This window comes from Echiichthys vipera (assembly GCF_963691815.1).
Source record: "Echiichthys vipera genome assembly, chromosome: 15".
NCBI classification, from domain to species: domain Eukaryota; kingdom Metazoa; phylum Chordata; class Actinopteri; order Perciformes; family Trachinidae; genus Echiichthys; species Echiichthys vipera.
The window spans coordinates 19482526-19626704 of NC_139840.1; the positions used below are offsets into that span (position 1 = coordinate 19482526).

Consider the following 144179-nt stretch of genomic DNA (forward strand, 5'->3'; position numbering starts at 1 on the left):
TGACCTTTAAAAGACAGAAATCACATGTTTGATACTGAGTCAACTGCATGCAGTAAGGAAAGCTGTGGCTGGTAAATAAAGTATCCAATGCATTCATGCATGGTGGTTGTTAAGAGACTGAATGTGGGTTAACATGTGGTTAAGTAGCACATGATGAGTTAATAATCAGCAAAATACTTTACCAACAATAAGCAGGCAGACATTTGTTAGAGAAAGTTCATGTAGTTCATGTGTTTGAGGTGTACTGGTGCTGCCTCCTACTGGAGGATCCTGGTACACACAAGACAGTCTTTTATCCAGCGGCATCAACTGCCACCATGAGGTAAACCATCCATCCATCTTCAACTGCTTGTCCCTGTCAGGGTCGCAAGGGTGCTGGAGCCGATCCCAGCTGAACTTTGGGCGTGAGGCGGGGTACACCCTGGACAGGACGCCAGTCTATCGCAGGGCACATAGAGACAAACAGAGACAGACAACCATTCACACTCACATTTACATCTACAGGCAATATTAGAGTCATCAATTAACTTAACACGTGCATGTCTTTGGACTGTGGGAGGAAGCCGGAGAACCCGAAGAAGAACCCAAGCAGACACGGGGAGATGATGCAAACTCCACACAGAAGGGCCCCAGCCGGGATTCGAACCAGGAACCCTCTTGCTGTAAGCCATATTATTTGTATTTAGGTAGTTAATATGGTAATTGTTTCATATCAGTCAAGCATCTGTAGATGAAGTATTCAGTGTAATTCCGGCGCAAAATCATCCCATGGTCGAGACAGTTTTGTTCATGTATGAACTATTAACGGAGAAATCCGATAGAGTCGCTAACAGCCGGACGTGATTAACACTGATTAGCTCGGGGCAGAACGTTGAAGGCATTAAAACGCCTTTTTTTTAACCATTAATACTGCTCAAAATAACACCAAACCTCTGCAGCAGCATGAGAAGAGTCCATACACAGAAAACGAAGCACCAATGGGCTCCTTCCTTTGGGATTGACTTTGGTAATCGACTTGAATGGACTTTACTATGAGAAGAGCTGGTACCTGGGCCAGTTGGTAAGTCTTAAAAACACTCTTTTAATAAACTCCGGGTTCACTTACTATGTTGTTGGTACTTCATTTTATGTGTAGGGACTCTTCTCATGCTACTGCAGAGGTTGGTGTTATTTTGAGCAGTATTAGTGGTTAAAAAAGCCGTTTTAATGCCTTCAACGTATTGCCCTGAGCTAATCTTTGTTAGCCACATCCGGCTGTTGGCGAACCGCAGGATTTCTCCGTTAATAGTTGTTACACAAAAAAAAAACTCTCTCGATGGTTTATTTGATGTATGTAAGTGCTGAAAAAGACCATGAGATGATTTTATGACGGATTTACACTTAAAAGTAGCAATACCTCTTCATAAAATTACTCCAATACAATTCAAAGTCTCAAATTATTAAATTATTATAATTATCAGCAGCAAGGTGTATTACATCCATCAAAGTAAAAGTATTCATTATAGGCAGAACCCTACAGAGTGATATTATAATGCTGGATTACATGTGCATTATTGTGTAAGCAGCATTTTATGTTGTAGCTGGTCAAATTTAAGCTACCTTTTATATCTTTTATGTGCATATATAACAATCTACATAATAAATCTATAATGCATCATATTTCATATACTGAGCATATATTTTGATCCTCAAAGTAACTACAGTTGTTGGATAAATGTTGTGGAGCGTAAAATGAAAACACTCAAGTAAAGTACCTCAAAATGATGCTGTTATTGTACAGTGCTTGAGTAAATGTACTAGGTTACTTTTCCGCACTGCTAACCTGTGCCGTACAATCCATCACTGATCCCTGATATACTGTGTTTGTGTTTGCAGTTGTGTCTTTTCTCTGTGAGTTTTGATTGCAGCCACCGAGGGGCAGCACAACATCCCGTAACATCCACACACAACTGCTTCATGTCTTTGAATGAGAGTGTATGACTTGCTTTCTCTCTCTCCCTCTCAATCAATTCATCAATTAACTGTTTTGATAATGATAATTAAGACATTTTACATGCAAAAATACCAAATATGCACTAGCCCCACCAGCACAGTTGTAAGGATTGGCTGCTTTTCTGTGTTTTACATCATGTTAAACTGAACATCTTTGAGACAAAACAAGACACCATAATGGGAAATTAGAGAATTTTTCAGTATTTTCTGATATTATATAAACCAAATGATTAATCTACTGATAGAGACAATAATTGTCAGATTAATTGATAATGAAATAATCATTAGTTGCAACTCTAATCTAGTTTCTAACAGTCCAGATGTAACTTCCCTATGAGTCATGCTTATATGAAATATCATGAAGACGGACATTCACAGCCGCCAAATAAAAATCAAATCAAATATTGAGCAGTGTTTAAAATTAATTTGAAAGTGGAGTTTTGCAAGGTTTCAGTTACATCTCATTTAAATGACGAACTACAGCAAAGCTGCCTTAAGAGAAATCAAGTTCTTTATAACAATGCAAAATCCCAAAAGACTGTTAAACTTGTTTAATAAGTGCAAGGGCTCTGTTGCTTGTTAGAAACTGATTCTCCAGCGCTGTTGTGGAGAAACTAATGACAAAATAAGGGTTTGAAGTTGCTAACATTACGATCTCTATAGTCATAAGAATCTCAAATTTGTTCCCTCAAATAACATTTTTGTATTTAAATTTGTTTTGCAACTTGTCTCTTTACTTAATTTGTAACCCTTTTTGTCTCTATATAGTAAGCCTACTCTTCATGTTTTACCAATGATAATGTATAACCTCTTATATACTCTACATATCAATTATTTAAGCGTAGTCGCAACAACAAAGAATAATTCCAGCAGTTGGGTTGCCAGGTTTGTTGCAGTGTGTCAAGCGATCAGCCTGCGCCAAGTTAAGTGATGAATCATACGGGGTAACGACTAATTTTGACTAATCAGTTAATTTTAGTACAGTATTTAAAGTTAGCCAGTCTACAACTGGAAGTCTTTCTTTGAGTGGTGTGTAATCGATTAGCTAGCTCTCAATTCAAAATTATTCCTTGTTTCTGTAGCCACAACAGACAACTCTAGCAACCCGCAATTTCCAACACTATTGGCTGCTACAAAGTAAACAGGACGAGACAAAAAGTCATTGTCAAACCCGTCAAAAAAAATTGTAAAATATTAATTCAGACTAAATGGATTTTTCTATGGAATAGCAATACTTTCATTCTGTTCCCCTCAAAACGCAGCGTGGGTGTGTTCATTTTTAAACAAATATAGCTTTTAATGAATATTCTACATATTTAAACTTTAAATTTCACTGTGTGGAGTCATTACAGTGTATCCTATCTTGGCTTATTTTAAGATATTTCATAACAAAAATGTAAACTTACTCTATGTTTGTAGTTGTTTTTATCTCTATTTGTGGCAGATTTGGGATTTTATTGTATGTAAATCACTTTGTAAACATTGATTTTAGAACAGGGCTATAAAAATAAAGTTATTATTAATATTAAAACAATAAAAAAGACACAAAACTGGTGTTTTAGTGGTTGAACAATAGTGACCTAGTTTAAGACAGGTGTCAGTTTGCTGTTGGCTCCATGTACTCTCTTTCTCGCGCCAGTCCTTTGGATCTCGCGCGCGGTTTCTGTGTGTTTTCGCACGCTCCGCAGCGGACCAATCAGAGCGCAGCTTCCCCTCAGCAGCGTCCCGTTGCTAAGCAGATGTCCTGAAACCTGTCCTGTCCGGCAGCTGAGGGTGAGTTCCGCACCAACATATCCACTCAGGACTTTATCTTTAATGCTCTTTGTCAGCAAGGATTCATTCACTTTGATCATATGTTAAATGTAGAATTCATATTTTATGTTCAGGCTGTTCTTATATCGCCAGAAATCATCATTTTAGTTGTGTCTTTAGAGCAGTTTTGGGGTTATACAGATTTATGTTCACCTGGAAAATTAAAGTTGCAGCTGTGCACAGGTTATTATAACATGACAAGAGGCGCCTACAAAGCCAAAGTGCAGTACGAAATAAGTTAAGACAAAAAAATGCCTTTAAAGTTTGTTTACTGCCCCAACAAATGAATAGTTGGAACATTGATGATGGATTATGGTTAACTAGTTTGCCATTTAATCATTTTTTATCCAAATCAATCCTAATCTCAATACTTCCAGGCCCAATATTGTGAAGAAATCCTGTTATTAGTGGTTTAGTACTTTATTGATTTTCGTAGCACTTAGTCTTTGTAGTATGAAGAATTAAAACTGACTTAAGACTCAATAAATAAAGAAATGTATAATAAATACAGGAATAAATGTATAATACATAAATAAATTAATAAGTACAGCAAAACATAAACAAATGTAAAATTAAATACAGGAATAAATGAATAAATAGATACAGAAATTAATAAATACAAACAGAAATAAATACATTTATTTATTATTTTATTTATTTCTACATTTATCCATGCATTTATATATTTATTCATTTCGTATGCATTTATTTGTTTGTTTATACATTTAATAATGCATTTATATATATATATTCAATATAGTTATTCATTTATTTATGCATTTATATATTTATTTTTACATTTATTCATGCATTTATTTATTCATGCATTTATATATTTATTCATTTATTTATTCATTTATTGACTAATTTGTTTACACATTTATTCATGTATATTAATATATATATATATATATATATATATTATTTTTATGCATTTATCGACTTATTTGTTTATACATTTATTCATGCATCTATTGAGTTTTTTGTTTATACATTTAATCATTCATATATATATATATATATATATTTATTCATGCATTAATTGACTTATTCTTTTATACATTTTTTCATGCATTTATATATTTCTTCATTTATTTATGCATTTATTAAGTTTTTTGTTTAGACATGTATTCATGCATATATATATATTTCTTCATTTATACATTCATTTATTTGTACATATATGTATGCATTTATTAATTGATTTATTCCTGTATTTATTGAGTTACACATTTATTTATTTATTTATTGAGTTATTGAAACGTAAGTCCTGTTTACTCCTCCATATTAAGGGGCAGTGTTGCAGTCATCCTAGTGAAGATTTCAGTTTCTTCTCCAACTGTTAGAGGGCAGCAGGCAGCTGCAGTCAGGGTAGTAACCCGGCTGGAGACAGACACGCCTGTTGCTGTGTTCCTGTCCAATCGCACTTGAGAGCACACCCGAATAATTAGCATAGCACCAATGATCGCAGCTATGCAAATATCCCCTCACTGGCTTTGTTGTCCCGCAGTTTTAATGTGCAGTTACCAGATTTATCTCTCAGTTGCAGCAGCACAGTATTGGACTACAGATAAAAGCGTGTTTGGTTCAGAAGATACCAGGAACAACTCGCCCGTGTAACTTCTCTCTTTCGCTCTAATTACCTGGATTTTTATGTACAACATGACATTTGAGGAACTAAGTGGGGATTATTCTCAAGAAAGGTAAATAACAACATGGATCATTATGGTGCAAACTTTAACTTTACTTATCTCCATCATGCAACTGTCTGTGGGCTGCAACATGACATGCATTAAACAGATGAATGCACGATTAATTTAGATTTTAAAACGTTTTCCAGCCTTTAACTTTAACTCGCATGGTTAGGGGCTCGCGGCAGATATTAAACAACAGTGACGTAAAAGTGTTAACTGTTTGTCGCGAGGCGCTCTTCCACTTTTGGTAACTAGCCGCTCACCGGATAAAGGTGAACAAAAAAAAGCATCTATATACTCTGAAATATGCCGGTTTACTTTCCAACAGCTGTCAAAACGACTTAAACCGTCAAAGTTGGGACTTCTCGCCTTTTACGTGGCGAAACCAACTTGTTCGCATCCGTCCGTTAAGAGTGTTTCGCTGTTAGCAGCCAAGCTAACGTTAGCTTAAAAAAAGAGGTTTGTGCTTCACTTTTATCGATGTTTACATGAAGTTGTTTGTGTTGCAGAATGGATTCAGTGGCGAAAGCTTTGGAAGAAGTCCTGACCTCTGCGCTGCCACAGGGCGGCATCACGGTGGGAGTGTACGAGGCTGCCAAATCACTCAATGTGTGAGTACCAGCAGGGGCGGCTCTGGGGGCTGTGGGGCCCTGGGCTAAAAAAGACAAAACACGGGGGGGGGGGCGTCATCACCATAATGTTATAATAATATATCACTGGTTCTCAAACTGAGGTACGAGGACAACTGGTTGTACTTGAAAGACTCTCCAAAATGAAACATTAACTACTAAATAAATTAGGTTTGGGGCTTTAACGTGTTAATTATGATTGATTAGTTACAAAAGTGTATTTTTGTTCTTAGTGCGGAACGTTACTCTTTGCACGAGTTCCCGCCCGGAACGTTATACTGACGCACAGGACGCAACGCTAGAGATTTGAAACCGGTGAGAAGCGAGATGATGAGTTGTTGCGGAGTTCAGTGGCCAACATTTGAGTTTTAAAAACGACCACGAAGTGGAAACACAGATAATAGCACAGCTGTGTGAAAACTGTGCAAGAAATAATTCACCTCCCACCGGAGCTCTTCAGCCTCCGCTCACACCTCAACGCCAAACATGTTTCAGCTAACGTTAACACAGACGACTCCAAACATGTTTTAGCTAACGTTAGCACAGACGACGCTCCTGAAGAGACTGTCATTAGTCGAGGGATCATTTTTGTTTCTGCGTTTTTGAAAACATGGGAGAAAATGCACTAAACTGTTTATTTTATGCCAAGGATATTATTCTAAATACTTTTGCAATGTTTGGTTTCCACTTTTCTTGATTATACCGTACTAAGCACGGTTTCATTTTTTATAATATATTAACTCGTATATCAAAATCCATTTAAATTGAGAAATGTTGCATCTTGTGTCAAATATTAATATGCGATTAATCACGATTAATTAATTAAAAAGCCTTTTTATTAATTAGATTCATTTTTTAATCGTGTCCCACAACTAAAATGAATGTAATACTATCAAAATATTACAACCTTTCAAAAGAAAGTACTTAAAACTATAGTGTGTAACTTCTACCACCCCCTAGAAGGTTTGTGCGTTATTACAACGATGCAGCCATCGCCTCAATATCACGTATGGCTCGGTTACGCACTATAGCTTTAAACTTTTAAGATCCATGAAATGATATTTAAGTTTAGAGTTTCCTGTAATATCATTGTTTTAATAACAGCCTGTTACATGTGATTAAAATGATTGGTTTAAAAGAACTGCAATCGTGGCTCCAAATGGGAACTTTCAGGAAGAGAAGTGCAGATCAGATGAGAATATTTCTGAAACTGAAGTCAGGGCTGAAGACAGTCAACAATAAATCATCTTCTGATGAGAATATATTATTACAAACCTTCCTGTCCGTAGCTGAAAAGTGTCTGCCTACGCTGGTACCACTGTTATAAATAATTTGAATCAACTTTATTGACAAGTATGCAGATTACATACCAGGAATTTGACCTTGTGATGTTGTGCTTAGTGGATGCAGAAAAATACGTAGAAAACACAGAAAGAGAACATAGAAAGAATACACAAAAATAAAAAAACAATCTGACACCAAGAAACACAAATTGCAAAGTATATTTGTTATTAAATGTATTCAAAAGGTGCACATTTCAAAGTATGGATATAAACATTTGATAAAACTTGTAATTCAAACATATTTATCTGAACATCAATAAAAAAACTGAAGAAAAAAAGGGAGTGGGGCCCCTTTAACCAGCGCTCATCAGCGTTGTGTTATAAATGTTACCTCAAAAAAGTCTTGAAATGTAAAAATGAATTCAAAAATGTATTCTATTTCAAAGTTCGTTTTTTGCAAAATATGAACATAAACATTTTAAAAACTTGTAATTCAATCATTAATATGAAGAACAATAAAAAACATAAAGACAGAAGGTGGGCCCCCCTTAGGGAGGTCAGATCACTGCAAACTTGTGCATTTATTTCTGTACATTTATATTTCTGTGTTATTGTCTGTGCTAAATACAAAAATATATCCGCTAATTTACTGACGTATAACAGTCGTCGTTAGAGATCTCGCACAAGTACACATGTGCCTGACTAATATCTAGCTGTGCTTTGTTGAAATATAATTAGACTAATATCTTCTTTCCCTTTTCTCCTCTTCAGGGACCCTGATAATGTGGTTTTGTGCATCCTGGCCACTGATGATGAAGATGTGAAAGACGTGGCCCTGCAGATCCACTTCACCCTCATTCAGGCTTTCTGTTGTGAAAATGACATCAACATCCTGAGAGTCAACAACACCCGACGCCTGGCGGAAATACTGGGTGGGAAACAGAGTGGAGGCGAACCCATGGACCTACACTGTGTGCTGGTCAATGTAAGTATCTTTTTTTATCATCAATCTACATGTTTGATGCCTTAGTTAGTTGTGCAGTGTTGTGGTTTTATACAAGGTGTTGAGTCATGTGAGTGAAACTTGCCCGTACATGTTCTTGTGCATTTGATAAACATGTATGACTCTTCCCTCGTGCTTTCTTAAGAGAGGATCTGTATCTACACACACTATTTTCACTTAGGATACCATATAAATGGGAATATATGCATTCAGATGATTTATTCTCTGTTTGTTCTTCATTTCAGAGCCCACATTCTTCCTCATGGAAGGACCCTGCTCTGAGCAAAGTGAACCGGTTCTGCAGAGAGAGCCGCTGCATGGACCAGTGGGTGCCCATCATCAACCTGCCCGAACGATGAACTTTTAGCCCCAAAAACCCTGTGAAAGGACTTGTATCTGCACAGTAAGAGTGGTGTGAACCCTGATGGACACATTACCACCCGGTGATCAAATTCCAAAGTACTGCTGATGGGGAAAGACAAATTCGGAGGAGAAAAAAAACCAACCCCGCTGTCCACGTGGGATTTATTTAAAAGAAGGAGGAGAGATTTATAATTAAAAAAAAAGAGTTCGGGGATGGATTCTCCACTGTGGACAGGACTGTTTTTGGAAACCGAGATGAGATGGCGAGGCACTTGTATCGCCATGAGGTGGAAATAAAAAAAGCATGTGAAGCCGGACACTGTACAGAAGGATTATATCATGTGTGTGTGGTAAAGCCTCTGTGACGAGTCAGAGACGTGAGGGGGGGGGGGCAGAAGCTGTTGAGTGGACCAAGGCCTCGGCCTCCTCGGCAGAAACAAAGCACTTGTTGAAACACTGGACCTTTTGCAATTTCACTTATTTGATTCAAATTGTTGATGTTGATGTTGCTATTGTCCTAATTTAAAAAGGGAAGGGCTACACATCCAGTGAAGACATTCTGTGTAATTAGTGTTTCCTATGCCAGCTGGGCTTTTTTTGCCACAAGTTAAATAATTCTTTTGTTACAATTTAAGTTATTTCCAATGATATTTAAGTGTATTTATGTTTCATTTTTTTACCATAACTATTTGCAGAATCTGAATACATATGTATTGCTGTCAATAAAAAGTATTGTTTTCTTTTTTTGGAAGGAAAAAAAACTCTATGTGTTCACTTTGTTTTACCCATTTCTGGAAATTTTAGCAAAGCCGAGTTGAGTTTTGACCTTTAGCAGTTGTACAAAAAAAAAAGAGAGAGAGAGAGAGAGGAGTCACGTGCGGATCACAGGGGTCATGTTGGCCTCTGTGGCCTCGGTGCCATCTCTGAGCTGAAGGGAACAATAATCCTCAGCGCTCTCTGCCTCGGTCAGCAGGACCATGGTCATTCATCCACACAGGTTCCCTTTTCACCGATTCTCAGTGATTTGTTGGACAGTTTAGTTTGCGTTTTGAACAGCTGACTTCCTAGAAAAGAGCATGTGACACCTGCACACATGCTGCACAGAGAAAGAGGATCTATTTGACTCACGATTCCTTTATTTGCACATATTGCGTTACACTAAACAGTCGTCATAAAAGAGTTCTACCTCTGCCCGCGGGACCAGAATCGGAGGTGTAGCTTACTGCGGAGCACATGACATGTCATAAAGGAGGCATTGGCACGCAATCTGTTGTGCAAGCCGGTCTGAACTGCTCCACTCCCCCGCTCCTCTTCTTTTTCGGACTGTGCCCCACACACACACACACACACACACACACACTGGTGATCCTCCTGGAGTTGAATGTCAGTGGCGTCATCGGGCAATCCCCTCTAAAAGTGCCGAGTCATGATCACGAGAAGAAGGCTGTCCTTGAGTTGCACAACCAAGTTCAGCTTTCCATGTGAGAGAGATCATCTGACAGTGTTTAATAATGCTAAAGTAAACGCTTCCTGCATCCAACCCCTGGAAAAGATAAGAGGAAAAACCACCCTGAACCGTGGTAACGGTCAGGACATTTTGTTTGTATTTTATACTTATAGGTTAACTGTGTTGCTGTGATATTACAGACCTTGGTTTGATATAACAAGAGTTAAATGCTGTAAAATCCAAGGATACTGTAGTTTTTACAGGTATTCATTGGGATATCACAGGAGAGCTTAATTACAACAAGTTACTGTATAATAATATATAATGTACAGTAAAGAGTGAGCACATAAATCGTGCGTTTTTGCTTTACATCACAGGCGATTTACTCGTACAGTCGGAGCTGGAGTCAAATAACAACATTTCTAAAACCGTACAGTGGTTTTTCTGCTTAAAATGATTTGTGCAGCTCAAAAATCGAGTCCTAAACGGGCTCAGATCTTAAAGTGTACGCCCATCTTTACTCAGTGACTTGAGAAGGTTGGCCTCTCTACTCACTACAGTACCCAGAAGCCCCCACTGCATACATTAATACAAATAGTGAGCAAACGTGTAAGTGTATTTAACTATATTACGCTGCCATAGTAGCATATCAACTATAACCAGGCGTATCAGGTAGGCAGCACCAATGAAGTCTAATGCAAATATTCAATAACACACAGTAGTTTGAATAAACACTTATACATTATGACCTGGATTAAGGTGATTTCCTGCCCCAGTAACAGCCTCTCAGTCGCCGTGGTTTCAGTTGGCACTGTGTGAAAGGTTGTCTGGCATGTGACTGCAGGGCGTGACACTGACTGATGTAATGGGGCATTGTTATGACACAGGGAAAAGGTTATTTTAAGGTGCCGTGCAGGTTCTGATGTAAGCGTCTGATGTAAGTGTTCCTGTATGTCCAAAGAAGTTTATAAACAAGTCATGGGTTCCTAAACCCTAACCCTAATCCTAAACCCTAACCCCAATCCTAAACCCTAACCCCTGACCCTAACCCCTAACCCAAACCCTAACCCTAACCCTAATCCTAAACCCTAACCCCAATCCTAAACCCTAACCCCTGACCCTAACCCCTAACCCAAACCCTAACCCTAACCCTAATCCTAAACCCTAACCCTATTTTAAATAACTTTTGATAGGAACGTCGTAGAGACTCCATCTTGGTAGGCCAAGTTTCAAGTCTCTAAACTTACCATAACCCCTAAACCCTAACCCTAATCCTAAACCCCTTACCCTAACCCCTAAACCCTAACCCTAACCCCTAACCCTAACCTACACAGATTTATGTATTCTATTCTGACATAATTAGACTTTTTCAACAAACTATACTGTGACTTTTTTTCTGGGGGGGGGGGGGGGGGGGGGGTATATTTTGGACACTGTACTATGACTTTTCTTGACTTTTTTCACCAAATGATGCATTGACTGCTTTAGACAGGCTATCCTTTCACTGATTCAAACATTATTTGGACATAATCAATTTGACTTCTTTGACTTTTTTCTAAATACTATACTATGACTTTTTGGGGGGGGGCTTATTTTTTTGACACACTTAAAATTTACTTTTTATAACCTTTTCAACAAAATTATGCCATGACTGGCATAGGAACACTATCCTATCACTGATTCAAGCATTTTTTGGACGTAATGAAGTTTGACTTTTTTAAAACTTTTTTTCGACATACGACACTGTGACTTTTTTGGGGGGGTATTTTTTGGAGACTTGAATGTGGACTTTGTCTTTTTTACTTTTTTTGACATAGTTTAGTATGCCCAAAAAAGTCAAAATAACACATCCCAAAAAATCATTGAATCAGTCATAGGATGGCGGGTCTTAAACAGTCATAGCACTGTTTGTTGGAAAAAGGCATAAAAAGTCATAGTATATATAGTGTGTTGAAAAAACTCATAAAAAAGTAATGATTATGAAAAAACGTTGAGGTTCAGCATGCAGACTTCTGGCTGCGTTGGATTGTGGGTTAGAGTTCAGGTGCATCGCTGTGTTTCTAAAATAGAGCAGAAGTCAATGATCTGATAAGTCATGTTGCACTTTGAATTGTTACAGTGCAACCTGGGGGCCACACTGTAAAAACCTGAGTTATGAAATCCATATAGAAAACCATTGTATTGAAATCAGTGATGTTGGTGGGAATGAAAAGGTAAACGTCAGGTTAAGATAACAGTATGTTTTACTGGGTGACAACTTATTTACCGGTTAGCACTGTCGCCTCACAGCGAGAAGGTTTCAGGTTCGCATCCCGGCCTGGGCCTTTCTGTGTAGAGTTTACATGTTCTCCCCGTGTCTGCGTGGATTTTCTCCGGGTTTTCCGGTTTCCTCCCACAGTCCAAAGACATGCACGTGTTAGGTTAATTGGTGACTCTAAAATTGCCCGTAGGTGTGAATGGTTGTCTGTCTCTGTTTGTCTCTATGTGCCCTGCGATTGACTGGCGTCCTGTCCAGGGTGTACCCCGCCTCACGCCCGATGTCAGCTGAGACCCCGACCCCGGGATAAGGGTTGAAGATGAATGAATGAATGAAGCAGGATCTTTAACATATGACATTGTTTTATAAATGAATCTCTTTAAATGTAAAATCAAAGGAACTAGTAACTATGCCTCAAAATAAATGTAGTGAAGTCAAATTTGCTTCTGAAATGTGGATTAGAAGTATAAAGCATCAAACATGGGAGATACTCAACTCAAGTACCTAAGAATTGCACTTCAGTAAATACTAAAACTTTTTTAAGCCTTACCTGTATGTGCATAAATGAACATTACTGAACTTTCCCCCGTTTATTATCGCGATTAGGTGAACCAGACATTTGGAGGAGAACTTTTCTTCATGCAAGTGTTGTTGGAAACATAAATTTACATGTTTAACACTTTATAAATGAGACCAAGTCATGCATTTATGCAGAGTTAACAGGCTCTCATTTTTATTTACTCACATCAGTAAAATAGTGAGTAGCCTACACACAGATTCCTCTCATCAGTGGAATAATAAACACAATAGGGATGGGACGATTATCATTTTTATCAGGAAATTCCATTATCGGCATTATTACTGAATTACTCCTTAGTGACTTAACTGGCAAATTGACAAAGTTTACTTCAGTTTTTCCTGTTAATTGAATTAAATTAAGTTGTCCAGCAGCATAATAATATATAGTTATATATAATATATAGTACCATCATATATATAGTTCAAATCAAGTAGGGGAAGTGAAAGTGTTTGTTGCATGTACAATTATTTAATTAAGATATGACAAACGTGTGTGGGAGTGTTAGAGTTAAAAAGGGGCTCAAGTGTGTGTGTTTCTATACACACACATTTGTGTACCAGAGGCACAGAGGAGCCACTGCAGTCAGCCCACACCCTCACCCTTTGGTCCTCCCTCCCTCCTCTTCCTCTCCCCCTCATCAGCACATTCCAACACACTGACACTGTAACCGCCCAGGCACATTTCCACAGCGAGGCACATGGTCAGCGAGCCCCCCCCCACCCCCACCCCCCTCCCGTGATTCTCACATTGCTGCACAATGACCAACTGGGATTACTGCAAAGGCTGTGCTCCGGTGGGGGACATGCTTCAGGCCTTCAGGGGGCATTCATGCTTACACAGAATACCCAGGCAGTCTGCATCATATTCCTGCATAACAGGGATACATCTAGAGCTCGTTTTGGTTAAAAAGTTAGTTTAAAAGCATGATGCATGATTTATTTCAAAGTGTGTGCGCTATCTTTGGCATTCGCTGAATACACAATGCTAATGCACCTGGCTTTTCCTGCAGTGTCATTTGATCTTTCAAAAAAAAAAACTGCAGTCTGTGAGAAAACGACGAGAGGAAAGCAAAGTCCCTAACAATGAAGAATAGGCGACATTGTCATTTCATCGTTAGTCAGTTTTCAGTGTGAGAGCTGTCGTGTCCGACGAGTATTCCTGCAGTTCTCACAATAGGTGAGAATGAGTATTATTCCTGTGTGATCTTCCCATTGTGTGCAGGAGAAAATTAAACAAGCTGTTTATCCAGCAGCTGGCCAGAAACAAGGTCAGAGAGACCCGAGCGGCCACCAACCGAGAACAAAAACACACTCTCAGGCTAAGCAGACATTTCCCTAAAATAGTTACTCTGCTCTCCAAGAGCAGAATTCAGGGTTTGGTACTTTCTATATTTAGCGCTCTTGTGTTCTCTGGTTTCTGACAGCCATGCCGAGAGGCCCGAGGCTTTTCCTACCACGAGTGAGGTATAAATAAACGCCTAATGAGGGGAAGTGGCCCCAGATACACTGTGGGCAGATCTGTCAGGCCAGGCTCCATCTGAACAATAAAAGACCCAAATTAGGTTTCTATAAAAGGCCTCATATTATTTTCAACTTGAGGTTTATACTTATGAGCTATTTTCATACTTTAATGTTAAAAAAAACATGATTATTCTCAAAATGTCTGCCTGACACGCTCCATTTTCAAGCGCCTGTCTCTTTAAGAAAAACAAGCCCAGTCTGCTCTGAAAGGTTTCCAGATCTTCTGCAGCTGTGCACCATCATTGCAGCCGGGCAATGACTGTAACGACACTGTCACGGCACGTTCTACCTTTATGTAGTAAAGTTGTGACATCACCACCGTACAGGAAGTCCTGACGGCTCGTTTTTGAAAGCACAATTTCTGAAAACGTGCTGTGCATTTCTCTGCAGACTGAGCATTTTGACACTTTCACAGTATTTATATAGAACATAGACCTGCTTTATAATTTAAAAAAAGACTTTAAATTCTGTAAATGTGAGGGTGCGTAAAAGTTAGCAAGACAGCAGTGGTCATCACAAGTTCTTCTGTGCAGCACAACACATCTTTATTGAGATATTAGTACAGTATTGTACCGTAGGAATGCGTCACTTTATTAATCTTAGTTAAGTCTTCATACAAAGGTTGGTATATTAATAAAGACATATCAAAATGCAGATTGACAGTTAAATGAATCCATAAATGGTACAGTAAGGCCGTTACAGAGTTGCTGAATGGACAGAAAAAATGACATGGGAGTAGTAATCTTTTCCTTAAGAGTCATACAGGGATGATTTATTGCAAGTAAGAAGAACTGACTGTTAGAGGAAATCATAAAAAATACAACTGGATGAGATCTTGCTGATTTGAAGATCTGAAAGTACCCTTTGGAGAAGGAGACGATACAGAACTGCTTAAAGAAAAAAAGAAGCGGAGCACCAAGTGAAACATGATTTAACATGTTTTGCTAGTGACATGTAGACAGAAACAGGTGGCACAGTATTGTTACAAATCACTTTCATCCCACAGATAAAAACATTTGAAAGAAACATCTTTTTGTTTTAAAGAAACTAGTCCCAGTTAGAGGATTCTTCATGATGCAAGGCAAACATAATTAAGGCCTTAGAGTGTAAGAAATTCTTAATTTCCGCTATCTATTCTGTTGTTTTTTTGTTACAGATATGTTTCCCCAGAGAATCACGACACAAAGGTCACAGTTTCAATTGAAAAATGTGAAGATTTTGAGAGCAGTCTTGGGAGAGTGGTTTTCATCATCAATGCACGCTACCAATTGCACCTGTACCTACAACACTTTAAGACAACGATGTGCACATTCGCTCGACTAAGACCCTTGAGATGAGCAAGTGGGCGTGACTCAGTGCCGCGTAAGACTTGCTGATGCGTCATCAGTGATTGAAAAAAAGAAAAATCGTACCACAGAGAGTTTTCAGAAGATATGGCAACAAATGGACTCATTCAAACGCATATTTCTGTTTTTAAATGCAGTATCATTGGTTTGGCTTGGTCCCAGGGTCTTCATTACACAGTGTTGCCCTGCATACAATGTCAGCTGGCACTTTCAGTAAAAAAAAAGAAAATCTGCTCTGCATTGAGATAAAGCATTTTCATCTTTGCTTCACCCTGTATTTCACATGTACAGCTGACAAAAGCACGAGGGTCATATTATCCCAATGGCTTGAATCTGAGCATAGATGATCTTGGATTAAAGATGTTTATGCAGATGTTTTCTCCACATGATGGTTAATAAATCAGCTAAAGAAAACACTGAATGACGGTAATCAAACTGCAAACACCAGACAGGAAAACGAAGGATTAAACAGCATGTGGATTGTCGTGGACGAGTCAGAGCTCGGTAGCAGAATACCGGCTATAGTGGCAATACTGTCCCCAATAAGAGATACATCATGGTAACATTTGAGTAGAGGCTCAATGTAAACCCTGACCACTGAATTCAGTGATGCACAAAACCTGTAAAATACTGGTGGGAAGTCTGAAGTCACATGGTGAGAGCCAACTAATGTGCTTTTAAAGGACTGAAGGGAAACTTTGGCTGTATGAATCCATTTAAGGCAAACCGGAGAAACGGTAACAGTCACTGCCCAATGGAGAGTACGAACAGTAGGAAGGACCAAATCCATCACTGAGGAGCGTCACTTCTGTTTCAGTATTCAGACTGTTGATTATTATTGACATAATTGCACTAATATTAACATTATGTACCAGATGCCATCACAACTCATGCAGCCAAAGTCCTAGTGGTCAGAGCTCAAACTGAACAGTGGCACTAGTGAGGCCTTCTTTGCTCATTACGAACTGCTGTTTTTGAGAAAATCCTGGTTGACAGAACAGGTGAACACATGGCAACGATACGATCACAGTCCAACCCCTCACTCCTCCCAACAAAAAGAATACAGCAACATTAATAAGCAAACAAATAAACACATATAAGGCTAAGTGGCATCCACTACAATATAGTGCAGGGTTTTTTGTCCTTGAAGGGATTGTCTGAGGCAGGGATGCCCATTAGGAGAGGGTCATTTCTGGCGTGTTCGCTGCAGTAGTTCATAAGGTCTGCAGAGGCCTTGGATACCTGCAGAAACAAAGACGAAGACAAAACTTTAGTTATGAAGTAAGTAATGCTCAGAGCTGGAGCAGCCAATCAGACGAAAAGACTTTCCCTACGTCTGCCACATTCTTCATTCTTTAAAAAGGTCCCATAATGTAAAAAGTAACATTAGGTAGGTGGAGTTGCTAGGGTTGGTATGATGGATGATGTCATCGTTCATCACCGACTGCTGCAGCCCGGTCCGCAGCACACAGTCGGCACACAGTAAACAAGCTACCAGCCAATCTACAGAGAAAGTCTGTATTTAGAAACTGTGCCTTTAAACGAGCCCTCAGGACTTCTGTACCGTTATGAAAGGGCCGTTACAGTCATTGCTCTGCTGCAAAGAAGGTGCAGAGAGCACAGATGATACAAAAACACTGACCAATCAGATCAGACTGGGCTATTTGTCTTAAAGAGGCCGTGTTTTTGAACATTAAAGCATGTAAACATGTCCTAGTAGAAACCTAAAATACAAGTATTAACCTGAAAGTGAGCATAATATGGGACCTTTAAACTGCCCTACAAAGCTTAAGTGCAGTAACTACAACTAGGGTTTTTGCACAATTTTGGGCCTGAATGTATGGGATGGATTTGGATAAAAAATGATTTTATGGTAAACTAGTAAACCTGCATTGTGCCAAATATTAATTTGTTGGGACATTAAACAAACTTTAAAGCAATTCTTTGGCTTAAGTTTGTTTGTAGTTGGTGCACTTTTTATAGGACAGTATAGAAATCCTTATATTTTCTCAGTGATTTGTTCTTCTGTGAAAAAACACATTTCTTTTAAAAGTGCATTATATTGGCATAAACTTTTCAATATCCCCCGTGGTATTTAACATGTGACATTTCCAACAATTTAGATGTATTTATAATATTTAAGTAGGAATGTAGAAAATTGGCTTAAATGGAAAGAAAAACCCTGAAGCACAGAGGAAAGATGCATGAGAAGTGATTTCCTGTTGCACTGTACCTTTATCCTCTCGATGCTTGCCTCTATTCTCAGCTGCTGCACCGTCCGCCGCGCATGGGCGGTGTTATTGGAACTGTGAGCCTTCGAAGACATCCTGGACAACACAACACTGTAACGAAGGACAACAGAGAAAAGCTTGAATAACACTGAAGATAAGGAGACTTTGGTTTACAGCAGATGTTGGTGTTGAGTAAAGATGAAATGAGGTTTAAACCGATTAAATGACACCAAAGCTTTGGGTTTGTTCTGGGGTTTTTACCATTTCTCCACCGTTTTTCAAGTCAAGTTGCAGACAGACATTAAAAACAATTATAAACTTGTCAAATGGGGAATGCACTTCAACGCTGTCTCTACTGCAGGAGAAGCCCCTTGTTTCAGATTACAGAAAGAACTTGGTTGTGACGTAGAGAGCTGCTATGTGCAGAAAACATCTTGTGTGTCAGATAAAAATGAACAAAACATGAAAAATAAAATAAATCAAATGATTTACAACATGTATTGCAGGAGAGTATAGCTCAGCTGTTGGTCAACAACCCCTCTTCTACACTTCCTCTTCCTCTGCAAAGTTGTTCCCAAAAGTGACGCCAACGAGGTTCTTTTTAATTCACACAAAGTTCTTGAAAATTTATTTTTTTAATATAGAAACGTGGAGTGGAAAACTCCAATGTCTTTTTTTCTTTTGGTTCAAGAGGCCCTTTTCCAGGCAGCACAGCAGGGGTGCTGCCAGACATGGCACAATAATGCTTTGTCTCCGTGTACACCGGCTGAAACTGCTGAAAGCTGCTAAACTACAACAAAGACTGGAAATCAGATATTGCATGGTATCTAAATTTACACAAAAAGCATCAGCAATGGAAAGATTTCAATGTGCCCTAAGTGTGTGTGACTGAGGGGCTGATGTCTGGGAGTAAAGCGTCGGAGCGCTGCAGTGGGTCTGTCTGGGTTGTGATTCCACTTCCTGCAAATCATTTACAGACTGGAAGGGAACAAGCCCGGACACATCCTGCAGTCCACATGGGAGCTCTGGCTCCAGTGTCTCTCCCCTGTGCTCTTACTTCCTTTTATTGCCATTTGTCTGTGTTTCTCATAAAGAAAGTTATTTGCAATACACACACACATGTGTTCTTGTGACATGCCTCGCTTTCCACAAACACAGAAGGGGAACAGGAAGCTTCGGGGACAGTTTCTCAGAAGTTTATTGTTAAATTCACAAGAAAGTTTTTCTGCAGAATTGAGGTTAATTTCTTCTAAAAGACTGAAATGAAAAAGAAAATAAGAAGTGGTCCTTTACCCTGCTTCATTTTGTTCCATCTACGTATTCTCATAATGTTTCCTGGGATTTTAAAAATGTTTACTCCGATATTTTACTTCACTCATGTTGTAAGTGTGCAGCGTAATCAGGTCTCGGTCACAGTAACCGTAAATAATAAAGGAAAATACGGGAGGGTGCAGTGAGTGCATCACTTGTGAATTACATGCATTGGCTTTTTATAGCAAACCTCAACATTTGACTTGTTTTGTTCAACCCTGTCTGCACCACGTTTACCCTGCAGGATGTAGTCCCTCCAGACAGCCTCTGATGCTGCTTCATTTGTTTCAAGAACAAAGAGAAAAGGAGGAATAAGGGGAGAAAGCAAACGGAAACTGGAAGGGAAGGAAAATCTATGTTTTCTGACTTCTGCCCCAGAGTTTTATTTCCATCTAAAGATAAGCAATCACCTCAAAGGAAACACAGCCAGAGATGACTCAAAGAGCTCAAATGCTATGGATAACATGAAAGTGGGACATGAAAGGGTCCTGCTGTACAATGCAAAGCGAACAATCCTCCTAAGAAAATATGCTCAGCTTAGTCATAAAGGCGAGGCCCCACAGGTGAAGATGGCGAAAGAATCCTTTTATCCATACATGATGAGTGAGGGTGTTTCTTTCTATAGTCTGGAGGAGTCTTTAGAATGAACTGAGCACCATGTGTTTGCCTCTCTGACACACATCAGTTGGGTTTTGACTTTCTTAACTGACTGGAAATAGTATAACTAATCTTTGACTGCAGTCCTTTAACTGTAGAACAGGTACGTCATCAACTTCTTTGTCCTGAAACAACTTTCTGAGCAGATAGTTTACTGCTGTCAGGTAAGAACTTGGATATTCTGGCGCTACTAGGCGAACCAGATTGCTGTTTTTTAAATTGCATAATCTGCAAACACAATACCGAAGCTGCTGATCAAGTACAACAATGAATAAAGAGATAACATGAGAAATGCAAACAACCTTCACACGGCAGGGCTGCAGTGACTACAATACTTGGAGAACTCCTTCCTCTTGAAATCCATCTCTGCAGAAAGCATGAATTTAACACTTCTATCTCTGCTGTTAACAGCAATTGATGAAACTGGTTTCTCAAACATAGAACAAAGCAGTAAATAAAACTAGAGCAGAATAATTATCCCCCTATCAGTTAAGAATAACTGTTGATGACTACAGTGACTAGACAGAAGCACTTCAGACAAAGTGCCCTTTTTGCAGGACTGTTGTGTTATGCACTTCTTTACTAATTACCTTTGTGCAAAACAGATCTACAAGCTAAGAAGCATGAAAAGTAGCATTCTGAAGCCTTTGGCTGTCTCCGTCTGCCACGAGATAAAACGCACAAAATAAAGAAAGCTCCACAGCTGTAATTTACGATAAAGTAAAGACAGAATTAACAGTTTACTGCTCTCTGGCGCCAAAATACTAGTTCAACCAGCGTGTGAGATGAAGAAAGAGGCGGCACTCAGAAGTGATTCTTACAGGCAAACCATCCCTACTGAGTCACCTCAGTCAAACTGTGCAGCCCCTGTGATGTGATGCCAGCAACACCAGTCTGACCGAAACTGTGTGTGTGTGTGTGTGTGTGTGTGTGTGTGTGTGTGTGTGTGTGTGTGTGTGTGTGTGTGTGTGTGTGTGAGATTAAGTAACACCATGTACATACAGGAGCCTTGCAAAAACATTACCTCCTAGAATCAGAAAAAGACCACCCCCTTCACAACACACACACACACACACACACAGCAGCCCGGACCACCTACTGCACACAGCAGCACAGCCCCACCGCTCCCCACTCTGCTCTACCTTACACACACACACAAATCCACCCGCACACGTGCGATTCATTAGCAGCGTTCAAAGTGCCTCGAACAGGGAGGCATTATGACTCAACACCATTAACACCAACATGAAGAGATGAAAAACTGTGTGTGCGTGTGTGTGTGTGTGTGTGTGTGTGTGTGTGTGTGTGTGTGTGTGTGTGTGTGTGTGTGTGTGTGTGTGTGTGTGTGTGTGTGTGTGTGTGTGTGTGTGTGTTACACTGCTACTTCACTGCAGATCAGAACCAATGAAAACTTAAACTTGCTGCTGACAAATACAAACGACACCCATTAAAGGCTAAAAGAAGTCCTGTCAACTGTACAGTATGTGTGGTCTCTTCAGAGAGTATCTGAGGCTTCTCAGACTGGAGTAGCTCTTGTAATAAAATAACACCACTGGAAATAAACTGCATTAGAGCTTAAGTATTGCCGGCTGCACTTTAAACTTGACATGAATCGATGAGGGGTAGACGCATCACAACCTTCCATTTAGTTCAGTCCTGAATGAAAGGTCGGTCAAATTATAGAGTATTTTTCTACCAGTTTCATAAACTTCAATAACTTGGAGAGGTCTACGGTGGACTGAGGCGGGAATTAAGCTTCTGTGAGGATTCACTTTAGCATCTCTGTGGACCTACACAGAGAAGGGTGTTATGGGTGTCCGCAGGTCGCAGAGGAGCTAATGAACCAAATCTCCCAAATCTCAAAAGTGTCGTGGGAACCTGCATGCCGAGCAAGCAGCAAGCATGCAAATTAAGATGGTTAACATTGTAAACACTATAGCTGAACATCAGCAAGTTAGCTCAAACAGGGACGGTCTAGATCAATTACAGTCATTTCCTGTGTCTGTGTCATGTGTGTCTTGTCACAGCCACGCCCCTTAGGAGACTAGCGGCAGGTCCTGAGTGAATGTGATTCGGATTTTGACCGATCTCTGAGCCCCATAGTCGCTGAAGTAAAGACTGGACCCATTTTTCACAAGACAAGTTCTGACATCTGACATGTCGTGGGGCGAGTAGCTCACCTGGTGGGGCCCCATTAACAGAGACTAAGGTTACAACTTTTTTTTCTGCGTCGTTCTTAAAAAGTTTTCCTGCCACACGGCCTCGGCTCAAGAAATACCCTCGCGAAACCAATGAAAACGCCTAAAAAAACGCTGTAGTACACGTGCCAGGCCTGGATGTGGTGCTGTAACTGCCTCAGAAATACACCAACAACGGGGAAGAAGAAAGGGATAGCCGCTGTGTAAAATCATAATACAAATTTTTTGCAAATCTGGCGACTTCCCAAATCCTCGTCCATCCTAGAGAGAAATCTGTCGACTGTTTCTGGTGTTAGTGGAGACTTTTGTGGTGTTTTGGACTCACGAGTCACTCTGTAGTTACTGTGAGCCCCTTCCCCATCCCAAAGCACTGACAGACGGGAACTTTCTGGCTTTTTCACACCTTCTTAGCAACTTTATTTATACAAAGCGACAACCAATTTAGCGCCTTATTCAAACCATGAGGGCAAAAGGGAGAAATATGGGGTCGGCCTAAATTCAGTCCTATGCAGCCACTCAGAGTACAGTTCGGTCTGTGGGTACGTGTCTCTCTCCACGCAGCAGCACTGTTGTCATTATGTGACGTCGCTGCAGTAAGAGATCCAAGGTGGGGCGATGACAAAGTATGCAGTTTCGCCTACCAGCAGTAACGCCATGGGGGGCATTTTCAAATCTTCCCACTCTGGGACCCTGTTTCAAAAGATCCCATTTTTCAGGCTACGATAACGCCGGCTGCGTGTGGATGATCGGCCAAATACCAAAGTTGTGCGGTTACAGGAAAATGTGTCTCTGTGTGGACGGGCCCTATGTCCTCACCAAGCGGCCCCGGCACGACTCTGACCCTTTGCTGCATGGCCCCTTATTCTCACTTCCTCTCCCCTCCTATTTCCTATCAACCTTCAGCAGTTCTGTCAAGTAAAGGCATAAAAAGCACCCAAAAAAATAAATAAAACCGTAGCAGACTCCATCCATCTCCATTAAGGAGATCGTAAGTATACACAATTATATTCCATTGCTACTGAAACAGTACAGTATTTTCAGTACAGACAGCCTCACAGAGCTGAAATGGCTGTAGACTACCTACAAACAAGGCTGTTCTTCTTGCACACACTGCAGATATAAATGATCGTGCACAAGAACTTTACTTTGCTAAAATCCAAATCTAAGTTGACATTTTATGAGCAGGTAACACTTGAGGTGATTCTGTTAAAAAAAAACCTCACTGAAATATCTACTGCCTGGCGTCTGTCTGACTTTATGCATCAGCTGAGGGGAGAAGAACAGTGAACTGTGGAAAGGCGATATTTGGAGTCTAGACAGATGTCTCCTGCTTTGAACAAAAGACTTCAAAGACTTGGGCTCCAGCCACAAGCCAGTATATTGGTTATTCTCACTTGTGCGCACACACACACACACACACACATACATACACATATATATATATATATACTGTATATCCCTCTCCCTGGACTCTCTCTGTCTGGAGCAGGAGTTTCCCAGTCTGCATGCTAAAAGTAGCCTTCTCATACCCTCTACTGCCAGTCAGCACTTTTCCAGCTGAATGACAAACTGTCTCTAAAACATGACCCCGCGCTGGAGTTTGTTGCTGAGCAGATCAGATCAGCGCTACCGTGCACTCCCCTCCTGCTTTACTATAAACACTGGCCTGTTCTCACTTGGTTACCGTGCTTATCAAACTCAATAAAACTCACGTCATCAGTCCTGCTGCTGAGTAAAGTGGGATTGTGTTTATGAGCGAGAGGGAAAGAGAACGGGCGAGGCAGGGAGGAGACGGTGTGGGCACTGCATGTGAGAACCAGCAGACTGACATCACTACTTTCCCACCAGAAAAAAAGGAAGACGTTAAAAAGGACAGAGGCTTCTTTGGCAGCCGCTGCCATGTGGTTGACACTTTAAATATCACAATGATTCTGCTTATCAGGATAAACAGAAACCATAAAGACGGGAGCACCCTGCAGATAAGGCATCAAACAAGTTATGTATAGTTTTAAATGGGGCTGAAACCAGTCTTTTAATCAATTAGTCAACAGAAAATGAACTATTTTTGATAAGTGATTAATCATTTTGGTTGTTTATTTAAGCAAAAATGCCAAATATTTGCTGGCCGGGGCTTCTCTTATGTGGGGATTTGCTGCTTTTCTATATTTTATATCACTGTAAACTGAATATATTTGAGTTTTGAACTGTTGGTTTGGACTTTTAAAGCGTGTAATTGGCATTTCCCACTATTTACAAAGAAAATCCACATATTGATCAGTAAAACAAATGTTAGTAACGCCCTTGTTTTCAGTAAAAGTATTAAAGGCAATGTATAAGCGGAGAACATACAGCTGAGGGAAGTAGAAGAGACTAGATTTAGTGCTTTAAGGGGAACAAAGATGAGACGCTGAGATGCAGCACCACCCCGGAGCTGCAGGTATGGCTGCTGAGATAAGTGCGGCTGACAGGACCCCGCCCAGGCCACCGGCTGCACACTCTGTACAAAGGGAATACTGGGAAACTCAGTGTCTGTTATGCGGGTCTGCGAGACTGCTTGATTATGATTGGCTGAAGGGTGTCCATTATTCCTGTGTAAGCAGAAGTTTCCAGGAAAAAGCTGTAGGACTGTGCAAAGGTTAATGGAAAGTTGTCTAGATTAAACATGTGGTGCTACAAATAACACAACTGTGTGTTTTTTTCTGTCACCATGAGAACGTTTCAGTGAAAACTTAAAGCCCCATATACAGAAGGTTCTCAGAATCTGGCAAATGGCAAAATCCTGTAAGTTCTGTGGCTTGACAGGATGAAAAAACAATCCAGCGTACTGTAACACAGTGGCACAGTGTCTAGACAGAAGACTAGACTGGACTCATTTCTGCAGGGTTTCTAAATCCTAAATTCATGCGCAATTACTTGAGGTTCATTCCTGTCCAAATAAACCATGAATGATTCCTTGTTTCAAGCACAGACTAGATGGCTGACAAGTTATGAACAAGAGTTACGAGTCAACCCAGTTTATTATGAACTCAAAAGCACTTTGCTATAAAAAACAAATTAAAAAAAAGGTTGCATGTCAAGTTTGATAAGGTAAGCACATCCATGAGACAACAAGCCAAGTAATCAGTGTCCTTAAACAGGATGATACTTGGAAAATGATTGTGTGAGCAGTGCTCACTGCACATACAGTCGCTGTTACTGCAGAGGAGCAGCATGTGTGTCAGGGACTCTGACTGCCTGACATAATGACAGATAACAGTCGTGATAACAGAGGGGGCGAGTAACACCCTGGATGTAAGGATTAAGCAGAAGCGAGAATTCACATGGTGAAATAAAACAATCCTAGGCCAGGCAACCTCTAATTAGACTCCAGCAAAATCCACACACACAGTCTTCTCCTTCTTGACTCATGTTCCCTGATTTAGACTTGCAGGGTGATGGTGCAGCAGAGATTTATTGCACATAAAAAGCTTGTCCTTTTATCCTTCTCCCAAGATGATAATTACTTTAATTTATGGATGAATGCACACGGACGGTCATTTGCTTTTGCAAAGGAATTATGGTTGTATCTCCACCTTATACAACATAAAAAATTCTGTCCTTGACTTATTTGACCTCTCTATACACATGAGTCGGGTGGTGGAAAATGGCTCCTGTACTGCAGAGTAGGACATTTTAACATAGCACTGTCAGCTATCCTGTTAGCCTATTGTTAAAATAGCAAATTATAAGTTGTGTAATCCTAAATGTGGGTGCAGTGTGGTCTTAATGGTATGGGGAATGTAGTGTAAGTGTAGTTTAGCCAAGTGAACGTCTAATGGAAACCTGCAGCAACCTCTCGTTCTTCCAAAACCAGCGATACATAATTAGTGTAGAGATTCATGCAGGCACATTGGTGGTCTTTGGGTAAGGCGCTGACCATGAAACCACTGTCTCCCGTTCAAGCAGGTGACCTTGTGCGTAAAATGTCCACGTCTCCCTCATTTCCTGTCTGCCCTCTAATAAGTAATTACAACAGAGACAGTCTTGGGATGGGATTTCAACACGTTTTCACATTGACAGTCTAATTATTAGTGTAGGCACACAAGGGGCAATTCACACCTCTACAGAGCAAGAGCCATTATGAGAGAGAAGACAATGAGAAACTGCAAGAGGTTCAAAGCAAGAATGAAACTGAGAACAAAGGGTGACAACAACGACTGGAATACGTTTCTGCTTTCCATTGATGCAACTGCCAAATGAGCATTCCTTCGAAAGGAAGGTCCGGAGGTAATGAGTCAACTATGTCAAAGTCAGTGCTTAACTCCTGGCTTTACGCACAGCATGCCGAACGTTTGGGAGCAACACAAAAACAGGCATAAAGGGCAGCCAGCGCCTCAGTGCTATCATTAGACGCTAGAGTATGCACTAAAAATAGCCAACAGGTCTGTGTTGTTTTTGGCTACAGTGGAGCTGGTTTCAGTTAAAAACTACTCCAACAGTAGCAAAGTGTTACGAAACTGACAGCTGGGTGATATCCAGATTAGCAAGGTCTCTGCAGTTTCCACTGAAGGGCCTATGAGACTCTGGTTCCCCAGTAATGGGCCATTATCAAGCCCAGAGCAGCCCAAAACAAACAGAGGCGTTTGGCAGATAATGCTCTTCAGACGTCACTGCAGACGCACAGAGGTTGACATGCAGGAGACACAAGCGACCTAGGCAGGGAGGCTGCCAGGCAGCGTCTCTCTGCTCTGCCCTCAGAAAACAAACAGCATTGTTGTAAAAAAAAAAAAAAAAAAACCTGCACAAAAGAAAGCTTAGTGCAAGCTGAGTGGAGTTTGCTGGAAATGGATGCAGGGAAGGAATGAATGGTCAGGCAGAGGGCTGTCGAAAAAGACGTGTGCTTGTGACTGAGACAGAGATAAGAGTGTGTGTGTGTGTGTGTGTGTGTGTATGTGTGTATGTGTGTATGTGTGTATGTGTGTATGTGTGTATGTGTGTATGTGTGTGTGTGTGTGTGTGTGTGTGTGTGTGTGTGTGTGTGTTTGTGTGAGGGAGAGAGCTAGGGAAAGCAAGCTGTGCAGCTGTGTGTATGTTGCATTTGGTCGCATGCCAAAAAACTGCAGCCGGCGACAGGAACGCTGTAAAACTTAAAGCTATTGTGAGTGCTTTGCCTTTCGCCTCAGTCTCTCTTGCCTCTGAAAGCTACTATTCATGACGAAGGCAGGGAGATACTACACAATGGATCTCCATCTCTCACCCAACACTGCCCTGCCTATATGGAACAATAAACAAACGTGTTCAGTCTTTCCAGCCTCCACCCCCTGAGCTGGTCCAACTACGTTACTACTACAGCGAAGGTGGAATAGAGAAGGCCAGAGGTCTGCTGTGTTGCCATCATATAGCCCCTCCTCCCTGCTGGAGCTAAAGCAGGAAGGGTTAAACAACAGCGTGCATGGATGGAATAATTGATAATGGCCTGGACGTCACACAGCTCACTAGAAAACAACGTAAAGGTCATAAAGGAGGGCTTGTTTTTCAAGTAAAGAGGAAATGGGATTAGTCAGGAGGGTGACATAAATGGGGACGGGGTGGGTGCGAGTAAAAAAAGATTGTGCGTGTGTCAGAAGGTGCAAAGTCCATGTAAGTGGATATTTGCATGTGCCTTTTATGATATTTAGGTACACAAATATCATTGTGTGAAGCTAGTAATGATGAGTTAATTAACGATGTTGGCAATCTTTGTGAATAATATGTTCAGCATGCTCAATGTTATTCCAAGGAATCCATAGATTAAATCCTGCAATAGCCTTAAAACAGGACCGCAACGCCAGGAAATATTCAGAAAATACTCAGTCTGCAGCTAACCGACCCCGTTAAACAGGAAAAAGGGATTAATGATGAAAAAAATGCAGGCTGCATGATTTCTTCTGTCAGGAGAGTTAGTGAAAGAGAGAGAGAGGGAGTGAGAAAGATAGATTTCTAATTTCTATTTGTTTTTAATTCCTGCATGTGCAGCTAAATGAGGAGGATCTCTGTTCTACTGCCAAGAGCAAAGAGACTCAGCATGATTCAGCCTCACACATCATAAACATATCTATTAAAAAGCAACACAATATTAAGGTCTAACCGTTCTAATGGCACCAGAAATCCCTAAGAATGGATTTACAGTTCTTTGTTAAGGGATTACCGCATAGCTTTGGAGCCTACGTGTAGCTGCTGCTGCTGCTGTAGCTGACGTGTGCCTCTTCAAATACATCTCAATACACGTCAGGCCTACAGCAGCTACAGAGACACCATGTGGAAACTACAAGAACTGTGACGGTAAGCCTTTGTTTTCTCCTACAAGCTTGGGATGCCAGTGGAGACTGAGAATGACGACAACACTAAGCATGCTAAAGAAAGTCTTTAAGTCTAGTCTTAGATAAGTCTAATCTTTTCAGCACCACAGGTCTAGAAAAGTGTCTCCAATGAGTTTCGAATTGTTGATTGCAAAAAAAAAAAAACAAGCTCTCTCATGACAGCCTTATAGAAACCGTGTATCTCATCTCATCTCATCTTCAGCCTCTTATCCGGGGTCGGGTCGCAGGGGCAGCAGCTTTAGCAGGGGACCCCAAACTTCTCTTCCCCGGGCCACATTAACCAGCTCTAACTGGGAGATCCTGAGGCGTTCCCAGGCCAGTGTGGAGATATAATCTCCCCACCTAGTCCTGGGTCTTCCCCGAGGCCTCCTCCCAGCTGGACTTGCCTGGAACACCTCCCAAGGGAGGCGCCTAGGGGGCATCCTTACTAGATGATCCTGAACCACCTCAACTGGCTCCTTTCAACGCAAAAGGAGCAGCGGCTCTACTCCGAGTTCCTCACTGATGGCTGAACTTCTAACCCTAGAAACCATGTATGTAGAATCCTAAATGTAGTGAATGTGATTAAATGTTTAAGTACAGGTGTGCATGTGTGCGCGAGTAGATTTGTGCATATACACATTTTTCCTTTACCCCTGCCATGCATGCTATTTAAAGCTGCAGTCGGCGAGTCTGGCAGATCGAGTTGACTCTCACACCCGTCCCCCACTACCAACAAGCTCCTCCGCTCCCTCCCATCAAGTGCTCGTCAGTGCGTGTGCATCAGATTCCTGTGATGGCGCCCGTCTCTTCTCTCATCGATAAACGGCATGGACTACACGCTACACAGTGGTAGGCTGGCTAACTTAACGTCATTTAGCGTATGCCTAGCTTGAGGCATGTGTCTGGGATATTGTAACATGCTTGAGGGGGGGATCAGTGGCATGTGCACGAACTGAGAACTGAGCCGAGTGGATTTTTTTTAAACCTGGGTTATTTATGTTGTTCTATCGGAGCATAATGTCGGTTTCAGTGAATATAATCAAAAAAATGTTGCGGACTGCAGCTTTAACTTCATTATCCTTAGTTTAATCATTGTATGGTTTGTTTTATTATTTTAGTACTGCGTTATAATTAAAGGTAGTCAACCATTTGGCATGGCAACAGTCACCCATAAATGCAAATTAAGCATAAACTGAAATTTGGGACAGGAAGAGAAAAGCGAGTCTGAACCTGCATCTGCATCTCAGAGCGCTTATCCCTCCTGTTGCACGAGACATTAGTCAATGTTTTGCCACCGCCTCATTAAACCGGTGGATATTTAAGAAGCTTACTCAAGTGTGTCACTCCAAGGGTGAAATTGATTTGTCTAAAAAAACTGCTGACCTTTGTCTTTGCAGGTCAGAGTTCAACAGGCAAGCTGGAACAGTGAAGGTATCGTTTTCTTTCCAGTTTCCCTTACATGCGTGTCATCTCTGAACTGAACTTTGATAACGGAAAGAACAGAAGGCTTGATATGACACAGTGTTTCCCCCGGGTTTACAGCGTTGGGGGGATGACAGTGCACAATGACAAAACAAAATAAAGAAATCATGGTTTTCATGTTTCCAACGCACTGTAGCGGATTGCCTGAATGTTCTTTTGTCTGTGTTTAATCAGACAATTTAATGGTTAGGTTCATATCAAAGGTCAATCCCCAAATGGATAAATGAATCAGTTCTAAAAGGTGTTAAAAATCACCAGACAGAAGGATCCCAATTATACAAGCAATGCAAACTCAGTTTAAATCAGTGTATTGCACAATGCGCTACATCTAGGCATCAGAAAATGTCATTTAAATAATTGTCCAAAAGGTCAAAATAATGTTCTCTGACAGAAACAGTCCAAAGTGAAATCAAAAATCACTTTATGGTTTCAAGCACAACAAACTAAAGAAATAATTTCAGTTTGTTTAATTCTGTTTTAGTTGTTTTTTTTGTAGGAGTGAATCATCTTCTCGATCTAAACAATAGAGCCTACGAGAGCCTCCTCCCAAACAATTAAACAAACCATCTTTGAACAAGTGAATCTCCAGCGCTGTCAGAGTTTTCTGAGAATTGGAAACATGCAACTATTCAGAGACAGAATTGACTTGCCGTCGTGTAAATAAGATAAATAACATAAGGCTGTTTAGTTTGTTTACTGAAAGGACAAAGTAAAGAGCTGTTCTACAGGAAAGGGATCCTTAAATGACTTCTCTTGGGATCTGACGCCATTCAGAAAATACAATCCAATAAAATGAACTTTACTTTCAAAGGGCGCGGGGGATGCCTTTGGGGGGGGAATATAATGGTAGGGGAAACACTGTGACAGTTGAACCCAAAACAACAATAGTTTGAGTCATACACTACCTCTACGGCAGAGAGATAATGTGTGAATTGAGAACAACAGACAAACACAAACTGGTTTGTAGAACAGCACAGCTTCTCAAATGTGACAATGTGTTACTTTCCTCATATCTTACCAAGAAGCATGTGATAACACCTTGTGTCTTTATCTATAGCCCTGACTGCCTGTAGTTCAGGACCAAATGATCCACATCTGCAAGAAAAGAAGGAACATTTCTGAACAAACAGACAGGAATGACCGGCATGAGATTACTGCACGTGACAACTCGAGAGTTGGTGCTTGATGAGTAACACATGCACGAACATGCACACGCACTCAGAAAACAGGAACAAGTCAGTGGGAAGTGTCCATAGAAGAAAGCGAATAGAGCTGGCACCTAATTCCTCGAGTTCTCGTTATAAAAATGTCACAGTCACTGTGACATTTATGACAATATTGGAGTATTGACACAGGTGAAACCAGTGAAGTTAGGGTTAATATCTGATGAGCACTATCAGCTCATGACTAAATTCTCAGAAGCATTTATTGTGCTACTGATTCCAAGTCCAGGTGACAGATTTTATGATCGCTTTATGACAGAGTTGAAGGCCTTGGTCATTGCAGAGAGAGGGACGAGGTGAGGACAAAAGGCCAAGACCAGAGAGAATAAGATTGGATGCATAAAACTTTGTGTTCTTCACAAAGGGAAGAAATCGAGATAAGATCCAATTAAATGAGTTATCCAGCAATTTAGTTTTAGACTTCCTTTTTGTTGGAAGACTCACCAGAGTCGGACTAAAACAACAGAACAAAATAGAAGCGTCTGAGGCTGAAATATAAGGACGTTTAGTTCCTAGAAAGGGTCAAGGTCAGAAAACGACCAATCCTATGTTTCCAATAATGCAACAGCACCTTCTGCACCTTTCTTTTACACACCAGTGTGCCAATTTTTTCAGATAGATTTCTCAGGATAAATGAAAACTATGACCTGCTGGTGGCGCTACAGGAAAGGTCAGAGGAGGCCAAAATCATTAGGCTTTACCTTCTGTGGATGTGACTGTATGTGTAAAGTTTAAAGATATTTAAGGACCAGACAGACGGACACTGCCCTCCCTAGAGCAATTTTTGTGCACAAAAATCCTTAAGTCCAAGATGATATAACCTGAAAATATAACTTAAAAAAAGCTGGAACAGCTTTAAGTAATGTGTTTGTGTCCGAGCCAATCAACAAATCAACCTGGAGGAGCTACTGGCAGCTTTTTTTGCTTTCCACAAGGACTTGAATTGGCTTTGATCGAATCCCCTGCCAGGTATTTTTTGAAAGGGCCCGACCTTTTCCAGACAGTTTATGGCTTCTCAAACCATCTGATGCGTCTGATTAGTGTTGTGCTCTTTGTGACAAGCAAACTGAACTTCATGTTCATTAGTGTATTGTGTCATTTTTTTAAACATTATGGTCATTGTGTCACTTAAGTCCTATTTCACTGATTTTAATACTGTATCTGCTCCCACTTTTCCGCCTGTAGTCCCTGGGCAGATAATTAGCAATTGTTGCTATAACCTGATTTAAAGCTTCTCCTCTTGTTTAACAAGATTAATGTTTTTTGTGCATTGTACCCGTTTTAAATAAATAAATTCATTCATTCATTCATCATGTATAAAATCAGTGTAGTGCCCCTTTAAGAAGGAGAGTAAGAAAGGATAAATTAAATCATTTCATCACAGCATAAAATTCCAGCAAAATCCCCCCAAAAAACCTGAAGTCACTCAAGATCTTGGGACATTCAACATGACTCCAGAATTACCAGTCAAGAGTTTCAAAAGTACTTTCGGTTTTGTTTTCTTAAACATCTGCAGAGTTTCAGAGAAAGAGGGGGAAAGTGACCCATCTTACATCATTTCAAATAAAAATAAAAAGTCTAGTCTTCTAAAAAAACTAATCAAATTAAACCAAGTCAGATAAATTAAGTAGAGAAAGGCATGAAAGTTGAAATTATTAGTTAAAATATATCAAGGACAGAGGCAGACACTCAGACAGATGCATGGACTTACACACAGCCAGATCGTCTTACACACACACACACACACACACACACACACACACACACACACACACACACACACACACACACACACACACACACACACACACACACACACACACACACACACACACACACACACACACACACACACACACACACACACACACACACACACACACACACACACACACACACACACACACACACACACACACACACACACACACACACACACACACACACACACACACACGCACGCACGCACACACGCACACACACACACACACACACACACACACACACACACACACACACACACACGCACGCACGCACGCACGCACACGCACACGCACACGCACACGCACGTAAAGGGGTCTGAGATGCTATTAATCAGGAACCACATGAATGGCTGCACCTCCCTCCAACCACTGTGACTCCGTTCATCTAACAGTTTCAAAGGCATGTCGGACTGAGGAAGAGGCTCACTCTGCGGGTCACCCTGAGGCCACTTCCTCTGCAGCCCACCCCGAATCCCTTCAAAAATGATGTTTGCCTCCTCCTCATCCTCCCTCCGTCTCCCTTTACTTCCTCTCCCTTCATGCTCTGTCCATTTCTCAGCACAAGAAGGTCAGCTCTGAGGTCACTAGTAGTTTATTTTAAACTGGGGCTTTGCTTTAATCAAGCTTGCGTCCATAGTCTCTATAAATAACTAAAACAGTCAAAACATGACAATACACAGAACGCCGCTTGGCTTAAGTCGAAAAACCTCAAACACTTCAACATATAGGGATGTGTGTTCACAGAGACATGGTCGCTCTTTCCAAATGGAGTCAGTATGAAACGTCTGAATTGCAGATTTGGACACTGATTGCTCTTGGTAAGAAAAAAAAACCATGTTCCACACAATCATAAGCAGCCTGTGCAGAGGGAACATTGCCTATTTGTTACAGTCCAGAGAGGTAATAGCACAAGGAGTCACTGTACAAGAACCGTTCCTGAACAAAATGTGAGGCCTTGTTCGGTCGTGCACCAGAACAGAGCAAATTACTCTTTAAATCATAGTGGAAACCGAGCCTCAGAGTTCTTTAAATGTGAATCAGTCTGACAGGGTGTGAATGAGGCACCTGATTCTACGGAGGAGACGCGGACTGGGACAGAGACAAGAAGACAGGCTGTGATTGTGCATCATTAGGACACCTGTTTCTACTCGTTTGAAAACACAGTAACATAGTGTGGCACCGGACAAAAACTTTGGGGCCCGAGGACTTTGACGCAACAAAAAAGGGGGCGCGGATACTTGTGGATGCGAGAGCCCCTATGCCACAGGTGTCAAGCTCTTCTCCAGGGTCCAGACTGGGCCTCAGTGAGGAAGCACACATACTGGCCTTTGTTTGGGATGCCAGAAAACTTCCCCATAGACTCATAAAGGGGCGCTAAAGAAATGAGAATCCATCAAAGTGACACTGTTTTCTTCAGCCTGCTCACACACAAACTACTCTATACACTACAAGTGTTGAATGATAAGTTTGTAAAGCGGCCTTTAAAATGCTGTCGGACTTGCAGGATCATATGCATCATCCCGTGCGCATTGACAGTTGCTAATGTAGGATTGGAGAGTAGACGTTCTGGGGCGGGGCTTCACAAAAAGGTCAATCAAAGGTCCAGTTCGTTTAAAAGCACATGCTGCTGAAACAACACTGTTAACAGGTTCAGACTTGTTAACACTTTCAGAGGAAGTCGTATCCATTTCTATTCTTCTTACCTGTCTGACAGGAAGTGTGTTTATGCCGGCTGGACTCTCTCTCCCTTCTCTGACAGGATATGCCCATATTTGGGCGCTACAGTCTTTTGAAATGCACTGTATGTCAGAGGAAATAACATAAGTGAGGAAAGTTTGTGTCTTCACAGAAAGGTGTGTCTTCCTGTGAGTGGGAGTGCTTCAAAGTTCTTCTCCCAGTTCAACCAGAAAGAAGGTTTGACTTTACGTTGCATTCCTACAAATCTGACGATACAGGAAACTTTGAAAAACATGTGCAATGCCCCTCTTAGACATTAGGTTATCAGCGGTTCTCAAACTGTGCGCCTTGGGAGCGGACCATTGGTCTTATTTATGATTAATCACATATAAATCACATGCAAGTGTGTCTTTGAAATACTGTCTCATAAATAAATAAAAAATGTTAGAGAACCACTGCATTATATACCTTCATTTCAAAACTATTTGCAAAAAAATCTAATTTTCAGGAAACTACTATGCCGTAAATGTATAGGATTCAGTCTGTAAATGTTTTGATACAGGGTGCGTACACCTTTTCCATGGTGTACGCACCTACCTATAAGCTTTTCCAGCATGTTAGGGCTGTAATAAATTACATATTTCTACAAATACATACGGAAAATGATTGTTTCACCTTTTTTGTCCCATTAAAAGAGAGGACATTATGCTATGGACAACTAAAATTGTGTTTTGTAACCCCAGAAGGATAATAAATGTAATCAAATGTCTATTCTTTAGCTATTCTTTGTGAAAAAAATGCAATACAGATACAATTTCAAGCATTATCAAGCACTTTACCCACAATTCAAGCACTTTTCAAGCATTTTCAAGCTAGAATCACATCATAGACAGCTTAGCTCTAATAGTTATTCATTATCTTTCTTTTTATTCTTGTTGGCTTTGCATATATTCAGAAATTATGCAATTGTTTCTGGATTCATTCCTATACTGGGGTCTTCTTGTCTGACTGTATCTTTATTCCTCTCAACAAAGAGTTTGGTTTAACCTCAGTTGCAAAATAACAACATAGTTTTATTGCCTAAAAGTGTAAAAAACATTTATACATAATCAATGGGTCCTACTGTCCTTTGAGTAAGATTAGAGCATAATTGGCCATCCAGGCAATATTGTTTGCATGTAGTGGACTGTGTACAGGGTTAGGAAAGGCTCTGTCTGAGTATAAAAACACAAACACTGTAGGTTTTGTAGCTGCTGGTTGGTTACTGATCCTCCAGAGTGAACGTCACCTGTCGGCCCCATTTGTCCAGGACACTCTGCCTGTGTCGGTTACTACAGAGTTCTTCAGTAAATAATCCACACAGTAACATGATACACAGGGGTGCACGCACTATCTGAGCTGTCTGACAGGACAAATAACTGACTCACATCTAGGGTTTCTAAAAAGGGGTGAAAAGTTTCTGGTACATTTACGGATTTTTTTTTTTTTTTTGGGGGGGGGGGGGTAATTTCCATGGGAATGAATGTGAGTAAACTGGACATTTTGGGATGATGTATGATAATAAATGATATAAAAAATGAGGAAATAGACACATTTTTTTTATTTTGCCTTGAGTTATAACTGTTTAAGTTTAATTAGTGTGAATAGTTAGACATTTATATTTCAAATTCAATGTGTGCACGTTTTCCAGTAAACACAAAATATGATTATCATAGAAACCATTTTCATACATATCGACATCTGTAAGTATCCGTTATCGGCCATAAGAACAGTGTTAATATTGGTATCGGAAAAATGTTCATATCTGTGCATCCCAACTAAATGTATTTTGTTCACCATTCATATTTGGGCAATTAGTAATCTGCTAACCTGGATACTTATTTTATTTTTTTGTGCAATAATTTAATCTTACTGCTCATTTCTTTCATATACAGTTATACATATTTTATCTTATGCATTTCCTCTACATTTAAATTATCTGATTTCATTTTCCGTGAATTTTATTTGACCTGTACTCTTACATCTACTTCACATATATTTGACTTTATTTGAGTTTATTGCTTATATATATATATATATCCTGTATTTATTTAGCTAAGAGTTTATCGGTAATCCTATACTGTATTTTCTTTTATATCTCCCTCGTGTTTTTGTAAGCTGCTGGAAATTCAATTTCCTTGCGCGAGTTCATCCCAAAGGGATCAATAAAGAGAAGTTTATGTCTAAGATTTTTGTTGTTCAATGAAAGAATCCGTTTAACAACTGATTACAAACAGATGGAGTAAAAAAGAGATAGAGAGAGATAGATAGACAGACAGACAGACAGACAGACAGATAGATAGAGAGAGAGAGCGTTAACCTTTGTTAAAGTGGGACCACTGAACCTTTTTTGAAGCAGCCCGCGGATGGTGGGAGGACAGATGCAGTCAGAGTGCACCACCATGTGGCAGAAAGACGGTATTGCAGATGTGTGGATCATAAATATATTGTTATGACTGTCCCCAACAGTATGGTGATATCAAAGTATTTTACTTAAACCTGACTTTTACAATAAAAGCTCACTTTTAATCATAAGGTTTGTAAACACCAAAGAAAGGTTTTCACGCTGATAAACGTATCACACACACACACACACACCACCAGTGTTTCCTCTCCACTTGAGAGGCTGACTTCAAATTATGTTAAGAATTTAAAAAACACGCACACAGCTCTCAAAGCCGAAACCACAAACTGTGCTTTCAGGCCTGATCTTCTGTGAGAGACACTCTGTTTGTTTGTTCGTTCCTACGGATAGCTGCTGGGTGTTATGACCCTGCCAAACATCATCCACTCCTGTGACGTTACCACGCTCTCTTCAGGGTGTTTTTCTTTTTGAGACGTTTGCTGTAATGATTTGGGAGAAATGTGAAGCAAAGGGGGAAAACATGTCTTTACTTTAAATCCTAAACTGCTAACGTTAAAGCAAGGTCATTAAAGTTAACTAAACAAACTATAGGAACGAAAAAAACATTTCCATAAGATAAAAACTAGACTTTAGAAAGAAGGAAAAGGAACTGATAAATATTGTGTGCTTACTGTACAAAACTAACTATAATACAATTTTAATATATTGAAACTATTTTAGTCTTTTGTCTATTTGGTCAAATTTGTGAATTACTTTATTACTTTTGTTGGGTTTTTATTGTAAAACATATTCTGAATTTCCTGCCCCTGAAAAATACCTCCCATATTATAATAAATAAATAAGAATAAATACGGATTAAACTGTGAAAATGATGTGATGAAAGGAAAATAGATCGTTTTGGTCGACAGATGTTTTAGATCGTCTACCTGCCTACTGACCTGCCTGTCTTGTTTTTTTTTATTTATTTTCAGAGATTATTTTTAAAAAATTTCAGCATTATTATTATTATTATTATTATTTCTTTACAACCTCCATTCTCTCTGTTGTGTCTGACGTATGTTTGTCTGTTTGAATTTTTTTTTTTAATAATAAAAATATAAGAACTTTGAATTATAAAAAGAAATAAAAAACCAACACTGGAACTATTAAAATCAAAACATTTTCAACAATAAAAACTCAGCTGAAACAAACCAACCCACCCTGGACACTACCTGAAACTACAACAAAAGTTAAGCTAATAAATAAATACTGATGTAAAGTAAAAAATATAACAACTGTAGTTTGCAGCAGGATCACAAAGTAAAGATGAACAGCAGGTGGACGACAGGGACGCTCCTGCATGTGACAGGCTGAGGACGACAATGGGCCTAAAAATAGACTCTTATTGTCTCCACTGACCTAAATATAAAACTTTCTCCCTCTTCGTCTCCTCCCGTTATTCTTTCCATACCTGTCTTGTTTTCATTTAATTTATTTTCAGAGTTTTTTTTATTATTATCACTATTATTATTTCTTTACAACCTCCATTGTGTCTGTTGTGTCTAATGTACGTTTGTCTGTATTTCTTTTTGCAATAATAAAAATATGAGAACTTTGAATTATAAAAAAAAAAAAAACTAATACTTTTGAAAAATAAATATTTTCGACAATAAAAACTCAGCTGAAACAAACATCGTACAGAGCAACGTGAAGCTGGACTGAAGAAAGTAACTGAAACTAATTGAATAGTTGATTGAATCGACAGTTCAATCTGTAAATCTGAGTTTATCAACAAAGAATCACGCAAAAGCACCACTTTAGAGTTTGTGTTTACCAGAAATGTGCTCAAAATGCCTCAGAAATATTCATTCAGTCTGAAAAAAGCAAAAAAATACTAATAGTGTATAATATTAGTTAACTATGACCAAAATGATCATTTGGTCGACTAATTGACTAAGAAATCAAGTCCATCTGTGAGGTTTTTACAATATTTTAAGTCAAATTTGCATTTTGAGTTATTACTTTAATGCTTATTTTTGATTTAATTCATCCATCAGCTACAAATCATCAAAAAATACTGAAAAATGTTTGTCACAATGAGGTCAAAGTATCTTCAAATTGCTCGTTTTAATCGAGCGACAGTCCAAAATAAAAAAAATATATATAAAATTGTACATTAAATGGGATTTTTTTTCATAGAAGATATTTTAAGTTGTAACAGTAGGGGAAAAAATGCAAATCATCCGATTTAAGATACTGGAACCAGAAAACGTTTAGCATTTTGCCTGTGAAATCCCAAACAGTTGCTTATAACAAGGTTCAAACATTTTTTCCAAGGTCGAATTCAAGCACTTTTCAAGCTTTACAAGCACCTTACAGCTGTGGTAAACATATTTCTACAAATACATACATTTAAAATTATTATCTCACCTTTTTATCACGTTAAAAGGAGATGGTATTATGCTATAAACAACTAAAATTGTGTTTTGTAATAACAGAAGGGTAAAAAAATCAATAATGTGGATTAAATTTCAAGCAATTTCCAGCACTTTATCCAAAATTCAAGCACTTTTCAAACCTTGAAAACAAGGCGTTAAAACTCAAGCATTTTCAAGGATTTCAAGCACCTGTACAACCCTGTTATAAAAGTCGTTGGAGATTAATTTACTGTGAAACTAATATAAAATCGCCTTATCTTTCAGCACTGGTTGGAAAATGTGAATATATGGAGTGATTCAACCTTGGGTTTGAAGTTTTATTGGTAGAGAAAAACCTATTGGTTACACCTGTGTGAAATGTCTATTATAACATAATATTTCACCTGATAAAGTTGGTTTTATTAAGGTAATTTACCAACATATCTGCTGCAAACACAACTATAGAGTCCACACTGAAGTTCTTCATGAAAGCTGATGAGCAGTCAGTGTCTCAGCTCAGTTACCAACCTTGACAGTTTGAGTGACAGTTGGAAATCTAACCTCAGATCAGTACGTACGAGGAACTTCAACCTTGGACCTAGTTTACACTCTAAACACACACATCTTATCGGCTTCCTGCTCTCTGTCCAATCAGAGTTGAGGATGACCAGCTGTGTGCAGCGCTGGCAGCAAACAGACGCTTTCTGAACAACCTGAACCCAAAAGGTCTCGAAAATGTCCGTGTGCGTGTGTCAGGGAGTTGGTTTGACGGTATTATTCTGCAATGCAAGAGGTTCTTTTACTCTGATATTTTGTTCTTGATAAACATGCAAAATTAAATATGTTTTGCTAGGATAAATGTTTTAAATGTAGTTATTTTAAGCAGTATTACAAAGGTAATTTAAATCACACAATGTGATGATATAATAAAAAATAAAATCAAGTAAGATGTATAATAACTGTATAATGCTTGTGTTCAAATCACTCCACAAAGCTAAGAAAAAAACATGAATCTGAAACAATTTAAAAGTAATTCACCTGATAAAACTACATAAAGGAAGAAAGCCTCAAGATTGCGTTGTTTCTAATTCCTATCATAATCTGTTGTTTGCACATGTAAGTTCTCTATTGTGTAGATTCACTCTTAAACACCCAATAAATAATCTTCTGAAAGTGTGTTTTCCTTCTGGAGAGGCATTTCTGATTTCTATGTCAGCTCATAACATGCTCTCACAGGCCCACTGCGCTTGGTAGGCAACAGCAAGTCAAACCTACTGCAACATACCATCATGAGTTACTGCTTGAATATTCTTTTTCATCCCAAAAGCCAGTGAACGCATCACAACGAATGAAGAACTGAATTTGAAGCTGAAAGCCTCTTCTCAGCATGTGAAAGATAAAAAGGAGCTCAGTGTTTCTTCTGGACCAGTTCAGATCTGTTTCTTAAATCCGCCCTGAGTGATCAGATCAGCTCTAAGTTCGGACGCGTTGAGATCGGACCACATTCAGAGGTGGTCTGGGCCCCATTGAAGGACCACCTACTCAGCGGTAACACCTGGCCCACACTAAAAGATTTTTCAGATCTTAACAGATATTAAAAACGTGAGAGAGCCCACACATTAGGACCAAGCCCCCACCACAGCGACTTCCTGGTTGATCCAATAAGGAAGTGCCAAAAACTGCAGTTCTAGGGGCAGGTTTCATAATAGAGCAGTTTCTCATTGACCCCCATGTTAAAAAGGCCGATTTCACATTATAATTAAACCTTTTTAAGGCCTGGTACGAAAACCAATTCTGCTCTGTATGTTTAGATCATATCTCCATGACAACACTGAGCGGGTGAATTGTTTTGAACCAGGCTAGTTTTTATTTTATTGGAGGTTAAAGTTTATGAATAATTAGGGGCGTGGTCTCTTGAGTGACAGCTAGCCGCTGGCCCTCACTTCTCCCCGGAGGTATACATTAGCCAGATGGACGTATCTCCCTCCCCCAAACATCACATACATGCCCTTTTTTGGTAAGAGGAAATGGGGTGGAGTCAAAGTCTGACAAGATGGCGACCCCGTAGGTGAGAACAATTGGATCAAGCTGAGAGAACGGACCTCGACGGAGACAACTGTAATGACACAGCTTACAGTTTTGTGCGTGGAGAGCAACAGTTTGACCACAACAGCACACCAAACATCGATTCATTCATCAACAACCAGAGTCTGAACTCTCAAAAATGGAAATCTTGCGCGATTAGACATGACTTAAACATTTTCTCCACAGAGTTAGTGTAAACTAACTAGTTGTCAGTTCTGTCTGATTTCAGGCAAAGTTCTTGCACTACTTGTACGGAACATTCATGAAGAAAAAAAAGATTACAATATGGATGAAAGTCGGTTTGAACACAGTCTGTACATGTTACAGGTGAGTAAAAATGATCACAAACATCACAGTTGGTGAGTATATAACGATGTGCTGCAAGATGCAAAGTCAATAACGGCTAATCAACAATAATAATAATAATAATAATAATAATAATAATAATAATATGGCAGTATTTTGTAAGTATGGTATCATTCTTTCACAACAGGATATTTGATATTTTGATATATTTATAACGTATATATTGAATATATTTACGATCAGAGGATGTAAAAACACTCTAAACAAACCTCACAACAGGAAAATCTGAGAAGATAATCTTTAGAACTTGAGCCTAAAAAAAGCCTAAAATGTGAGGATTTGCTGGGGTTTTTTTCTTTGATAATATTGATAGTAGAATATGTTTGGCTTTGGGCTGCTGGTTTAGACAAAATAAGATGTTTTCAAAGATGTAAATTTGAGCTAATTAAGAAAAAAATACTAAAATTCAAATTATTTGACGCCAATGATTTCTATCCTGATCCACAGTATATTGACTTGACGATAAAACCATGAAAACTGAACGGGACCTTTAAGATGAGCTCTGTACCTGCGAGGAGGGATAAAAGCATCCCACAGTGGATTATTAGTGCCTCTTGTTCAGGAGGAGACGCCTGTTCTACCTTTCTGTCTGTCACAGTCTCCTCCGCTCACAAAGCTTCAGTGCAAAGGCAGAGGGGGAGCAGAGAGAAACCCAGAGCCATGACGACGAATCACGAACAAAAACTCTTGACACATTTACAGGAATGAGGGGAAATTAGGTCTGTTACTCTACCTTTCTTACCTATCTGAGATGGTTGCTATGACAACACTTCCTGCTTGGCTTTGCGATGTGTCTGAGTTTGATGTTAACCTGATTAGTACATGAGCACTAACAGCGCCTTACTTCCTGAAGCCAGCAGTGAAACATCTAACAACTACGCTGACCTTTGTGCTGCAAAATTTAATTCCCCTACAGTTTCTAATTAATGCAAATTAGAACAGACAAAAAATAAACAATATCTATGAGTTTTTCAGTTGAGAGAGTAGATATGTTAATGAGCTGGTTTTATTTTAACGTCAGTAAGTTATTCTGCTGCCAAACCAACAGATGGGTGTGACTCACTGTATATCCGCAATGTCACCACCACTCCTCTCAGTACATCTGCTCCTGGGTAGGGTGGCATTCAAGCAAACCACCGTAGGCTCGGCCTTGTGACTACAAACACGCACAATGCAGGACATGCACAGACACACCAAAAGCGAGGTGTGTAGTTCTGTTCATCAGTGATGATAATAATAATAATAATAATAATAGCAGTTTTTGGCTAACCCAGCAAATTAAAGACCTGATAAATCAAGGTGCCGAATCACACAGGTGCAAAAAAATCCTAAAGAATAACCCAGTGTTGCCATGATGCAACCCCTAATCATTGACAATGATCCAGTGCAACCATAGAAGTGAAAGGGATAGCTAGCCCTGTAATGAGGCCTTCACATGATCAGCTTTTTGCGCTGGGCTCGCTGCGAGGTTGGGTGCAGAGACCCAGTAAACGGCTAAATCAACGTTAGTATTGTAACAACAGTCAGCTGCCTATGCACAAACCTGATGTGACTGCTTATAAACCTCCGAGCATTACGTTTCCTTCCGCGATCGTGATACGACTTTAATGTTACGTTAAATAGTGCGGGAAACTCGGACGAACAATACGTTTTTCCTCAATCTTTCTAACCGGTTGCCTAGGAAACATAAACGTCACACTCAAAGCTTTTATCTTATTGGTTGCGCTTTTGAAAAGTAAGTGGCAACGAGGTCAAAGTTCAGAGAGGCAAATCTGAGCGGTGCGCTCCGCTACCTTGGGCGCTGCCGCCTGCTCCATAGGAAATTAATCGAACGGGGGTCTTGACACATTTATACCGTCTCACAGGATGTGGTCATATTGCCGACCCCTACTGTCAAGTAACGAGGTGTACAACAAATGTACATCACCTGAAATTACCAAGACATTCACCAGAGGGGCGTAGCACAGAGACTGGGTAATCTCCTGAGTGAGTCCATGTGTGAATGCGGCCGCTTATTCTCTGGTGTAACTATGGAGTTGAATGCATCTTGATGACGTATATATCATGCGTCGGCCAACAGTGGTGCTAAACAAACCTCCGATGGTGAAGAAGAAAGGTGATTTAAACAAAGACACCAAAATTATCAGAAAAACTCAAAGAACGGCAAGAGACTCTGTTGTTTGTGAGAAAATTAAGCTCTGTTAGCAATGTGTAATCCACATCAAAATGGCCTAACCCCGGTTAAGGGAATGATCGGACTATTGAAGTTCCCCTATTATACATGAGAGGGGGTTGAATGGGAGAATGACGGAGTAACTCTCTAACGCTCCATTGTTGTTGGTTGTTTTCGGCACCATTGCTTCCTGGTTTATTCTATTTTCGGGGTCAAAAGCCACTGTGGGGACCATGCGCAGATGAGAAACCAAATAATAATCAGAGAACGCGGTTTACATATGCGAATAATCGGGGAACTGAAGAAGTTCTCTTGGTCTGTTAATCGGGGTAAGAGAACTCCGGACTATGCCCTTAACGTGAATATAATCGGGTTTTTAAACTGCAGGTAGACGCACTGACGGAGAATCTCCGGTTGTGCGCTGCATTTGTGAAAGAGAAACTCTGGATTATGTCCGGCCCTGATTCTCCTGGAGGCTCGTATGTAAAAACGTCTAATTTTTCTTGTTCTTTGATCATGGACATACATTCTCACTGAAATAAATATTAAGGTATTTAATAAGGCCTTATAACTTAAGAGCATTATTTAGCTCCTTCCCGACCAGCTAGAATGACATGTTTGGACCCAATAGATGCCTACGGTTATTTAGTGTCATATAATCCCATACTTTAACCTAACAGAGAGCATCAAAAGGAGCAAACTACAGACTCTTAAAGACAGTAATGTCGTCGCCAGTCCTGCAGGTTTCAAAGGGTTAATTTTTTTTCTACACGTCCAAGGTCACATCTCCAAACAAATTATTTTTGACCGACAAACAGTCCAAGGTATTCAGTTTACTATGGATGATAAAACAAAGAAAAAATGAAAATATTCCCATTTAAAAACCAGAGAATATTTGGCATTTGTGCTTGAAGAATTACTAAAAAGATTTATTGATTATCAAATAAATGGTAATTTATTCCTGATCGAATAATTGACGGTTTCAGCTTTTAACATGTTAGGAAACTTTAAAACGGCAGGTTCATCAAAACACTGACATTGAAAAGTAACAAAGTTAAATTAATATCGGATTAAGTTAAGGACTGCAACTAACAATTATTTGTATTTATTTTAATTAATCTAGGCTATTTCAATTTAAAATGTCAGAAACATGTGAAAAATGCATGTTATAATTTAGAGCATTGTCTTCAAATATCCTGTTTGTTTTATCCAACAACAGATCAGATATAAAGTTTACCATGATATATGACAAAAAGGTTTCTTTTGACAGAGTGGAACTAACAAATGGTTGGATGTTTGCTTCATAAATTACTCCAGTGATTAATCAAAATAGTTGTTAATGAACTAATGTGACTAATAGACTATATGCTTCAGTTTTAAACAGATTTAAACAACACCCAGCAAAAAACATACACGACAGACACACTCATTGAAACACTGATATTTCTGAGTGTGAAAGTACTCTCTGATGCGGTACAAACACACACTTAAGTTCTGTGTGTGTCAAGAAAATATGTGAATGTCTCAGCCCAGTAAGGAAGTGGTGAGTTCACTCAAAAGACACACACACTCAAAAGACACACACACACACTCACTCACACACACTCACACACACACACACTGAAAGACCTGCGGGGAATCCACAGGCAGCACTATGAGGAAACAGATCCCGGACTGACAAGAGGTTCAGACGGTGGCCATCGCTGCGTCTTCCTCCTTCTCCAAACTGTCAAAAAGTCGCCTGCAGAGCTGCCGATCAAGTCGGGCAGCATTCTGTGTCAGAGGAGACGCATGCCACTTCCAGAGCAGCCTGTTGGTTACCAGCGTGGGTTACGGCTGCGTGTGCTACTTCCCACATGATCCCAACAGATCATGCATTGTTCAACAAGTTAAACTCATATGGAGACAGATGAAGGAGACTAAAATCCATCCTCTCCTCGATCTCCAACTGTACAGGGGAGGTTTTTAAAAAAAAAAAAAAATCTAATCCTTGCATTAAGCAAAACACTGTTGCCATCTCAACAACCCCCTCCTCCCGCTCCTAATCAATTTACATGCATCACACGTCACGTTAAATCCTGCCAGCAATCCTACTCACACAGCTCCAAATGCAGCCAATGCCTCCAAAGCTGGTAGAGAGTTTAAATACCGGAGTGTTTCAGGGTCACAAAGATCACATTTTTACCTTTACGCTAAACCGTAAACACACATCTCACTACGTATTATTTGAGGAACTGTGCCGTGCTGTTGTATACATTCAAATGAGGGAAGGAAATGAAAAATTCTTGTGAAGGTACACATTTTGTCAATACACATGTTTAGTTCAGGGGGATTGCACCAAGTCAGCTGCTCCTGAGCATCATCATCATCTTCTTTTTAATATAAAACAATAGCATTTCCCTGCTTTTACCACAGATACCTGACACAGAAACACAAATGTGTCAAATACAAGTAATGCAGGGTGTACCAGAAGGTGCTTGCATGAGAAAGACTTCCTCTTCACTCGCGTCCGTCAAGGGTGTTCACTCCTTCACAATAATGTTGTCACACCAAAAACCAAACCCAGCGTAAAAAAAGGCAGGAAGTGTGTGACCATCATCGGCTTCCAGTGTGTGGTGTGACCATGTTGATGGGCGTTGAGAGAGGAGGCTTTGAAGGTGGTGAATGGGGTACTAATGAGTTGGCCTTATCAATGGCCGGTCTGTATTCTGGCCTCCTAATGGTCAGGGGCGGGGGGGGGGCTGCTGATGCTTCATGTAAGCATCCACTTCCCTGTGTGTGGGGGCCTCCACTTGACACTAGGTCCATAATCTAATTGGTTCACTACACTGGCAATGTTGCAAGGCTACCTGTTGCATAATCTAATGTTAACTAAGGAAGTGGCTGGGTTAAAAATGCTTTTTAAGATACATTTGTCAAAATAAGTCATTATGTAGCCAACAGTAGGTGGGGCCTGTGGGAATAATCAGGGCAGAAGGCCCAGACAGCACTGAGCAAACATGGAGCTCCAGCTTTTATCACCTGTTGAATACTATAACCATGAAGCAATGAGGCTGGTGTTCAAAGATAAGGAGAATTAAACCATGTTAGTATTCATTCGCGCTGTTGTAGCATAATCGGATGAAGGCTGTGAAAGCTGGCAGCAGTGACAGTGAATATGTGTCGAGGTAAAGAGCAGATTGAGACCCAACTGTTGCTTCAGAGTAAAAGCTCAGATATGTTAAGGTGGCAGGTTATGGACACAGTCTTACCTGGCCGAGGGGAATGCACAGTCAGGGTCTAGCCGTGTCTCCTTTCACTGAAGCCAACACTGTATCCGTCAACAGACTGGGAGGAGACCTTTCCCTCTGCCGTGTCACAAGTACTGTGTTTACACCATAGACTGTGGAAAACCAGCTCTACATTGGCGACTTCAACGCTGCCGTTTTCTTACCGCTTCCACTTTTTCTCCCCCGCTGACGGTCGGTGTTAGTATTTAAACTCGTTTACTTTTTCTTCTCTTCCCAGCACGACCAGTCTCTCCCCCCTCTCTACTCCTCTCCTTTCCCTTTTTTCCTCCGCGACGAGAACAGCCGAGTGCGGTCGGGAGGAGGCGGAACCAACCGAAACACGGGCGGATGTCCGAGAGCGTCAAGCCAACTGCCGTTTATATACTAACGTCCGGGTGAGATTTTCAAAATAAAACATCCGTTAAGCGTTTATAGAGCTTTGTTAAAGTTTTTAAAAAGTACAGCAGGGGTCTTCAACGTTTTTTAGCTGAAAGAGAGACAAAGCAGGGACACCCTACTACAAATATTATTTTAAATTGTATTACGTATTAAATCGGGCCTAACAGAGCCCTTTTTTTTGTGCTTTGTCTTCTCGCAGGTCTCTGCTGATCGTGGTGGTGCCTGCTGCCGTGGTCCTGCATGGCGCTTCCTGCTGCTATTATGATCTACAACCTTAGCTGTGCTTGTTTCTACTATTCTGCTGTATTAACCCCATAACATATAAGTCATATTCACATTACTATAGATATTATTATAGTTACTGGAAGTGTGTCTGTCTCTGTCTTTGTGTCTGTCTTTGTGTCTCTCTGTCCATCTGTCCATCTGTGTGTCTTTTCTCTCTTTCTCTCTCCTTTTCTTCCTCCCCAACCGGTGCAGACAGATGTCCGTCCTCCACAGAGCTGGGTCTGTCTGACGTTACTGCCTCTTATAGGAAGGTTTTCGCTGCCACCGTACTCTATGGGGGAATTGTTGGGTCTCTGTAAATCATAATTAAGTCATAGAGTGTGGTCTATACCTACTCTGTAAAGTGTCCTGAGATAACTTTTGTTATGATTTGGCACTATAAATAAAACTGAATTGAATTGAATTAAATTTTTAATTGAAATCCATTGTTAGGCAACAGCCGTCAGTGTTCCTACACCTTTTCCAAGGTCAAATTTAAGCACTTTTTAATGTCAATTTTCAAGGTTTCCAGCACCTTACAGCTGTGGTAAAGTACATATAACATATACAAATACATACATATTGCAAATGATTATTTAACCTTTTTTTTTAATCACACAAGAGAGATGGTATTACCCTAACAATAACAATAACAACTAAAATTGTCTTATAAAACCAGTAGGATAATACATTTAATTTAATTTCTCTTCTTTAGCGATTTGTTGTTAAAGAAATGTGGATAAAATTTCAAGAAGTTTCAAGCACTTCATCCAAAATTCAAGCCCTTTTAAAACCTTGAAAACACAATATTAAAATTCAAGCATTTTCAAGGATTTTAAGCACCTGTATGAACACTGAGCCTTGGTCCTTGTTAACTTCCTGTCAGCTGATGTCATTCACGTTCACTGTAACAGGAATCAAACTTGTGTTTACAACTTTGAAAAAGTCTACAGGCTGAACACGGCTTTTTACGGTGCGTACAATACTAAGATATTACAATGATCATTATTAACATATTCACATATTTATACATTATATTTTAATGTTAAACATTAAATCAATGAATCCTTAAACTTGTATCTGTGCATGGCTACATTAGTGGCTACCTCGTCTATAAGCCAGTAAGCCTATCATCAAGGTTGTGTAAATGTTTTTATTTATCACAAATGTATCTTTGCTAATGATACCTTGAATGTATATTTTCAGACATTTTTGAGAAAAAAAAGTTTGAAAGATTATCAGACAATTTGGCAGACCCCTTGAGGACCTCTCTGAAGTAGAGGATCTACTGAAAACAATCTTTCTTTAAATTAGTGAAATTAAGTTTTAAAAGTTTTTAATTAACATGCCCGTGTTTGCATTTCTATGACAATATGATCCGTAGAGGTAAACTGATATTAGTTTTTCCATGGCTGATGCAGATTTTTAGAGAGTTGGGCCGATATATAATGCTGATATCATGTTGTTGTTTTTTTGCGTCAGATAAAATACAACAATTTAATAATAATAACAAATGACACACAAAGTTGCTGAACTTATATGAACATTTATCAAACACTGATATTGTCTGCATGTCTCGGTTTAGTGTGTGTTCAGTTCTAGGCTATAACTTGCAGCATAGTTTTGAAAACACAAAGGAAAATGTTGTTTTCAAAACAATTTGTTAAAGGCTTCACACTTTCTTACCATTCCACAACCATCACAAATGACAACAACGCCACTGTGACGCCGACATCTGCCTGTAGAACCGTCAGGGAAACACTTTGTTCTACAGCAACCACACATAAAACATATGTGCCTGCAGGCAGGTTTTATTAAGTTTTAAGCATCTGCTGATACTAATTATCTATATAAAAAAAAAAAGCTTTAACCAGCCAACCCATTAATCAGTCTAATACTAAATATAACTAATTAACCAAGTATTTCTGAATGAATATTTATTACTTGATCATCTATCAAGTGTGAACTACTCACATGAAGTCATAGTGACTTGATCATTTGTTGATGGCGAGCAACAGGAATTCATGATGAATCCTGCATTAAATCATCATGAGTCATGTTTTTGATAACATTACATAAGTAGATATTGATAAGGTAGAGGGTTATATACACCTCTTCTTACCTCTTGTAATAACTATCTTGCGGTATTCTGGATATTTTTGCACGCTTTGTATAGTCAAACTGAACATGAACATGGCAGAGAAAAAGCTAAAACCAGCTTCTGAAAAGATCAAATATCTGTGTTTTTGTTTCCCTAATAACAGCAAGACTGTGTTATACTCTTTGAGCTGATTTCACATTAAAAGGTAAAAGCTTAAAACTAACTGGTAACTGCAGTTGTCAATTTCCCTCTGAAATTTGGAATAAAAGTAAAGAGAGAACACTAGAAAGTAAAAGTATTAATGCTTGTCATATTTTAAAGTGTGTAAATGCAAATTCAAGTCCAGTTTATCTCTCAAATAGCCCTCATTCAGAATATACTTAAAATCTGAAAAAACTACAACTTCCTGTCTCACACCAGCTCTTTGGGTAGCTTTACTGATGAGAAAAATAAAAGCAGGTTTGTAGTTCCGCTATGAGCCACACAGAGGCACTCTCCATATATAAATACATACAAGACTTCTAAACAAAGGTCATCTTATTTTGAAAAGCCCTGCAGCCAAGGTGCTTCAACTGTACTGTACCATAATCACCGCGATAGAAAGACTTGGGGTCAGCAAAAACTTATTTCAAGTACAAGACACTGAAATCCTCTTTTGTTGGTTTAATTACTCTTTAAATTACTGGCAAAGTAAAGACTTGTTTATAAAACTCATTAATTCAGAGCAAACAGAATGAGAAAACACAAGGGTTTTAAGTAAAAGTTGTTTTATTTAAATTAGCATAAAAAGCAAAAACAAACTAATAACCATGTATAATAGGCTACAGTCAACTTCAAAAACATTGATAGAGCTTGATGCATATATTTTGTGAAGTTGAAAATGAGCGCTTTATAAAAAATAGATATCTACATTGTAACATAATGAACTTACAGTAAAGTATGAATTTCCCAAAGTGGCTATGTGGTCTGTACATTTCCCCCGATGATATAAAAAAAAGATCTCCACCACTTGAAAGACTGACAGCAGTACTAAACATGATTTACCTTACGTAAGGATTTGTATTTGTGAGCGGCTCTAAGGCCTTTACTGAAAATAGAACAGATAATCAAGCAGAAAATCAAACAGAGAAGCTAAAATGCATCCGCAAAATTAAATCTTGCCGTTCATCTTCATCAAAATGTTTACGTTTAGCCACACTGTACTTTAAAAAACAAAAAAACAGGAGTGTGACGGCTGTTAAATGACACTTCTGACCACCAAAGGAATGGTTTTCTATACACTTTCTTTTTTTGTGTGTGTCAAAAGCGTCGTGCAACATTTACAAAACACAACAAAGTTTACATAAAGTATGAAATGTAAGAAAAATCCCACTGTGAAATGAAAAGGACTGATAGGAGTGTGGATATTTTCAGCCTTTAGAAATACAATTGAGAACAAGTCAGACAGCTGAGGGTTTGGAAGAGGAACAGTAAGTGACTGGTAGGTGACATGCAAGCTGGACTGTTGTAGAGAGAAAAGCCTGTTTGGTTAAATATAGGAGGGAGAGGATTGTTGGAGCAGTAGATAGTAGGGGGGAGTCTAATTACAGTGTGACATCTACTCCTGGGCCTCCTTTCCAGTCATCTTGTAGATCTCAGTGGGGCCATCAACATGGGTGATGGTAGTAGTCAGCTGGATGTCCTCTCCGCTGTTTCCTGCGGTATCTCCTGCACACAGAAACAAGACACTTCAACACAAAAACACACCAATACAAAGCATTTTAACTGCATGCATTGCAGTTTGGGTTCTCCTCATGCACATCTCCTTGTATCACACTCAGTGCGTTTACATGCACATCAGTAACCCGAAAATGGCCTTAAGGGAATGATTGGATAATTGAAGTTACCCTCGTATGCATGAAAGTGGGTTGAATGAGTAAATGACGGAGTAACTCTTCCTCCGGTACAGTAGGTGGCGTTCCACCAACATACAGCTGGTCTGAACGCGGCTTTTTTCTTTGACAAAATCCCAAAGGGCCGACTTTTGGACAGAATTACAACTGAAACGGGTCTTCTTGGCAGTGATGTTACTTGCCGTTGCGAAGTCCTCCCTCGGTTTAAAGGTAACACTATTGTTGTTTTTTTAACGTTGTTTTTTCACGTTGCTTCCTGTTTTTATTCTATTTCCGGGTCAAAGGCCACCGCCGCGGAGTGCTGAGCATGTGCAGACGAGAATCCCGATAATAATCCGGGTAAAGCGTTTACATGCATTTGAACTCTGGTTTCTAAAGGAGTTATCTTGGTTTGTTAACCTGGGTAACAGAACTCCGATTTTACCCAAGGTACAGTGTTTACATGGTGTTTGAGAAACCTAGGTATGCCCTTAACCCGGATATAATCAGTTTTTAAACTGCATGTAAACGCACTGACTTAAAAAGGCATCATCCATTGCATCACAAGGGGTTTTAGCTGAATTTCATCAACATAAATACATTCATTGAGACGGAAGTGAAGCTCCAGAGCTGATTGTGTAAATCAACACAGAGACTGAGACTTGGACAGAGGCGTCCCTCCCGTTAGATTGGTTAAAGCACTTCAGGGAAAGCTTCCAGAACTTCAAGCCCTCTTTTTTTTCTCTCCCCGCGTCACTGACGTCAGGAGATGGATGGATAGTTTTCATTACTTCCCTGCTCTCCACTTAACTGATACAACAGCTGAATATGTTACGTTTACTTTTACTCCACCACTGTAAACCCGTATAGAGCATTTACAACTGACACTGCATCTTTTTTTATGTAGAAAGTTAGAAATGTATAGTTACCAGTGATGCACTGACCACTTGACTGTTCGTCTCCATAGCGTTTGTGAGATGGTGCGTAGAGGAACATGATGGCGAAGACGTACAGGTTCCACATGCCGTAGATGCCGGTGAAGAAGGCGCTGTTCACCTGCACCGTGTGCTCTCCCCAGTGCCAGTGGCCCTCATTCACCTGGACACAGACAAGAGACAAATACAACCTGTTGGTGTCGCATGGATCAGGACAGTAGCAAAATAACTTTTATAGTCTAATTTATCTGATACATATCACCAGCTGATTACTTACATTAAAGACATGTTTTTTTTTACAAGTTTTGTAAAATGTTGTGTTTAAATATGCAAATGAGGCATTATCTTATAAAATGTTTCCAGAGACATTTCCAGAACAGAAATGTGAACATTGGATAAACACAGGGTAAAAAAATCTTGTTTCATTTTGTTAACATAGATGAGTCAAAGGTTATTTTACAAAGGGAATTTTGGATATCTTTCTTTCTTTTTTTTTCAGAAAATACTGGCAACAGTCATTTAAAACGGCATGTTTTTAGGAATAAAATGTTGTATAAATGAGGCTGTGAATGACCTGTGAACAAACCCCTCCGGGAAAACCTTCAGAATATAGTTAAGAATGAAACTAGAAAGTTTGGTGCCGGTAAGTGCAACTGAAGTGGAGATTTCTGTCTCACATTAAGAAAACCAAATTTTGAGAAAGCGGCCTTTAAAAGATACATATTGTAAAATTTCCTACATTTTGCAAGATGCTACAGGTGAATGGCGTACAAAATGTTAACTAATAAATACTTCCCTTAGTTGATAACTTTCATTAGGAACCAATATATCTATATTTTCAAGACAAGAGGCATCATCCAATGCCAACACTGGTTAGTTAGGTTAAGTCAAATAAATAAACCTAAATGTGTTTTTTTTATTTTTCAAATGTGTTCTTTCCACTAGTCTTAGAGAAGACAGGTTAAGGGAGCAAAATAACGTTTGTGTTTTTCTGGGGCATCTCCCCTTAAAAAAATAAGGTCACCAATTAGTCGTGTTGATGAAATTCTGACTGATTTCATTACGTTATGGCGCTCACCTGACTGATGATGAAGAAGATGACCGTCATGGCAGCACAGGTCAGAGTGACCAGCATGAGGAACTTGAACCTGAAAATCAGACCCTAAAAGGCAAAAAGGGGAGAAGTTAGTAACATTACAGTTATTTATTTTTAAAAACAGTCCATGTGGCAGAGAAATCCTTTTGTCAAAATGGTTTTGGTGATAATGAACTATTGGAGATGCAAACACAGGATTGCGTGGTGAAAACACACACCTCATAGTGCAACCGTCTGGCCTTGGACATGGCAGGCAGGGACGTCCTCTTACCGCTGATGTTGCGGAAGACTTGAAAAACCATGAAGCAGAGGAAGAGGAAGTAGAGACAGGCACAGATCCCTGCCACAATTATGAATGCCATCTGAGGTAACACCAGTCAAGGAAATAACAAAATAACAAAATAACACGCGTCTTAAAAAGGAGGGGTGGAATAACTGTAGATATGGGGAAGATGAAATTACTTTAATCGTTTGTTCACAAATACAGACTCCCTGTAAAGCAAGAAAACTTTGTGTTCTGGTGAGTAGATATATATGCGGCAGACTGGCCGGCATGTGATGTTATGTATAACCTCAGAATACCTGGAAAATCCTTGGCAACAAAGTAATGGCTAAAAAACCCACTACAGTTACCGAACTGTGCGACCAACTGAAGTGCCTTGGTTATATAAAAAAACATGCTAGTACAGCAGTGGTATAGCCAGCGGATATTCTATCAAATTCTGAACAATAAAAAATAACAGTATTTCAGAATAAATCAAGTATTTATCATTTGTCTTCTAATTTTGAGCTCCAGTGTATATAGTATGCTGAGCCCTAAGCTCTTTTTTGATGGGACTTGAAAGAAAAAGCAGGAAAAGAGGGAGAAAAGGCTGAAAGCTGTTTTTGAAGACGTGTGCTGTTGAATCACACACACACACGCACGCACGCTTTCACATATGGCATTACTGAATTATTTCTCATGTTATTCGTCTAGAGATGAGTTTGAAGTTTGAAGCCAACTAGAAGAACTTCTCATACATGTACTGCAAGAACCAGAAACAGGACGTTAAGTCACGATAACTAAGTCACAGTATTAGTAAAGACATACATTTGTTCAAGACATTGAGGGAGACTAAACTGAAAGACATGATTGAACTTTCTTTCAGGGTTTCTATTGGCATGATACCTGTCAGACAAGCAGGACAGTGCTCTTTATCTAATACCGTTGTCCAACATTATTTAAGGATACAGCAAGTTCAGTGCCTACATCAGACGCCCAGATGCTGTAGAAGGGGTTTGTCAGCTGGACCCCTCTGGTGGTACAAAACAAAAACATTTGTGTTACCTCTTTTTTTTCCCAAAGAAAGAGCATAGCATGTGGAGGTGAAGCATACACATGAAATTCTGCTGTATTCTTATTTTTATGAGATTTATTATAATAATGACTAACATGCTGATATTCACCACCTTTGTAAAACAAGTTTCTTGTTTAAACAGTGAAGAAGAAGAAAAATGGTTTTACCTTTCGCACATGTCGAAGATAAAAAGGCAGAAGGAGCCAAACACGATGGGGCCCACCTGCTTCCAGTAGACTGAGAAACGGTTCCTCTCCGTCTGGTCCTGAGAAAAAAACAAAGCAGATTTAAAAGATGGGATATGCTGAATTACCCAAGTCCATTATCACCTAAATCATTCATGTTCAACCTCATACTGTCGATAACAACCTGACGTGAATGAGTGCACCAGGCCTCAGATGACACAAAACCTCAACAAAACCAAACAGAACAGAAATAATATGGCAGAAGCGTAAATATGCTTGGAGCTGCCCATCCTCAAACAGAGCAGTTGCGAGGACATTATTGAATTGAATTGTCTTTATTGTCATTGTACCAGTACAACAAAATTTACAGTACAATCCCTTAAAGTGCAGAGATAATTTAACATTAAAAGCATCAAAAAGAATAGACTAGACCTTTAAAAGACACATTTAAAACGACACACACACACACACACACACGCACACACGCACACACGCACGCACGCACGCACGCACACACACGCACACCGTAGCAGCTAAAGGAGACAAAACAAAAAACAGTAGATTGCGGAGACCCTGAGCATCATGTACCATCATAGGTAAAGGAATTTGCAGTGTTCAGTACTGTTATAGCTTTTGGATAAAAACTATTCTTAAGTCTGTTAGTCTGAGCATTTAGAGACCTCAAACGTCTGCAATTATTCAATAATTCATTAGTGAGGGGACCGCTCAGAGGGCAACAGTGGCAACTTCACGTCAGGTAAATACTGATTTGAATATTTGCAAACAAATATAATTAATTTTATGTATTTTTTCTATCATTTGTCACAGCAGACGCTTTGACATGTGAAAGCAGGAAAACCACAGGTGTAATTAATAACATGGTTCCAGGGAGAACAATACCAGGGCCCTGGAACTAGCTTACATAAATGAAATACAGCAGTAATTAGCATTATTAAAATGTAGCTGAGCTTTTCCTGACATTTCAAAGTGTCCACTGCGCACGTACGCTCACTGTCATGGCTTTACAGGACGGCTGAATGGAAAATAGCAGTTGTTACACCTGACCATCTTTTCCCTGCCTTATACAATCAAAATGTCTGACAAGAAGAAAGGTATACTGATCAAATTTTCTATTTATGCATGTCACTCAGCACGCAGTAGCATGGCATTCTTCTCATTCATTAACCAGCAGCTCTAGATGACACAAGCTAGGTACTGAAGTCCTTGTTCTACTTGCAGGCTCTGACATTAGGATATCTGATGAAAAATGTTAATATTAAAAACACCAGCATTGATGTATTTCCTCACAGCACAGTCATATCATTTAGTTTACAGATTTTAAAAAAACATGTTTAAGTGTACATAACCTTATTATTTATTTTATTTCAACACAACTAATCTCAAAATGACTGTAATAGGACTTCAAGACACTCAGCACTAAATGGCTGTAAGTGAGATCGCAGTTAGCAAGCAAGCCAGCATGCAGGTCAGTAAGAAAAACATCAAATATTAAGTTAAAATGGTGCAGTGTACAGTACCATGAGGTGCTCCCCGCAGAAGATGATCCAGAAGGAGAGCAGCATGGAGTAGAAGATGCCCTGCCTGATGTCTCCGAAAAGCAGCATCCAGGTCCAGTTGAAGCCGACAGAGAACCACTCCACTGGGATGTTGATGAATGTCATGGAGATACCCAGAGCAAGGATTACCCTGAAGGAGAAAAAAAACCCGGAAACCTGTAATCTTTAACCATCATTACACACAGATTAGTAGGATTATAAAATGTTTGACAAATTTTTGGAATCACAACCATGCATACGTGTTTTAATATATCTATTGATGCTTTTAGATGAATTTATGTTTTAAATGAAAAGCAAAAGCAGTATATTTACTGTAGCACTATCAGCCAAGCTGTTGCGTTAGAGAAAGATAAATGGATGAGAAAAAACAAGCTACAACACCTGACGAAACCTTTGTTTGCAATAAAAATGTGGTGTTGAACACTGTTGGGTGATGAGACTTAGGGTCACTTTAATTGTCAGGCTTTACACCTGAATATAGACTCCATCTTTTAAACTGACAATCTATGTTTTAGAGGAAGGCTGCGTCTGCTGAAGCAGGCTCATTAGAACTTGGGACATTATCGATTAGATCACATTCAGCTACAAGCACAGTGTGTCCCCGCTGACCTATCCATTCTACATAATTTACTACCTTTCCAGTTAGCCTCGTGATTACAGCCAAACCTCCCTCAACCTTGAAATCCAGACATTTAGAGAGAAATGAGGAAGAATAAATTAAGAACAATCAGCCCACAGAAAGACAGAATAGAGCTCATCTTGCAAGCGCATGCTGCAGGTCCCTGCATGCCGCCAGTAGATGAAAGGATGATCGTAAATAGATTGCCTAGTTAAGGAGGGGGGTAGAAAAAGGTGACCTGAAAACATGTGGGTACATAGTTTTTCTTTTTGTAAAAGCTGTTGGTAACAGAAGTAATGTAAGACAGGTTCTAAGCAATTCCAGCTCGTCAGTCATGTTTTAAAGCGCAAAATAAAAAGAAAGAGTGAAAACACATTTGACTGGTATGCAAGGAATGCGCCCTGAGCACCGCCAACACAGACCGGAGAGCTGGGGCTGGTATCTCTGTGACTGTGTGTGTGTGGGGAGGGGGATAAGACAAAGGGCTTGGTATGAAAATCTGTAAAGTTGAAGTGAGAGAGGTCTTAAATACACCTTTTACACGGGACATTTTGAGCGATAGGAGGAAGAGCACAGGTGTAACTAATAACATTAATTATGTCTGCGTTCCATTTGGTTGAGCCAGTTCCTGGGCCCTGCTTTGATGAACACTAATTCACTGACGCATTTAATTGAACAGAGCCATTGTGATGTAATGTAATTAATCCCATCTGTGCTTTTCCTGCGGTGACGAGTCACAATGTCTGCTGTATCTCTGCTTTTGCTGAGCACAGAAGATTCCTCAGTTCATTTTAGGAAAAACAGTTTGAAGATGATGGGTGTTTAATAATATTTCACAGTGAGAGTCCCCACTCACATCTGTCCTGTAAGTTTAGAGGAAAGTCTGAGGTGTACTATTCCGACACCTCTGCGGTACAGCTTTTACAGCATGAAAAAATCATCCGCTGTCCACAAATAGGGTGCGAGTTGCACTTCCTGAGAGCGTGTTGGTCATTTGGGAATAAGTGCTTTGAGCCGGAAAATATAGAGGGAAGAAGAGACCCGTTGAGAGTGTGTGTGTGTGTGTGTGTGTGAGAGAGAGCTGGTGTGTATGTGCTGAATGTGTGTATGCAGCATGTGTCGGTTGAGTGCTAGCTTGCAGATTTTGTGACGTGTTTCACGCTTCGCTAGGCACTTCCTGTGGCGCGGAACGCTGCCTCTTACTGATCCGTCTTCCCAGCATGGCAGGGGGCTAGACAAACACTGGACTGTGAACATAGCTTCAACTGTCCACAGCATGTTATTCAAACCATCTGCTTCAGGCTGCACTACCTGTATTTGCTGCTCTAACCTTTATGGGCTTGGGTTAAGGCAGAAAACATATCGGATGTTTTTAATCTTTTTTTTCTTCAATATATTTATATATATATTAAGAGGAAATGTGGCAAGAGTAAAGTCTGTGTTTTGAAATCAGAGACTAAGTGGCCCATATAAAACCTGACTCTCGCCAGATGAATTTCGTTCCACTTTGCTTCCGCCTAGCTCCACTCATCCATCCGGGATCGCTCTATAGGAGAGGGATTTGGGGACCAGTGAAAAACGGTCGAGCCAATCAGGAGCGCAGGGCGGGATTGTTATAAATGTGACTTAGCAGAGAAGAGATTGTTTTGATTCAGACAACAATGGCAACTCGCATTGAGGAGGTTTGCTGTGCGCAAAGTTGCCTTTTATCCGCAAATTTTCCTTACACAGACGACATTGATCATTTACCGACATTGCGCTGATTGCACTGCTGCTATATCCAAGATGTTGGCCGTTCGGTTTTTGTTTGCCATGCTTCGCTCTCATCAGCGTCACAGATTGGTTTCGATGTGAGCAGTTGAAGTAGCACGTCAATAAAGATGACGGACAAGTGGTTTATGCAATCATATGCAAGGATTTTTGATAAGGCCCAGCCTTCTAAATCACCTCTCCTATGGAGCGATCCCCGATGGATGAGTGGAGTAAAGGTGCAAGCAAAGCAGAACGACATCCTACTGGCGAGAGTCAAGTTAGCCTATGTTACCCTTAGATTACTTTAATTACACCACCTTACTGACAGTTGAACATGCATTTACAATGCTGAGTGTTACCTGCTGATCGTCCTAGATAACATTCCTGCACCACTTGTACATTTCATCCATAGTTAAAATACGCCTTCACCCAGAAGACGCACTGAAGCAGAGCATCCACAGCGTATAATGAAACCATTACTGTCGGTCCTGACTGCGTTTCTTCAAACAAGCATCATCAGAACACCGCTAACGTATAGACGATGAGGGAGCTGCCTTACTTCTCCAGCAGCACAGGAGGTCTGCTCATGAGGGTGATCCGCCTCCAGTACCAGATCATGATGATGAGGATGCTGGGTGTGAGGAATGTCTTCATGGCAAACCACACTTTGGTGAAGCCTCCATTCTGGTGGATGCTCTAGGAGGAGAAGGAATCAGTGTCAACTATTTGTAGCATAGTTGTATGTTATCTTTATTGGCAAAAAGGGCTTATAGCACACTGGGAGAGGGACCAAATGTACATACATCCAGCCAGCCAAAAAAATCAGGTGCAAGACAGAAATATTGCAGGGACCATAACAGGTGATCGGTGGTGTCAGGCTTCAATATAAAAGTAAGTATTTTTGAAATGAATGAATACATTATTTTATATTTGAGCCTGACCAAACAGCTTCAAATATAGGTCCCACTTAAAAGCCAACTTACAACAAGACGAATATCTTTGATTTCTCCGATCCCCACATTGATCTTCTTACGCTCGTTGACAGGCAGTCTGATGTTGAGAAGATAGTACTTGTGGGCCACGCTGCCGACCTCCATGAAAGGCAGCAGGTCACACTCGTAGTAACGTCCCTCATTCTCAAAGGTCTGGAAAACATATAGCAATACACCAGATCTGGTTTAAAAACACACACATATAAAGAGAACAGATACCTTGCTGTAAAACGGTCTCAGTCAAGTTGCACAACAAAGGAGGTCTGTAAGTTAATAGACCACTATCGGCTGGTGGAACAGGTTTAAGCGTCGAGTGGTAATAAAAATGTGCCTTTGTAACCTTTGTAAATCGTTCCTATAAAAATGGGGTTCATTAGCAAACACTGGTGGCATCAGCAATGTATCATAATAATTAGAAGCAGTATTGAAAGTTAGAAATATTTCTTAACCTCGGTATTTGACTCAAAAGAACTCATTGTAACAAAGATCTTTTGTGTTAAAAACTGTGATGCCAAAAGAAAGAAGTTAATAAGATTTGGATTTAAAACAACATCAATTATCTGATTTGTCATCTTTAGTAGAATCTGTGGAAGCATATTAATCAACACAGGTAAGGTTATTGTTATCGTTATTGCATCACAGTGCACAGAGAGATTTGCACACCTTGGCAGTAGTGAAGTTGCAGGTGAGCTTCCTCTGTTCGAAAGAGTGAGCCATCTCCGTCCACTCGCTGACCGTGTCGTCTCTGTAGGCCAGGCCTACGTCAATGGTTGCCAACGCTCCATCCTCTGGAAGGAATTTACACAAAGAACCTTGTAATTTATTTGCAAATTCCTTGTATCTTAAAATCTAATTGTCAATAAACCAGACTCTTATTATATTAAACCTCCTCCCTGCACAACTCTGCTGACTGTTATTATCCCAGTGACAGGCTAAATAAAGTCCTGATGACAGACAGCACCAGACCTTTAACTACACTGCGAACACTGACACAGAGACATCACCCACTAAAAAAGGGACTGTTCATTTCCAGGAATCATGCTAGTGTTTCACATGCTAATGTCACTCCAGAGTGGTACAGTGTAAAAGGAAGAAGACAACATTTTATTCATCCAAGTAATTGAGAAGCTTCATGGCTGCAGTTTAAACTAATGTGGCATGAAACTGAAATTTCATGTCACGATTATCTTGGCCAAAATAACTGCGATTCACAATACTATCTCGATAATAATAAAAATGTACTTAAACTCTTACAGTGGCTCTAAAACTTACTGGAGTCAGTAACAATAAGAAATATTTTATTGCATCACAGAGAGATCATTTTTAGTAAAAACGTGTTGTTTTAAAATAATGTGATCATACAGACCTTCTTTAAAAAGTCCTCTTATGTCATTAAAAAACATTTCTACATGGATTCAGCCTATTAAATTATCAAATGGTTGATAAATACATGAAAAGCGTGCGAAAAATGTGCGACTAACACTTTCCACTTCTTTAAATAGGCTATATCAAAAGATGGATTTTCTGTACGATAAAATAAACTGAACTGTTGGCCAAATTAATGTTGGCGTTAGAGGAAAACTGAAGTAAACTGCCGTCAATTCCCCGGTCAAGTCACTCGTGAGGATATAAAGAATATACAGGGAATTCACTACGATCAACTTATTGCGAGTGTTTATATTGCGGTCTGCATTAAAATCATAGGATAAAATTGATTATTGTCCCATCCTTAGTGATTTTAAGAAGGCTGTATTTTCATCTGACTGATTTTGGTTGGTAGGATATTGCAAAAAGCACACGTTTATACAAATCATTTGAGCTTCAATATGTGGACTGTGTCGGAGTCTGTGAGATTAACAGGATTATTTCTAAGCATGTAAACATATTCAGTGATTCAGTCTGCTCTGGATGGTGCCCGGATCTAGGTTAGTTCCTACTTGACAACTTTGACGAGACCTTGAGCTGGCCTCCAACAGCGGAGCCCAGCAAAAACATCCAAAACCAAGCTATTAAAACTGCATCTTTAGATCACATTACAAAGCTAAGTGTTCTCTACTGCAGCCCTCCAGAGCGCCTCTTGTGCCGTTATGAAACAAGCTGGAATGAAGAGAAAGAAACTCAGTGCCCTGTGCTGTGAGGAGGGGAAAAAAACAAAAGGAGAGGAAGGGGGAGAGGGAACCAGATGAGAACTGGCAGCAGACTGTCTCTGTAATGCCCTCCACTACGCCATTGGTCGCCCTCGAATGTCAGCTCGCTTCATGCAAACATTCCCCTACAATCCAGCGGCCATCTCCACGGAAACTAAGCCTTCTCAACAGCTGTGTTATTGCTGGACAGTGGCCAAGGGGTGCCTGTTGCCGGGTGGGGTGGGGCAGGTGGGTGGAGTGGTTAATAAGGGCGAACCTCTTCTCTGGGACGCACATTGTTGCACAGATAAGGTAGTCAAGGATGAGACAACCCTTGTGTTCATTTGTCAGCTTCAAGACAGAATCCACCTACCTTTGTAGCGGATGCTGTTTTGTTAATTAATTTTTAAAGACTTGGCAGTGTTGGTTCAGATTTAATAAAATACTTATAAACCCCAAAAACAAGTATCAGTTCAATGAATCTGAATCCTATCAAATCTGTTTGGGTTTTACTAAATACAAATTAATAAATAGAAGTCATAATGAATTCATTTTTTGAATACATAATGCTCTTTTTAGTTTACCAAAATAAAGCCATACATCAGAACCCAACACAAACTGTGGCAGTTTCTTTAATGTCTCATCTTGCTACATATCGATGTTAACATATAAAAAAGGTTTTTCAATGTACCGCTTGATCTAATTTTGCATTTAACAAATAAGCGAGTCACATTTCAGAATGAAACTATCTACTGAGGAATCAGTGTTGGAGGATAGGATAGAGGAAGTAGTAGAAGTAGTTTTGCTAAACTAGATGCCATGCTTTACTTTCATCCAGCACATCACCTTTTACTTACTATACAGCCTGAAGGCTTGGGTACGCTTGAAATAATCTGGTTTGTATGTTGTACATTTTAAGATCAGAAAGAGAAGTCAAAACATCATGAGTTTAAAAGTGTGAACCCCACTTCTGCAGCAGCTGGTTTCTATTATTCATATCATTCTAGTACATCTACTGCCATAATTATTATTAGACATATTTCTATTATTATTATTATTATAGTTGTTAATGTTAATATTGTGGTTGCTGTGCACCGACGTTCCTGCCTGTTAACTGGGTCTCTGTAAAGTGTCATGAGATAACTTCTGTTATGTGACACTATAAATAAAACTGATTTGAAATACGACTAAGAGCATCCAGAGCGCTCAGCCCCCTCTACATCCACTTGTTCTCTCAAGTAGCTCAGAAAGATCAAAATGAGTGTATAACATCTGGCAGAAAGACCCGTCTGTGTCCAGGCTGATTCACAGACTCCTCTGTCTGGCAGCCAGGCAGTAAACAACTCACAATCCCTTAACACATTTCCGTTGAGGCCAAGTATGTAAGCAAGCAAAGGATGCGGAAGATGACTATTTAGACAAGCCAGACCAGAAAAGCTGGGTCATATAAAAGTACACCACAATGTATAAAACTTTTTGTTCTCTCGATGATTACATTTCCATCTATTACCTTTCTGTTATTTACAAATTGGAGTGTGTCAGTGTGGAAATGACTCAGAGGTTGCTATAAAGCTCAGGTTGACTTAACATGCATAGCTATGCATTCTAAGCCATGAAGCGAAGGATGTGATTAAAAGTCAAAACGTCTTTCCCAGGCTCCCAGTGATCGAGTCACTTATTAGACTCCCTCATCATCCTCTCTAATCCCTTCTTTCAGGAGCCCAAGCACCCTACCGGGGTCCCAAGCCCTGTCTTCTTACAGATACTAGTTATGCCCCTCGTCCTCCCCCCTTTAATCTCATTGAAGCACTTAGCTGATGCTGTAGGTCTGTCTATCCACCATTCATTCCTGTAAAGATGAATTATATAAATGTGGGTAAAGGCGGACCTCCTTGCTCAACATCTCTCCAAAACAAGCATGCATTTCGTTTTCTTGTTTTTGGCAAACCAGCTACATGTGAATACACCACCAACAGGACTGAGAAACAGGAAATGGAGCACGCGCAGTCTGCACAGTCACAAATTGTGTAATGCTTGCGCACTTTAATTTCAGCTCAGTGTGAAAGACTTTACTGCATTTTGCTGTCATTTACATTCACGTTTCTCTCTTCTCATTTGCTGGTGCGCAGCAGAGACTCAGTGGCCCGCGACCAAGTTGCTCTCGCTACCAATACTAGCTGCTGTTTCAACAATATACAACTATAAAAAGTAAACGCAGGCTGAAATTCACCACTGTGTTCTGAGCGAAGGTCAATTAGCCGCTAATTTATACAGCAATATATGTTTCAGTGGTATAATTTAACCACTGAAACACTGCACCGCTGTGCCGTCCACCTCAGCCCTGAATGGAGAAATGCCTGCCAAACGAATATCTGTATATTGGTACCAATCACTGCCAGAATTATAAAATCAAATAGAGCTGCAAATATAACTAACTACAATAACTAACAATTCTTTTCTTAATTAATTGGTCTATAAATTGTCAGAAAATTGTGAAAAATGTCAATTGGTCTTTCCAAAACACAAAATTATTCACAATTAAGCTAAAAGCATAAAGTTAGAATCTGAGAATTTTACCTTTTCTAAAAAACATATTAATCGAAGGGGTAAAAAACATATGCATAAATGTTGGAGATCAACTTGGATTATCTCATATTCAAAGCAGCCTATAATCATTTAGTTGTGGGTCTCAGGATTGGATAAGACATTTCATTTATCAGAGACACAGGTCCAAATTATCCCTCTCCTCCATCTTTATACCTGTCTCAAGGGTGTCTGACGAGCCAGTCTACAAACCCCCGAGGGTCAATACAGAACAAACAGCAGGGCATCCATCATTGTTTGCTGCCTTTCAGTGTAACAGAAATCCAATCTACTGAATAAGACACATTTCTGTCGGTTCCTCAAGCGTTCACTGAAACGCTGAAAAAGAAAACAAGAGTAGCACAACGTCTTGCGGGGAAGGTAATGTGAGAAACGTAACGACGAGTGTTTCTGGTAAAGATGGAATGACTGCACTGGAATTTTACGATGCAATTGATAAGAAGTGACAATGGATGTGAATATTTCAGGGGTTAGCTCGGCCTAATTGAGCCTCTTGAATATTTGCATTCAGATTGTGAAACCAAGAAATAACCAGAGATAAATATTGACACAAATGAGAAAAAGAAAAAAAAACACATACAAACCGGTTAAGGGAATAATCGGATTATTGAAGTTCCCCACGTATACATGAAAGGGTGTTGAATGAGAAAATAGAAGGTGGCGCTCCGCCAACATAAAGCTGGTCTGAACGCGGCTTTATTTTCCGGTTCACCTTTGTCAAAATCACAAGCAGGGAGAAAACGGCCGACTTTCGGAGATGAACACGACAGAAACGGGTCTTTCTGGTAGTGATGTAACTTGCCATGGCGAAGTCCTCCTTCAGTTTTAAAGGGTAACGCTCGACTGTTGTTTTCAGAAACCACTGCCGCAGAGCGGGGAGGGAGAGTTATAACCCATAGAGCGTATGCAGACCGGAAACCCAATATTACTCTGGTTAAGCTGTTTAAATGCACAAATACTCAGATTACTGAAGGAGTTATCTTGGTCTGTTAACCAGGGTTTAAGAACTCCGATTTCACCCGGGGTACAGCATTTACATGGTGTTTGAGAAACCGGAGTAATCCCTTAACCCCAATATAAATCACGTTTTTAAACTTCATGTAAACGCACTGACGGGGGGAAAAAATGCAGAACGAGAACTTGCAAAACACTGTCCAAGTATGCACACAAACTTGAAATACATTTAACGTTTTACTTGTACATTATCACCTAAATTACTTTTGGTTAAGATTATCTTAACACCAATTCCCATTAAAGATAGCACAGCCTCTTACAACTGTGTGCACATTGACTTTCTTCCCTCCCCTACATCTTTAAAGCCACGTCCTGGGGGAAGAGCATGAGCCGAAGTGAAAGGTTTGGTTCTCACCTATCTGGTTGTACATCTTAAATGCGATGTCAAACTGCAGGATGACCAGCATAAACTGGAACCAGGGGCTCATCTCCTTGTTAGGTAGAGGGATGTGGACAGCAAATACAATGTTGTTGGCCTCAATCTTCTTGGCCATGGCCTCATCAAAGGTCCGGATCTTGTCGCATTGGTTAGGACCCCAAGGCATGAACCATTTTGTTTCCTGTCGGTGCTTGGTTGTGTCCACACACTTGGTGGCCAAGTAGTGGACCGCTGTGGTGGGGCTGGGAGCTGGTGAGACAAATACAAAGTGGGAGAAATGTTAGATGTGTCATATTGACATACTGCAGCAAAGAGTTTCAAGATCCTGCCAAGTTAAAATTCTCCTCAAACTAATAAATCACTCAAAAGTTTGAGTAAAATAATCAATAAATAAAACTTGAGCACTCTGGATTAAACTGTGCATGGACAATATTAATATCTTAGCAACCATTAGGAACAGTCAACAGTTTGGGTTTGAGCCAAATCCAGTCCAAACACTTCGGCAATTACTTTTAACACTGTTTAGAAAATGCCTGGTAGCAAGTCTCTCTCTCTGAAGTGATGGGGAGGGGAAATTCCTGAAAGCTCTCAGGCACCGATTACACTGTTTACGCATTGAGATTCATGAGCTTGACAAGGCTGGTGTTTGTAGTCTCTGCTCACAGGATTTTAGTAGTGCTTGAGAAAAGATCCATCATTATCATGCAGAGACAAAAAAACGTTGGTCTCCTGTTGTTAAACATGGAGGTCTGGTGTCAACGACATCATGGCTTGAGAGTCGATGTGGACGTCAGAGTCTCTTCACAATAAGGATGGGCCTTTAGAGCTAAAATCATTTGATATTCATTGGGAACTATTCAACTATTCGTCTGAGTTAGATAACAATAGCATTGTCTAGTCTAAGAAACTTACGATAATAGGTAGAGCAATTAATGGGCCAGATTTTTGCAACACATGAGCAGGTTATGCCAATTATTAAGCAGGAACATCTGCTTAGTTTAGTGCACGCTCATCACACGTGTCTGTGCACAGAGCGTGTAATATGAGTAAAGAAAGTTGTTATTATTTTTTCCAACACTTCGATTACAGCCATTTGCCTTGTGACAGTGTCACAAACAAATAAAAACATGCTTTAGGACAGTTTTGGGAAGATGGTTAAAACGTTTTGAGCTGTGTACTATTAACTTTCATGTACCTTAAGCTACTTTATAAACATTTCCCCAAATTCCCTCAATCATCTGTGTTTTGTTTGTTCTAAATATATTAGATTGTATTGGAATTATTGAATAAATAACTTTAAAATACTAATCTTGTAATTTTGTTGTTTCTTTAAAAGTTGCTAAGATGGCAAAGAAGTCTAATAACTTATTTTTTGTTATTAACTGTTCTGTTTTGTCAAATGAGAGGAAAAAAAGAAAAATTGGCGCCCTATATCGGCCATCGGCAATAGAAAAACCCATATTGGTCGACCTCTGACACCACAGCCACTGCTACTGTATGTGAATAAACATCTACAACATCATATTGCGAGCTATTTTTCCTTCAAGTGCCAGAGAGTGATATAAATGATGATTTATGTACATGACATTGACCCTAATCATACAGGCAAAACAACTGTGAAATGCCATTATAAAGGCCTTTGTGTTGGACTAAATCTCAGTGGAATAAATTGAAGCTAAATATGCAGATGTTTCCAGTTTGTTTGAGCATGTCCTGAATGTGCTGAGCAGTTTGTGACGTATCTAGGAAGACTCCATAAGCTGTAATTACCGTTGAGGGCACTTCTGGGGAAATGTACTGATTCATTGGTGGGGCACATGAAAGCACAGAGTTTTCCAATGCAGCTCAAGAAAGATTTTTAGATATAAGTTCAACTTAAAGCTGCAATCACTGCCATGGTGCTTAGATTGGCTATTACAGTACTTCCTGGTTTTCAAAAGTGTACTACATGACCGCAAGACAACTACAAAAGTAAGCAAACGCACACAAAAAAAGGGTATGAATCAGAATAGTTCATGCTTGTTACTTATCTGAACATCTAATCATATCTGCGAGCTGAAGGGCGGACACCATAAACAGTTTACACACTCATAAAACTCAACCAAAGCTATTTTCAAGGAACCTTCAACTGTGTGATGTGTGTTAACAGCTCTGTAAAAACAAAATACAAAGCACACGTAGCGACAAAGAAGACACAGCAGACTGAATTAAACCCAGTTATCTGGCACCCCTTGGAGTTCAATTATCTAGTGACCCTGAGTCCAGCAGCACCACCGGCTCCTCCAGTGTCCACCGCAGTGTGTCCAGAATAATGGCCGTCCCCTCAGCCTGCTGACCCCATGCCGTGTTCCCGGGTTTGTCGGGGAAACAAGGGGAGAAAACCCCCTTTCTACTCAATTACCCCTGCCGCCCCTGGCCACCGAGCAAACACAAAGGAATCCGGCTTCATTAAAACCATCTCAGCCAGGAACGAACACACCAAGCTAATTTATCACCAGCTACGTTAGTGAGAGAGAGAGTAGGGACAAATCAAAAAGACTGGGGTTTTGTGGGCTGTTTTTTCAGATTCAGAAAGAAAGATAGGCATCTTTCACATGGACTCAGTCTATTTCATCACATGTGTGTGTGTATGTGTGTGTGTAGCTGTTGGAGAGAGTGGGTTGATTTGAAGAAACTTGACAGCAACTCCAAAAAACAATCCTCAAGGCAAAACACAACTTTGACAGCTGTGTGTAATTCTTGTTTTTGTGCACCACTGTCTGTCTCAATGCAGATGAAACTAGAGGGGAAGTAGAGGAGGAAACTGCCTGCAAGGCAATAGGGATTTGGGGGTAGAGGAGAGAGGAAAGAAAGAGTGAAATAAGGTAGGGATGCTGCCTGGGGCCCCACACAGCAGACAGACATTATATATGAGGTGGGGGTGAGGAGGAAGAGACGGAGGGGGAGGAAAGAGAGTAAAGAACCGTCGAGTTTGGATCAAATAAGTGAAAAAAGAGCATTTCTCTGTTGGAAATACAGAAAAGCACTTGTATATATATAATATATATATATATATATATTTAAAATGGTACCCTACGTTATTTTTAGCCAGAGACGTGAAGCCAACGGTTGTGGTGGCATGCAGGCAGCGAGCACCTTGATACAAAGCAGGGATTTAACAGGGGTGCACTCCGGCGTTTTAGGTGTCATAGTACCGCATTGTTTTTAAGCACGACTCGGTTAAATATTAAATACTTACATAATGTGATGTAAAATACAGCTAAAAGTCTGTTTTCTGTCGTAAATTGACGCTAGTTTAATGGAGGTTTATGTAACGAACAGCTAAACTTCGAACATTCTTTTTTTTTTTAACCGTTTAGAGACGTTGACATTTAAATTTCAACCGTCACGCTCGCGCACAAAAGAGCAAACGTTAAACTAACTGGTAAAAGTTAACGGCTAACAAAGAGGAAGGAAAAACAACAACTTACCAATTAAACCGCCGACCATGAAGGCAAACGCTTGAAACAAAAGCAGAGTAACTCCCACTATCACCAACTTTTTGGTGCTCATATTTTCAATAATAGCCCCCGCCATCGCGAAGGAAAGTAAGTAAAAATACCGAGAAACAAAACGATAATGTGTAGGGGGGAAAGGGGACGAAAAGACGTTGCATCCACGACCAAGTAGGAAGGAAAGCTGGGCCCCTCCGCTGCTCTGCTCCTGCCTTTCAACTTCGAAGGAAGGGGGGGGGGGGAGAAAAAGAGGAATCACATGACCGAGCAACACTCCAGCTTTACCCCCGAGCAACCAGCACCTCACCGGGGGAGAGATCTGTGGAGCGACACCGCATTGCAATGGAGGCTGGTAAGTTAATGCAGGTTACCGTGTCATTGAATGCCTTTAATAACAGCGCCCCGCTGCTGTGTCTGCTGCTACTTAAAGGAAATGTTTTTTAAAAAAAAAAGATCCCACCTCATGTTTAGTGCAACACATTGTACTTAAAACTATCTTAAATCTATTCTTAATGTATCTGTGCCATCAAATAAGATTAAAAAGACAATATTCAGGGTTTTTTGGTTTGAGATTAACGTGTAAAAGTGTTTTTAAGTTAGCTATTTGGGCTGTTATTGATTATTTCCCCTTGTACATGTCAAAAGATCTGTGGATGATGGAGATGGGGGAAAATAATTAAAGAAAATGTATTTGTTCCAGAGGGGTGATGCAAGTGCACACACAAAACAAAACAAAAACAAACTGCACAGACCATAATGATGCCCGCTAAAGTGAAATTTATATACAATATTATAGTTTGAGGTGCATTGTGGTATTTACAAACCATCATTTTCTTGACTTTTTAATTCATGATAGTCACACCAGTGTCCATATACTGTTATGGATTGTACAACATTCATTTTTATGAGCATTTTAAAGACTTCTTGGCCAAATTGTTTCTAAAACTGAAGTTGTCATCAGTCACCCTTGAATAACCTCTTAACAAGATCCATTTAGTAATTGCTGTGTGGAGCTTTCAGTCTTATGACAAGGTCTCCACCAGCTGATTTGAGTAAAAGAAGAAGAATTACTTTATTTATCCCGCACAGGGAAATTGAATTTTTTCACTCTTATTATTATATGTTACACACACAGACCCGAAATACACACATGGTCAAACAGGGCCTATACATGCAAATAAGGAGAGATGTTAGAGCAAGGGGGCTGCCAGTGACCAGCGCCTCGAGCAGTTGGGGTTTGGTGCCTTGCTCAACAGCACCTCGGCAGTGCCCAGGAGATGAACTGGCACCTCTCCAGCCACCAGTCTACGCTCTATACATGGTCCACACGGGGACTTGAACCAGCGACCCTACGGTTCCCAGCCAAGTCACCTATGGACTGAGCTACTGCCGCCCAGTCGCCCGAGTAGTGTATGTATTTACTTGTTTATACATGCATGTATTTCCCCAAAAATCATCGAAACTCAGTGGGGAAAAGCCCAGATTTTCTCAGCAGAATGTTAACTGAACCAGTAGCGTCGTCATACCATTAAACATAATTATTCAACTGCCATTTATTGTAGCGTCACAACAGATTGACTGACAGGGGGGTCATCCAGTCATGACCATTTCCAGTGTGCGCTTACATTCATAACACAGACAAAATTGAACCATCATCCATCAGCCGATCCCAGCTGACATTGGGCGTGAGGCGGGGTACACCCTGGACAGTAGTGATAGACCAATACATCGGCCGGCCGAAATTATCAGCCGATACACGTAAAAAACGCAAATAACGGCCGTTGCGTGCTGCTGTGTTCGCCATTTTTTTTCCCCGGCGTAATTTACGGACAGGCAGCTCTGTGTTGCTGGAGACGCCTTTTTTAAGTTTAATAAATGTTACTTTTTTTTCTTTTAATTGAGACTTTTAAAAATTGAGAATATGAGCAAAAGTAGTATCGGCTCCAAATATCGGCTCAAGAAAATCGGCAGTCCATATCGGTCATTGGCCAAGGCTGGTGAAAAATAGATCGATATCAGCATCGGCCCTAAAAAATCCAAAATCCATCGGTCGATCCCTACTGGACAGGACGCCAGTTTATCACAGGGCACATAGAGACAGACAACCATTCACACTCACATTCACACCTAGGGGAAATTTAGTGTCATCAATTAACCGACCACGCGCATGTCTTTGGAATGTGGGAGGAACCCGGAGAACCCAGAGAAAACCCACGCAGGACGCGGATTCGAACTTGGTACTGTATGGGGGCAGCGCTAACCCTCTACAAGCAATTTATATTTAATATTCAAGCTGAAAACATGAAATAAAGTCAAGTTGCGAGTCATCTAAACAGTGACCATAGCCTACTCAAGTCCGTGTATCAGCTGTATATTGAGATTTATTGGCATGTTGGGATGGGCGTTTCCTTGCTGTGGTATGTATGTGGCAAATCTGTTTCCTCAGAGTCCTTTTTAGTGCTTTTCACTGCAGCGAAAACTGTGTTGCAGTATTAATGCTTCAGAGACTCTGAGCGTTCAGTCAACCTCACACAGCCTCTGAAAGGAAATCAAGTAAATGAAAACGCTCATTTAGCCATCCTTTAAGATTTTTCATTCACTCATAGGATGGGACTGAGCTTGTTTTAAGCATATGCACTTATTTAGACTGTACAAGCGCAATGTCTTAATTTTCAGGAAATGTCAAAGTTGTAACTCTGGTGGCTCTTTCTTCTCTCCCGTGTGTCTGCACATCCTGAAAGACAGCACAGTTGTGAACTGAGCTTTCACGTCTTCTTCATCTTCCCGCGTAGACAGATGCTGCAAGCTGCAACAAGATCCCATCCTCTCCTCCGAAGAGAGGAGAGAAACTCAGTGAGAGGCTGGCTGGTAAAACCTGACAGTTTCTGTACGTGTCTGATTCAAATTATAAATGCTGCTGGTGCAGAATGCAGACATTTACAGAAGTATTAATCTGATCCCCATTCTCATTAGCCTTGGACATGTTCAAATAGAAAACACTGAACATCAATACATCTAAGAGACATATTGCTGCCTTAAATCTTGCAAAAAGAGTCTTGGAAGAAGACCTATATAAACATTAAATCATTTAAAGTGTGCGGCGTAAATCACTATTACGCCCTTGAGCGACCTGCCTCAAAGGACAGAGCTTTGAAAAAGGCTGCAGATACATCCTGCCGCGTTGTAGGACCAGTACCCATAAGGACTCTTTTGTCCGTTAACTGCTATTGGTCTTTTATCTCTGTATTTATTGAAATTATTGTTATATTGATTAGTCCTCTGCAAAACCGTTTTCCCCTCTGGTATAATAAAGATACCTTAAACCTTTGTGCATAACTCTACCTCTGGAAAATATTCATCACATTATTTAAAACATAAACAATCGGTCTTTGTAAACATATTTGATTGACGTGTGAGTGGTCCTCTGCAGTTGCTTATGTTAACTATTTCTAATACGTACTCTGTTGAATGTTTAATATATTCCACAAATTATAAGTATGACATGAATTAAGCGACATTAGAACCTCTTTGTTTTTGTTTATTTACAGCTTGCTTTGATGTTTTGTTGCTGTTGTTCACATTTTATTCTTGCTTTGTTGTTGTAAATAGCATGGTTTGAGAATGAATAACACAAATGTCTTTTAAAAAACACAGGTTTGAAATACTGGGAGTTTATTTAAAAGCCATCCATGTGAGCATTTCAGGGTCATGTAATAAAGACAACGGACACACGTACATACCGCTGTACGCCTTTTTTAAATTCACAAGCACAGAATATGATAGGGAAAAAAATGCAGCATGCAACTTCTAGTAAACACACCGGTATCAACGATAAAAATAAAACACACGTAGACATCGTGCAGTAATGGAGTAAACCGTTTCTGTATGACATACGACTTCATTATGAAAAAAAGAGTATTGAGACGGACAGAAAGGAAAACACGATGGTGTTTTCTAAAGTAGAAGAGAGCAGAGAGACACAGAGGACATCTCCAGCTGTCTAAAATGGCTTCCTTTCCTGTTGTCCTAAATGAGGAGCTGAGATAGACGTGAAGGCGACGAGCTGTTGGATGCAACGGATCAATAAACCACTTCTATCAATTCAGGATAATGTTGCTACAGGAAGTCATTTGACTACTGATTGAAGTCTGATGCACTGCACCGTGACCAAGGCATCGAGGCAGCCATTCAACCTGATAACAGCGATTGTTTTTGGCACTTAGGGATTGGAGTTAAGATAAACAAAACGGCAACAGGAGGTGCTGGACAGATAAAGAAGTCAAGACTGGTAGAGGGAGCCTTTAGACTCGTGTTCAGAAACTGATACGGATTCTATCCAATGGGTCCGTCTCCCACATCTTGGCGTCCCAGGCCTGGAACCAGCCAGTGAAAGTTGGAGGCTCCGCCCCCTGTTTGATGGTGGTGATGGGGAGCCCTTTGCGGCCGGACGGGTCGGAGTCCACGTACTCTTTTGCTGCACGACAAGAAGTAGACAATAGACAAAGGGGTAGATAGAAAGACAGACACAGGAGACAGGAAGTGATAATGAGTAAAAATAGCATAACTCTGCAGACTCAAACACAGGGAAATTAAGCTTACAATCATTTTTTGTCCACTTGGTTGTAAATAAAACAGTCCCATATTACCATTGTGTAAATTCATATTGCGGACGTGTAATCCAGCAGATACGGAGCAACATTAACCTTCATTTGGAGTTGTGTTGAGTTACTATGTACAGAAACACCCTAAAATCATTCAAATGAATAATAAATAACAACCAGTTTGAATACGGCAAATCCTTTGATCAGTTGTTCCATATAAATCACTGGTTGTCCGACACACATTTTCCTTTAAGCACGCACAGAGAGTATTGTCTTGATGTTTAATTTTTATTTTAAACTTTAATCTCCGGTTGACTTTCCAGGAAAATAACAAAAAAAAAACACCGAAAATGTTGCTATTTACGAGACCGAGATGACCATGTAACTGTAACAAAAGTGACTGAATAATATGAATAATTCACTAAAACAAATGCGTAAACGTGGTCAGAAAACTGTTTGCCCTGTGTCCTTAACTAGGACAGAGCATGACGTGGCGACACATCTATTTCTAGGTGAAACAAAGGTAAGAACAAAAACAAAATCAAACTCAGATACATATTTCATAATTTCAACCATAACACAAACAAAGTTACTTTTAAAGTACTGTAAACAAAACAAAATGGCTCCAACACAGTTTTTAAAGTTACCTGCTCTGAAGTTCATGGATTTAGTAGAATTTGAGACTGTTCATGTTTTATTTAGTTATAGTTTTCTTTTTTACATGTTCAAAATAAACTTAACTAAACCCTGAGGGAAATATCTGACTGAGGAGAACTGCAAGTCGGGTCAATATTTTTTATGAGTTTGTCACGATGAACATGACACATTACATATACATTTTTTTCTATCATTATAAAAATAACGTTAAGTGCAGCTTTAAGATGACAACACTGAATATGTCATAGCCTTCATACATACAATATTATGCTGTGTTTTGGAATTGTCCTCATTTATACAGTTGAGTATTTGAGTCTACACGGTGAACAAGGTCAAAGTTTCAAAACCTAAAGCGATAGTTTGGAGTTTATGTGTGGTTGTATGAAAACTATCCTTTAGGTGGACACCTGGACCTAAAATGCGCCCAATAACGCAAAAACCAAGGTTTCAAACTGCCCTTAGAAGCTTAATTTAGGATAAGTTATCAATAACACATCTCCAGGTTTGACAGAGCATCCTCACAATGGGAAATACTTTAATTAAACGGGAATGGCTCTATGAGCGTTCTGGTAGCAAGTATCTGAAGTAAGACAGTGATCTGTGTGGTACAAGTGTTTCTTCTTTAAGGGTTCGAATGCAAACAAACCTATTTTGGGAGCTCCGGTCCTTTCCTCTGCATTAGCCTCGTTGCCAACCCAAAGGAAAATCTACAGGGCAGAGAAACACAATGCGTCTTCTGTTGAGTTTCACACATCAAAAACATTTCTGCGGTGACTACGGAGAGCTCGTGTTACCTGGTCCCAGGTATCCAGGAGCATGACATCATCAGTGGCCAGGTCTGACTGAGTGAAGTCCCCGGGTACTTCTTCAACCTGACAGACAGAGCAGAAGAAAGTGTAGATTTGAGTGTTAACTATTTTATATGTGAACTCAACTGTGCTAATAGGGTAAACCAAATAAAAGGTTGCACATCTGTGGCATATAAGCCTCAACAACAAACTGCACACTGTGACTTACACTAAGTCTTCCAGTTTTGTTGGAGCAGCCAAACAGTCGCGGAGGATTGGCCGCCTCCTGCAGACTCTTGGAGGTCTGATATTCCTTCTTGCCTCCAAGAGCAGACCAGAAATCACCTGGGAGGGAGAAAAAAAACAACATCCATCAGCTCCAAGTACAGTAGTTCGTCCGATATTTGGTGCTTTTGTTTGTTTGAACAGGAAGTCAAAGAATGATGCCGCTGCTCTTTGAGCCAGTCAGTGACGAGGTGCATCATATTGTAAAAAGTGAGATTAACACGTCTTTTTAGATTGTAAAGTAGGTCAAAGTGTTGTATAAATAAATAAATACTGTGCTCAATCCACAGAGAAATGCACTGCCCGTATTCAGAAACTGTCTTTAAATAGGACTTCTGTACGGTTGTGAAGTCACAACTACATTATATTAGTTACAAAAGCTGTTACATTGCTGTTATAGTAATTTCCGGCTGCAATATTTCTCTTAAAGAGACAGGTGCTAAAACAGAGCGTTTCAGACAAAAGATGAATCCAGGTTTATTCAGACAGACAGTATGAGAAAAAAATGTGTTTTTGGAACATTAAAGCATGTAAACATGTTCTAGTAGAAACCCAAAATACACATAGGATGCTGAAAATTAGCATAATATGGGACCTTTAAAAAAAACAGACTAGAAAATCAGCCATGGCATCAGAAGAGTTAGATCTGCATGGCAACATACATTATTTAGCATTAAACAAGATGTAGTTAGGGCCTTTTTCATTTTGATCTTTTAAAGTCTAGTAGTCTTGTACCAAGTCCAGTAAATCAGTGACATTTTGAGCTGCTTTTTATCTTCAAACTTATTGGAAAATATACACCACTGACGATACAATATAACTGATTTACAAGTAACGTTTGGCTTTAAACTACTAGCGTCAAAATCAGACCAGTGCTGTGAAAGATATCCCCTCAAATATCCTCCTAGGGCAGATAAATAAAGCAAAAGTCCTCCTGTCTCATCGCCCTCCAGTTTATTTTCTTGGGGATAAGTTTAAGTAACAGAATTTTATAAAAATACAGAATATTTGTCCACCCACCTGGCTCCTTGCCCTCGGTCACATGGCTGGCACTGCCACCCAGGAAGCTCACAACATGCTTGGCAGCCTGCATCTCCTCATCACTGGCACCAACGCCCCGCCACACAAACAAGGCGCTCGGGGACTTCAGCACAAACACATCGTTGGTGTTCAGATTGGACGCAGAGACCGCAACCTGTGGGGAACACGTGCAGACGAGTTAAGAGGTGGAAATCAGGGGTGTGACATCACAGGCGTGCGTGCCCACAGACAGCTCACCTCCACGGCGCGGGAAGTGTGGGAAGAGCTCTGCCGGATGTGGAAGAGGCGGGTGCTGCCGGTTTGAGACTGTCCGCCTTTGCGAGAAGTTCCTCCGCTGTGGATGATCATGGGTTTGCCCTGGAACAGGCTCATCAGGTGTGGAGGCTCCTGGCCCTGAGTCACTCTCACCTTTGGAGGAAGTCATTAAAAAACATGGCTGTCATGACTATTCTAACTTAGCCTGTAATGTAAGTGACAAAAATAGGAAGTCTTTATGATTTAAAGGAACATGTGACTATGTTTACAAATGTTATATACTTTTCTTCTTTTGCTGATCGTTACTGAAAGCATTAATTACATTTTAGATTTTTGGATGTATTTCTATTTCTTTCCAGCAGCCATTAGTTTCCATCACAGTGAAATCCACATCTACTTCTTGTCAGCGTATCGTTATCACTGCAAATTTTACTCTAAATGTCTAACAAATTGCAATTTTGACATTAAGTAATATAAACTTCATGTTAACTTTGATGGATTACACAACTCAGTCAAGTTTCAATACTCTTCCAATTGATTTTCATGCAGAATTTAACAGAATCAGATGGATAAAGTACATTTAAGTACATAAAATAAACAAAACCACCCGTGTGGTGCTTTAAGGGAAACATTTATAGAATAAGACATGTCTGAAACTGTTTCATGTCGTCATTATCATTGAGGCCTTTTAACAATCACTAACAGACAGGAAAACGTTTTACCTTTGATGTGATGCAACAATTAAAAAAGAAAACTCTTTCTATGAAGATGTTGTAAATGAAATTATTATGTTGCATGTAAGGAAGTGCAGAAGTTTGAATAGAGTGTTACCAAAATATGAAGCTTACAGTGATACTGCCCTCTGCTGGTTGTCTACGTTCAGGGTTTTTTTTCATGGCAGAAGGTTGAAGTTAACTGAGATGTTTTGGTTTTGTTCAGTTGTACTTAATCCTCTTTAATGATTCAGTTTAAAAGGTTTGAGAAGCTGAAACGTCCACAATGCTGCTATCTTCTCATCCTTTATAACACCCAAGAAAACAACTTTGTACAAATTATGCACAAAGTTTAATTAATGAGAACGTAAAGGTTATATGTAAGTGAAAGTTTCAGGATATTTCTCCATTTTGACGGCTGAGCTGCAGCTTCTTACTCAACTTCCACATATTCAGAGAACTCCGGGCAACTGTACCTTTGTCTGTTTATGTCAGTTTATGTGACAGTTAACTCCTCACATAATTACTACTTACACATAGATATGCATATGTGTTAATGGACCTTTTATATGTTTTACATTTATATGTTTTATGTGTTATTTATCCCAATGCTTTTAATGTTTTATGTGAAGCCCTTGAAATTGCCTTGTTGTTGGATTGTGCTATACAAATAAACTTGCCCAGCCTTACACTAAATGCATTGTTTTTTATTGTTCTTTAAAACAGAAATCATCGTTGTTTACATGATCCTGTGTAAAACGACCTAAAATCAAAAACCATAGTAGCCAGAGCGTTCTTTCTTTTTGCAGCAGGAAACTAAGGCTCATGTCTCTCCTGTGCAAAATATATACAATAAATACAAACGTTTGCAATGTTTTTAATCACATTTTACTAACTAAACACACAAAACATAGTGATCCAAAAGATTTCTAGATTTAGACACATGAAAAAAATATTTATTAATACTACATAAGTTATTTGTAAAGATCTAACGCCTTTACACTCTGCTCATAAGTAAAAAACTAAAAAAACGTCCATAGTTCAAATTACTTATAAAGTTTTTATAAATATTTTTGTTAATGTGTCAAAATGTAGAAAATATTTTGGATCAATAGGTTTGCTCTGCTCAGTGATGAAAAAAAACTTTTGTTTTTGCTTTTATTTATGAGTCTTTTATTAATTATTAAGGTTTAATGACTTACATAACATTCTAGTTTAGGTTTTAGAGATATGAAGCATTTGAAGATACTCTAAGAAATGTCATTAAAATAAACGAAAACACCAATGTAGGCTCTGACGGACCATTTCTATTGCAGAGTTCAAAGTGTTGAGTCTGGTGCTTTGTTAATACTGTGGATTACTTACGGGACTGTACAGAATCTGGACTTGTTTTTACACGTGATGCAGCGGTGAGCGGTGCGTCAGCGTTAAGCTCTAACCTGAACAGGGGATCCTCCCATTGAGTCATCAAGCTTCACTGTGAGGAACGCTGAACCTGCCAGCTCGTCCTTTGAGCACTTCAGCCCCTGCCTGACACAGTAACACCCACAGTCTGAATCAGTTCCCCAGGATCCAGTCCACTGGGTGTGGTGCGGTGCACATACAAATAACACAATCATGCGTGTTTGATTGTATCTTTCTTTTTACCCACCAGGTGTAAATGATGTGCTGCTCGCGGCCTCCCACTCTGTAGCTGTAGAGGATGATGTAACAGTCTCCACCGTAGAAGTGGCCGTAGGAGGAGGGATCCACGGGCACCCTTTCACCCTCAACACGCCAAATCTGGAAGCCAAACCGCAATCTGTTTTCCCCAACTGCACCACACTGTTTTATGTTGTTTTAGAAAGAAACTTTCAACACACTGATACCTGCACTTTGCCCTTGCCGTCGTCCACCATGCCGTGCTGGGCTGCCATGGCCTTGTTGGAGTGCAGGGTGGAGGCATCGAAGGGCACCTGTGCTACTTTGGCGATGCGGCCGATGGTGTAGGCCTTACTGGGGCCGGTGGTCTCGTCTTTGTCCCTCCAGTCGCTGAAGAACTGCTTAAACATAGTCGTCTCAGCTCCTGCAGGAAGAACCTGGATCTGTGAGGGACAGAGGTTGGAGAGGGTGTTTTAGATCACCTGCATCTTTGACACGGCATCACTAACAAGATACTGCTTTCTTGCAAGACTCATGTCAGGTTCACCTGTGTCTTAGCAGAGTATCCCTTGTCTTTGATGAACTGCTGACCCGCTGACATGGCTGCTTTACGCTCTGCCATGTTGGCCTTGGGACCTGGTTGGAGTCAGATAAGACATGACATGATGAGAAGGCCATAGTTCTTCAACACACAGGTTCTATGTAATGTTTGATAGTATTTTCCATTTAGCGTGTTGAGTATTCCTGCAGAAAAAAACAAAGGTGAGGACAGCGAAAAAAGTCTCATGCTCGCGTTAGAGTCTGAAAATGCTGTCGGTACCTTTCCAAACAAAGATGTTCCTGTCCACCCCGTTGTCCAGGATGTAGCACTCCTCAGGAGACAACATGGCCTGTTTGAAGGGACTGCTCGGAGCCACGGACGTCACCTTCATCGAGCCCGAGGCGTCAGAGATCTACGAAAGGGAGGGGCAGCATCAGTGTTCGGTGAAGTGAGGACAGCCTCAAAACATCTTAACTTCTTACAATATCCATTTATTATATGAGCTACATGCATATTTATTCTTTCATGCCGTCCTCAAACTTGAGATTTTAGAAAGGTATGCTCAGGAGGGCTGGACGATCTCTCATGTTACAGCATGTTCTCTGATTATTCATTAAATAAAGGATCTATATGAAAAACCACTTGGTTAAGCCTATTTTTGTTTACTCCTGTGTGAATTTATGAGAAGTTTCTCATTTTATTAAGAAATTTTGTGAAAAATATAAACTTAAAACAGATTTTCTGAGAAATGTATGTTAGTATGTGTTTGTTATTGTCAATTTGGACGACGTGATTGTGTATCAAGATGCCTCGAAATACGATTCCACTGAAAGACAATACAGTAGATGGCTTTATCCAATGATCACCCAGCCCTAATGTTCATTAACTCATGAATGGATGAATAATTAAAAACATGCACCTTTTCAATTAAATTCAATTTCATTTGGACGAGCTCCGGGCTTTAATATTCAAGTCTTCAAATTCAAATCAGAACCCGAAGAATGCAGCACAATCTTTTTCACAATTATCTCATTTCCCACCGCAAAATCAAAGTCACGCATAAACGTGTACGTATAAATATAAAGTTAAACTTATCTGCGTCGACTGTCACTTACGTCACTCACCATGTAGAGGGCGCCCTTCTTCCTGTTGGAAGTGTCCACCTTCTCATCGTCCACGGTACTGGGAGCAATGGTGGGTTTGCGCCCCAGAGCCTGCGCCACCAGAGGAATTAATCATTGTTCATTTGTCACAATAATCACTTCATGATGACTTGTGCTCAGAGTTACAATTGTGTTACAGATAAAAGACACGGCAGCCTTGATAGTGATTCCTTTTGTAGACTTTCTAAATCTTTCTCAGATTAAAAAATAATTCAAATATGTTCTCTAAACCCCTCCTGTTCCTCCTCTTCTCTCATTAGGCCTCTCTGGAGTTTACCCTCTTCTCTCGTTGTGAAGGACGTGTTTACAATGGCACAGAGTTGGCACACGAGCAGCACATTACAAAGGACATCATTGTTTCCACTCGTTCCCACGCTGAGTAATCCCCGGCCGTGAAATGCATCAATAACACTTATGGCTTCCGCTCACGAGTGGTCACCTTTAGGCGGAAGGTTTCAGTGTGTGGCTGAGCTTCACCAGGAGAGGAATGTGCGCGTATGTGAAATTGTGTGTCACCTCTAGGATTGGTGCCGGCTCGTCCCCCTCTTCCACCATGTAAATCTTGGCTCTGCCGTTTCTCTCGTTATCTCTGATGCCGATGCAGACCTCGGCGGCCTTCAGCCTCTCGAAACGGTTGCACTCACTGCCGCACCACTGGAAGATGTCCTGCAGGAGAGGGACACACAGGAAATGGATATTAAAGTTGAATTCAAGATTCAAAAAGATTTATTTATCCCAAGGGAAATTATTTGGCAACAGTTTCAATACAAAGATGGGAAAGGATCAGAGCAACAATAAGCTACCATAAAATAAATCAAACAATTAACTAAATGTGACAGAGTGCAACAGACATTGTGGTTAAGCGTAGGTATATACAATATACAACAATACGCACTGTGCAGTTTAGCAGCAGATTGAAATAAAATAAGTACAAACTAAATAAGTGATAAGTGATAAGGAGGATAATAAATCCTTATTAGAGTTTGATTAGTTAGAGTTAGACAACCGTGGGTACTGATGGTAACAGCAAGTGTGGTTTACTGTAATATTACAGGTCTCAGAAGTGTAACTGGTGCAGCCAAGAAACTCTAAAATATTCAAATCATGTCGTGAGCAGCTGGCATCCGTGCACCAGTTTGAACTTTTTGTTATTAGTTATTTTTTTCAGTTCAAGTTTCAGAAACATTTGTTGTTTTTTAGCCATGCCGCGTGCTGTCGTTCTGTTATTATTGTATGTTCATGCTCCACACCATGTGATCATGATGTCCTGAGTCAGTTTTCTCATTTTAAAGGCCACCCTAGATGACTTCATCACGTTTCGTCTAACAGAGGGGTCTGTATGACTGATTACTGCATGTTAATGCATTAAATGGCTGTTGCTGATGATTGTAACTTTAAAAATCGAGACTCTTTCACATTAAACAAAATGAATTACGGTTCAGCTATATTCAAGTACAGTACATAAACTATGTTATTACTATTCTGAAAGACATAGTCAGGATTAGTAATATGTACGGTATATTCCTAAGATGTGTCTAAGTTTTGTTTTATAGCTGTAATGCCTGAGGAGTTCGATTGTGTTTATCTTTGTTCAGACATGATCTGGTTTTTGTTTGACATGTGCAGAGATGTGTGATATTTGTTCTTTATCGCTCTTTTTTTCTTTCGTTTGTAGTGTGGGCGGGGCGCCTTTTGCTGGATGACACAAAATATATTACTGACTTACTTATTTACTCATAAATATAAATGGAATAATCACCCAAATGTAGGAAAAGGATACGGTATTATTTAAGCATTAACATATTAATGAATCGCCTTGTTAATTATTAGTTAGGCTGATTTATTTTTCCTCATTAAAATGGCATCACTAGGTGGCCCGTGGCTCAGTGGTTAGAGGAGTCGCCCCATGTATAGAGGCTAAAGGTCCTCGAGGCAGCGACCGCGGGTTCATGTCCGACCTGCTGCCCTTTTCTGCATGTCTCTCCCTCCATTTAATGTCCGTTCTCTGCGATAAAGGCTTAAAAAACTGCCAAAAAATAATCTTAAAGAACAGGATTTTTATTAAACTTTGGCAAGGGTTAGTAGAAGAATACTTTTACCAACTTCTCTTATCAATCAATCCCACAAAATGCGTTATTCATGAGCTCACGTCTTTCTCTTCACTCTTTTTTTCCCACGTTTTTATGGAATTTGCAAAAAGTGTTGTTCACTTTAAGGCAGACGCGTTGACAAAAACAAAAAAACACCAACATAAATCCCACTATCCCTCCAAACAACCCATGGCAGACGACAGATGGATAAATAAGGTATTCTCTTCACTCTTTAATGAGTTTCAGTTCCTCTCAAAGGTCAAAAGGTCATGAGGAGGGGGAGAGAAAGGCCCAAAACACAAGCCCAGTTTCCTGGTTGGCATGAGCGGTTTCTGATACATCAGACTGGCATTTAGGGGTCACATCACGAGTGGCGTCCTCAATGGCGAGACAAAAAGGCACTAGACAGATTTCACTCAAACATAAACACACTACAATAGATAAAAACAGAGCTCACCTTGCCCAGGTCGACGATGAAGCAGTCTCCCTGGTTGAAGCTGGCCCAGGACATGTCCACCTCTGTCGCCCTGATGGCACGCCGACCCTTGATGTGCAGCAGGCGCTTCACGCTCATGTCGTTGGTCACCACATGCTGAAAACCCGATGCCACGCCCCCTTTCTGTTGAAAAATAATTATTTAAGTGCGGTTATATGAAGCGTATACAAAACCTAAGCTTCATTTTAAAAGTGTATATAAAGAAATTGTACAATGTTTGACACAGTTTCAGTTTACAACCAATATATGTCACAAATACTGGGATGTCTGAGGCAGGACGTGAGGAGAAGGATGACTTCATGAGACCAACGTTTGCTCCACAGTGAGGGGGAAATGAGTTTAACACAACACAGTAAAAACCTCAAAGGACAAAAGGCCAGATAATAAGATTATCATGTACCATAAATCCCAGCTAACAAAGCCAATAAACCTTATCAAATGGGGGAAAACGAACATGATGCCTGCTTCTGGGAAAAAAGGATCATGTTTGACCCGTACCTGTGAGGCGGATTTGTCTCGTAATGTGCCGTCCTCGGTGAAGCCATTAAACAAAACAGGTATTTACAAGGGATGCAAATGAATCACAGTAAATGAGCAACAACAGAAACTGTGAAGAGCACTGTGATGCTTCGATGGTTGGACAGGCTTTTTTTCTTTAACATGTGGAAACTCAACTGTTTTCTCACCATGAGAACATAGAGGGACTTCCTTATCCTTCATAGCATTTAAACACAAAGGCCCTGAGCGACTATTTAGGCCTCAAAATGGAAACCACATTGATGCCGTTCATCTTTTCTCAAGAGAGACATTTTCCATTGGAACAATGCAGGCCTCTCTTTATTCTAATGGCAAGATTGTTACCTAACAGCAGAGTAACCAAAACTATAATGAGCTTCAGTCCTCCTGTCTTTCGCTCTTTCTTCGGAATAACATTCTGTGTGTGTGTGTGTGTGTGTGTGTGTGTGTGTGTGTGTGCGTGTGGGTTTGTGTGTGTGTGTGTTTGTACAGCTATCTTTGTGAGAACCAATCAAATTTGACCAACAGAGTGAGAACATTTTGGCCGGCCCTTACTTTTTCAAAAGGCCTGTTTAGGGGTTGAGACTTGTGGTTCATTTCTGAATTAGGTTTAGGTCAGGGTTAGATTTGCGTTAGAACACAGCGCCCAGGATAGGCGCTGTGAAGTGCATGGGCACAAGGGGACTGTCACTCAGTGCATTTACATGCAGTTTAAAAACACGATTACATTCGGGTTAAGGTCATACTCCGGTGTCTCAAACACCATGTAAACACCGTACCCCGGGTAAAATCGGAGTTCTCATACCCCGATTAACAGACCAAGAAAACTTCTTCAGTTCCCCGATTATTCGTACATCTAAACAGTGTTCTCGGGCTTCTGTCGGGTTTCTTGTCTGCGCATGCTCCCCACTCCACAGCAGTGGCTTTTGACCCGGAAATAGAATAAACCAGGAAGCAATGGCGCCGTAAACAACGTGAAAAAAACAACAAAAATAGAGCATTACCCTTAAACCAAGGGAGGACTTCGCAAGGGAAAGAAACACCACTACCAAGAAGACCTGTTTCTGTCGTAATTCTTTCCAAAAGTCGTCCGTTTGTGATTTTGACAAAGGTGAACCGGAAAAAAAGCTGTATTCAGACCAGCTTTATATTGGTGGAGCGCCACCTACTGTACGGGAGGAAGAGCTACTCCATCATTCTCCCATTCAACCCCCTCTCATGTATACGAGGGAAACTTCAATATCCAATCATTCCCTTAACCGGGGTAAGGCCATTTACTAATTTAATGTGTTTTTATATGCGTGTGATAAAAACACTTTAAAAACCTCCTTAAAAAACCTGGATTGGTTGTTTAAAAGGTCGATTAAAAACATAAAATATGTTTAAAAAGAGGTTAAGGGTGCCACTGATAAGGGCGGTTAATATAGGGTTAGGGTTAGGCATTTAGTTGTGATGGTTAAGTTAGGGAGAGGGACTAGGGAATGCATTATGTAAATGATTGTCCTCACAAAGATAGATGTGCGAGAATGCGTGTGTGTGTGTGTGTGTGTGTGTGTGTGTGTGTGTGTGTGTGTGTGTGTGTGTGTGTGTGTGTGTGTGTGTGTGTGTGTGTGTGTGTGTGTGTGTGTATGTGTGTGTGTGTGTGTGTCTGTGTGTGTGTTCCTGCACACATGCAGAGCAGAGTTTCCATCCTCCAACTTTGCAAAAGCCGTAAACAAGACTTTGGGATAATTACATCCACCCGGAGCCAAAGGGGGGTTTGGATGGTTTTCATGGCAATAAGAAACAGATGGCTGGTTTAAAAAGTGGCCTCGCTTGTGCCTTTTTCAAAATGTCCTCCTTTGAACAGGGTGGTTGCCTCGGTTACAGTCAGTCAGTCAGCGAGACACACCCGGCATGTATGTACAGCGAAAGGGGAACGTTTCCTCTGAACTTCAGACTCATCAGCGTCACCGACAACCGACAATCATTAAACCCAGCAGATATATTAAGGTCAAAGATTCCTGAGAGAGGTTGTTGCTCCATGTGTGAGGTTTTTTTCTGTCATCATAACATTCACTGTTTGTACTGTAAGAAATATATAAAAAAATATTACAACCCCTTAATGCTCACTTTATATTTCAAGAATAAAGATTCTTTATGTCACAACCGTCGTACACACTATGTAATAGTACAATATTTAGCAATCACAGGTAATTCAAACAATAAATATAGTTTATTATAATACATTTCATTAATATAATACATATATATTTTCTTTTATTAAGTGAAACACTGAAAAAACACACTAGTAACTATTTTTAAAGGAACGGTGTAGGATTTAGGAGGATATATTGCCAGAAATGTAATATAATATTTATGATTATGTTTTCATTAGTCACTTGAAACAAAGAATAATTGTGTTTTCGTTAGCTTAGCTTTCATATCCTATCGTCTTTACGTTACCTGAAGACCGTAGGTTCTCTACACACGTGGAAAGAGACGGGTGAGAAGTTTTTCACCCGTGTTTCTTATCTCTCACCTGGTACTTGATTCCTTTCTTGAAGTACCCCAGAAAAGTGTTGGATTCGCAGTTCTGGAGCTCCCTGTACTGCACCGGCCCACCGCCCAGGAAGTCATCCAGCTGGGTGGCAAAGATGGCCGCCGCTCCGCTCTCATCCTGCGAACACTCGTCCCCTGCAGGAACGAGACGTTTCTTGTCACAGCTGCATCAAATCGATGCTCAAGGGTCGAGTTTCTCACAAAAACATTTATTATTATTATAGAAATGTTCCGAAACCATTTCTTCCTTTCTGATACTGATTATGATACCTGAACTTACAACACAGAGTACCAATCTGATAGAAATTATAATAACAATACATTTTATTTGTATAGGTACTCAAAGACACTTTACATACAAAAATGAAAGGCTATATTTAATAAGTAAGTTACCGTAAAAAGATGTAAAAGTGGTAAAAGCGGCTGAAAAGCAGGCACATTTAAAAACAAGTAGTGATGCAATAGAAATGAAATAAAATAGTTGATTATTGGGGGTTGATTCTGAAGAGGTGGGTTTTGATGAGTGATTTGAAGGTGTGATGTAAAAAGGCTCTGTCGCCCCAGGTACGGCGATGATAATGAAATGATAATAATAATTATAGTAACTTTATTTATATAGCACCTGTAAAAACAAGTGTTTACAATGTGCTAAGAAAAAAAGCACACAGAAATCAACATAAACAACAATACGAGTGAAAACTAATGGCAGTAAAAACTACTAAAAATGAAGGGATGACAAGGTAAAAGGTTGCAAAAAGACCAAAGAATAAAAATAAAATACATAAAAAGACAAGATCACATAAAAGCAAGTCTATAAAAGGGTGTTTTAAGAAGTGTTTTAAATCAAATCACTGATTGAGTGTGATATATATATACAGAGAGGATTGCCATATAACTTTATTTTATTATCTAGTTTGAGTGTCACTCATCGGAGAAAAAAACATGAATTAACTTCTTTAAAATTGTTTTCTCAGGGCTTAATTACGAGATTACAAGATGGGTGCATAGACGTGCGTACTCGCTGATAGTATCTGAGGCATTACTGATACTGGTCACATTATCAGAGCAAATCTAATTATTTTAGCAGAGCAAAATTTTGCACTTAAGTGTCTGCAGTGACCCTGCAGGACCTCTGAGTCAGAACCGGAGGCTTTGGCTCAACCGCATCTGCAGCAGAGCTATTCACAACATCGTGCTATTACTGTCAGACGGGCACACAGCACGGATGAAACTATTCCATGATTCTACATGACTAACGTCGACCCCAGACACAGGGATTAATTATGTTCTCACGTGTTATTTTTACAGAAACGTCTCACAGATGCCACGGCAGCAGAGAACATAAAGAGCCGTCTGTGTGCTGGCGCTGCAGGAGAGTTGGCCGGGAAAACTACAAACATGCCGGGACTGGTCTCTTGCGGCCTACGGGGGTATTCGAGAAGTGAGTCATGCAGCCGTTTTGTAACTAAAATTTACAGAGCATGAGAAGACTGTGGCACAGTGAGGGAGCCGGGAGGAATTTCTCAGACTGGTATGACTTTTAGAGAAGACGTTTTTAAGAGACTCCTACAGCGGAGGATGTTTCAGCTCTGAGATCAGATGCCTAATCTCATTAAGAGTCACTTCAAAACCACAGCTATAGTGCAGCAACCACGAGAGAGTTTCAATCGCTCTGTTAGTCTCTGAAGCTTTTAGTGTCTGTTTGCGTGTACATATAAAAATGCATGAATGCTTCATGTATGTGCATGAACAGTAGGTGTAACAGCTTCGTTCTGTTAATCTTTGACTTTAGTTAGTTAAAGACTTCAGAAGAAAGTGATTATAATACTTTCTACTTTCCTTTGTGAGCTCACATTACACAGAAACTACTCATCATATAAACTCTTAGAGTGGTGAAAATCATAAAATCACAAACAATTAAACTTAAAATAAACAGAATAATGGGGGAACAACAAAGAATAGCATTTTGGGAACATGTTACAGTAAAATGGCTTCTGCTAAGTGTGTTTTTTGACTATTTCTCAAAAATGCATTGAAAAAACAGCATGAAAACATCCTTTCTATAAAGCAAGATAACCAGGTAGATTTCAATCAGCAGTATTTTGTTCAGATATAATAAGAATAACTAATATGTCATATTTGAAATAGATTAAAATGGGATTATTGTCACGTTTTGTGCACAATATGTGTCCAAGTCTTACCCAGCCACATGTGTATGTTGTATGAAGGAGCTGAGGTGGTGAAGAGCAGCAGGTAGGCGTCCCCGGTGAAGAAGCTGCCATGCAGGGCCTTAGGAACCGGCTTCAGGTCCAAGTTCTCGATACGCCACACCTGCAGACCTGGCTGCTTTCCCGCGCCCACAAACTCCTTATGGGAAACCATGATGGCTCTGAGAGAAAGACAGAGGAAGAGAGTGAATACGGAGATGCAGGAGGTCAGAGGGAGACGGAGCAAGACGGGCAGCAATTTTAATATTTTTGCATTGCAAAAGTTTGCTGCAAATGAAATCTTGTAAGTCTCGAAGGAACCTGAGGACACAGAGGAAGACAGAGAGATGCAGCGAACAACTGGAAGAACCGACCAGCAAAGTGTGAGGAAGTTATTTTGCGGCGTCAACATGCGTTTCCTGAACTGTATGCTTCTGTAGAGTTGTGGATGACAGCTGAGAGAGACTAACCCACAGTAGTTATAAATACATATGTTATCTTGAGTGTGGCCTTAACCCTCCCATAGTTGGACTTTCAGTGTTGAGAATGAACCAGACAAACTAGTTCTTGAACATGTTTTAATTCATGTGTTGCTGCTCCTGTCACATCAGTTAATTGTTCACGTGTTTCTTACATTAATTGCACGTGACATTTAAAAAAATCACTTTTCTACTTATTTAGCTTTCACAAAATCTGGAGGATTAAATGCTCTTTAATAAGAAGGGGAATTCTCCAACTTCCTGCAGCAGTAAAACCCATTGGGTATTCAAAAAAATGCATCACCACAAAGCCTCAAACAAGGCTGATTTTCATGAAACATTTAGAGAAATGTGGTTTTGTAACTACTTCGACCCTTATCCTCTTGACGATTGACTGAAGTCCAGATTTCCAGAGAAAAAGCTTTTCAGAATATCTTCATTTCTGACAATAAGGCTTAAGGAACCATAACATTGTCTGATCTAAAGTATGTTTTAAAGGTCCCATATTGTAAAAAGTGAGATTTCCATGTCTTTTTTTTTATTGTGAAACAGGTCAAAATGCTGAATAAATACTGTGAAAGTATCAAAACGCTCAATCCACAGAGAAGTTCAAACCTGTATTCAGAAACTGACTTTAAACGAGCCGTCTGGACTTCTGTATGGTTGTGATGTCACAACTATACTATATATAGGTAGAAAGTGCCGCTATAGTGTCGCAACAGTCATTACCCGGCTGCAATGACTGTACAAGGACAATGACTGTACAAGGAAGGTGCAGGTGGCGAAGACCCGGAAACGCTGACCAATCAGAGCACACTGGGCTTTTTTGGGAGGGGGTCTTAAAGAGACAGGCGCTAAAACGGAGCGTTTCAGAAAGAGGGTGAATATATTCAGACAGACAGGATGAGAAAAAGAATGTGTTTTTTTAACATTAAAGCATTTAAACATGTTCTAGTTTTCTTGTAGAACCCCAAAATATAAGTATGAACCTGCAAAATGTACCTTTAAATCAGGGACTTTGAGTATATAATCATATTTCTGCCAACATGAGAGAGATAACCGCTCGGCTATCAACACAGCACGACCTAATTTCTTAACTCCCATATCGTGTGTTTTTATAGCTGATACGGAGTTAAAACAAAGCTTAATGTTATTGTGTCACTACTGCATGACTGCCGGCCACTCCAATAAGTAAATCTTGTGAACGAACCCGGGCGCATTAAACCCTTCAGTGTCACTGGACGTAAAATACATAAACTTCAGATCAAGACGAGAGGGAGAGATTATAAAGATGTACGTTTTCCTCCGATTACACAAGAGCCAGATTACAAGTGGGTGTGGCAGCAGGATTATTGCTGCAGTGAGGCCAAAGACTGAGGACACAACGTACACTTCCTCACTTCACTTCACCCTGTGATCCACACACACATACACCCTGAACCTGCTCAGTGTGCACGGTGTATTATGTACAGTTGGGTATTAAAAGACAGACATAATCCAAACAGACACACATCATCACCACCTGGAGCAGTAATATATTACTGTGGAGTTTGTCCAGCTTAATGAGAGGGCTCAGGTTTCAGCGCAGAGAGAAAACACCCAGTGGATTTCCTGTAAGAGGCTGAGCGATAAATGCTGCATCATGGACGGATCCATCACCCATGGGTGTTGACTGATGCACTGTTACAGTCATAACACTGGTGTGACATGATGCAGATCATGACACTGCAGGTCTGTAGGGTATAAATGCACATGTCTGCAGGGGGAGCATCCCTAAAGTGGCTGCATCTAATCTGCTGCTGCTGCTACTGCTGCAGACTGGAGAAGTGCATCTTTAAATACATTTAGAAAATAAAACAGGAACCAGGATTCATCCACGTAGCTTTCATGTTAACTAATATTTGCACAACTACTTCTTTTTTTTTCTTTTTTTAGTATTACATAACATCCAAACTACTACTTCCTGAACTTCTACAGCACTTTTTTGCGCTGCGTTTCACCCCCGCAGATAATAACAGGCAATAACGGACTATTTTCCCCATAATAAGCATCGCAATACGCTGTGTTTCCATAATAAATGGAGATGTTTTGGTTCCTGCTTTGTCCGTGCAGCTTTCGCTGGTTGACGTGACTCAGAAGAGAGAAATGAACGGAGACTTTCAACATCTGGAAAATCACTTCAAAACTTTCCGATCCTGGACTGAAATGGACTCAAACGAGCAAAAAAACAAAAAAAACATCGAAACACTTAATTTAATAAAGCGAGCTGCACAGACTCGACCCAGGAAATCATGCACGCTTTAAAGAAAAAAAAAGGATTATAATGAACCAAAGTCCGTAAAGTGACAAAATGTGCATTTATGGCGACTGGAAGAAGTGAACTCACAGTTTGCAAGATGAATCACAGAGGAGAGAGGAGCAGAACCGCTGATGGAGGCTGTAGATGGGGGAGTGGGCTGAGGGTGGAGAGTCTTTATGTGTTAATGTGTAGTGGTGAAGGAGGAGGAGGAGGAGGAGGAGGAGGAGGAGTGTTCAGCCTGCTTTAGTCCGTCTGAGGAGACAGAGCACCGATTGGTCGACATGGAGCAGCAGTAATAAAGATGCTCCCATCAGCCTGAGTGCACTGAAGAGAGGATTTAGTCAAAGATTTTTGCATTTTAAAGTTTCCCTCTTCTTCGGTGTCGTGTGAACTCGACTCTGAACTCTGTAATATTTGCTGTGCAGATTATAAAGGGTTCAAGTAAGGAGGTGCAAAGTCCATTAAGTCACATTTCTTCATAAAGCAGCAGTTGAATCAACAGTGAGTGCCTGTTTGTCTTGTGACTGAAAAAATAGCAGAGGAAAGTGTTCCTCCCTTTCCTTTGAGGCAGATGCAACAGGATTTATATGGAAACTAAACAGGAAACAGTGGCACTGCAGCTCCACAGAAAACTGTTTTAGTCGAGATTGGTCAGCTTTTGCGGCTCTGTGGCAGCGCTCTCTACCTGTGTAAAGTTGTGACAAAAAAAACATGTTAAAGAAAGGTGCAAATGGGCAATGAGGTAGATTGATACCTAAATATGATAAAATATTTCTCTGAGCGTTTTCACAGTATAAAACACCTCACCTGCTTTATAATTTTTTTTAAAACATGGAGACCTTTAATTTTAAACACATGGGTTCGAAGAAGTACTCCGATTTTTTACTTCAGTAAAGGTAGTAACACCACACTGTAGAAATACTCTGTTACAAGTAAAAGGCCCGAATTCAAAATGTTATTTAAATAAAAGTACAAAAGGTACTTAAAGTACAACAAAGTAAAAGTACTCATTATGCAGAATGGCCCATTTCAGAAATCAGATTATAATTATTGAGAGGTTAATGTAAATATCACTTTAATGTTGCAGCTGATAAATTCATTCATTCATCTTCAATTGCTTTTCACTGTCGGGGCCATGGGGGCTGGAGCCGATCCCAGCTGACATCGAGCGTGAGGCGGGGTCCATCCTGGACAGGACGCCAGTCTATCACAGGGCACATAGAGACGAACAGAGACAGACAACCATTCACACCTACGGGCAATATCAGAGTCATCAATGAACCTAACACGTGCATGTCTTTGGGCTGTGGGAAGAAACCAGAGAACCCGGAGAAAACCCACGGGTACTTTATATTCTACTGTGTAGTATAATGTATAACAATGTTATTTCATTTTTTGATAATATTTTGTATCTGTAAAGTCACTAAAGTTGTACAATAGTTCCTCTGAAATGTAGTAGTAGATGTATAAAGTAGTACAAGTACATCAAAATTGTTCTAATGGACTTGATTAAATGCACTTTAAACCACCTCTGCAGACATTCGACACCACATACACCACAGAGAGAGGATGCTAAATATTGACTCTGACGGTGCGCTGTCTCATTACACACAGACCAGACACACACTTACCAGGCTCACATCTCAGCCCTTTGATACCGCGCTGCACAGAAACCTGCTGCTCATTAAACACAGCAAATCCCTATTCAACCCTGAAGACATGCTCACACCGGTCCCACCCAGCCTCCACCTGCTGCACCTCTTCTCTCTCTCCGCAGACTGTGTTTATTTGGACTGATTGTTTGCCTCTGAGGTGATGAGAAGCATGACTGTTTATACATAAATGTTATGCACACAAGGATGACAATGTGTTCCAATTCCGCAGAAACAAAAGCATCTGCAGGCGGGAGCTTCGATGTAAAGACACACAGGAGCAATAATGGTGATTAAATGTACTTACACAGCAGATCTGGCTCAGTTGTGGGTGAATTTTCCCATGAAACGGGTGATTGACACTTCACTTCCTCTGTGTTTTGATGCGGTGATAAGAGAACGTTTTCAAACCTACATGAAGGTACAGTGCAGGTAAAACGAATACAACATGATGCTGCTAAAGCTGTTGAACGTTGTAGTTTTAAATGGAAGTGAGAAACAATTGTGACAAAAAATAAATATTTAAAAAAGCTCCCTTAATCATTATTGACATGTCCATAATGTAAGCACAGGTCCCACTGTTTGTAATTCATTAGATAAAATGACTCCAGCAGCTGGTTATCAAAGTGTTGACACATCACAACCAATAACATGTGACATTTCCTCATTTGACTGATGTTTGTGTTGATGCGGGCGCCATAGCAACCGCAATATTCAAATTAGATTTGACTGAAGGAGCTGAAAAAAAGAGGAAACATCTGTTTTCATGTCTGGTCTCTATCCCCTGGAATCAATTCTTCAAACACAGAGTTGTTGCTGGTTTTCTCAGGATAAGAAGTGTATTTGCGGTGAAAAGCACCTGATGCTGTTGCATTTCATTCACACCCTGAACTCATTTGTTTATCTGCGTGCTCTGGGACAACACTGGGGCCAGACTGGGGGTCGGTGAGTCTTATCATCAAACAGGACTTGACATGTAGGCCGAACGGCTCGCTGCCAAAGCCCCATTGTGCCGCACACTGACAGCTGACTGATGCACATCCTCCACAGTGACAATACAACCAACCCAAAATGGATTAGACTCTTATAGTCAGAGGCTTACGCTGTGAGAAGTGATGCTGTAGTTCACTGAGGCAAATGAAGCAGAAATAAGTTGCCCCACTTTCCCAGTGAATTATCAGGAGGCCAAGTAAAACCAAAACGACCAAACAGTTTGTTGTATTTAAGCGTTTCTGCTGCAGCTCAATGTGTTTGATGCATATAACAAACAAATAATATACGGAAATACGTTGAATTGCTTTTGTCCCGACAGTTGGATGAGAAGTTAGATACTGCTCTCATACATGTGTGTTATATATGCAGCTGGAACCCACAGCCAGTTAGCTTATAGCTTAGCATAAAGACTGGATGCACAGAGAAACATCTCTGTCCAAACCTCTGTTACTTTCAGACAGAGCCAGGCCGACTGTTTCCCTGTTTACGATCTTTGTGCAAAGAAAATATAAAATGACTACAAAGTGACGCAAAGCAACTGCAAAGAGACACAAAATGACCAAATAGAGACACACAATGACCAAAAAGAGACAACAAAAAAAACACACAGAATAACTACAAAAAGGGGTAAAAAGACTATAAAGAGCCACAAAACAACTACAAAAACACACAGAATAACTACAAAAAGGGACAAAACAACGATAAAGAGACACAAAGAGATACAGAAATCATACTGTAAAATGACCACAAAGACACAATGCAACTACAAAAACTCACAGAATAACTAAAAAAAAAGGGACACAATAACCATAAGACACACAAAACAGCAGCAAAGTGACACAAAATGACCACAAAGACGGCTACAAAGAGACATATGCTGTGTCCCAAATCGCCCACTTCCAGCCTCAAACTGGCTTTTTTTTAAGGGTGGAAGTACACTGCATTTATCCGGTTGCACCCTCAAAAACGGCCAAAGTGTTGAGTGTGGATCGATACTCAACGCCCTCAATCGCCGCCATTTTGTCTTCGCAGCGGAAGAGGCGGGACTTCATTCAAACTGGAAAATGGCGAAACAACAGAGCAACGGAGCGGAAACAACTAGATTCACTTTATAAATGTGAAAAGAGGATCACAAGGACTTTTGGCGGTGTGCTGAGTCAGAAGAGTTGTTGGAAAAGCTTCTGGAAAAATAAACAGAAGAAGAAATACAATCGTCATTTTGTGTTTGGCGGCAGAGTGTGATTTGGGACAGCACTTACTGGGGGAATTGATTGTACTGATCTTGTGAGTAAAGAAGGCACGATTGCGCGATTTGAGACACTGCAAGAAATAAACTACAAAATGGAGCAACAACCCCAAAGATACACAAAGAAACTTCAAAAACACACAGCATAACTACAAAAAGGGAGAAAACTGTCACAAAGAGACGCAAAATGGCTGTAAAACCACAAAAAGTAATAATGAATATGTGTTCAGCTTCCAAACATTGAGTCAAAAGCTGTCGTCAAATAACAGGACAGATGTGTGACCCTGTTTATGCATTCGTAAAAAAAGACTATTTGATTTAAATTTAAAAGATGAAAAGATGTTTAATAGGAGGACATTTTACTTTTGCTTTGAGGGACAACATGTCGTTCTGCGTTTGTTGTCTCAGGTTTTCAGCCCTTTGGCTCTGGAGCCTCGTTGGTGCTAAACCAAAGCTGCTGCTGCACGCACGGATGTCTCTGACCTTGAGTAGTCATAAAAAAGGTAACTAGGATACCCAGTAACCCTCATTAAGTGTTCAGTTTAAAGAGGGAAAGGTCAAAACCAGGGAGCTGCACCTCGGTGATTGTGGAGAGCTGTGGGAGGAGATAACAACCACCTTCCATCAATGTCACTAATGGCTGTTTTCCCTCGTCGTGGCGTTTTCCCTCCTGGTAAAAAACCCTGAAAGCTCTTCTGGGAGAGACTTGGATCCCTTTGCGCTACCGTAGATCTGTGCTTTTTCTCCATCATGACTGCACTGCACAGTAAGATCAATCAAACTTTATTTGTATAGCACTTTTCAGACGGGTTTGTGCCGTTCAAAGTGCTGCAAAGATGACTGACAAGACAGAATAATATCAGTGGTGTAGAGCATAAAAAAACATTTACAAAAAGACAGAAGCATATTTACAGTAGAGATCAAAGCATGTCAGATAATAAAACTAAATAAAAGATTTAAAAGCTATGAAAAGGAGTACTGTAGTAGTTAAATAAAATGTGGCTTTTAGAATACGTTTTTTCATCAAATGCCCGGCTAAAAAAGCAGGTTTGAAGTTTAGGTTTGAACATGTCTCACAGATTATTCCAGGAAGTCCACGTCCAAATTATCACAAGTTGTCCTGGGTGTGTTGGCGGTCAGATAAGGACTGCACGGCTCCTTGGTGACGGGTGTATCAAGGCCTTTGAACGCTAATGTCATGGGCGTGAATGCACCTGTAATGTCCACTCCACCAGTCTGACCTCCAGGACAAACACACGCCTGGATCGTGGCTGCAGAGAGCCAGTGGACTTGGAGACTGAGGAAGAGTTCAGGAGATCTGATGTCTCACACTGGAACTTTTATTGACACTGGATGGAGGTGAATTAAGATTCAGCAGTACTCGACCACAGTAGGAGGAGGACTTAAACTCATGCTGGACATTGCGGTGTATGGTAGAACAATATAATATAAAATAGAAAGGTCTACAAATATTCACTTTTCACTTTCTCAGTCATGTTTCTTCCACATGTGCATCTCTGGGTTTCTATCCCTCCTTCCAACTTGTCATGGCAGAGTCTGAAGTTCTTGCCCCAGAAAAAAAATTGTTGCCACTGTTACAGTGTCCAAGTTGCTGCTTCTGACGTTGCTGTTACAACTAGCTTGTGACATTAATGATTCATTTGATGTTTGTAAGGGTGTAAATGCACAGTTGTACGCAGATGATGCAGTGATTTTCACCCCCTGCGAAAAACACAACAGAGGCAGCTCAAATACTCATGACAGCAATGTCTCATATTCAGGGCTGGCTCACTGATTCATAACTTTCTTTAAATGTTAAAAAAAAATGTCTGTATGTATTTTGCTAAAAGGCCGGCAAATGCTGATCATTCTGGTGTCTTTCTGGGAGGGGAGGAGCTCGCTTTGGTGAGCGAGTTCAGATACTTGGGAGTTATCCTGGACTCGACACTCTCATTTAGGAAACACATCAAAAAAGTGTCTAACTCTGTCAAATAAAACCTGGCAAATTTCAAACAGATTAGGAATTCATTACCCACCAGTGCAGCTTTGATGTTTTTACACTGTATGATCCTCTCATATATAGACTAATGCTTCACAAGCTGGTCTCTGGCATGTACGACAGCACTTAAACCAATAGACAGTCTCTATAAAAGAAACCCCTACCACATCTGCAAGAATTTTTAGAGTTTCCATAATTTCAAAACATTTAGATTTGCGTGTTGTGTATATAAAAGTCTCCATGGTCCCGCTCCACCACCACTGACTGAATTCATAAAGAAAAGGACTCTGCAAGGTATGAGAAGCAGGGCTTGTGTTAGAGGAGACTGAGATCCCCCACAGGCGCACTGCATTTGGGAAGACTGTGTCGTCTGTTGTAGGGAGGGGGGGGGGGGTGGGGGGGGGGGGGGGTCTGGAATAGTCTTCCCTCCACAATAAGGAAATACCCCACATATTCCTCTTTTACAGGTCAACTCAAAAAGTGGCTTAAATCAAATCAAAAGTGCGACCACTGACTCGTCTGTATCATATTGCACAAGACGTTTTATTTCATTGTTTTACCCTGTGTGGGTCTGGTGTCCTCCTGAGTAATGTAATGTAATGTATTGTGCGGTGTGTCTTCTCTTCTATTTGTATTTTATTTATTTATTTAGTAGTATTTCTATTTTTTCTAAAAAAATTTTAGCAGGGCCTACGGATGCAAGTTAGCCTCTTTGCTATAATCCGGCACTTTTACAGTGATATGTTGTTATCGTTGTTCATTAATGTGCACTGTCCCTAACAAATAAAGTATTGATTGATTGATTGATAACTCATGGGGGAATTGTTGGGTCTCTGTAAATTAGAGAATGTGGTCTAAACCCACTTTATATGGAAAGTGTCCTGAGATAACTTATATTTGATTGGACCAAGCCCCCACCACAGCGACTTCCTAGTTGATCCAATAAGGAAGTGCCAAAAACTGCAGTTCTCAGAGTGTCCACAGTTTGCACAATAGAGCAGTTTGTCATTGACCCTCATGTTAAACAGGCCGTTTTCACAGCATAATTAAACCTTTTTAAGGCCTGGTATAAAAAACAGTTCTAGTCTGTATGATTAGGTCATATCTCCATGACAACACTGAGGGGGGTGATTGTTTTTGTACCAGGCTAGTTTTTATTTTATTGGAGGTTAAAGTTTATAAATAATTAGGGGCGTGGTCTCTTGAGTGACAGCTAAACCCCTGACCCTCACTTCTCCTCAGAGGTAAACGTCAGCCAGATGGACGTATCTCCCTCCCCCCAACGTCACATACATGCCCTTTTTTGGTAAAAGGAAATGGGGCAGAGTCAAAGTCTGACAAGATGGCTACTCCCGTAGGCGAGGACAACTGGATCAAGTTGAGAAAACGGACCTCGACTGAGACGCTACGTCCATTTTTATACAGTCTATGGATTTGACCCAATAAATACAAATTGGACTGACATCTGAGACAGTAAAATATTCATTTTAAACTAAAACAGATCACATTTTTTAGGGATTGCAGTAAAAGCTTCACTATGAGCTGATGAACACCAAGACACAGAATAAACAGGGCATCAAAGTGCCTGACCTTCATGTGATTCTGCTCTTCCGCATCAACAACCTGCAGAGCCAACATCCTGATATCACCATGAGCAAACAAGGATAGAGTTGCTTTAATCATACTATTATTACTTTATTACAGTACACCACCCGTGAGTTATACTCAATAAACACCGTAGGCCGTGCAATGCCGGCTGTGGTTAACTCGTGTGCCAGACAGACCCCCCCCCCCCCCCCCCCCCCCCCGCCTACATCTCTGGTGTGTATATAGACGTGTGGTTTACACCCCCCTGAAGTAACCCACGCACACACGCCTGGTTCTCGTTTCTACAACAACAACCGTCCTGCCAAGGGCTTTGTTTTGTGCAAACCATGCGATCAACTTCTGCACTCAAACTCCGTCACGTTGAAACTTCTATTTTGAAAACTGTTGAGTTCACGAAGGTTTTAGTATCGATCAGTGTGTACCTTCCACTGTTTCAAGAATTCATCTGTAAAAAGCAGAAGAGCGAGAAAAGTTGCAGAATCAGGTCGGGGTAAACAGCAATAATCCATCTGAAATCTTATCCGCTGCTTCCACATAAAAGTGAGAACTGCTATTTTTTATTTGAAATGGTGCAGACACGTCGTTCTTAGGAAGTTCGATGGAGGAACTAGAGCTCAGCTACTTGACACGCAATCTACCGCTGAGAGAACCACATCCTCTAAAGTTAAAAAGCTCTCAGGGCGACAGTGGTGATCCTAAAAACTGTATAAAACATCAATGATCGAGTTGAACTTTATTTATACAGCACATTTAAAACAACCACAGCTGACCTTTGCTTAACAGGCACAAAAATACCAACACGGAAAAATAAGAAGCAAAACAGTACGGTATGAATAAAGATATATATTTACGTATATGGAAAGGTGTTGGGAAGATCGAGGAGCATCTGATTGGTAGATCTAAGTGCTCCAAGATGGAGGACTTCTGCTAGATAAGGTGACTCAAACCCCTTTAACAACTTAAAAACAAGCGATAAAATCTTAAAATCCACCCTGAAACCGACCAGTGGTGTTATGTAATCACGCTTTCTTCTTCCAGTTAGAAGACGAGCGAATGCATTTTGTACTACCTGTAGACGATGAGATGACTCTTCCTCTCCCACAACAGTTACAGTCGTCTAAACGAGAGGTTATTAAAGCATGAAGAACTCTCGGATCTTTGGGGTAGAGATGAAGTAGGCCTTTAACTTGGATATTGTTTTGACAACTGAACTAATTGTCAAATTTGAAGGGCGCGGTCAACAATCATGCCAAGGATTTTAACAAAAGGTAAAGTGTGAGAAGATAAAGGGTCAAATATACCAACAGAGGGGCGGCCAGTGGCTGAGTGGTTAGAGCAGTTGCCCCATGTAAAGAGGCTGAACGTCCTCGAGGCAGCGGCCGTGGGTTTGACTCCAACCTGCGGCCCTTTGCTGCATGCCCCCCCCCTCTAATCCCATTACCTGTCTGTTGGATCTAATAAAGGTTGAAAAATGATCAAACTGGTCCAATGAAATAACAATCCCAGTCCTATTTTCATTATACACAAGTGTAATTCTGGTGCAAAATCATCCCATGGTCTTTTTCGGCACGTAAGCCATCGAGACAGTTTTATTGTTTACTGCTCAAATACACCAAACATGATAAGAGCCCATAAAATAAAGCACATGGGGGGTGAATTGGCACTTCTCCACCAGCACCACTTCACCCTCCTCTCTTAGACCTTGTGGGGACTTGAACTGGCAACCCTTTGGATCCAAAGCCAAGTCCCTAAGGGCTAAGCCACTTGCTCCTGGCAAGAGAGACTTGGCCACCTGAGGATACGAATGCTGTACCTTTGCATCTCCACAGAGGGAATTTCTGATTAACCCACTGGGGAGACGTGTTTATCTTCACACCCTCACACAAGTTGAGACAATTACATCACGTGTCCTTTTAGAGACGCGTACAACAATCAAAACGCTGGTGCTAAAATAAAACTACAACTTAAATGACCAGTAAGCAGCTGCAGCTTGGGATGATCTGTTAAGGCGTGAAAGTGTACATTTTAGACGTCAGTTTATGCAGAATCCTGAAGTTAAATTTAATACCTTTAAGACCTTTGACTGCAACACACTTTAACTTAGTGAGTAGATGTGGATATTGATTATAAGAAAGCACATACAGGCAGCTTAACTTCTGGGCATCATCACGTATCATGAAACAGATCATCACATAACATAATCACGCAGCAGTCAGTGAGCAGCGAGCACGCCAACAGTTGCTTTTTCAGATGACGTCAAATTTAGTAGCAGGATAAATAAACTACACAGAATCCCACTACTGACAACACAAACGAAACCTCTTTGGACGAATATACACATTGAGAACAAGCTGCAAAATGTTGGGTTCAAGACTTTTATACTTTTTAATTGCTGCTCAATTTATTTAGTAACTTTTAAAGTCCCAGCAGACGCCCTGAAGAGCGTAGGACAGAAATGATTGCTGTCTTTTCTCCTGTCCAACACGCGCGCGCGCGCGCGCACACGCACACGCACACGCACACGCACACGCACACGCACACGCACACGCACACGCACACACACACACACACACACACACACACACACACACACACACACACACACACACACACACACACACACACACACACACACACACACACACACACACACACACACACACACACACACACACACACACACACACACACACACACACACACACACACACACACACACACACACGGCCTGTGGTGGGGAAATATATGAACTGCCCCTCTCTTATGTAGGCAGGAAATCACTCACAGTGTCATTTACAGCTGCCAAACCAAACACTTTATATGACCTGCAGCAGAGCTCAGGGCTGAACTGCTCACTGGAATAAATAACGAGTACTTTTTGTTATTGTGCTGTTGACGTGTGATTTAAGTCGTTTTTTCCTAACCACAGGTTCTTGTACTTGCATCTCTACTGTTGCCAGGGGGTCCAGGGAAACATTGTTCGTCTACAAAGCTTTTACTCATAATAATAGTCCACACAGGACTTCATGTGATGAGCAAAACGAGTAAAAATTCACCTCTCCAGAGCCCAAACATGTCGATGTTCTCGTTACGTAAACCACGTGAGAGTGCCAAATCCAAGCTCACCAGCTTGAGTCTGTATTAGATTCAGCATAACTCCCTCCACGGTCCTGAGCCAAAACATGCCTCTTCTGGACAGGAAGCTGCCAGTTGCTCTGGTAACATGACCCCACAGCCACCAGCAGCATGGGAACATCCAAACAGATGTTAGTGAAAGCAGCGTTTTACATTTCCCTGGAGAATAACTAAGAATCACAGTGGCAGGCAAAAAACTTGTATAAAAAAAAACATCTTTTATTCACTTGTGTAAAATATATATAAATATCAGTTAGGAAACATGAAATGCTACATTTATACTTTATGAAACAACAACACGGTAGATCATTTACAGACTGGGAAGTAGTGCTCATCATTTATCTTTTCCTCTGACGAACAATATTGAAGCTTGATTTCAATAATACACACCAACGGGGGCAGATTAAATGACACTTTTATGAATGTGTATTGTGAACAGCTGCACTCCTCTCGGACGTCTCCTGAGAAACACGGCTTCATGTCTCCTTGACATCGATCTGAAAAGGGAAAAGGAAACGTGCATCAGTGAGGCATCACCAACCACACACCATCCTATGAAGGACGGACAGCTCCCGGAAAGTGAAACCTAAACCTCTGGATCGCTGCTGCAGTGTAGGTCACAAGTGCCGCCCCCTCCATGTTAGTGAAAGGGACATGGGCAAAACTAAAAAGTCAAACCTCATGAAATTTTTCCAAAGATGGTTTCTGTCATATTTGGTAGTTCTTATCTTTTATTTGTTCAAGCGTTCGTTTTTCTGTTAAGTTTAGTTTTATTTATCTATTTGATGCTATAAGAACGGGGTTAAAGGTCATGATTGACAGCTGTGATCGACGTGCAGATCGCTTGATCACTACTGCGCAGACTCCAGCGCCTGTGTCTGGGGTATTTTGATTTCAGTTTTAGTCACAGACTGTATAAAAAATGGACGCAGCGTCTCCGTCGAGGTCCGTTCTCTCAACTTGATCCAATCATCCTCGCCTACGGGAGTCGCCATCTTGTCAATCTTTGACTCTGCGTCATTTCCTCTTAACAAAAAAGGGCATGTATGTGACGTTTGGGGGGGAGAGATACGTCCATCTGGCTGACGTTTACCTCAGAGGAGAAGTGAGGGCCAGCGGATAGCTGTCACTCAAGAGACCACGCCCGTAATTATTCATAAACTTTAACCTCCAATAAAATAAAAACATGGTACAAAAAATTCACCCCCTCAATGTGTTGTCATGGAGATATGACCAAACATACAGACCAGTATGTTTTCTATACCAGGTCTTAAACAGGTTTAATTAAGCTGTGAAATCGGCCTGTTTAACATGGGGGTCAATGACAAACTGCTCTATTATGAAACCTGGCACTTCCTTATTGGATCAACCAGGATGTCGCTGTGGTGGGGGCTTGGTTTTTGTACCGTGGGAGGAGGTGAAGATGTGTCGTCAATCTTCATATACATATATTCTGTGGATCCAACCTGGACACATTTTAAAGTTAGTTTGAGGCTGGTTTGAAGTGGGTGGAGCTAAGCTGGGGAAAAAATTGATGTTATGTACTTTTTGTGAACCAATCATCAAAGTCAAATCATCCAATTTTCCCAGATAGAGTAATCGCATGAATTACTTTCCTCGAAGAAGGAAATCTATTTCTGTCTTAACAGCAATTGAACATCTGAAGATCACTTCACATCAACGCTCTCCGTCTTATGTAAACCTGTGGAATATGCACAGCTCACAACGCAGATGTGCAGCGCAACTCTCCGTTCTGAGCTGAATTTTTGTTAGAGTTAATTATACGACACCTCCTCATTTCACTACAAACTAACAGGGACAGATAAGGTTGTAGAGAACACTGAAACCAACTTCTTAAGGGCTTTAAATTCAACTGATACAATATCATGTAGTGTATCATCTGTCCCCTAAAAACATACAGCGAAAGATTATTATAACCTCTTTGGTTTAGTCCTTAGCATCAGTTCCGGTGGTACGAGGCTTGGTATCAGCTAAAGCGTATCAAAATCTGATCTTTTATCTTGTGTACTCTGTTTTGTTTTCTGTGAGTGATAAATTGTAAAAAAATAAAATAAATAAATAATTTATTCTCTGGATTAATCATTTAGTCTGTGCATGTTAGAAAGAAAAGTGATAAACACCCATGTTGGACAGAAATTATTTTACCAATTATATATTCATTCTTTTCTTCTGTTGTTTGTGTTAATTTGTGTTGGTATTTTGGGTCTGTTTAGCTCTTTGGTCAACTGCATTTTTTTTTTTATTTAAATGTGATATCCAAATAAATTTTGACTTGATAAATTTGTTAAAAATGTAAAAAAAAACACTGATATTCAGTTGATATGATTTAAAACAGAGAAATGCAGCAAATCCTTACATTGAATTCTGCTTTAAACTGACACTTGGCGTTGTTACCTGGCGTGTTGGGCTGCGTCCGGTCTGTGACAGCGCCGTGGAGCTCCACAGAGACGGGTCCTCCTGCATGGCTAACGTCATATTAACAAACCTTAGCATCCCCGTCAGTGAGCTCACGTCCTCCTCCTCGTCCTGACCCACCAGAGTGCTCACTGACTCCCTCCTCGACTCCCCAGCCTGTCCCTCGTCCCCCTCCTGCATGGAGGTGTCTTCCATGCCGGGGTGTCTGTCTTCCCGATTGTCCAGCATGTATGTGAGAGGGTTGAAGGAGAGGTCGGAGGGCGCTGTGGCCTCCGCGGCTCTGAGGCCCTGCCAGCTGTGGTCCTCGGAAAGGACAGAGGAGATGGAGGGGGAGGAGGACTCCCATGGGTGTTTGCTCAAAGCCTCCCTCAGTGTGGCCTTCAGACTCATAGGGAGATCCAGAGAGGAGTCGATGCCGCTGCTCTGCAACCAGTCGCATGTTTGGTGATGAGGGGGTGAGGTTGGCTGCAGGTACGAGTGAGCAGGAGGTGATGAGCAAGTTCGTGCGTGTGTCGGGGAGAGGTGAGTCGAGTAAGCCTGTGAAGAAGAGGGGAGGGGTGTTTGGAGCTTCTTGGGGGAGGAAGGAGGGGAGTGAGCAGAGGAGGAGCTCTCTGGGGAGTGTGTGAGTGTGTGCAGAGCAGGGACAGAGAGCGTGTGGTTGTACAGGTGCTGGCGGTCCGCAGCTCGCTCCAGGCTGGAGATCCTTGTTTGGAGACGCGTCACCTCAGACTCCTGCAGGAAGACGACAACACAACCTTTTTTTTAATATTATATTGAATAATAAATGAATGCAACTTTAGCTATTCTCACACTTCTAAAGCACTCTACCTTGATGAGCAGGGACTCTTCAGAGGTCTCCATGGACTCCTTGGAGGCCTGGAGGTGATTCTGGAGCTGGGCGGCCTGGACTCTGGTTTGATTTAACTGCGCGCTGAGCTGCTCCAGATGGACACGGAGGAGACTGTTCTGGGCTCTGGTCTGTTCGTACAGAATCCTGCTTTGCTCCAGCTGGGTTTTACTCTGTAGGAGCTCGGTCTGAGTCTGGTCTCTCTGTGTTTGGAGTTGACTGGCTTGGTTCCGGGTGCGATCCAACTCAGTCGCAGTTTGCTGCAGCTGGGTTTTGGCTTCCGCAAGATGTTTCTGGCTCTGCTGAAGTTTCACTGCGAGCTGCTCCTGGGAGGAGAGCATGGTGCAGGAGATCTGTTCTGAGACTTTGAGGAGCTGGCCTCGAGTCTGCTGAAGTGATTCCAGCTGAGGGGAGGGAGGGAAAGCAGACGGATGAGACAAGTTTGGTTTTTACAAGCTGATATGGAGCTTGGTGTGCTGCTCTGATAAGACTATGATCCACCTCATTTCCCTGTTATCAGGTAATCCCAAAGGTTATGGCAGGACAAGGAAGTCTAACTAATCTAATCCAGCAACTCCTCGTTACAATGCAAGTGGCTGGTCTCAGAGTCAACCTTACAGTATTTAACCACTCAAGGGACAAATAAAGATATGTTTCAAAAATAAAATAAAAACTTGAACTATGCTGAGCAAAACTCAGAGGAGAGGCTTGTCACTAAATTGAGGATAGCCGGTTCACCTTAAAATGTTGGTGCAGTGAACCTCAGCTGAAGGAGTTTGTTAGCTTTGGAGCTAATAATTGAATCAATTAAATTTAATTTAACTAACTGAATCAGAAGGTAGAAGCAAAGACACAGGGACATGTCTTGGGTCTTGAGGAGTTGAAGTATTTATAATATGCTGTACACACACACACACACACTGCTCTGCTACATTCACGTTACCGCTAACTCAGTAACTTACTTTATACCCACAGACACACACATGCTCGCTCTCACTGCTGCTGACCGTGTGTGTGTGTGTGTGTATGAAACTCACTCTGACACAGACAGAAGGCAGTTCGGCAGTGGGAGAAGCGTCACAATACGCGCAAAAATAATTTCTTTTTAGTTATTCCTTAAAGGAGTTGTTCCACTTCTTAAATATATCTTAGTTTAAAAATCCTGTTAAAAATACATGTTTAAACATCACAGATGCTTAGGCCGGGCTACCTATATACTGGGAAACCCTGGCTTTACCTGTCTCCTGCCTGCTTCTCCAAACTGGAGTGTACCAACCGCCACCTACTGTAGGTAACACACTATGGATTAGTACAACATTCAACTCCACTTAAAAAAAACAACTGTCCCATTGAGGTGTAATCAGCTGTGTGTCATAAGAAGAGAAACTTAATTTTGAAAAAATAAGGAACTCACACGTTGTAATTGACGTTTGTAAAGAAAAAAAAAGAGGAAAAGAAACAAAACCAAAGACACAAAAAAGGGAACGACAGCGATGAACAGAAAGAAATATCCACGAGTGAAACCCAAAAGACCTCCCTCACGTTGATGGAGAGAACAACTGACATCACTTCCTTGTGACAAGTGTTTGCCAAGAGCTAAGAGTTGCAGCACAACTGAAACCCGCACTACAGCATCACCTGTCGCATTACATGTTCTAGTCCTTAAAAAATCGAGTTTAAAGACTGAAACGTCCCTTGTTTAGTTGTTTCTAGTACAATCCGGCTGTTAAGACGTGATGTAACATCCTTTCAAAATATGATTTCCAGGTCCAAGCCATTCAGAGCCTCGTAACGCCGCAGTGCCGTGTTCCCCGTTGTTTGAACAGATCTGAGTTTTTAAATACACAACGTGTATGTCATTTTATCTCTTTCTTATCGATAAAAAATATGTCTAACTGACGAAAGAGGTAATCGTAATTGTTCACATGTTCGGCTGTTGATGTTTGGACCTGGAAATCGTATTTTGAAAGGTTGTTACATCAGACTGAACAGCCGGATAGTCTGATGCAATGCATCATTTGTAGAAAGACGACACCCGTCTTGAAGCGTCAGTGGCTTCTGTACCATATTTGCTTGTTATCAGACAGAATTGTCAACTTGTTTACGCCTTCAGTGAGACGTTGCTCTAAATCTAACTGACATCTGCGGGGGATTTGGTTTTCACTAACCAGTCACTACGGACAAACGTGTTCACTAGAATCTAGGCAAGGCAAGTTTATTTGTATAGCACAATTCAACAACAAGGCAATTCATAAAACATTAAAAGCATTGGGAGAAATAACACATAAAACATATAAAAGGTCAATTAAAACATAAAAGGTCAATTACAACATCTAATGTCATTTTGAGCCGGGGTTTCAAGAGCAGGCCGAAGCAAAGTAGAAAACTATGATGACAAGGGATGTAAACAACGGTGTTACTCGTGGGTTGTTTCACGTCATGACGCCAGTGGTGAGGCATATTTAATGATCAGGGGCCGTATTCATAAAACATCTTAAGGCTAAGAGTAGGTCCTAACTTGCTGATTTAGGAGTAACTCTTAAAAATAAGGGGCGTCTGACTCATGACTGACTAATTTTAGGACTGCTAACTTCTTAAGAGGAGTGTAATTCACAAAGCATTTTAGCGCTCAAAGTAGCTCCGTAATCTATAAAAACGTAGACACTAAGAGTAAATCAGGTTGGACCTCACACGGCTGCTGCGGTCAACATTTTTGAGAGATTCAATGACAATGAGCTTTTAAAAAGGTATCGCCTTAATGGAGATGGCATTACGAACGTGGTAGAGTTGGTCAGGGTTACCATCAATAAAAAACACCTAATATCACCGCAGATTAAAGTTGGTACAACTCTCCGCTATTTGTCCACGGCAAAAATGCAGCTGTGCAAGGCAGACGATCTTGGCGTCTCTCAGCTGTGGGTCAGGAAGATTTTGCACCAGACGATAAACGCCCTATCCAGACCTAGATTCTATCATAAATTCACTCTTACGGACGCATACCCTCTCAGCCTATCACTGTGAGCAAAGAAGGGATGAACATGACGTCATCCATAGCAACAAGGTCAAACTCGCCCTCTAGTTTTCTCTTAGGAGTCCTTAGTAAAAGTTGGTCTCCGAGGCTTTGGGAATTGGTTTGAAGAAATTACTCTTACCTAAGAAGTTTTAGTGCTCCTTAGGAAAACGGTTAGCGCTAAGATAAAATGTATTGTGAACACGGCCCCTGGATCCAGGTAAGTACCTCCGTGCTGTGCTGCTCCCTCTCCAGCTCCAGCTCCTGCTCTAAAGAGGTGAGCATGCTCTGCAGCCCGGCCTCCAGCTGCAGCCAGTTTGCTTCCTTCAGTGCCAACTCCTCCTCCACAGCGCACAGCCGGACCTCCTGCAAACACACACAGACACACTTCACTGGTAATAGTAGTGCAGCCAAATCCGTCTTAAACAAGGCACTCCTCCTATTATTTTACCCTAAACACCAAAGAATAAATCATATAAATTGCTCTTGGACCTCACCTTCTCTTTGGTCTGCAGCTTGGTGGCGTCCAGCTCTCTGGTCAAAGCCTCACAGTGACGCTGGGTTTCTTCGAGTTCTTGCAGTAAAGTGTGGAGTTTTTGCTGACACACACGCAGCTGCTGGCCGAGCTCCTGGGACTCCTAAAACACACACACACACACACACACACACACACACACACACACACACACACACACACACACACACACACACACACACACACACACACACACACACACACACACACACACACACACACACACACACACACACACACACACACACACACACACACACACACACACACACACACACACACACACACACACACACACACACACACACACACACACACACACACACACACACACACACACACACACACACACACACACACCAACATGCAGTTTGATGATCTACATATACACATATACATATATCTACGTTAAGTGTCCAAATTAATTAAACAAGAAAGAGCATTTTCAAAACTAAAAATAAAACAAAAATAATTATTAGAATTCATATTAAAGTTAGTGTTACTTGTTGCTGCTCATGGGGGAATTGTCTCTGTAAATCATATGGCACTGTAAATAAAATTTAATTGAAAACTGCTTCTAAGACACAAGATAAGGAATTCTATTCGACTTTAGTAGTAAAATATATAAACTAAATTGTGTTTTTTATTTGCAATTCTATGAAGCACAAAACAAATGCAAACATAAGGTGTACAAACATTTTAAAGCCTATATGTAGATTTAGGGTTTAACTGTGTCGCTGACAGTGTTTGATAATCGTTATTCGTTATCTCATATTACAGCGGATGGTAACCATGGTAACCAGGAGCTGGATCTTTGATGATTTCATAACCATCAGTGGATTAACTGTAAAATATGTGATAAATGTAGAATTACCCCCATCAAAGGGTGAAGATTTGTTCAGTAGTGTCAATATTTTTCTCTGCTTCATGTGTCAAATTTAATAATTTTCAAATTAATTATTTTATTTAATTGAATTTATTTTCTGTTAATTTAATTGAATTAACTTCATTGCATTTCTAATTGATCAAAAAAATGTTTACGATTTCTTTCTTAAGTTTTAATGTATTTTTAAAATTTTTAATAAATCTAATTTGCCAATTTAGATGTTTTACTTTTCCTTTATTTAAGTTGTATACCTACAATAAGATAGAAAAGGAAAAAAAAAGAAAAACAGAAGCCATTTTGCAGCACAAAACATTTTTGTTGGTTAAGACTGTTGGTTAAGACGATTTCTCCGTGGTTCCTCTTGAATGTTCAGCTTAGAGCTTTACACACACTGACATCAATATCATTTCACAGTACATTAATGCTGCTGATCAAACGTTCCCTTTTCCTATTCTCTTCTAAAGTTATTGCACATGCAGTTGTGTATTCGCTCTAAACTAAAAAAATAAAAGTGCCTCTCTAAATGTCTATTAAGGTCGAGTTTACAGAACATTTTCTCAAGGGTTTTGCCCTCTTATTCTGTGTGTGCTCCTGACCTTCATGTTTCTGTCTGTGAGCTTCATCTGTGTGTCTCTCAGCTCGCTCTCTCTGGCCTCCAGGCTCCGCTGCAGAGACTCCACCTTCCTCTCCATCTCCAGCTTGTGCTCTCGGATGGCGACTTCCAGCTGACCCAGCTTGAGGGCGACGGGTACGGCCGCAGGAAATCAGAAACACCAAAAAATGAGATGGCAGCAAAATATATTCTGCAGATTAAATGAGATATACGGTATGTGTGTGTGTGTGTGTGTGTGTGTGTGTGTGTGTGTGTGTGTGTGTGTGTGTGTGTGTGTGTGTGTGTGTGTGTGTGTGTGTGTGTGTGTGTGTGTGTGTGTGTGTGTGTGTGTGTGTGTGTGTGTGTTGTACCAGCTGTGCTCTCTGTTGGAGCTCCCCCTGTCTCTCCTTCAGTGCAGTGTCCATATCTAAGACCTCGTGAGTCCTCTCCTCCAACTCCCTCTGGGTCTCACTGTGAAGCCACACACACACTTTAATTGAATAACTGCGTGTGATTCTTGCAGGGACAAATACAGGGAACACCATTTCAGGACTTTCTACTGTTTATTGTTTTAGGGTGACCACGACTGACCTAGATCTTGCTAAAGGTTATCTTTTTTGGGGGGTCTGGCCCCCTTCACCCCCTCCAGAGCTCTACAGTCAGCTGACCAACTGCTGTTGTAAGTGCCCAGGACCAGACTAACAACGAGTGGGGACAGAGCATTTGCTGTGGCAGCCCCCAGACTCTGAAGCCGCCTCCCCATCCACATCCATGCAGCGCAGTCTCTTGTTATTAAGTCCCTTTTTTCCACTTGCCTGCACTTAGTGTCACCTGGTTACCTTTTAAATTTTCTCTCTTTTGCATTTTTTTTAACTATCTTGTCATTCTAATGTTTATTGCACTTTGCACTTTCTTGTGATGCACTTTGTCATAAATGTGCTATATAAATAAAATTTGACTTGACTTTTTTTCTTTTAGTAACTAATGATTAATGGACTGAAACATGTAGCATCCTGTTTTTTTGGTTCATGAGTGTACGTCCAGTTGAGTGCTTAATGTACAATTAGCTGCACACAGTGTGTTAGACGTACAGCTTACGTGGTCCAAATGTACACAGTTCTGTGTGGGTGGTTTTAAATAGAAAAGTATTACATCAGAAACCAGAGCATACGGGTAAATCCATCACAGCAAATTACATGACACATTACACAAGTTCCACCTTAGATGCAGATCAGCAAAGGTTTTCTTCAGTAAACCCTAGAAACACTATGAAAAATATCATGTCACGATTGACCAAAATATCATAGTTATTAGTATTATTGCGGTATTGTTAAAAATGTGTATAGATGAAGTATTGTTGTTTTATAAAACCACAAATAAAATTAGCAGCACTTTTGTTTGGATAAATACTACCTACTTATAACTTCATCTGAGAACAAAGAATAGCCACAACACGATCCAGAAGACAGAGTCAAAGTGAGACTTTAAATGGGACACTGGGACAATAACCTGCCCTATGTCAGTGTGTGTGTGTGTGTGTGTGTGAGTGTGAGTGTGAGTGTGAGTGTGAGTGTGAGTGTGAGTGTGAGTGTGTGTGTGTGTGTGTGTGTGTCTCTATTGGTGAGTTTGTGTTACACATGTTCGAACACAGACGAGCCCGATCCAGCGGAGGATCTTATTTGGCCATCGGCACATGGACGTCATTTTCGCTTGAGGCTCGACCCTTGTCCCTGTGTGCAGAAGATATTTCACATGAGGGCGTTACCTCACCTAAGTTGGACAGTCAGTTTTTCCAACGAGGCTTGCCACTCATCTGCGTCAGTTTGGGTTCTTTGTAGAACATCTCTGAGTTCACGTAGTTTCTCCAGAGCCTCGGCTAACTCTCCACGCACCGCCTGAAGCTGTCCCTCCAGGACCTGGACCCGCTGGACACAGTTGAGCCGGTCGGCCTCACAGCGATGGAGCTTCTCCTCCAGATCGTTCACTGGGAGGAGAGAAGTGAAGAAGATTCAGATCTTGAAATCTGACTTTAAAGCCAGAGCTGTCTGTAGTTCTGTCTTTAATTGTCTCTTCCCTGCAGAATACAAATTAGTAAAATAACGGAGACTAAAATCTTCTAATCTGCACTGAAACTTACCCGCGTCGCTCTTCCTGTCGAGCTGGCTGCTCATGTGTTGCAGGCTTTCGTCCATGCGGCTGATCTGAGAAGCCTTGACGGCGACATCCCTCCTCAGCTGCTGCAGCTCCGAATCTTTAGACACCAGCTCCCCGCGAAATTTTGTCACCTCTGATGTCAGATGGCTGCATAAAGCACAAGGAGAAAAACACGGGAAAAAATAATCAGTACAAAGATTAAAAGACTAAAATGCACCAAACACAAAGAAAAAATACACATAAAGCATTAAGCAGTATACGCTTTATGTTGTTGTTGCAGCTGGGGGCATGCATGTCCATTTGCTCACCTCAATGTGAGCAGGGCTCCCATCGTAGACTTTGAGAGAAGAAAATCCCTTCAGATCTTAGACAAGTTTAACTGAGCTAAACAAATATGTCTTTTGATGGCACACTTCAACTACTAACATGTTTTTGCAGAATAAAATGACTCCAAATACGTCAGGCTCCTATATCCCAGTCTCAAACAAGAAAGATCCCCATTTATATACAGATATTTATGGGTCATAGGGGCTGGCTGCTCTGTGCCTACAGTAAAATGGGATGTGGTGTAATCATAAGACTGTCTCACAGACTGTTAAAGCGGACGATAGAATAGAAGAACAGCGTACTTGTTAGGAATGTTCTGTCAGAAAATAGTCACTAACAAAAAAGCCCCATACAAACTGCATGAAATAGCTGCAACAGTGGATACTAGGGAATCTTGAATTACAACCAACAAAAAAAAGATTTAAGTGTGAACCAATGAGATTTCAAAATAGTTGTAATATTTAATAGTGTAATATTTTAAATAATTCTGTAACAGCACCGGTGACATGGTTTATGTCTTAAAAAGAAGATAAGTCAACAACTATGGTAAAAACTCCAAAATCTACTGAGATTGAAAGGATTCTGCATCTTAACGCTTGTTTCCTTTCGTTCCTGAGAGTAATGTGAGTGTCCCCGTGCGTACAGTCGTTCTTACCTGACAGACTCGGAGAGTTGTGTGTTCTGCTGGTTCATCTCCTGCAGGTCCTTGTTTGTATCCTGGAAATCCTGCTGTCTGTTCCTGACCTCATCCTGCAGAGAGGCCCTGGCTCGTTCCAGCTGCTGCTCCAGACTGGACACCTGCGGTTAGACACAAAACATGAGCATCTATTTTTTATTTTCCTTCTAAGTGAAATCAAACAGGACGTCCATTTTTTCGGTTCCATAGTACAAAACCGGAAAGATCACAGGAACTGAAATTAGAGAAGATAATAAACAATCCCATGCCAAGATATTCTAATTTTTTGTCTTGTAGCGCAGACCTGACATACTGCTGCAACAAAACAATGGCTCAAGTCAAATCAAAAGTGCGACCAGTAACTGGACTTGAACTAATTGAACATTACTTTTTATCCCATTGTTAAATCCTGTTTGGGTCTGGTGTCCTTCTTAATATGTAATGTGTTGTGCTGTGTATACTTTTTCCTCTAATTGTATTTTATCTATTTATTTGCTGTCTCTTCTTATTTTATTACATTCTTTTATTTTACCTATTAAGGACTACGGCTGCAAATTAGCAGCTTTGCTATAATCCGGCATGTTTACACAGATATGTAAATATCTATATTCATTACTGTCCACTGTCAATATCTTAAAAATAAAGCATTATCATGAACAATGAAAAATACACAGTCTCTCCCTGCAGGAAGTCTGATCTCTTGTCTTTTACGCTGATCAGATCTTAAAATACAGAAAAGCTCCACAATACCGTCCCTGTGCTGCTCAGTGAATGGACCGTTGTGCCGTTTGTTGTGAAGGACAGAAAGTACAACCAGCTATTAAAATGTGCTGAACTACAAAGTAAATCACAAGCTCCAGCAGCGGTTTCCCTCAAGCAGTGTGCAAGTGTGTGACGTGTGGGGTGTATCAGTAAGATTATATGTCTGAATGTTATCTAGGCTATCCTTATGTGTATCTTCTGTTCTTTATGAGCTTCAGGTTGCTTTTATATATTATACAATTCAAAGCTTCAATAAGAAATGTTCGATCTTTGCAAATCAGAAGCTACTTGAGCCTTTTTCCTCCTGTTTTACTTTGATACACAAAAGGGAGACTAATATTGGCAGAATAAAATGTGGAAATGAAAATGAATCAGTAAACTCCATCACAGAGAAGATTGATTATGGCGATATAGATCTTCTATCCGGATATACTGTAGTCGTTTCATATCTTGGTAACAACCTATATCATGACATAGCATGTTCTCTGGTAATTCAATAAATGAAAAGTAGGTATCGCCTATTTTGTATACTCCTGTGTCAATTACATACTTTACAAATAAAAAAACTGTTGTATTAAGTGTTTCTTTTTATGCCCTAAAATAGTGCATCCTGTAAAGTTTCTCATGTCATTAAAGCTGAAATAAAAACAACAGATTCCTGTTCGCGTCACAAGATATTTTGAATTAAAATACTTCATGGTGTTATATCTTTTTTTTCTTGTGTATATTTTCTTGTTAACCTGGTATTTGAGAAGGTTTTTAACTGTCTCCAGCTGACCTCTTTCTGCAGCTGGCTCTGACTCTCCTCCAGTTCGGAGATGTGAGCAGTGCTCTCAGTCAGCATGGTCTGCTGCTGCTGGAGAGAAAGCTGCAGCTGCAGGTTCTGCTCACTGGAGCTCTGACAAAGCAGGCTGGCGGCGTGGAGCTTCTCCTGCAGCGAGGACACCTGAACAGATAAGGGGAGAGATATTAGTTTGTGCAAAATGTGATGCAAACAGACAATCTCAAAGTTTGAACAACTGTCTCATTGTATGCAACACTGTACCGTGTCTTTGTTCTTCTGCAGCTCACTCTCATAGTTCTTCTTTACCTCCTCCATCTGCTGCAGGTACAAGCTCAGTTCTTCTCCACACGCTGACAGAGACGACTGTAGTTCACACACCTGATGTACAAACAGAACTTGTGAATTCTGCTGGATGTGTCTGTGCACTTAAATCTAGATTATTTGTGTTTGTTTATGGTAATCAGGCCTTTATACAAACCTTGTTGGCAGACTGAGCCGCCTGCTCTTTGAAACTCTGCAGCAACTCCTCATTGTGTCTTTCTTCAACCTGCCTCTGCTGTAATAAAATCAATATATAAACAGTACACGTCTGGGTTGAATTATTGTTGTTGTACCTTTAATTTAATTGAACTTTGCTCAAGTGAAGGTAAAATGATACACAAAGGGAGTGTCCTGACCTGTGTGAGTTGGTCCACTGAGCTCTGCAGCAGGAGAGCTACTTCCTGAGCCTCGTCTCGCTCCCTCTGGAGTGAGCTCAGCTCCTGCTCCATCTCCAGCACCCGAGACTGAGCCTCCTCCACGGAGAGATGCAACTGCAGAAGAGAGGAAAATAATGTTACAGGGAAATTTAACTTTTGCTGCCTTATATGTATCTCCAGCTCTTTCTACGATTTAAAGCATAGGTTGGTTGAGTAGAATTGAAATTAAATGAACAGCGGAGCAGAATTGCACTGTGAAAGTTCAGTGGAGAGAAAGTGAGGGAGACAAAGATGTATGTAGAAGTAGATGATCACCATTTGTATTCTGTGCTGTTGCTCCGTGAATTGCTGAGAGTGGGATTTTTTACACTTCTCCAAAGACTGCTGGTACTCTCTTTGCTTCTTGGTCATCAGTGACTGGTAATGCTGAAGTGTGCTGGTTTTCTCCTGTAATTAGAAAAGTGAAAACTGTACTGAGCGTAAACGGTGGATTTAGAGAATACATTCTAGCATGAACAAATTATAACCCACGATAAAAAGGGTTGTGAATCATGACTAAATGTTGGCAGATGTCCAGTTATATCCAAAGACAAACTGACCACAACCTCTGCGTGTCTGGCTGTGGTGTCATGATGTTACCAGGGAAAAGATGACAAACACATGAGGAAAAAAACATGTGGGTGTTGTACCAGAAGCTGATTCTCCAGCTCAGTGTTCGTCAGTGCAGCCTGACTGTAGGCCGAGGTTTTCTCCTGTAACTGTTTCTCCAACGAAGCCGCACGTGCACTTTTTCTTTTCAACTGAAGTGAAACACACACACATAAGACTTTTTTTTTTTATCTGTTAGAACCAAAACTTACCTCTCAAGCTTGGTAAAAATATAAAAGAATATTTCTAAAAATGATGGCTGAGAAGGTTGCTGCAAAACACATGGAAATAACAAACCTGTGACAATAAAACAGCTGCACAAATTTGATAACAGAGTTCAAAAAAGGTGTTTTAATCTACTTAAAGCAGGAAATAGAGTCGTGCAAAAGTTTAAAAAAACAAAAAACAAAGACAGAAGTTCTGAAGAAGATCAGACACATTACCTCTTTCTCTGTGTCGGTGGCTCGGCTGACTTTGTCCAGCAGCTCCGTGTGGAGGCTCTGGTAGTGGGAGGCTCTCTGGGCCATGGAGCTTTGCAGGGAAGAGATCTCCTCCTGGGCCCTGCTCAGACGCTCCTGAAGCCGCTCGACCAGGCTGTTCTGTTTGGTCCGCTCAGTCTCCATGGACTGCAGCACTCGCAGCAGCTGCTGGTAGCCTTCATCTGCAAGGATGGCGCGACAGGGAAAGAAAGGACAGGAATGCTTTCATGGATATATGTTATTTGTCTAGGAAGACGTTTCACCTCTCATCCAAGAGGCCTCATCAATTCATGTACGCATCTGACCAGGCTGGGACTGGTGTTACTAACTGGTGTGGATCTCCACAAATAACCAAGTCTAGTTGCTTTTGACTGAAATTGCTTTGGGGATAACGATGACCTGGACAAATATGGATACATGGTACCTGCTATCTAATGCCGACTTTACTGTCTAATTAGATAAACTTATTTCTTTAACCATCCATCCATCTTCAACCGCTTGTCCCCATCGGGGTTGATAAAAAATATTGTTAAAAGAGAAAGATGGGTAGAAAAATAGTGTATGCAATATGATTAAATGGAAACTGCAGGAGAGGTAGAATCTGAACCTGAAATTAAAATAAATAAAAGCTTACATCTCTTTTAATAGAAATAGATGACACAGCATGTAATGAAGTAAACAGGAGGTTTGTCAGCATACCTGGCTTTAGCTTCATTAGGTGTGCTGCTCCTGAATAGTCCACTGGGGGAAACATGCAGGGCCTGACACACAGTGTCCCCACAGCACCCTGAAATTAAAAAAGTCATGATAACAGTAAACACAGCAGTAAACAGATTATCCCCTGTGCAAGATCAGTGATAAATATGGAAACATATTTGGGCAAACAAATATACTGATGATGTAACAATCCCTCAGGTCAAACATCTTAACAAAATGTGCATGTGACATGAGAACACAAACAACGATGTGACTGTGCATATTCCTCTCCACCTCTCGTAGATGCAGTAGGGCCAGTATGGCCTCCAAGCTGGCCAGCTCCACCTGGCTCTGCTGAGCCTCTCTGTGGCTCTGGGCCTCCTTCTGCTCCAGACTCTGGGTCAGAGTCTGCAGGTTTTCCAGCTCTTTTCGCAGAGAGGCCAGCTCCCTGAACTCAGCGCCCCGCTCCATGAGCTGCCGTTCTAGATGCGAAGCCTTTCTTCCAGCCTCCTCCAGCTGAGCCTGGAGGCCAGCGGCCGCAAACTTGACCTGCCTCCCCTCCTCCTTCAACTGGCTGGGAGGTGGACAAGGGAGAAGATCATGGATAAAACATGTTAACCAGCAAATAAAAAGCCTTTTCTTCTGAAAGATCTAATTGATGATAAATCCTCCAATTTACCTCTGCTTCTAGAATTAGATCTGAAATCTACGTACACCACAAACAATGAAATCGGACATTTAATCTCACGTACCTAATTGTTTGGCTCTGTTCTGCCTTTCCTCTCTCCAACACAGTGCACTTCATTTCCAGCTCCTCTTTTTCTCTGTCACACTCAATAAGACTCTCTTTTAGTTTGCTCTCGCTCTCCATCACCTTAAAAACAAAATGAAAAACATGTTTGATCAACATGCAACTAAAAAGAGAGTTAATATCAAATATATACATATGTACTTAAATAGTTCAAATTAATCTAATTTACCCTCTTTAGTTTAATGGAAATTGTAGCCTTATAATCTTTGAAGGCGTCTTTGAGTTTCTCTGCATTTTGAAGAGCTTGGTTCCTTTGTTGCTCGGCCCTGAAAGGGATGAGGCAGAGAATAAGCACTAAAGCAATAACAATCATGTCGCAAAAGTAAATTAGACATGGAATATCTGATTATGTCCGAGCCAATCCTTTCATTTAGTTCAGTCAAAAAAATGAACATGTAACAGGTAACAAAAGACATTGTAGAAGATCAGTTTCATATGGTATACATGCTTTTACCCGAAATGTTAGAAGAACTGTACTGTAATCTGTACACTAATGAAACTGAAAGCGGATAAAGGTGTCACCGTTTGCCCAGGGCTGTCCTGTTGTCCAGCTCCTCTCTGAGCGTGTTCACCTCCTCAGTGAGAGTCGCCACCAAAATGTCACTATGAGCTGCTGCTTCCTGGCTACACTCTGCCCTCAGCTCTGCTGCCCTGGGAAACACACACAAGGACAGGTTGTTCGGTAATAACACAAGGTCAATCTGAAGCCAACGTAACAGTTTCAAGACAAAAGGTGAAATTAAAAAGCCACAATCAAGCCAGCCCCAGTAGGAGTATCTTCTCTATCTCTAATTGTCTATAGACAATTCTAGTATAATGAACGACTGAGTGTACCCCATAGCACATTGCATATTCTTAACACCAATTCATTTTCCAGTGTATATACATTGGCATGCAATTGCCACATAATAGCGACATCAGCAGTCGGAGGTCATGGAGTTACTTTAGTTCTGTGGTTTGAGTCTCCAGCTCTTCTTGAAGCTGATGCATCTGCTCACTCATGACTGCCACACTGTTTTGAACCCCCACCCGAGGGCCTCTGAGGTGGACCTAAAAAGGAAAACACATACACATACAACAGTTTATGGTCATTTGAATCACAGATATTTCCTCAAAAAAACACACTGTTGCTAATGTCTAAACAAACCCCTTAGACAAAGAAGTATGACTGACTTGCAGCACACAAAAATGACCTTTATCCACAGATATAAACTGTGTAGGGATCGTCATACCTGAGACCTGGAGGTGGCCAGGTCATACTGCATAGCATCGAGGTCACTAATGAGCTGCCCATCGTGCATGGTCAGATAGGCGTTCTCCTGACGCACACAGCCGCCCTTCTTCCTTGTAGAAAAAGACTCCATCTCTACTGACCCGGCCTTGAATGAGGCCGACTGAGGAGGGAGAACACAGATGTGGATGAGGTGTGTTTGAACCGAGGGTTGTAATTTGTTTATCTACCTTTTGGTTATGAGATATGGATTGCCTCATAAAATATGCATAATTTAAAACGTACTGTAATAATCACCACTGGGACTAGTGTGAAAGAAGTAATTACCCTATTTAAATGCACATTTACAATTACTAGTTTTATACGCTTGCAAATAAACAGTATGTGTTTAGAGATAATGGTTTACTTTACATTTTCTGGTATGATTGATTTTTTAACAAATAAGGTGAGCACTTGTTTTTACTATAGTGTGATAATTGTAGCTGCCACCAGCCCTGGTTTCTGATTGGTTAAAAAATGGATCAAGCTATCTGTGCATGTTTTATTGTTAGCAAAAGCTATGGAGCCTGAAAAGCACACTCGTTTTTTGACCGTCGTCTGCAAATACATTTTTGACAATGTTAACGCTTTGCTGATGTATTGTTTCTTTGTTAAAAACCCTTCAGTAAACAGTTAAAACAAAGAACATGGATTATGGAGTTTTATTAAAGCACGCGTCGACTACATGCTTGGACTCTATAGTTTAAGTGGGCAGTAACAGGACCTAGACGGAGCCACACTCACAGTATGTAACATGAGACAATGAGACAGGTGATGTAAAGTATATCTGTTTGTTTTTTCTGTTTGTTTCACTTGCAAACATCCTCTTTCTCACCTTAGAGTTGGAGGAAGGTGGGCTGAGACTGGCAGCAGCAGCAGTGCGTCTCTCAGTCGTCCCACTAAGAGGCCTCTTCTGGCAAACACAGCCTGACTGGGATGGAGGAACATCTGGTGTCCGCAGGTCTTGTAAGGTCAGGGAATCAGGACTCTTCTGCTCACACTCATCTCTGTATTCGTGTTCTGACTGACTGTAGAAGGTGCACATTGAAAACTCATTTCATATGATTTAAATTTCTATTTCAAACATGTAAATAAAAAAGAAAACAGAAAAGGTCATACAAAAAATATTAATTTTACACAACTTAAAAGCATAGAGATACATGAATGACAAATACGTGATTGTTTTTTCTTTTTTTGACCTGTCTGAAAAGGAGTGGGAAGAAGTAAACACTTATTTAATCCAACCCCTTCTCCATAACAGTTAACAACTTCCTCTGTCAAACATTTCTTTTTTATTATTATTTCTTTATTATTATTTTTCAAAGTCTCAACCAAAACATTTTTAACTTTACTCAACAAATATCTTTCAATAAACAATTGAATTCTCATATTTTCCCATCTAGTGATAGACTCAAACATCGGCCGGCAATGTAATTGGCCGATATCTGTGTTTTTTAGGTGTATCGTTCTGTATTCGCCGATAGTTTTTGAGACTTTTAACTTTTGTTATCATCATTGTGTCATTTTTATGATGCAAATTGAGGGAGTAAAAGTAGTATCGGCTCAAGAAAATCGGCAATCTGTATCGGTCATCGGCTAAGGCTGATGAAAAAAAAACAGATTTGCCCTAAAAAAATACATTATCGGTCCCCATTCCTATCAAATATATATATGATAAAAAGTATAAACGTATTGGCCGTCCTCTACAGAGCTGGGTCTGTCTGACGTCCCTGCCTGTAATAGGGAAGGTTTTCGTTGCCACCGTACTCTACGGGGGAATTGTTGGGTCTATGTAAATCATAAATAAGTCATAGAGTGTGGTCTTTACCTACTCTGTAAAGTGTCCTGAGATAACTTTTGTTATGATTTGGCACTATAAATAAAATTGAATTGAATTATTGATATATTTTAGTATCCAAAATATAAATTAATTCAGAATTCAAAATAAATAACAAATAATAAGCAAATAAAAGGGGGAAATTACGAAAGTATAAAAGACAATCTAAATAAACAAACATTAAAGAAAGATTGAAGAGAGGAGGCAGAGGGTTTAAAAAAGCATCTGACTAACTCTTTGTGGTGGTGTTGGTTCACTCTGTATATCACCTGTGTGACTGTGAGTTCATCTCATGCAGTAAACAGTCAGCTCACCTCAGTTTCTGTCGCACACTTTGCAGATTGATCTCCGTCAATCGAAGCAGATTCCTCAAACTGACCAGACTTTCGGTAAAACTCTTCTCGTTCTCAAACATTACATTAATGGGAGTTACATGTTGATTTTGTTCCACTCGTCCTGTCTTTCTGTAAGGTTAGCTTTAATTTACAACGTGTGTAAAAGTTTTTAAAAGGTAAAATACCCACAACTAACTCATCAACATAGCGTTACCCTTTAAAAACACCTGTGTGACTATGATAGCAGAACTAGCTGATAGCCTAGCTACGCTCGCTAAACGTAAACAAAGCTGTATCAACAGGTGGAAAAGCTACCGTTAGCTCACGTCACGGCTCTAATAACGACCACGTTAGTTACCAAACGACTGAACAACGTTTACGTTTTGAATTTAATATTAAATGTTTTGTCTTGGCGCTTTTAAAGCATATTAATTACTCCACTTACAAACAACTTTAAAGGTTTCCCAGTGTAGTCGGAAAGGATTTGTATTTTTAGGCTCCGCCCATATCTGAACAACGCGTTTTGTGATTGGATAAACCGAAGCTACGTGTGATGTGATTGGTGGAGAGGGTTGTCATTGACAGCGAGCCGCGAAGAATGGCGCGTGCACTGGAACTGTCAAATTTACAACGGCTGAATGGAGGCTACACATGACTTAAGTATTAATAAATAAATACATAAATACATTTATAAATAAATACACGAATAAATTAAAACAGGCTGAAATAAATTATTCAATACACAAATACACGGATAAATGAATAAATATATACGTAGATTAATAAACAAATTATTAAATGAATGTATTAATAAATAAATACATGTATAAATATATACACCAGTAAATAAATACATAAAAAAATGCTGAAATAAATTATTTAATACATAGATGCATGAATACTTGTATATATATACAGATAAAGTAATAAACAATTGCATAAATTAATTTATTAATAAAGTACTGCATAAATAAATGTATAAATAAATACATGAATAAATAAATAGATTAAAAAAATGCTGAAATAAAATCTTAAATACATAGGTGCATGAATAAATGTATAAATATATAAATACAGTAATAGACAAATGCATAAACTAATTTATTAATAAATAAATGCATAAATGTTTTAATACAGGAATAAATTAACATAAATGTATGAATGCATACATTTATTTATTTATGCCTGTATGAATTTATTTATGCATTTATTTATTTATTGAGACTTAATTCATGTTTAGTCATCCATACAGCTGAAACAGGGAAATTCAAGTGTTTAACCTGGTTAACATGTGTATATATAGTATTCTTTTAATATATTCATTTTTATATCATGATAGAAATGAGCAGTCACCGCCATGGCTGAGGATTTCTGCCTTTAAACTGTGGTGTATCCTCCAAATTCCAGATTCAAACAGCCGTGGTTTCTTACATCACATACCTGAGGAACCCATCCTGTCATCGTGTGGCAGTGGTGGGAATTTCGCAATGGAGAACAGTAAATGTGCTTCAAGCCTCTTTTCACACTATTTCCCCCAACTTTTTTCGTGTTTATACCATGTTGACATAAATATTAATCATTACAGGGTATTTTTTAATCTGACTCGCATTTGCTCAGCATATCCTTCTGGGAACTCTTGTTTGGAGATCTTTTGGGAAGGGCCGAAAATACTGGCTTTTGATTGGATAAACCATCTGTCTATCGGAATAAATCGACCAATCAGATCAATGAAGCATATGACATACTGATAGAGCGTTGAGGCAAAGCTCAGAAAGCAAATAACATGTCAGTAAAAGAGATTTGCCGTGTGTGTAAAGCAAATTTACGGATAAAAGGCACAGTTTCAGGTGCCCGGTCCATATTCCAACAGAAGCATCCAAGAGAAAAAAGTGTCAGCGAGCGGCTTACAGAATTAGGGCTACCGCTGTCTGAAAACGTGTCTAGATCAGGTCGGATTTGAATGCGTCTCTTCCGGTTACTTGGTAGACTACGATTGGACGTTCGCTTGGCAAACAGCTCCAAATTTTCTCCGTGTCACGTAACCAGACTGACCTGAGGGTAAAATACATTTGAGTTCACAAGATTAGGACGGTCTCACAAGGTGTTTTTACCTGTTTAAAGTTTTCTCTTGAAAATACAGGACAAGATTTGCTCACAAATCATATAATTTACCGATAGGCCGAGTATTGAGGCCTCATTGAGCTGCCATATTCTTGCAACAACACGAGATGTGAGAATCACGTTCACAAGTGAAAATCTATCTCGTCAGGCTTCAAGTAATGCGCTTGTGTTTTGGCAAATCGGCGTCCTGAGGAGCTACTGGCAGTTGAGGTAGGAGGGGGGATGACAACACAAAGCGACTGCTCGTTCAAAACAATGACTGATGGCTTCTAGAGGTTAGCTTAGATGCTAAAAAAGAATCAGTTGTATCAGAACGCGAGAGAAGAGAGCAACACTGATGGTTATTTTAATCCATTTCCAGGTGTTTCCATGACTGGAACACTAATCTCTTAATTTTCCAGGCTTTCCAGTACACTTGGGAACACTGATACTTTAAAATGCGTCTGGATAAAGGATGTTAAATACTGAATAACAAAACACATCGACTCAAAATATCGGCTTTTATTTATGATTTTAACTAAAAAGGTTCAGAAGTAACACGTCAACCTATATAATGTTGTATAAACAAGTCATAAGAAGAATCTCAAGAGACAAAGCAGACGTTACATGTATGTTCTTTGGCTACAGAAGCCTGCTGGAAGCCGGTGGTAGTAACATGTAGGCTGTGATACTGGCTGAGGAGAGAAGCTTCAAATCCACCGACGACATCCGTACAATGAAGAGGTATCAATGTCAAAAAGCTCTGTCCATTTTAACAAAAAAATAGAAACATCTCAAATAAGAGAGAGCCGAACTAACTGAATATTTACCTCATGCAAAGACATACAGCAAATTAATTTTCCAGTGATTGTTTTCTGACTCAGATTAAAGAAGCACATGTAGCAGTAAAAATGGACTACAAATGATTTTGCTCATAGAAAAAACAAACAAAAAAAAACAACATACATACATACAGTCCAAGTATGTGACAAATAGAGGACCGGATATAAAAATACTGACCAACAACACTGTGAATAACTTATACTTAAACCTCCTGCGAGGTCTATGCAATACAGTGAAGTTTTGGGGCTTATCCTGAGTGTGTAGACTACAAGGGGAACTTGGCTCTAAAAGCAAAGATCCAAGTGCGTTTCTGCACCTGTCAAACAATTTAATGACCAAGTCAAATCATCATAATAACAATAATAATGATGCAGAAGCTCCCCTTTGTCAAGCCGTATGGTCCAATTATATGATTGAACACATTTATCAAGGACCAACTTGCATAGGCAGCACAAAAAAATATCTAAGTAAAGGAACCGGGTATACAGTATTCATCTTTTTTTAATAACTATTAAACAAAGTAAAACTAAATAGGCCCTTAAATATTTCATTCAACAATTCATTTAACTTTGTTTCAAATCAAAATGTTTTAAAGGTTATGCATTTAGACTGAGGCGGTGGAGCTTCTTCAAAAACTATGAGAACAAAATGTTTTTTCTTTTAGAATGGACACAATTTACTAAATGTCCTCTTGGGTTTTGGTTTCTGAGTATTTATACAATGAAATTACTCACGTCACAGAGGATATTGTCTCTCAGAAACCAACATAAAAAGGGTTTTAAAAGAACTTTACCATGGGAGAAAATGCTACCATGCAGGAGCTGAATACCTAAAATGATCTGTTCAAAATGAGATGATAGCCTAACATATAATTTGATATGTGCAATCCATAATTTATAATAGAAGAAAATGCTGAACAGAAAAAAAGGCATATGAAATGGGGGTAAAAAGTTAATAATAAATGTAGTATAATTCTAAAGAAAATAAAACATTTGCAGCAGCACTTCGCTTTTGTACTGCTCACAGACGAGCACTCTTTCCAAAAACACAACTGAAGGCTACGTCTGCCCAAGGCAACAAGAGGTACGCGTAGCTGGGACCAGAGAAGGAGAAGACACCAAATTGGACAAAAAAACCCACGTAATTAAAGGTTAAAACAAGAAATTATTTGTGAGCCTGAAAAGTTTTCCAGGAGGAATTGTGTTCAATGCATTGAATTAAATGTTATATTAACTTAAAATTGCTCTATGCCTGAAATCAAGCGTGGTGCCTGAGAAGTTTAAACCCTGTTGTAGTAGTGAAATGAATGAATAATCTTTTACCAAAGTGTCCCCTCGTTCTCTTATCCTCCCAGATAGTTACATACTTAACCGGTCTGGAAATCAAAAGCATATCACTGGATTAAAAATTAAGTACAATAACGATTTACTAGAAGCCTAAAGGTGCAGTGCACTGATCAATTACTTTCCCCTGAATAAGTGGGGGTATCATTATACATATGGCGTGGTTTAATGACAATGCCTCATCATTATCAATTTAATTGTAATCTTTAAACACATCTGGAAGAGACTTGTTTAAATGTGCACTGAACCAGTAGGCTTTGCAGTAATGTTAACGGGCAAAACTTGCTCCTGTCTAAACTAAACAAAGGCATATATCAATTAATGCTCTGAATACAGGCTGTGTACGCATGTCCTTAGCACAGCCATGAACCTCTTGCAGGTGCTGGTTAAGAGTAAGAACTGATGACCACAATGGCAAGTCTAGGAAGCAGTGACTCCCTCCCACTCCACCAGGTACTGCACCTTGCCGTCAAGGGTGACCCGTCGTGCCAGGACTTTGTACTTTTCCCCGCAAGCCAGCCGCCCTGCTGCTCCGAAATAGCCGCTGATGGAGCTCTTAAGGTGGGAGAGCTGGCTGTTGGGGTCCATGCCGTGAACTATGTCTGTGGAGTGAAGCCCTGGGAGCGGGCTCAGCATCTCCGCAGCTGAGAGGTTTGGGTCTGCATGGCTAGGAGGGGGGATCTCTGGGTTGGGGGTCTGCAGGGCCCGCCGTGGCCGTCCACGTTTTCTTTTTAAGGGTGGAGCGGAAACAGGCATGATGCAGGCTGCCGTGCGTGTCTTGCTGGAGCTACAGAGGCTAGAGGATGTTTGACAGGAAAAGAGGAAGTAAATAAAACAATGTTAGTTCTGAGGGCAATAACACAAACAAGTATACAAAGGGGAATTAAAGAAAACAAGAATAGGAGTCTTCAGCGGCTGCACTCGGCACAGCAGTAATTTGAGATAAATACTAACATCAACATGTTAAAATGCACACAGTGACAACGCCTGCATACTGATATCAAGCAGGTAATGTTCAACATGTTCAAAATCTCAGTGTAGCATGTTAGCATGCTAATATTTGCTAATCAGCACTGAACACAAAATACAGCTGAGGCTCATGGGGATGTGGGAAAATAATTTTGAAGGTAGTTAGTAATAAAGGACTGGGCCAACGATGACTCGATTGGGTGGCAGAGACAAAACAGAGGAACATGAACATCTGCAGCAAGTTTTATGTTCATGTTTAACTTGTTGCTCTCTGTACAAATATTAGCTGCTCTGTTTCAACAATATAATGCTTAAAGAAATGTGTAGTGAGCAGAGAAAGGCAGGGTTGTGTGGCAGTGGGAGTGTCAATTAAACAGCCCGTTGGTATGAGGCCCTATTGTTGTCTTTTGAACGTTATATTTTTGTCAGATCTTGATAACCTCAACATTTTCGACAGCACGTGATGGCAGCTTCATTTCAAGAAGAGAGAGAAAAAGAAAAGAGAGAGAGACTGAAGTCTGTTTTAGGAAATGATCAAACAAAACAAACTCCTAGGCAGTTAAGTGCCCGTGTTTCATTTTTTCATGTTGCAGTTGCATAGCTGGCATACCTAGACTGTCTTGAAATGCTAGTTGAGGTAGATTCTGTGGTGCTCAGGGCTCCTATGGATTCCACATCTGAGGCTCTTGAAGACAGCAGAGACCTCTCACTCCTGGTGTTGTGGGGAAGGTAAAAAGAAAAACGAGACATGGGGATTAAAAATATATATACACAGAAAGTGAGAATGAAGCTGAAAGTTAGAGCTGTCAACTGAGATTAAATGAATGAATGAATTAAAGTTTTAGGACAAAACAAGCACATTGAAGGCGTCGTCATCATGGGCTAATGGGACTTACTGAAAATGAAAACAGTTAGTTGCATCCCTAATAGTATGGTAGCCTCACAACCACATGAATACAAATTCTGCACCACAGTCGCTCACTTACTTGATAGAGGTTAAGTGATCCAATGTGTGGGGCTCCAGTGGTTGAGGCTTTCTTACTTCCTGCCAAAGACAAGAAAAAAATAGTTGATTTCCTTTTATTTAAAAGTTTCTCAATATACCCAGAAAACAGAGTTTGTGCACGTGAGTTCAGACCTATACAGAAAAATGAAAAAATATCCACCCCTCTCAACTATGTACACACCCACCCAGCTCACACCCACTAAAATATACATACAAATACACACACACACTCACACTCACCTGTGAAAAGAGTTCACGGTGTTGTGGTTGAGAACGTACGCCCTGCTTCCTCTTTTTCTTCTTCTTCTCGGTGCCATTGGTTAAAGTACCGCAAGCTCTAGAGCAACAATAACAACATTTAACAGTTTCACAAGTAACATGACGAGTTGTGCATTAATAATATAACTGTTAAGCAGTCACACATGCATCAAAACACTGCTTTTTCGCATGTTGCTATCACTTTTTCTCATTTTACGCCTTCACTCCATCACAGACAGTTCAAATTCAATTACAAAGGATGAGGGAAATGTCCCACCCGGATTTAACTTCACAACTTCAAATGTTGGTTTCACATCCTACCTCATGCCAGTTAGGGCCTTGGTGGACTTGCATCCCTTGTTGGTGAGCTCCTGTGCAGGCCCCTCCGTCCCTCTGCTGGTCGGTTCATCAGAGTTGGGGAGAGCAGGAGGCAAACGGATTCTGAGCCCAAACAAGTGTTTCTTTTTCTTTACCTCCTTCCCCGACATGAACCTGGAAGAGAGAGAAGGAAAATGGGTAACGACAGGCTACCATCAACATTAACTATCCAAAGCGGTAGTCTTGGTCTGAACATTATCACGCACGTTGACCTCGCACGTCCATCCACAGCTGTCCCTGAGATCAAGTGTAGACGCATGGGCAAAACTTTCCTTAATAACTTCAAACATATTTTCTACTCCAAGAATTCACCAAAATAAGAGGATCCACTATAGACGCCTTTTTCCACACAACCCCCAGGCATGGAAAATACTTTGTTTTTAATGTCAAGCTGCTTCCAGTAATTTCATGACCATAGGAATCCTGACTATGAGCCCTTACCTATTTGCCTGCCTCTGCCTCAGCTGGTACTTACTGCATTAAGTTCACATTTAACACGGTTTTAACTGCCATTATTCATATGTCATTTAACCCCTGAGTAGTTTGATATAACTCATGCTCAAATCGAATGAGAGAGAGGACTCTGTTAATTGCTTTACTCACTTCAAGTGCACTTTCCCTGCTTATGCTGAAGGAAGAAATTATTCATGAGCAAACAAATAATCATAATAAGGTTAATTAACTATGATTTCATGCCCGTGGGAATCCTGACTATTTTATATGAACTCTAAGCTGTTTTTTTTGCTTCTGCCTCAACTGGTTCTTCATACATTACATTCACATTTAAGCAACATTTTTTTAAGTGCCATTATTCGTATCAATTACCCAGTTGAGTCAAGTAAGAATGACTTACGTGCGGCTGTTGTTGTTTAACGCTTCAAGAACATTTTCATATCGCTCCGATCTTGCAGTGTTGGCGAGCTGCAGACACCAGGGAGGAGAGGTCAAACAGGAAAGACAGGGTACAAGAAAAAAAAAGAAAAAGAAAAAAGGTAAATCAGAAAATCAACACCATATGGTTTCAAGACTTAATTAGGCATCCAGGGATAATTTAATAATAACTAACCCTTTGGGAGAATCTATCAAAGTGTTTTTCTAGTGTTCAGTCAACTTGAGATGCATTGATGCATTAAACATCGTCTGGAAACAGCAGATTCCAAAACACACTCTTTGATATTAAAATAAAAAACAAAGCTACAAAAATACCAACATGTTCAGTGGAAAACTCAAAAAGAAACTTTCCATATAACATAAGAGAGTGTGTGTGTGTGTGTGTGTGTGTGTTCAGAATTAGACAATGGTGCATTACTAAAAAAAGAAGAAAAAGTTAGTGAAAAGTCACATGTAACTTGTTAAAGCTGCAGTCGGCAAGTCTGGCAGATCAAGTTGACTCGAATTTTGAATGTTTACAACTCTCACAAAACAAACAACAGGGTCTAGGTGCACGTAGAGGCACGTTTTGTTTTATTTTCTAAAACCGGATGAATTATGTTGTTCTATCGGAGCATAGTGTCGGTTTTAGTGACTATGATATTGCCGACTGCACTTTTAAGTAGAGTCCTTACCTCCCCCAGCTGCAGCAGCTCCCAGTTATCATTGATGTAAGACATCAGGTCCATCTCAGAGTCAAAGTACTTCCTATTGTGGATAACACTCAAGTTGTACAGGCTCAGGTGAGTGACGTCCTCCCTGAAACATTTGAGGAAACGCTGCTTTCTTTAATTTGTTTGGTTACAAAATAATATCATAAAAAAAAAGACAAATATGTTGCAGGACTAGAGATGATGGTGATAAGGCACAGTGGCACAGCTAGTATAAAAAAAAAAACAGAAATAACAAGAGACGTGAAAGACGAACGTTATTACTATTATTAGGGCACTGTGTCTAGAAAAGCACTTCGAGCCTTCAATTTTTAATTATCGGAATCAAAAGCAGGCTTGATCTTGATCTTTATGAATCAAGACCCCATAGTCTAACAATGGCATAGCAGTCAGTGAAATTGAATTGTGACCTTGAAGACGAAAGTCTATCGTAATTTTGGAGACTTGTCACACCCCTAAACTCTATACGGTTTAAAAGGTAGACTTTCTAAACGCACACATCGAGTTACTTACCACCTGAGAGGCAGTCGGCTGAGGTACTCTGGTCCACCGTTGCAAACGGAACAAATAAACAGATAAAACCTAAAGTTACACAAACAGAAAAAAATGTCCCCTTATTATGCTGCAAAATGATTCAGTGACCACAGGATATTGTCTAAAACATCATTCACTTTTTTTCAAGTTGTTTGCTTTAATAAGGTTTGTTTCACCAGTAAAAACTTGTATCGTAGCACGAGGCAAAAGTACTATTAGCTGCAGTTTCATATACTTTTCAACATGGATGTATAAAGAGAACTGGATACAGCGTTTGAGGTGGAGCCCCGTTCAGTTGAAGTTGCTAAGTGGCACGTGAAACAAAAAAAGTTCAACTGCAGCGTCTAAAAATATCCAGATCTGCATTATTTCTGCATTAAGGCTCATTTATGCTCTACATTATATACAAATACAGATACGGATGGAGCCTTCTGTCTGTACTCTGCGTACATTTTGTCCGTATTTCTACAAGTTTGCGGATACAAATACAGACCAATCAGTAGTTGCAGTACCCCCGGAAATCGTGGGGGCAGTGACGGGCACTGCACACAATACGTGCTGTGAATAGCATGAGCAAGTAAGTCATCAAAATTCAATTATTTAATCGTGAGACTTTTCTAGATTTAGATTCTAGATTCTAGATTTTGAAATGTTATCGGACCAAATGAATCAAATTCTGAAAGTTAAACTAGTCATTTTGTGGAGGTTGTGACGCTCGGAAAAACAACATATCCACTGAATAACAGATGTCTCTTTCGCCATGTATGTAAAATGGGTAAAAATTATTTGGGGCCAGAGAGCGTCGCAATTTCACTGTTTGGCCACTTTGTCAAGTCAAACTGGCTTCATAGTGTGGGCGCTCTTCCTGGGGGCCAGGTACACACACTAATATCGAATGGTGGTTTAACTGTTGACTGGATATTTAAGGTGTCAAAAGAATTTTATCAGACCTCTGCCACACACGCACGCACACACCTATCTCCGTAGAGCATGGGCATCTGTAAGCAACGGAGACAAGCCTCATGGAACCACTGCTGACACCCGTTACACTGCAGCATCTTCAGGTACCAACTTCAAGGAAAGAGCAAGAGACAGAGAGTGGTTAGCTGTAGGATAAGCAACCGTTTATATATTTTTTTTAAAAGAAGATTCTTTAGTGTGTTCTTTAAAGTATGTAATGTGTAACTCACTCTCCTGGACCTCCGCAGTAGCAGTAGCACTGCTGGATGTTCGTCTTGTGGCTCTGATCCCAAACCAGTTCTTCCAGATCGTATGGGAGGGACAGGTGCAGCCCCATATGCTGCTCCTGCTCCTGCTGCTGTAGAAAGGCTTTAGCAGACGCCCTCCTCATCTGTGCACCCCTCCTCTGTAAACCACAGACAAATAGCATGTTTACCTCTACACTAAACTATCTACACACATATATATATATATACCATTTACTCCATAGATTATCTACATCTCTATAGTCCCTTATCTCCATTTTGTTAAAGCAGAGAAAATAATGAGTCTCAAAAACATGTAAATACTAACTGAATGGTTTCCTGATGTGTGCATACTCAAAACAAAAGCTGTACCTTAGGTATAGAAGTGAGCTCACACTGTGAGCAGAGCCACTTGTCATCAGAGTCGATGACAGAGGCATCGATGATGGGGGAGTGGCACAGCTGATGGTAGCCTAAAAGATAATGGACACATTTAAATGCAGCTGATAATGGATAAGTAAGAACATTTGGCGTAAATTAAAAAAAAAGGAGAGGGGCGGCCAGTGCCTGAGTGGTTAAAGCAGTCGCCCCATGTAAAGAGGCTGCAGTCGTGGGTTCAACTCTGACCCTTTGCTGCATATCTCCCCTTCTTACCCCATTTCCTGTCTGCCCTATATACTAAAGGCTTGAAAAACTGCCAAAAAAAGGACACCATAAAAGAACCGCACTAACTGCTTTGTTTGATGTTAAGTGTGGCAGCATCACAGACAATGAACAGTACCTTGTCCACACTTGTCACAAATGACAATTTCGTTGGGTTCATCTGAAGTCTCATCCTGGCATATAGAGCACACAATGTCATCGTCCTCATCGTCATCATCATCTTCTTCATCCCCTGAAATTGATAGAAGCAATCTGTGACAGAGGAACTCAAATGGTGTTTTAAGTCTGCAACAAAAAGGCTTTAGGACTTATACACTACAGCACTCGTTTTTTATTGGAAGTAGTTCTAAATGTAGATTATCTTGATTAATCAGGACACGGTTTCAGAAAAGACCCCCCATAGTAATAAGGGTTTAAGTTGTACCCAATAAGATTTGAGATATGTTGCTTCTAGTGGCCACTGTGGCGGTAAGATGTAATTTGCTTGTTGATGCAATTGTTTTGCTCTTTAGTAAACTTTATTGAAACATATACGCTACCCTCTTAAATCCACACACACACATTAATATTATACTTCTACCCTGACTGCAACCTGGCTCAGAAGATGGAAATTCCGATTACAAGTGAACGCAGCATAACTATTGGTGACGTTCTGGGCCAACACACCAACCTCTGTCAGCGTCACTAACATGACAGCTTATTTACATCTAGGGAGGGCATGTCACCATAGACACGTATATTGTAATACTCGCCAAAAAAGGCAAGTAGAAGCTCTTTCATTAGTGGGTCATATGATCAATCACCATTGTTTTAACTCACTATTTGATAGATATTAACTTAAAAGGCAAGTAAATATATGGAAATCTTACAGTGTACATCTTTAACAGATCTAAAAAACAACATTGTTGGTCTGTTTTACCTGTAACCACACCACACAGTGAAAATACATTTCTACATCACTAAAGAAAAGGAAGAACTTCAACCACTTGAGGTCAGCACAGAAAACAAGGCTTTGAACTGATAACTCTTTTATCAGCACTACAACACGTGTATATATACTGTACATCTGTGCAGCAACATGTGAGTTCGCCCACTTTAAAATTAGCTGAGATCAAAAATAAATCCACAAACAAGTGTTGGATATTTGTCAAAATATGTGAGATTTGTTTCTTAGTATAATACAAATCTGAGTCATATTTGCATTTTAATTGACCGATATGAAAGTGGATGGACACCAGTCTCTCTGTGTATTTCCCCTTATGCTCATCTTCACATGTGGGCAGCGTACTTGTGCTGTACTGATGCCAGACAATGTGGACAGTTAACTGCCGGCAACAAGAGGAGGGAGATAAGTGTGGCAGAAGAAAGCAGGCCGGGGTGTGGCCAACAAAACACTAATCCAAGAATTCACACAATGTCATTATTAAACTTTCAGGCAATAAAATAGCATATACAAATTATCAAGGAGTGCATTTTTATTCAACAGTTAACATGCAAATATTTCATGAACCTGTAAATATTGAGGTTAAAGAGCATTTACCTGTCTGAATATCTTTCCACAGAACCCAAGACTTTGACCGATCCTCAAAAACCACAAAGCATCGCTGCTTGTCCCGATCTATCTGAAGGAGAAAACAAAAACAAATGCATTTCTTCTACCTAAACACCACACTGAAAAGGCCTTCCATGCGAATGTGGGTATTTTTGAAACCGTGTGTTTCTCTGAACAGTTTGGCCTTTCATCCACACGTAACCGTAGTGGTGGGCTCCTAAAACTGGAGTTTTTTTGTAATCGGAGTCTAGGGTGAACTTTATCGAAAAGTCCGTCATGTGTGGACAGGAAAACCGAGGAAAACCGCAATTTCTTGTCGAGATTGTCTGACGTCACACTTGTGCGACGGTAAACAGTAAGTTGTATCCAGCACTCAAGACGTGACCAGCTGACGGAGGCGGATTTTGCGGTTTCATGCCGGTGGTGTGGATGGGAATCTTTTTTTAACCGGGGGCCGTATAATTTTGGTTTCAATAATACCTGTGTTGGTGTGGACTAGGCCTTAAAGTCTAAATATCTGAACCCACATCTTCACACTAGTTCAGTAAGAGATCAAATGTTTTGTGTCAAGGGGGTTTCACGACTTTTGAAATGATTATTGTATTTTGTAATGCATAATGTTCCCACACTCTACTGTGACATGATACACTATGTTGGATAACAGTTTATAAACAAGGAAATAAATACCAAGTAATTTGGTTATTCCACACAGCCCCTAGACTCTATACGTCCTATGACCAAAAATTACAAACATAATAAGTAACAGCTGAGGTTTTGTAAGAAATAGGTGAAATAAAAAGGTCAGAAAAGGTTAAAAACTATCAAATTCAGGCCCCTGAAGACCACCTTAGAGTCCTATCCCACTGAGCCGTTTCCTGAGTTTTGCATACTGGAGTATTTAATGGTACTGTGATATAAAAGCTATTTTTTAGTAACAAAAAGGAGTGTTTCCCTCACACTAACCTTGGTGATTGTCCCCAAGTAGAACAAGCCATCTGACCACCGGGCCAAGACGTCCTGTCCCTCTGTGAACCTGTCCGACATGTCGTCCTCTCCATACTCTCCCCGACCAGAAAGGCTTGTTGGGGACAAGGACGCGGCCTGCTGCTGCTGCTGCTGCCGCTGGGGGAGAGCTCTGTGATGGACAGACAGGTGATCCACAACCCCTGAGTCTCTGAAAGACCAACAGGGACAGAGACGCCTTACACTCAGTATGAGATGAATCATGTCTTTACAGCATTTTCAGGGGATATGTCAATCTCTGCGTGATTGTCAGCAATCCCCGGTCCATGCGCTGCTGACTTTGTGCTGGGCGTTTCATTTAACAAACCAATAATTGGGTAGGCAAGTAAAGTTGGAACAGCGCATAATTATTTAAACACAAATTTGCCTCTGGAGACTTCACAATCTGTTCAGCATAGGAAAGGTAACACCCTCAATGGTAATACCTCTGTGGCTTAATAATAATAATAGGCTCCTACAATCAACACTATAATTTGGACCATCTGTGAAATTCCTTTGTAACAGATGGCAGCGAGTGGGGATTATACGCAGATATATCTATGAATCCTTACTGAAAGTGTCCTGTGTGTGTAATTATAATGCAAAATACAAAGATGCATTGTGTGGTTACAGAACATCCTACAAAAACAATGGCTGAAAATGAAACGCATGCCATTTCCCCTCCAGTGGATAGACACAACAGGTAATTATACTTTTTAATTAGTGCTAATTGGTAATTAACCCCAACCATGCTGTCAGTAAGATGGCTGCAAGACAATACTGTTTTAAAATTGTTTATTTATTTTACTTGTCATTGCTATACGCGCTGTTCTTCATGGTTGTCTTCTCATCAGGGTACAGACACCTTTTTCAAGCACGTTCAAGGTTTTCCAGCACCATACAGCTTTGATAAAGTACATATTTATTCTAAATTGTTAGTTTATCCCATTTTTATCCCATTAAAATGAGATGGTATTATGTTATAAACTACTCAAATTGTGTTTTGTAACACCAGGAGGATAAGAAATTCTCTTCTATTCTATAGCTATTTGTTGTGCAAGAAATGCAAATACCAAGAATTTTCAAGCACTTTATCCAAATTCAACACATTGAAATTCAAGCATTTAAGGATTTTAAGCACCTGTTTTAATGTAAAGCACTTTGAGCTGCATTTCTTCTATTAAAAGGTGCTCTATAAATAAAGCTTATTAGAATTATTATAAGAATTATTGCTGAGCATTTCAACAGCATATCCAATGTGAAAACTTAAGTAGAAGCAAAGATTATAATCAATTTTAAACAAATCTACATATAAAAATGCCAATTAAATGTGTTGTGATATTTGCCAGTCGCATTCATAAAAAAATAGCACTATATATATTTTACGTTGCCTCAACCATGCTGTAAGTGATATTGCTGTTTTTTATTGTTTGTTCTTCTGTTTAATGTACTATTTTACTTTTCAATGCTATGCCTGCTGTTCTTCATGTCATCTAATGTGTATGCTTTTAATTTAAAGCACTTTAAGCTGCATTTTTTGTCTATAAATAAAGTATTATTAGTAGTATTATTTCTGAGCATTTCTTCAGCCTATGAAAACTAAAATAAAAGCAAAGATTATAATCATTTTTTAACACTAATCTACATATACAATTGACAATTAAATGTGTTGTAATATTCAGTCGCATTTATATAAAAAAATAATAGCACACCATATATTTTTTCTATTCTGTTGCCAAACTATATGCATTAAGTTGAATTAGATATTGTATTTTTTTTTTTTTCCATTTCCCTTTAGCCACTTATCCGTCTGTCCGAGCTTCCCTTTGTTCGGATACTGAAGTGAACATGGGCAATATTAGACAGCCAGCTTGACATGAGTTACATATTGAAATGCATGGTTATATGACAAACACCAGCAGCCAGACGTGGTGATTACAGCGTGAATAACCCTCACGCAGGGCGGTGGTAACCCCGGAGAGGTCGCTGACCGTCGGACCCACACCCCCCCAACCACAGGAGGAAAACATGATGACAACAATACCTCATTCGGTCACCTCCTCTTCCACAAAACGACTCGTATAACAAAAAATAACTGTCTAAAGGATGACCGCTGTTTATCCCGCGCTTCTTCGGAATTCGAATTATTCAAAATGTAATCGCGGGAAACGTGCGGGGCTCGTGCCTTCTTCAGAAGATAACAAACGGTTCATTTTCCCCCAACACGTTCGCCATTTTGGTTTCCCGCTGATGGTCGGGGAGTGCATTATGGGAAGCGTTTAAACGACTGCTGCTGGTTGTTGTCGTTCACTTTTTCTTTTTTCAAACATTTGAAAATGTAGGCAGGGCATTTACTCAGCAGAGCTTACAGTTTTCATACAATTCATGGTGTATTATCATGTTTCCTGTGCCGGGATTTTGTAAATTAATTAAATTTAAAAAATATTTAAAAAAAATACTGGATCTTTTTTTTTTGTATTGCTAGCTAGACGTTTTTTTATGAACTGTTTTTCAAATGTACATTCATTTGTCAAATACTTTCAAATTGTCAAAATGTTGAAGTGTTCAAAAGTTAAATGTGTAATATGTAAAATCTTTATTAAAAGCTATATATTTTAAAACTAATACACCCACGGTGTGTTTTGACGGGTACAAAATGAAATTATTGTTCTTCCTATAAAGTAAATATATTTAGTCTGAATTCATATTTTAGGTTTGGTTTGACAATGATGTTCTGTTTACATTGTACCAGCCAATCGGGCAAAAACCAGAGTCAGTATAGGCCGAGCGTTCACTCCATGGACTGAGATAAAGGAGTTCAACGGCATTAAAACACATGCCCAAATGGCTACGTTTCTCCTTGATCTGTAAGCTAACTTTCATATTTACTTAGCTGTAACGGCTAACGCTAACTGTCAGTCAAACTCCTCTAATATTTGTTTCTAAAGTTTGATTTGCCGGAGGGGACGGGTTCAAACAGGCTCAAACAGACTCCGGTCTCCTGTTGTCTACTGGGCCGGGTCTGACAAACCTGGCAACCCGCATGCTTTTAATTATTTTTTGTTGTTGCGACTACGATCTTGAGACACCAGATGGCTGTGTTCTGCTCATTCTCCATATAAAACCTTTAACTGTTTTTCAAATGTACATTCACTTGTCAAATACTTTCAAACATTTTAATTTAAAGTGTTCAGAAGTTTACCTAGGTAGTGTTTGATAAACTTGGCCACTGGTCAGTGCTGTTAACAGGTCATTTTTATTTATTTTTTTATTTTGGATGTTAGACCGGAAATTGGGCTACCATTTTTTTGCGATCAAATTTATCATTTAATTTTATTACAGCCAAAGTTACAACAATCATGAAAAACATAAAAATACAGACAAAAAAAATCAGTAAAGACAAAAACTAAGAAGGCAAAAAAGTGAAACCTCTTGGTTCTCTATTATAAATAAATACTATTTGAAAAAAATAAAAATATATAGGATATATAATTACAACAGTTCCTTAATTTTTCCTAAAATGATTCCCATGCCAAGATGAAGACAGTTGTGGCACCATGCACTGTCGCCAAAGCTCCACTTAAACTGGGCTACCATTTAAAGAAAAATCGTTTTTTTTTTGTATAAACTACTTTTCTTAAATGTTCCAGAGTTACCGATATGTAGGAATAATGATAATACCATAAATGAAAATGTACAAAGACAGTAAAACACAGAAAAGGGAACGACAATAATAACAAAACCAAAAACGTATGAACGCCTTAATAATCTGATAGTTTTTTGCCAATTTATTACTTTGAGTTTTAAGTTTTTCCTAGAGGTCAAATATGATTTTAAATCTGAATATTTAAAAATATAAAAGAAGGGTATAGTTTGTAAATAATTTTATGGATGTATACCTTTCAACGGAATTCCATTGCTAGGCAACAGCCTTAGTCCTTGTTTATTTCCGGTCCGCTGATGTAATTCACACTGCAACAGGAAATAAACTAGGGCACATTTAGAATGTTTATGTTTACATATTTGAAAAGGTCTATAGTATGTTGCTAAGATACCCATTAAATGAATTATGTAACTTTCATCTGCTGAATATTTGGGATAGTTTAAAAAAAATAAAGACAAATAAGGCTTTTATTGTGAAAGACGTAGCGGATGTGTGTTTTCCTCATTACTGCGAGCTTGACCCGGTCATAGCTTCAGAGTTTAGCAACCACATAACACTGATAATGACCCGTTCGTGTCAGCACGGACACATATATCGTCAATTTTGGTTTGACAAACTAAAAACTTTAATAAAATAAACGTCTTATTTTGTAGACGAACGAGTTGCGCCTGCGCAGTAAGCGTACGTTTTTTCCCCCCAGCTTGAGGTATGTCGCTTTGCTTGGAAATCAGCAGCTACTGCAAAGAGCAGAGGCAGCAGGCAAAGAGCAGAATATCACAGCGATTCACACGGAGAAGACAGGACAACGACAGCCCGGGAGCCGCAGATCACAGCCGGGCTGAGACCTGGTAATAACATGCAGTAATTCAATAAAACGGGACGGAAGACGCTCTTTCTCTCTCTTTCTCTCCCTCTCTCTCTCTCTCCTGTGTCTTTTGGATGATCTCCCACAGCCAGGTCCACGTATTGAGATGATCTATTTCTGTGATGGCGAAGGCTCTGTTTCCACGGGCCTGGGTGAAAAAGTCTTTCTACTTCCAGGTAAATGAATTAAAATCGCATGCATAAATACTCATGTGTGTGTTTTAAGTGGACTGCACATCTGTTATAATGGGGGTCGTCTTGGTGTCACATCACCAGACTGGCAGCTTCACGTCCCCTCCTCGTGCTGCTCTGGTGGATTACCTGAGGAATGTCGTGAAATAATAAGTTGACAGTGTTTCTGCTGATCCAGTTTGGTCAGACAGATCAGGACACAGGCCTAAAACCACTCACAGTGTGAAAATAACATGAGGAGAAATGGGTAATGCATGCCCAAGACTCAGTACCCAGGCCAGGGGAGGAGGGATCTCTGTTTTGGATCATCTTACTTCATTTAAAATCTTTATTTGACTGTAAGGACTTTCACTTGCAGCTCACACCCCCAGTAGTGCCAGAGCAGCAGTAATCCCTTCGGTTGGATAATAAGGCTGAACCTTCCCATTTGGGTACCAGTGGCTCGCTGCCAGCAGCACTTCCCAGTACAGTAAGGAGCTTATGAAGAGGAGGAGAAGAGTAAACATATTGCTACATTACAACATACAGTATAGTCATCTTATAAGTGTGCATTCACTTGTTAAATACTTCCAAATTGCCAAAATGTCAGACATTTTTATTTAAAGTGACCAAAAGTTTACCTAGGTAGGGTTTGATAACACTGGCTAGTGGTGTTGACATGCCATTTTTTATTTTGTATTTTGGATAAATGATCGTTTAAAGAAATGTATACAAACATTACTTTTCTAACATGTTCCAGAGTTACCAATACCAAAAATGTATTTTTATATGTATGAATAAAAATAACATAAATATACAAAGACAGTACGACATAGAAAGAGGGATGAAGAATAATATTTACTTATTTAGTTTGTACTTATTTTATTTCAATCTGCTGCTAAACTGCACAGTGCGTATTGTTGTATATTGTATATACCTACGCTTAACCACAATGTGCGTTGCACTCTGTCACACTTAGTTCATTGTTTGATTTATTTTACGTTAGCTTTATTTTGATTTGATTATGTTAGCTTATCGTTACTCTGTTCTTTTCCCACCTTTGTATTGAAAATGTTGCACAATAATTTACCTCGGGATAAATAAAGCTCCTTGAATCTTGAATAACAATAACAATAACAAAAACGTATGGGCTCTGCTAAACTAAGGGAGTAAATTTGCCTAAATAATCTAATAGTATTTGCCAATTTATGACTTTGAGTTTTAAAATCTGAATATTTAAAAATATACTGGAGCCTTCACATCCTCTGGATAAGAGCTAAATAACAAAATCTGACGTGAAAATCGCACATGAAAACCCCCTCGTGTGGTGATTTCCACTGGGAAACTTGTAGAATATTTTGATACACAAGTTGCTGAGATGAGATAACCTTTGACCTTTTCAACGTGGCGAAGCGCAACACAAGAGTCCACTCTATTACAACACTGTTTTGAGCTGGAGGGGAAGATTATGTGCTTCAGATAAGGGAAGACTGAGCTTATGTAGCTAAAACAGGAATATTAGCTTTTTCTTTTGTCCTTTAAAAAAATACAGTATATTATTTACCGTTTTGATAAATCGTCTTCTCGCTGTAGCTGAGGGATTAGGCATTAAAATGGTTTCCCCACGTGTAACAGGTCAGGATCTGTGGGTCCGCCATGTTTCATTTCACTACGACAACAAACGCACTTGAACACAACGCACTGGTAATTTCCAGTTTACAATTGGAAAGGACCGTCTTTTCCATAGCACGTGAAGGCAGCATGAGAAGGAAGGGTATAGTTTGTAAATAATTTTATGGATATAGACCTTTTCAAAAGAATTACATTGCTAGGCAACAGCCTTAGTCCTTGTTTAGAGTAAACATATTGCTCCATTACAACATTCAGTACAGTCATCTCATCATAATAATAATAATAATACACATTATTTGAACAGCGCTTTTCTAAACCAGAGTTACAAAGTGCTCCACAATCTCAACAGCAAATGTAATTAAAAGGTTTAATAGTGATTATTGGCCATTATTTTCGGCCGATATTTGTGTTTTTTACGTGTATTGTATCGTCCGATGCGGGCTGCAGCGTTCATCGATGTTATTTACAGACAGGCGTCCACAGGCAGCTCCGTGTTGCTGGACACGCCTTTTAAAGTTCAGTAAATGTTCCTTTTTTTTTTTTAATTGAGACTCGTAACATTTGTTTTCATCATTGTGTCATTTTTATGATGTAAATTGAGGGAGCAAAACTAGCATCGGCTAAATATGCAGGCCATATCGGAAAAAAATCCGTATCAGCATCGGCCCTAAAAAAATCCATATCGGTCGATCCCTAATGTTTAATAACATTTAAACACACACGCACACACACGCACACACGCACACACGCACACACACACACACACACACACACACACACACACACACACACACACACACACACACACACACACACACACACACACACACACTCACACACACACACACAAACACACAAACACACAGAGTATAGGTGGTTTTTTAAACTGAGGAAGTGACTCGGCTGATTCTGTTGCACAGCTTCGGGGCTAAAATAGTAAAAGCACGTTCCCCTTTTGTTTTGAGCCCGAACCGTGGAACTTCTGACAACATGTGAGTGTCTGATCTCAAGGGCTCGGACTACAGCAGAGTCGAGGAGGTGATTTAATCTTTATCTTTATTTAACTTCACGAGCCATCAGTGGTGGAAGGAGTACTCAGAGCTCCTACCACACTGTATAAATACTCTGTTACAAGTAAAAATGCATTCAAAATGTTACTTAAGTAAAAGTAAAAAAAAATTATCAGCATCAAAATGTACAAAAAGTACTCATTATGCAGAATGGTCCATTTCAGAATATAGATTAATGTAAATATCACTTTAATGTTGCAGCGATGAAGGTGGGGCTAACTTCATTTACCTTATATTATTCTGTGCAGTTTAATCTATAACAATATATATTATTTAATGTGTTGATAATATTTCTATTAATAATCTGAATCTGTAAAGTCACTAAAGTAGCTAAATAAATGCAGTGGAGTCACTTCAAGTATGAAGTAG

At 40.1% G+C, this 144179-nt stretch overlaps 7 protein-coding genes across 8 annotated transcripts in view; 2 read left to right on the plus strand and 5 right to left on the minus strand.

Annotated features, from left to right (window-relative positions):
- The first annotated feature begins 5368 nt into the window (after positions 1–5368).
- Positions 5369–9469, plus strand: gadd45aa (growth arrest and DNA-damage-inducible, alpha, a). Its single transcript, XM_083927890.1, has 4 exons — positions 5369–5507; positions 6008–6109; positions 8182–8395; positions 8659–9469. The coding sequence occupies exons 1-4, from the start codon at positions 5458–5460 to the stop codon at positions 8770–8772; spliced, it is 480 nt and encodes a 159-aa protein (XP_083784016.1). The 5' UTR covers positions 5369–5457; the 3' UTR covers positions 8773–9469.
- A 5690-nt stretch (positions 9470–15159) lies between these two features.
- gng12a (guanine nucleotide binding protein (G protein), gamma 12a) lies at positions 15160–47760 on the minus strand. The gene is made up of 3 exons (XM_083928979.1): positions 47464–47760; positions 18160–18268; positions 15160–17168 (listed from the first exon to the last, which is right to left on the minus strand). The coding sequence occupies exons 2-3, from the start codon at positions 18250–18252 to the stop codon at positions 17043–17045; spliced, it is 219 nt and encodes a 72-aa protein (XP_083785105.1). The 5' UTR covers positions 18253–18268; positions 47464–47760; the 3' UTR covers positions 15160–17042.
- A 3243-nt stretch (positions 47761–51003) lies between these two features.
- On the minus strand, positions 51004–70433 carry wls (Wnt ligand secretion mediator). The gene is made up of 12 exons (XM_083928844.1): positions 70203–70433; positions 66709–66981; positions 61273–61397; positions 60601–60762; positions 60177–60313; positions 57208–57376; positions 55652–55749; positions 55379–55442; positions 54366–54509; positions 54130–54213; positions 53046–53214; positions 51004–51952 (listed from the first exon to the last, which is right to left on the minus strand). Exons 1-12 carry the CDS (start codon positions 70306–70308, stop codon positions 51843–51845), a joined length of 1641 nt encoding a protein of 546 aa, XP_083784970.1. The 5' UTR covers positions 70309–70433; the 3' UTR covers positions 51004–51842.
- Positions 70434–73877: 3444 nt separating this feature from the next.
- On the minus strand, positions 73878–92728 carry scinlb (scinderin like b). Of its 2 annotated transcripts, none has more exons than XM_083928315.1 (17): positions 92627–92728; positions 89756–89943; positions 87535–87689; positions 84459–84620; positions 82428–82577; positions 81873–81962; positions 81028–81160; positions 80755–80843; positions 80435–80650; positions 80218–80348; positions 80006–80096; positions 77836–78006; positions 77578–77752; positions 76502–76617; positions 76279–76356; positions 76131–76191; positions 73878–74700 (listed from the first exon to the last, which is right to left on the minus strand). In XM_083928315.1, exons 2-17 carry the CDS (start codon positions 89934–89936, stop codon positions 74540–74542), a joined length of 2160 nt encoding a protein of 719 aa, XP_083784441.1. In that variant the 5' UTR covers positions 89937–89943; positions 92627–92728; the 3' UTR covers positions 73878–74539. The 2 variants fall into 2 exon arrangements, with proteins under 2 accessions (XP_083784441.1, XP_083784440.1); XM_083928314.1 differs by having other exon boundaries at positions 81864–81962.
- Positions 92729–103491: 10763 nt separating this feature from the next.
- ccdc18 (coiled-coil domain containing 18) lies at positions 103492–120559 on the minus strand. The gene is made up of 23 exons (XM_083928374.1): positions 120457–120559; positions 120036–120164; positions 119683–119779; positions 119455–119576; positions 118997–119276; positions 118706–118793; positions 117971–118188; positions 117569–117679; positions 117195–117326; positions 116859–116993; positions 116660–116737; positions 116443–116559; positions 116176–116343; positions 114615–114757; positions 113616–113779; positions 113249–113462; positions 111850–111949; positions 111483–111620; positions 109963–110103; positions 109694–109831; positions 106437–106859; positions 105588–106340; positions 103492–103669 (listed from the first exon to the last, which is right to left on the minus strand). Exons 1-23 carry the CDS (start codon positions 120513–120515, stop codon positions 103649–103651), a joined length of 3969 nt encoding a protein of 1322 aa, XP_083784500.1. The 5' UTR covers positions 120516–120559; the 3' UTR covers positions 103492–103648.
- Positions 120560–125606: 5047 nt separating this feature from the next.
- On the minus strand, positions 125607–138635 carry mtf2 (metal response element binding transcription factor 2). Its single transcript, XM_083927750.1, has 15 exons — positions 138454–138635; positions 136371–136581; positions 135396–135477; positions 133974–134087; positions 133565–133665; positions 133178–133353; positions 132963–133058; positions 131967–132035; positions 131418–131541; positions 130706–130773; positions 129796–129966; positions 129457–129553; positions 129197–129255; positions 128821–128922; positions 125607–128037 (listed from the first exon to the last, which is right to left on the minus strand). The coding sequence occupies exons 1-15, from the start codon at positions 138456–138458 to the stop codon at positions 127662–127664; spliced, it is 1851 nt and encodes a 616-aa protein (XP_083783876.1). The 5' UTR covers positions 138459–138635; the 3' UTR covers positions 125607–127661.
- A 2425-nt stretch (positions 138636–141060) lies between these two features.
- The window catches only part of dipk1aa (divergent protein kinase domain 1Aa), a gene marked incomplete at both ends in the record, with an annotated part of 9392 nt that continues 6273 nt past the window's right edge, over positions 141061–144179 (plus strand). Inside the window, one exon of the mRNA XM_083928252.1 lies at positions 141061–141114. Coding sequence (XP_083784378.1) covers positions 141061–141114 — 54 coding nt within the window. The remainder of the gene's footprint in view (positions 141115–144179) is intronic.

Excerpts from the sequence above, each read along its gene's own strand:
- mtf2 (XM_083927750.1), bottom strand. Across the intron at positions 133,354-133,564 it reads AGCTCACTTCTATACCTAAG|AGGAGGGGTGCACAGATGAG; the intron begins GTACAGCTTTTG and ends TGTGGTTTACAG. Across the intron at positions 128,923-129,196 it reads GATCACTTAACCTCTATCAA|GAGTGAGAGGTCTCTGCTGT; the intron begins GTAAGTGAGCGA and ends CCACAACACCAG.
- gng12a (XM_083928979.1), bottom strand. The coding sequence starts at position 18,252 with ATGTCTTCGAAGGCTCACAGTTCCAATAACACCGCCCATGCGCGGCGG. Across the intron at positions 17,169-18,159 it reads CAAGCATCGAGAGGATAAAG|GTATCCAAGGCCTCTGCAGA; the intron begins GTACAGTGCAAC and ends TTGTTTCTGCAG.
- ccdc18 (XM_083928374.1), bottom strand. The coding sequence starts at position 120,515 with ATGAGTGAGCAGATGCATCAGCTTCAAGAAGAGCTGGAGACTCAAACC. Across the intron at positions 119,577-119,682 it reads TTTCCATTAAACTAAAGAGG|GTGATGGAGAGCGAGAGCAA; the intron begins GTAAATTAGATT and ends TTTGTTTTTAAG. Across the intron at positions 111,621-111,849 it reads TCCAACAGAGAGCACAGCTG|CTGGGTCAGCTGGAAGTCGC; the intron begins GTACAACACACA and ends GTCGCCCTCAAG.
- gadd45aa (XM_083927890.1), top strand. The coding sequence starts at position 5,458 with ATGTACAACATGACATTTGAGGAACTAAGTGGGGATTATTCTCAAGAA. Across the intron at positions 5,508-6,007 it reads GGGGATTATTCTCAAGAAAG|AATGGATTCAGTGGCGAAAG; the intron begins GTAAATAACAAC and ends TTTGTGTTGCAG. Across the intron at positions 8,396-8,658 it reads TACACTGTGTGCTGGTCAAT|AGCCCACATTCTTCCTCATG; the intron begins GTAAGTATCTTT and ends TCTTCATTTCAG.
- wls (XM_083928844.1), bottom strand. The coding sequence starts at position 70,308 with ATGGCGGGGGCTATTATTGAAAATATGAGCACCAAAAAGTTGGTGATA. Across the intron at positions 60,314-60,600 it reads TCAAAGATATTCGTCTTGTT|AGCATCCACCAGAATGGAGG; the intron begins GTAAGTTGGCTT and ends TTCTCCTCCTAG. Across the intron at positions 54,510-55,378 it reads ATGTAGGCACTGAACTTGCT|ATGGCATTCATAATTGTGGC; the intron begins GTATCCTTAAAT and ends GTGTTACCTCAG.
- scinlb (XM_083928314.1), bottom strand. The coding sequence starts at position 89,936 with ATGGTTTCCCATAAGGAGTTTGTGGGCGCGGGAAAGCAGCCAGGTCTG. Across the intron at positions 84,621-87,534 it reads AGAAAGGAATCAAGTACCAG|AAAGGGGGCGTGGCATCGGG; the intron begins GTGAGAGATAAG and ends ATTTTTCAACAG. Across the intron at positions 81,161-81,863 it reads CCCTCTACATGGTGAGTGAC|ATCTCTGACGCCTCGGGCTC; the intron begins GTAAGTGACAGT and ends TCCCTTTCGTAG.